Here is a 121,896-nt window from a genome sequence, read left to right as displayed (position 1 = left end):
AAGATTAAGCTCCAGGAATGTGGCCGCCGTTGACACTTCTTTCAAATAATGAGCTGAAGGTGAGCTGTTCTGGCATTGCTCACGCCAGTGATCCATTATGATAAATCTGAATTGTCAGCGGGGCTCTTCGCCTTTGATTTAAAACGCGTTTTAAATTTTGTCTCCACTCTTCAAGATTCTCAGACATAGGCGGCACTCAGCAGGTCCCTCGAATCGTTAGCCTCTCCGCACCCCTAATTGCTCTTTCCCCTCGCCTGCCCTGAATATTTTTAGTGAGTGGCAGTATCTCCTCTCTGGCACCCTGCCCTACCCGTCCCGCTTGGTGGAATTGCCGGCACTGGTGTTTGCAAAGAGGCTCTCCTTGGCTTGCTCAAGTGACTCTGAAGGTGAGGGGTGGGACCAGAGGAGATTTAAAAGGGAGAGGGGAGTCTCTCTGGGTTCCCAAAAGAGAAGCGCCTTTCCGGAAGGAATCCTATCTGCACATTTCTTCTTAGACTCATACCTCATCCCGGTGGGGCTTGGAACTTTCCGTCTATTCTTTTTCTTTCTCAGATCTCGCTGAGCCTTTGCCTGGCTGTGCCGGTCACAGCGAGAAATCAGTTACCCGCAGGCCTCCAGAGCTCTTGGGCTCTGTGAAATTTGTCATAAGGGTGTCAGGTAGTTCTTATTGCTGTCCAAAAAAAAAAAAAAAGTGAGATAAAGAACTCTCTCCTGGAGCATTTCAGGCGGCACTCAGTGGCTCTCAGAGGTGGAGAAGGAGCTGGAAGGCAGCATTAAAACAGCTAAATAAAAGATGCCCCGGGGCCGAAGGCCGACCTGGCTGGGAGCTCTGGGGGTCGGACGCACTGACTCCGCCTGCTCTACACTCTAGCAACTCAAGTCACTGTCTGTTGACCTTAGAACCACCGAGACCATGCTGCTGCCGCTCACCTTCCTGCCTGTAATTTTAAAGATCAGTGTTGTCAGCGTCACCGCGCAGCAGCACGGGAACTGTCAACCAGGTCTCCCCAAGAGAAGCCCGGCTTCCACTTGTGTAGGTGAGTAATCCAAGAACAGGAACGCAGCCCCTCGGGGGCAATGCCACCAGGCATCTGCTCAGCCTACCTTGTACACCTGTGCTTTTTCCCCCTCGGCTGTCTTGGGGTGTGTATGTTTGCTTTAGTTGTGTATTCTGAAGTGTGTGTGTGTGTGTGTGTCTGTCCTCGTAGAGTTCAGATGATGCAACTATAAAATGTCACGGTTCTCCACTGTTCTGTGCATGAGTGATTATGCGTCATTTAAAGCCAGCTGGGTATTTCTTTTCAAGGAAACCTCAGTCTTTATCCTGGGGAGATGGTAACGCCCAGCTGATCAGCGAGTATTGGAAATTGGGGAAACATACGGGGGGCAGTTGGTCTTGTTGGTTTTGAAAAGCCTTCTTTCTGGTAATTTTGTGGCAGAAAACGCCATAAGTCAAGTCAAAGTTTTTGGTTTTGTTAAAAAAAAAAAAAAGTCTCAAGTTCAGGCTCCCACCCTCCACCCTGCTGGACTGCGAAGCTCTGACACAGCTCCCGGGTTCTTAGTAACAGGTGCACTGTGACTTTGCAGACTGTGAGAAGTGACGGAGTAAGTGAGCCCCAGCTCCTCTCCTATAAACAGGGCTTTCTCTGGAGGAGTCAGGGCTTTTTCTCATCGCACATTTTGGCAACCTGACACTCCAGTTGAAAACATTTTCTCGCTGTTTATTCTTTACTCCAAGAGTGAGTCCCTAACCTGCTGCATAGGCAAGGAAGCTGCTTCCGTTTATCCAAGGGTCCAATCTGCCCTGGAAACCTGTTCTTGTCATTTTTCTTTCCTCATTTGTGTTTTTGAGACAGTGTCTCAGTCTGTAGCTCAGACTGGCTGGGAACTCACTATACTTCCCAAGCGCTGGGATTGCAGATGTGTGCCGCCACGTTTGACTTAGTTATTATTATCATCTTGCCCTTTTAAGATAGGGTCTGGCTTCAAAAAAAAAAAAAAAAGTGGAGTGAAGAAAACATATCATGTTTTCAGAAGAGAAACCTCTAGAAGATAGATAGCAGAGAATCGTGGGAATAAGAGAGAACAGAACTGACCCAAATTTGCAGAGCTTGGCTGCTGCTCCTTTGCTGACCTCCAAACTGGATAGCTCAGAGAAATCACACACAAGGAAACCAGGTGTCCCTGCTCACAGGGCCCAAAGGTTACCAGGAAGCATTCATTGCAATTGCAGAGCAGATCTCTGGGGTTTTGAAGGAGGGAGTGATTGCTAATTACCTCTGCATCCCCAGGACCTAGGACACTGCCACTTTGCATATACTCAGTAAATTCTTGCTTAATGAAAGAAGTGTTCCTCTTCGCCACTGGAGACAGAAGAGAAAACCCTTGGCTACAGTTGTGTTGTGTGGACAGGAATGTCACTGGGGTGTTTGGAAAGTGACCAGAGTCAGGTCCCTCTACCTGCACAGTTAGGGAGGGTTAACAGTAGGAGGCAATCATGCAGCTAGTATCCAGAAGAGATGAACCTATGAGCGGAACTTAAAATGAGGAAGGAATTGAAGAAGCAATCATATGCATGGCCCTAGGTCCTCTGGAACAGTGTGGGATTCCTATGCCTTGTGCGCCTACCCACTCCTGCTGGTGGCTCCAGTGTACTTCTCTGAGATAGTCTGCACCAGACTGACAGGGAGCTCAGACAGGAATAATGACGTCGGGAGACTGTTTCACAGTATGGAAGAAATAGATTTTAGAAGCAGACAAACTGGATTTCAAGTTTACATTGCCTTTTTTTTTTTTTTGGTTTTTCCAGACAGGGTTTCTCTGTGTAGCTTTGCGCCTTTCCTGGAACTCACTTGGTAGCCCAGGCTGGCCTCGAACTCACAGCGATCCGCCTGGCTCTGCCTCCCGAGTGCTGGGATTAAAGGCGTGCGCCACCACCGCCCGGCTTGCATTGCCTTTTTAATAGTTGGGTTATTTTCCAATATCCCTGGGAAATGACACCTGTTTCTCAGGATCGTTGTTGGGATGGCAAGAGGTAACATGTGAAATATCCCTCGCCCAACGGCCGGCCTGATAAATGTCCTCTTGGGCTCCTGCCATGACTGACGTTCTTTGGTTAGGTCATTCCACGCACTGGCCTATACTGAACACTGCAGGGGCATGGAACAGGCTTCGTAGAGTGTGATCCATTGCTTCTCTGCCCCTCCCCACCCCCACAACCCCTCATCGCTAGCAGATGGCTGTTTTAAATCTTCTGCTTCACTCTGAATCGTAGGTTAGTTGAAAACTAACTAGGTCACACCCCGTCACCCGCACATTCCAGAGGGTAGCATTTCTTTCTCCTCTGTAAATAGATAATGGTGACATCGTCTATTTTTTTTCACCGCTTCAATTTTACTTGTACTTCTTGCCTTTGGCATCGAGACTGTTCACCTCCATGGCCAACCTGACCTAGCCAGAAGAATGCTTTGTGGCCTAACAAGATCCAGGTAAAATGTCTTGAGGTTGCTGTTCACGTGAATGCCATTCCCGTGAAACCAAGACAGAATTCGGTTTCTTTTCCATTCACCAGGATCGAAGTCAAACGTTTTCTTGGCTTTTATTGAAGCGAGAGCAGATGAAGACAGAGCAAAGAACGACTTTTAGCAAGCAGTGTCTGAACTTTTAAATCTCTTTGCCCTGGAGGACAAGTATCAGTTGGACAGGGAACTGTTCCGGCCTGGCGTCTAAACCTGTGTTATCTGTTCTTGGTAAATGGCAGTCCCGGAAGAAGCCTGGCCTCAGAGAACTGACTGAGGGAGGGATCTGGGCATGGCATCGAGGTAGTTCACTGGGTAGTCTGCTGTTAGCAGTGGACAGTGAGGTCACTGATTTCAGACCGGGCTGAAGTTTGGTTGACTTCACAGCCATGTGCAAAGGTCCGAATCTTGTCTGTTTCCAGCCAGTTTTAGAAGAGTTTCTTTTAACATCTGACCACAGGGAAGCTGCAGGATGCTGTTTTGCATACACTCTGTTTGTAAATATCAACTCTGGAGACAGACAACCCGCCTTGCTGGGATCTGAGCCCTGGCGCATGTGAAAGGCATGTGTCATTTTCTTCACCGTAAAATGAAGCTGCTTGTTCCTGCTTCCTGGGATTGGTGTCGGCACTGTGTTAACGTGGCCGCATTCACTCCTGGCCGTGTCTCAGAGTCACCCATGGGAACAATACACTTTCTTCCAGGGAATTCCTAAAGGTTTGCAAGAAATTTTCCAGTTTCGTGAAACAGTCTAGTGTTTTCTTTAGCTTTAGTTATTACTACCAATCTGAACAATTCTAGAGCCAGAGAATGCAATGGTAGTTTTTTTTTTTTTGTTTGTTTTGTTTTGTTTTATTTTGGTTTGATTTTTTTGAGACAGGGTTTCTCTGTGTAGTTTTGGTGCCTGTCCTGGATCTTGCTCTGTAGACCAGGCTGGTCTCGAACTCACAGAGATCCGCCTGGCTCTGCCTCCGGAGTACTGGGATTAAAGGCGTGTGCCACCACTGCCCGGCTGGTCGTTTTTTGTGCTGTAGTTTCTAACACTAGAAACAGGAGTAAGAGCAGTAACCGCAGTTATGGAAACCTTGGTGAAGTCCTTTGGATGAACCATTTTTGTGGTCTGTTCCCCCTTGCTCACAGACTCACACTGTCATTCTGAATGTGTGTACTACTCGTGTGACAGAGTATTGCCTGGATATTAGATGCACTAAGAATGCAGATTTCTTTGGTAGATTACATTTGGGACTGAGTTAGTTTTTCACACACCATGTGTTTCCAGCAGCCCCATTTGCTGGGCACCGGGGCAAAAGAAAAATGACTCTGAGTCAGGCCTATGCAGATGAGTGCCATTTTTGCCAGGTATGGAAAAAGGAAATTTTTTTAAAAAGGAAACAAAAGGGACCTTTCCATTCCCTGACAGGCCTCATGCTTTCTGAAAATGCATTCTCTTCTGCGTCTGCGCTACAAGCTTCCCAGGGCAATGATGGGATGGCTCATGCAAACGTGTCTCCTTTAGCAGGTAGCCCCTTAGCATTGTCTTTCAGAGCTTTCCTCTCAGTGCGGGAGTTAGGGACTGTGGAGCGACTGCTTTCTCTTAGCCCGACACAGGCTAGGCACTTCCGTCCTATCACCTCCTGACCCGTCCAAGCTACGACTTTGAATTTGCAGGTCCGTTTTCACTTCTGACCCTGACCTTCTCATTCTCCTAAGCAAGCAGGCCAAGCATGCTCATGTCTGTCAGTGTTTGGATTTCCCAAATATTTCCTACGATGCTCCGTGTCCTGGAATTGTGTGAATGTGCAGGCGTTGCGGACCCTGCTTGCTCCTGTGGTGGAGATTCATGATAACCAACGATTTATTCGAAAAGCCCCAGGGACAGACTAGAAAGGGCCTTTCACAGAAGAGCACCACCACCTTCCTGTACTCTGAACAGCCTGTCTGCCTTCTCCGCACAAGCTCTCCGGGACGACACATTTCATTCAGAAGGTAGCTCTTTCTGCGCGTAGACGGTTGCTAGGATACGGAGAATCAGAAGAGCATCACCGCAGCTGTCTTGTTGAGAAGCAGTGTTTCATCCCATTTGCATATTAGAAGCGCCTTTGTGCTGTGTTGTTCTGATAAGACACTTAGGAGAAGCTGCGGTTAGTTCCCTGGGATGAGCTGTGTCTAGGATGTTTTGTCATTTTTATCATCCTTGATGGCAAAGCATTTTTATAAATACATATTCTTACTGTGATCACATTTACCTTTAGTGTTTCAAGTAAACTGCTTACTTAAAGTATTTTCCTGTATGTTTTCATAGCTACGTGTACAGCTGTGGCCCAGAACTCAGTTGTAGCCAAATTGGGTCAGAGAACAATGAAATTACTGTTGAGGAATAGGCATGACATCTTCAAATATTTTTCTTCCTCTGTTTTAAAAAATCTTTTGGGCCGGGTGGCGGTGGCACATGCCTTTAATCCCAGCACTCGAGAGGCAGAGCCAGGCGGATCTCTGTGAGTTCAAAGCCAGCCTGATCTACAGAGTGAGATCCAGGATAGGCACTAAAACTATACAGAAAAACCCTGTCTCGAAAAAAAAAATCTTTTGGTCTGGGTAAGCGTGGTTGCGCATGCCTTTAATCTCAGCCCTCAGGAGGCAGAGCCAGGTGGATCTCTGTGAGCTCAAGACCAGTTGGGTCTACATAGTGAGACCCTGCCTCAAAAAACAGAAAAATCTTTTTGTCTAAGAACACTCATGTAACACAAATCTAGATATTGGCAAGTATTTATATGTTTAGCCTTGCAATTTGAGGAACATTATTTAAAATTAACAAAAAAGAAAAGCAATTGTGTTAGTTATAAATAAGATACACATCAAGTTTTACATCTTAAAATTTTTTAGATCTTTAATGTGAGGATTAAATGTCACATGGTAGAAGTTGTTTATTTTAGTCATTTAAAATGTTTCTTTAACAGAGATGCTTTGTTTTGTTATTATCCTTCCTTCCTTCCTTCTTCTTTCTTTCTTTCTTTTTTTTTTTCCTCTGAGACAGGGTTTTTCTGTGTAGCCCCGGTTGCCCAGGAACTCACTCTGTAGACCAGGGTGGCCTCGAACTCACAGAGACCCACCTGCCTCTGCCTCCCGAGGGCTGTTAACAGGGATCTTAATGACATATTTCACTTCAGTATTTGAAGATTAGAGAAGCAAATAGAAGGACATATTTCACAGAATGTAGAGGTTGAGAGCAATGATATTTATCCAGGAATTCAGCACAGGCTTGTGCTTCTTTTCAAAACTGCCTCACGTGTAAAAACCACTGATTTCCACAGTGCAGGCAGTTAGAAATTGAGGAGATGCATGTCAAGGTTGAAAGGCCTTTGAAGGTCATGCAGCTGACCTCTACCACTGCAGGCAGAGGCTGAGGTCCACACAGAGGCAGCCGCTCATGAGGGTCTTTGATGTCACAATTCAGGACCCCAAGCTCATGTCCTGCAAAGTTATAACACACATTGACACTTCCCATAGTAGACTGTTAAAAGTCTACCCGTGTAATGATTTTATTGGTTCTCCTTGCCAAAAAAGTATTCCTAATTCTAGCTTGGATTAAGAAAAGTTTCTTAGGGGCTGGAGAGATGGCTCAGTGGTTAAGAGCACTGGCGGCTCTTCCAGAGGACCTGAGTTCAAGTCCCAGCAACCACATGGAAACTCATAATCATCTCTAATGGGATCTGATGCCCTTGCCTGGCATGCAGGCATACGTGCAAATAGAATACTCATGTGCATAAAATCCATAAGTAAATAAATATTTTTTTAAGTTTCTTGGGGCTTGGGAGATGATGGATCAGTGGGTAAAATGTGGGGAAAACTGTCTTTGTGTATGTATGTGGGGGAGGGAATCGTGTGTGTGTGTGTGTGTGTGTGTGTGTGTGTGTGTGTGTGTGTTTCTCTGTGGATGTACAGACACACGTGGCATGGAACTCCCGTCAAAGGACAGCCTGGGATGTTGGTTCCTGTCTTCCACCTTGTCTGAAACACAGTCTCTTTGAAGTCCATGGCCATATATGTCAGACTGGCTAGCCTTACCTCCATCTCTCATCTCCCTGTAGGAAGACTGGAATTACAAACCTGTACTACTGCATCTGACTATGTGGGGTCTGGGGATTTGAACTCAGGTCCTCCTGCTTGTGGGGCAAGCACTTTACCCACTGAGCCACCTCTCTAGGCCTGGGAAAGCTTTTCTAATTCTTCACGTTGATAAACTCATTTGAGTCTAGTCATAGTGGCCTTTAAATAAAGTTGAGCTTAATTTATGTTGAAAAGCAGAGAGGTTTTGAAACTGTTCACTTAAAATGAAAATCTCCTCATGGCATAGAACAATATAGTAGAGTCCACTGCTTCTCAAAACTGCACTTTTGAAAGTTTTTTCTAGTTGTCTTGATCATGGAACTGGCCAAGAGACAGACACATGACTCTGGAACAGACAGTAAAATCCAGAGACAGACTCACAAGCATTGCCTTTGATCTTTCACAAAGGCAGCAGCTCATGAGGGCCTTTGATGTCAAGTTCCAAAGGTACAAAATAAATTTTATGGAAAATTAATCTTTTCACCAAATCGTGTGGCACCATTTAGACATCTAGGCGTCCCCATGCTTGAGTAGCTGTAAACGACATGTTGAACTGGGATCCTAAGTGCACATTCTACACAAAAGTGGGCTCGAAATGTGTTATGGATCTGAATTCAAGATATAAAACTATGAGACTTTTATAAGTACCTATCATGTGCAAAGAATCAGACTATAATCTGGGGTGAGGAATATTAAAATGGTTAGAAAGCCCCCCTTTCCAACCTGTAAGCTATCTATGTAGTAACTAAATAAATGTAACATTTTATTGATCACATCAATTATCAATGCACTAAAAATTAATCAGATGTGTTTGATAAATTGTTATTTCTAGAAAAGGCATGCTGCATGTACACGAGAAGACCCTTGTCAATGAATCTACAGGCCTGTGTCCCCTTTGTGGTCCACATGTTAGCAGGCTTAACCTTAGGCTACCTTTCCTCCACAAAACAAGTTATACCAGCATTCTAGTCCCAAGGTTAAGAAAAGACTTCTGAGAAATGATACTAAGAACAGAATTTATAAAAGAAAAATTGGTGAATTGTACTTTGTCAAAATTTTGAAGTTGCTCTGAAGAAGTTGACGATGGAACTAGGCAGAGTCCTACTGCAGAAAACCCGTCAATCAGCTACCCGACCAAAGACGCCTCTCAAGATGTATTTCTCTACAGTTCAATGCATTGTATTAGCAAACACACAGGAACAGCACAGAAGACAGGCAACGTTAAAAACATACTTACATGGAGGACAACTCAGATAGAAAAGTGTAGTGAAAGGATGGGATCTACTGTATGATAAAACTGCTACAAAACACCACTTGGTTGCCATCAATAAGAAATTTACTTATTTTTTTAAAAATCCAAATACTAGCATTGTTGAGAAAATTTTAAGAGGTTTGTTTATAATTGTTATAAAGTTGAACTGTTGAAATGTGTTCTCTGAAACATTTTGCTTGCATTAATGCTTTGCATCTTGCATTTATATTAAATTTTCACACCCAAACAAAAATGGAAAAACTGCCAATACATGATTTCTGTCCCTTATTTTCCCAGTCACAGTCATATACTTAGGTACATATACCTAGGTACGTTTGACCCCATGGGAAAAAATATGTAACATTCAGATCTACTGATAACAGGAAGAAGAGGGAAAATTATTGTTGTTGTTGAGAATGAACTATTCCCCCTCACATGCACTCTTAAGCACGTTCTCTGCGTGTGCGGCTTGCTAGCTGGAAATCTTTTGGCATAATTGTTACACGTTTGGCATGGACAGCACACAGGTTAGTATCTTCAAAAAGTCCAACCAGGCCGGGCGGTGGTGGCGCACGCCTTTAATCCCAGCACTCGGGAGGCAGAGCCAGGCGGATCTCTGTGAGTTCGAGGCCAGCCTGGGCTACCAAGTGAGTCCCAGGAGAGGCGCAAAGCTACACAGAGAAACCCTGTCTCGAAAAACCAAAAAAAAAAAAAAAAAAGTCCAACCAGAGAGGCCTCACTTGCCTCCTGCAAAGCACCAACAACTGCAATCTGGAAGCACAGATCTGTTTTGAAGTCTTGAGCAATTTCCCCTACCAGAGGTTGGAAGGGGAGCTTGTGAATTGGAAGGTCAGTAGACTGCTGATAGTGTCTGGTGTCACCAGGTGCCACAGTACCAGGCCTCAAGGATGGGGCTTCTTCACCCCTCCAGGAGAGGGCGCACTCTTCCAAGCCGCTTTTGTACCCATTGTTTCCCCAGATTTTCAGGCAGTCTGCTTTGTTACTTACCTCCTTACTTACCCCCTTCTCCTTCGGCTGTATTTTTTTTTAAACTTCAATAATAACAACTTAAGAACAGGCAAAGGACTTAGACACGGAACAGAAACGATGCAAGGCTGGTCTGTTAGTCCATGAAAAGGTGGTCAATGCCATGTCAAAAGAGAAAATTATGCAGTCCCCATTCACCTTAATAAAGAGGATTCCCACCGGGTAGTGCAGGAGGGTGGGTTTGTAAGACAGGAGTAAGGAAACAGGAATAAACAATTGGTGAGCAGCATTGCTTTACATCATATTAAGATTCTTGGCTTTGTTTTGTTTTTTTTCCAAGCCATGGTTTCTTTGTGTAACAGTCCTGGCTGTCCCAGAACTCTCTCTATAGGCTAGCTTCCAACTCACAGAGATCTGCCTGCCTCTGCCTCCTAAATGCTGGGATCAAAGGTATGTGCCACCAACATATTACGACTTTTTTAAGCTTTAAAATTATGTGAGTGTGGTGTGTGTGTGTGTGTGTGTGTGTGTGTGTGTGTGTGTGTGTGTGTATGTGTGAATGTGAGTGCAGACACACACAGTTGCCAGAGAGGGTCCTCTGAAGCTGGAGGTACAGGAAGTTAGAAACCGTCTGATTCAGGTGCTGGTGTTCAAGTGCAGATCCTCCAGGAGAGCAGTGTATGCTCTTAACTGCTGAGCTATCTCTTCAGCCCCGACAGCATGTTTTTTCAAGATCATGGCAGAGGAGGGCTTCCTATTGACATGGGTAGACTAGGATCTCCTGTTTTGAGGGGGAATGGCTTGGTCTTTGGGGAGGAATTACTGCCTCTTTCAAGCTGCAGTTTGGTTATATTACATTCGGTAGGATCAGCTGCATGTTGGTCTCATCTGTTGGGGGTCTGGTGCCCCCAAAACTAGTGGTCACTTTTGTTTTACAAGAGTTCAGTCCAAAACATTGGCCTCCAATAATCTTCGCTTATCAATAGTTGACCAATTGTAGACTGACTACGTGCCCAAGCAAACATGTCTTTTGTCCCCTAGTTCAGGAGGGTATTGTGTATAGGTAAGTACTCTGCCATTGAGCTCTACTCCAAAGTCATCTATGCCTTAATTCCTGGAGTCCTTGAATGGTACTTTCACATGGAAAATGAGCTGCCTTGTTTCCTGTGTTCCCTTCCTTCCTTCCTTCCTTCCTTCCTTCCTTCCTTCCTTCCTTCCTTCCTTCCTTCCTTCCTCTCTTTCCCTCCATTCTTCCCTCCCTCTTTTTTGTTATTCAGCCTAGGTTGGCCTTAAACCCTTGGCCAATCCCTCTGCCTCAGCCTCACAAGTGCCAGGATTACAAGTATTCACCACCACTCAAGGCTGCAAAGGGACTTTCTAGGTGTGATCTTAGGTAAGAGACAATCCTGGGTCCTGAGGACAGCACAGGAGGAAGTCAGACAAGGGAAGCAGAGACTCGAAGGCAATTCACTGCAGCTTTCAAAACAGAGAAAGGAGCAAGGAGCCCGGATGCAAAGAATGCATTCCGTGTGAGCTGCAATCTATCATAGAATTAAATAGACAGTTTCCAAGTGATGAAATTACAGAAATTTACTTAAAGGGTCCTCCTTTACAATTAGCTCTTGGAACATGGAGGTAAAGAATGAAGCCTTGCAAAGAATATGCCTTCCTTAACCAGCATTTCCTGCAGTGAGTTCTCGACACTTCTGAACTACAGCATGCTAAACACTAACAGTTCCTCATGCGTTCAGTTTGGGGTCAGCAATGTGGCCTGATGTGTAGAAACTAGCATGTGTAATGAAAAAGACTTAGTATCTTGAATCAACTTGGTCTCGGCCCTGAAATCTGTGGCCAGGCAGCTGCTCCAAACGCCAGTGTCTTCTGAACAATAGCATGATGGCAGCTTATTAGTGCTAAAAAAATTGAAATAATGCAAAGTGCCACTCTCAAGATAACAAACATGCTTCTATGCTCTTCTCCTGCCACTTACCTCCACCTCCTTGGAACATTAACGTGTGCAATAGCCCATTAAAGACTGAGAAATAGGTTAAAAATGAAGATTAATGTTGCAGAAACTGCTAGCTTGATTATGGCCTCAAGGACCTAGAGCATAGCTGAACACCTTGACTGTGGACATGGTTAGGAGTTAGCAGGGACCAGTTGTGGCTTGCTTGGGAGGATAATATTTTGTCACGCCTCAGGTCTCAGGTGGTAACCCCCACTCATTTTCAGAAGCAAAATTGAACCCCAGAGAGGTCTTTACAGAGCTAAGGCTCAGGCTCAAACCTCCCAGCTTCTGTATTATTTCTTTTTTTTTTTTAAATTTATTTAAATTTATTTTGTGTGCATTGGTGTGAAGATGCCAGATTCCTTGGAACTGGAGTTACAGACAGTTGTGAGCTGCCATGTGGGGACTAGGAATTGAACCCGGGTCCTCTGGAAGAGCAGCCAGTGCTCTTAACAACTGAGCCATCTCTCCAGCCCCACTTCTGTATTATTTCTGAGTCACCTGGATTCTATATCCAACCTGCCTTGATTCTGCTCTCAATAAGTAAGTCAAGAGGAAATCAATGATTGTCCCCCCCCCCCCAAAAAAAGTCACTTGGAACCCTTTAAAGTATCATGATTGCAGAAAGAGATTTACATTTGTGATTTCAGCACAATATAGAACTGCTCTGCATTCCATACAACCCAAGCTAAGCTCTCCTTCAAGTCAGTCCCCCGGAAGCAGTGACAAATGACGGCTCTGCGGGGTTAGGTGGTTGCCAGATCTAACAGCTCCCAGAGGTGGCAGACTTTCTGGCTGCCACCCACTATTCGGAACCAAGTTCTTTTCTCATGGTGTGGCTGAACCCTGAAAGTCCAGAAGTTAGTTCACTGTTCACCTTCTTTGTCCCAGGAAACCCATGACGAGGGGCAACATTGGCCACTCTTCTTGTTCATCTGGATAGGTAGTTTAGATGGCTCCTCGCTCCACTGAACTTATAAAGCCTCCAAGGCTAGCAGAAAACTGCCAAGGCTTCCTCTCGCTCACGCATGGGTCAGTCCCACAGACACACAGAGAGGATGGAAGATTTCTGTCTGTTGCCCACTTCAATCCCGGTTGGCTTTTGGTCTCTCACCTGTGCTGTGGGAGCCTCTGCTCTGTGGCAATCACTAATGAAAGTCTTCAATATGCCCCATGCCTCCTGGACTCCTCTCTAAAGCTACTCTCTCAGCTCGAAGGTTGAGAAATCAGGGGTTCTCGGTGGTTGTCGCTCCTTAAATGTGGTTTGATTTTTCTATGCACTACTCTCCTATTGCACCCAAACTAAGTCCAGTATGTTTTGATGTGGGGAAGCTTTGGCTGTTCCTCAGTGCACAGTATACTGGCGTACAGTGTCCACACTGTCCACATGTTGTCCCCACTCTGGGTTTCTATAGCCCTTGTCAGATGAGAGAAAACATAAAGGACCTCTGCGTTTCTAGTGTAGAAGAAAATGATGACATTTCCACCAAACCTAATCTCCAAATAGTCGGAGCATGTTTTAAAACATTATATTCCACCTCTACAAACACAAAACTCCGTCCTGGGTTTGAATAAAACAAGGCTGATGGTGGAAGAAAGGGAACAGAGTCTTCAGGGGAATGGAATTAGTGTCAACTGCACGTGATGAAGACAGTGGTGTCCTCACCTGTGCTAACGCAGAGCATGGCAGAGAAGGAGTAGCGGACAGCAGGACCGTCTGCCTGCTCTGGGTTCAGCTCTGCCGTGGACTGGCGGTGGTGAGGCTTTGGGAAACCTCACTCGATTTCCTCCTAAGTGATCCAAGTTTTCTAAGTTCATTAAGATATGAAAGTCATCTGCAGTGTCTGTTTAAAAAAATGAACTTGCCACACTTGGGTCCGCCAGTCGCACACGCATGTACACACCGACACAGGAGTGAGGGAAGGGGAGAGAGAGAGGAAGCGGGAGGAAGGGAGGGTGGGTTGAACTGACAGTTGGAAAGGTCTAGGTACTGTCTAGAGGTAAAGAGTCTCCCAGTTAGATATTTTCCCCCTTAGTACTGGGAATTGAACCAAGGGCCTCACACACGCGAGGCAGGCATTCTACCATAGAGCCACAGCCCAGGCCTCTATTCTGAAACAAGTTCTCAGGTTGGTCCTGAACTCACTTTGTCTCCCAAGCGGGCCTTGAACTTGTGATTCCCCTGCTTCAGGCTCCAGAGCAGCTAGGTTTTCTTATATGTGGTTTCATTTTTCCTACTCTAATAATCCCGTAAGCAGGGGAATTTCTGTGAGATGTTCAGAGAGCCTTGCCAGCAAGCATGAGAAGACAGGTATGTTAGTGAGGCTTTTGTGTGGCTGTGTCCGGAATACCTGTTCAGGAGAAAGGATTTATTTGGATCATAGGCTCAGAGTTATCAGTCCGTGCTTGCTTGCTGTGTGTTTCAGGATCCACTGTGAAGCAGAGCATCACGGCAGCAGGAACAGACAGCAGGAGCTGTTCTCCACCTCTCAGCTGGCAGGAAACATAAATGGCCACAGAGGAAGAGGCCAGGGCTCCGTAACACTCAGCGATGCTCCCTAGCGTCCCATTTCCACCAAGCAGGCCCCGCCCTCTACTCTCACTACCTCCTAATCATGAACTGCCTGTTGAGAGTCTAATCCATTGGGGAGGCAGAGAAGGCTGACCTAACTTTCTCAAGAGATGGGTTTACAGACTCAGCCAGACCTCCACCCAACATGACAACAAAAAATTCACCATTACACAAAGTCACTTGTCTCTCAGTCAGTGCCCTTTCCATGTCTCTGGACTTTCACAGCTTCAGTGTAAAACCAAGCATGGACCATTCCCCTCTGTGCAGAGGGCTGGTATTGACATGAAGATATGGGAACAGGTTTGAGTTCATTCTCTTAGACATCTGTAGAGAGAACAATGCAGAGTCTCCTGATCTGATTCTCCTTCATTCCTCCTGTATCTCTCTTGTGATGTATCCACTGAAATGGAGTTAATGTTCTCTAGCTTTAAATCCAGACCCCAGAGTTAGAGCCTGATACTTCTTCATGTTTAATCCTTAGAACAAAGACATCATTTATTAAATTCCACTAGAGTATGAAGGCTTGATATTCAAATGGAATAAAACAAGGCCAACAATAAAGGTCTCAAGAAGGTTAGAATTATTCTCTGATTGTCCCCTCACCTCTGGAGTTCCACCATTTTCTAAATGCAGGGTGGTAGCTACCTGTTCCCTTCTGGTCAGGAGAGACTAAGGAACCAGCTTCAGTCCAGGAAATGAGACTGTCCCCTGATTCACTTCAGAGCATAAAAGACAAACTTATCCAGTAATTCATGCTGAGGTTTCTGAAGAAGGCACTGGGTTCCCATTTAGATCTGAGAGGTGGCCAGTCAAAGTGACAGGGTGGCCATGATCTAAATCGGGAAGGACTCCAGGCAAGGGTCAGAGCACAGAGCAAGGTGCTGCTGAAACCAGGGAGGTCTGCCACTAAGATTTAGTAAATATATTTAAATTTTTTAATTTAAAATAGAAATTCAAGGTTCCCACTGTAGCTGGAGAGCTTCTCTCCAGGTCCCACCAAGGCCCGCAGTCCCACAACCCACATATAAAATAATCACTCAGATGCTTGTATTACTTATAAACTGTATGGCCGTGGCAGGCTTTTTGTTATCTACTTCTTTTATCTTGAATTAACCCATTTCTATTAATCTATAAGTTGCCACGTAGTTCGTGGCTTACCGGTACCTTATATCTTGCTTGTCATGGTGGTGGCTGGCAGGTCTCTCCCTCTCAGCCTTCCACTTCCCAGAATTCTCCTCTCTCCTTGTCCCGCCTATACTTCCTGCCTGGCCACTGGCCAATCAGTGTTTTATTTATATAGAGCGATATCCACAGCACTTCCCCTTTTCTTCTTTTTTAAAAAGGAAGGTTTTAACTTTAACATAGTAAAATTACATATAACAAAACAATTATCGAGCAAGAATTACAGTTACAATATTAAAGAAGATATCCTATCTATCTTATATTTGTGAGTTTAAGGTTTTATATCTAACTTATCTTTTATCACAACTACGGAAAATTGTAAGTATCTAGTCTTTAACCACATCAAAGACCTCAGAAGGATATAATACTACCTGAGAAATGGGAGAAGGATGCAAGCGACTTTCGGGAGTCTTGCAAGGTAGACAGAGACAGCTGACACCCTGGACAGTCATTCAAAGTTCTCTTGTAAAGTTGGGGCATCTGTCTTCAGCCCACAGGCCTAGCGTCTCTCAGTTACTTCTCTCTGTGTCCTGTAGAATGTCTGACAGTTTCCTCTGCAAAGCACGAACCTGAAGGACCATTTTGTCAAGCAAAGTTCAGTGGTCACCTTCCTATGGGTCCTGTATGTCCAGTTGATCAAGCAGTCCAGGCAAGAACAGTTTCTTGCTCAAATGGCTATTTTTGTCAAGGTGAAGATAAACTCCATATGGAGTGTCTTCGATGCCCATCCTCCTCTCTGAAGTAAATCGGTGCTGCCAGGAGCAGACATGTCTCACTGTCCAGAAAGTCTAAATTTTTAAAACATTTTAAATGCCATATTCTGTAGGTCTTTGAAGTGTTTGAAGACTACCTATCTATCTGAAATATATCTATGTATACCTAGAAGACTTAACTAACATGCCTACAAATATGATTATCATAGATGACTAATTATTAATCTATTTTTTAATTATCCATTACAATTTTAAAAGAGCTATACAAACATAACACCTTAAACAAGAGTAGAAATATACACACAGTATAACAAAATCAATTTTAAGTTTGTATCAATAAACTAAAATCTATACCAATGTAAAACATTTTAAACATAAACTAAAATCTATACCAATGTAAAATATTTTGAACAAGTTGTTGCTCTTTAAAAGTAGGTTCATTAATCTACCCCTTTATCCTATCATATCTATATCCTATATATCTATATCATCCCACTGAAAGTAATTCCAGATAAATCGAGAATAACTTTTGAGAGTATGTGTAACATTTAGATTGGTCTTATACTCAAAAGTGACTTGGGGCCAGAAATGTTTTAGATTATTTTGGATTTTTGAAATATTTGCCCATACATAGAGGTATATTGGGAATAGCATCCAAGTCTAAAGGGAGACCTCACTTATACATGTAGCCTGAAGATGACTTTATATAAAATTTTTAATCTACCTATGTGATCAGGTATTGAATTTTCCACTTGTGATGTCATGCTGATGATCATCAGAGTCTGTGATTTTTGGAGCATTTGAAATGTCAGAATTTTAGATTAAAGAATTTCAATTTGTATATGTAATTCAAGTTTAACTTGCCATCATGTATTTTATGGATCATGTAGCCTGTCTGTAATGGGATGCCAGCAGTTGTCTGGGGAATGTTGAGTTTGTTCCTTGGCATGAACAAAGAACTGAATGACAGAAAAAGACAGAAGACCCCGAGAAAGGGCGCACAACAGCTTTAGACACTCAGGACGGGAGAAGCCCAAGGCTGGAAGTCCTTAAATGGATGTTGGCTTGGGTATTTTATAGGGTCCCTGGGTCTTCCTCTTTCCCATGTTAGTCCTGCCTGGATACGTACCCCTGTGCCTGTCTGCTTGCTGCTTCTCCTCACAGAGTCTTTTGGGAAGAAGAAGCCAGTTACCTCAGAGAGTTTTCCCTCACTTGTCCTGAATGCTCACGTTGCTCCAACTCTTCCTGACGGTCACAATGTTTCCTGACATGTGGAAGCCAGCATTCCAATTTTTCTACTTCCACTTAGGACTCCCCCATATTCTGAGTCATTCATTACTTGAGGGCCCTGGCCACAAGGTGACGCTAGAAGAAAAAGATACACCAGTGTTTGTAGTTGTCATGGCTTGAATCTGAAATGTTCCCTGTCGGCTCCTGCTTTGAGCGGTTGGTCCTCAAGTGCTGTAGTCTGTGGGGGACTGTGGAACGTTGAGGAGGAATGACTGGCTGGCCGAAGTAGGGAACCAGGGTTAGAGTCAGTCCCTTGTTCCTGTCACGCCTTCTGGTCCACTGTGATGTGAATGAACATCCTTCTCCACACACTCTCGCTGCCACCCACGAGCTGAGATGCACTAGCCTGAGCTCCCCAGTACAATGGTTCCCAGTGCTCTGCAAGTGGGATCCAAAGCAAACCTATCCGACATTTTGGTCACAGCAACACAGAGTGACTAATACAATCATTTTATTCCCAGTATACACAACTAAATTCAACATTCATACAGACCTTCTGTGATAGAAAACCTTACTTTGTTTCTTTTTCATGCATATTACGTGTACACTAGTAGAATCTGTATTTCTCTTTAAATAATTCATTTTTTCATAATTTGGCAATGTACATTTTTTTTAAAGATTTGTTCATTTATTTATTATGTATACAGTGTTCTGGTATGTATGCCTACACCCTAGAAGAGGGCATCAAATCTCATCATAGATAGTTGTGAGCCACCATGTGGTTGCTGGGAATTGAACTCAGGACCTCTGGAAGAGCAGCCAGTGCTCTTAACCTCTGAGCCATCTCTCCAGCCCTGTACATTTCTTATAATCCACTTATAAAGAAGATAGTTTGTAGAAATCTACAGGAACCCCTTATTCTATATAAAAGTTTTTATTTAAAATGAAAGACTAGAAATTTAAGTTCATTCTGCATATATTAATTGTCATGGGAAGTATTTATATGGATCAGATTAAATATCACCAAGAATATACAAGTTGAGTTCTTTCTTCCCCTTAGGTCCTGCACCCTTCCTAATTTTCTCACATGGAAACAGTATCTCCCGGATTGACCCAGAAGGAACAAATCACCAGCAGTTGGTGGTGGATGCTGGCACCTCGGTGATCTTGGATTTCCATTACAAGGAGGAGAGACTCTATTGGGTGGATTTAGAAAGACAACTTTTGCAAAGAGTTTTTCTTAATGGGTCAAGACAAGAGGTAAAGTACCTTTATCATCCATGGTATGTGAAGAATTTCTACAAAAGCTGACAATTATGACATATTGGATTTTTAATGTGTAGGTAATTTGTCTAAGGTCATACCACTCTGAATAGGCCTGATCTCATGAGCTAAATAGTACTTAGAACTTGGATGGGAAGAAAAATGAAAATACGTTAAGGTTCAAATGTGTGTGCAATAAATCCAGGCATTTAATCTGCCTCTGTGGTTCTCTACTATTGATTAAACTTACAAATTAATATTTGTGAGCCTCTAGAAGAAGAACATGAGGAAATAAATGTAAATTTGAAAACATCTGATTTTGTTAAGTCAGTCATCACGAAGACATCATTTGCATGTTGATTCTGTACCTTGGACAGTTTCGTCCCTCTGTGAATACTGGACAGTTTCGTCCCTCTGGTTGTCACATGTGGGTAAGATAGGAGGGTAAAGCTGCTACAGGCATCTGGTGGGCACAGGGCAAGGCTGACGCCCAGCATCCTGCACTCTGTGGACAGTCCCATAGTGAAGCACTGTCCAACTTCACCTGTCAGTAGTGCTGAGGTCAAGAAACTCTGTTTTATAGACATGCATTTTTTCTCACATGGGGAAAAAAATTGCCTGACATTTAGGAAGAAAAAAAAATTGCCTTTGTATTCTCAAAGTATTTGTACTCTGGGGAAAAAAATGAAGCCAAGGACAGATAAAAAGTGTTGTATTTCAAGTACATACAAAAGACCCTTAATCTTTTTCTTCAACTGGTAGAACCCGGCGGTGAGTCCCAGGAGGAATGTGCGCTGGAGATGGATTACCCAGAGCAGGTGATTAGCGGAACCTCAAGCGTTTATTCCCAAGACAAAGAGCTCATTGTTTGCATTTTTTTTCTTTTTTCTTCCAAACCAAACCTCTCTCCTTCCAATTATTCCTAATAGCCTCAATTAGGTGCAAATCTGTTTTAGTACATTTCTAATACTGGCTAGCCTCACTTTAACAAGTTTGACTGTTCCGTATTCTCCAGCCATCTGCTAGAGCAGCGTGGAAATCTTCAAATTCGGAGGCTCCTTGTCACCAAACTAGGAAAAAAGTCTAAGCAGTTGTGAAGTTATGTCAAATCCTTAGGAAAGGATTGGCCTGATGCCTAAGAGCTCAGCACACCCCCGCCCCTGTATTTCAAATAATACAGAGGGAGCAGCACACGCTGTATGTGAAAGTAATTTAAACGGGAGAACTAACGTGAGAAGGCAGCAGTTGTTAAGGGGCTTGGCTGGACGGTTCTGAGATCTAGTACAGCTCCCTGCTGGAGATCTAGAGCAGCTCTGAGACGGTGCCGTCTCTACCGAGCCTCAAGCTCAGCCACGTCCTGCAGGATGTCGGAACGGCAGTGGTAGTTATGATACCACAGGAACCTGTGGAGGTAAAAGCCAAGGCTTCCTCCGACCTGGAGCCTTCCAAGCCCCAAGAGGACTAGTTGACTGACCCAGGCTGGACTCACAGATGTGGATTCTTTTGTTTGGTTCTTTCAAGAAAATGCAAGGGACAGCCCAAAGAGAAATCCTGCTTCTCTGGGTCTCATTGAGATCTGCAAGAAGAAAGGGCTCTGACGGAAGAAGAGTGGGGCAAAAGAAATTAGGGTTCCATAACAAAACTGCTTTTAGAGACTGTGGCTGTAGCTCAGTTGCTAGGGCGTTTGCCTGGCACACAGGAAACCCTGAGTTTGATCCCCAGAGGTGCATAAACCAGGTGAGGTGGTACAGGCCCGTAATGCCAGCACTCAAGAAACAGAGGCAGAATGATCTGCAGTTCAAGGTCATTCTCAAGTACATAAACAGTTCCAGGCCAGCCTGGGCTACATGAGATCCTGTTTCCAAAGAGGGTGGGGAATCCACTCCATGACTCTGCTCAAATCCCAATGGAATCTTACCAGAGTTTCGAAAGACCTAAACTTGAATTCAGGGTAGGATCCCATTACCACGCAGAATTGAATAAACTGCCTTTAAGCATGAAAAAGAAAATCTGTGAAGTTATTAATATATTGTGGCTGATCTTCTAATTTCAATAGTATATAGGATATTTTTTTTATCCCAAAGCTACGATACAAATGCCCTTTCACAAGGAGGGGTGTACCATTGCTGAATCAAAACAAACTCTGTGACTATTTTATCATTCAAAAGATGTGAGGAATGAATCAAAATGGCAAATACTAAAACAACAGACTTGATATGTGTGACAACAAAGCAATTTTGTTGTCAATTGTAAATATTTTATAAATATTTTAATTTGGTTTTGCAGACAGTGTGCCATGTAGAGAAGAATGTTTCCGGGATGGCCATAAACTGGGTAGATGAAGAGGTTCTCTGGGCAGATCAACAGGAAGGAATCATCACCGTGACAGATATGAAAGGCAACCGTTCCCACGTTCTTCTAAGTTCCTTAAAACAGCCAGCAAATGTAGCGGTGGATCCAATGGAGAGGTACAATCTGTTTGTTTTTTTAAAGGAAATTGAAATGAGCTTCAAATCTCGCCAACATTCCTAAATCATAATATCTGAAAGGTGAAAGGACTTCCGGGTGAGACTCGAGTGCTTTTTGACAACACATAGGTGCTGTTTTTCTCCAGAACAAGTGGCCAGGTTGGGACTCTGAAGACACTCCTCCCTGCCCCATGTTCTGCTATAAAAGCTTAGCTTTCTTTCACACTTGAAATCACATGGCATTCTCATTCAAAATAGGCAGAGTGTCCCTGGGCAGGCACCGGAGGAGGCAGGAGCCTCCATTTTAGTGACTGTTCACTCAGTTACGACTGTGTGTGATGTGTTCATTCCCAGGTTGCTATTTTGGTCCTCAGAGGTGGCCGGCAGCCTTCACAGAGCAGGTCTCAGTGGGGTGGACGTGAGAACGCTACTGGCGACACTGGAGAGGATAACAGCGTTGACTCTGGATGTACTTGACAAGCGGCTCTTCTGGGTCCAGGACAGCGGAGAAGGAAGACATGCTTTCATTTGTTCCTGTGATTATGATGGTGGCTCCGTCCATCTTCTCAAACATCAAACACAGTAGGTTTTGTTTTTGATATGCAGCAAAACAGTTGCCATTTGAAGCTGGTGTGATAAATTAATGTTATTCTTGTCAACTAAAGGGGTATACTAGAGTACACACAGACTCGCTCTGGAGCTAGTTTGTGGAAGAATCAAAACTTAGCCTGGGGTGAAGATGTCACAACCAGCATGCTGCTCACACCTTACTCCTGGTTTCTTCTCCATTTCCAGCACACTTGGGTGCGTCAGGAGAACAAGAAAGGAGGTGGAGCTAGAAATTGTATCCAAGTAGGATGATGTAAACCCAAATTTTAAACCTAATATGTTTGTCTAAACCAAACTAAGAAAAGAGAGATGACCAAAATTCAAAGAAACAAAGAAAATATTTCCAAGTGGGGGATTCAGCTTTAAAAGTTCTGGTAATGCTTGTTCAGTCATTAACACCTCCCCCCTTTTTTTTCTGGGTGTTTTTAGGCACAGTTTGTTTACAATGGCCCTTTTCGGTGACCGTATCTTCTATTCAACACTGAAAAAGAAGGCAATTTGGATAGCCAACAAACACACCGGGAAGGACATGGTTAGAATTAACCTCAACCCATCCTCTGTGCCCCCTGGAGAACTGAAAATAGTGCACCCCCGTGTACAGCCCAGGGCAAAGGACAGTGCTCAGGACTCCGGTGAGTCGCTAGTTCCCTCAGAAGAACCTGGCAAGTATTCACTCATCTACTGGCTCAAGCTAGACGCGTAGGAATTACGGTGTGTAGGGGGATACATTTTTATTCAGCCATCATCAGTTCTTCGTTCAAACATAGTTCTGAAACAAAAGGCAGATTAAAAAGAGGAAAGCACATAGACATTTATTAGTATTCCTTTTCATATATGAAAGAGACATACCGGGTTCCTAAAGCAATTAAACACGGGAGGTGACTAGAACAATTTAGTCAGTTGTCCGTTTACTTGGCTTTCTGGTTTACTTATTTATAAATAACCATCGAATGCATGGTAGTTAAAAACCTGAACAATAAAACAAAATCAAATGGGCTGACTTGAAGTACTTGCATGTTATTTATTCATAGAGGGGAGACAGGATAAAGAAGAAAGCAAGTCAGTGCATAATTACACCTTGTAATGAGTTCAACGAAGGGTGTACTGAGGGGGAAGCAGGGGTGTGGGCATGCTATTTGATTGGCTGATCAAAAAAAAAAAAGCCTATCTGAGCACATGGCCACTTAGAGAACATCTTCAGGGAAGAACAGTAAATCTTCAGAGAAGTGACAAGACAGAAAAAGTACTTTGAGTCCCCAGTAGTGGCCTCTGGGGGTAGGAAATGCAATGGCAGATAGAGACCCGTTGGAGCTGGTAGTATCCAGCTCTCTGGGACTGTCTCCAGGCAAGGAGAGTGAAGCTGACCTCAGTGATTTTATCCTTGTTCTCCTCGTGGGATACCTCTGTGAGCCTTAGGCTAAGAGAAGGGGCAGGGGCAGAGAGTTTGCCTGGGCCTGCAGAGGCTTAATGCCTTCAGCCCAACTGTCTTAATATTTGGGGGGAGGGGGGGTGGTAGTCTGGTGGTCTCAATTTCTTCCACCTAATTCCTTCCATTCTAACTCCTAAGCACATCTCAAATGTGCAGTCCTCTTCCTCTGTTCCACGTTCATCAACAGTCCATCTGCCCTGCCTGGCCTGTGATAGTGGTTGGTCACTACCTGATGTGTTTCCCTCTTTATGCCTGTAAATAACAGATCTGATCCGTTCACTCCTGGGCTTAGAATCCTTAAGACTATCCTTGGAATTCAGGTTGAAACTCACTGTGGATCAGACGCTGCAATATTTAACCAGCTTGCTCTAGTGTCCATCAACGGCTAAGGAAAGCCTTCCTTCAGGTCCTCCGACAGCTGGTGGGTCCGCAGGTCTTTAGGCTTTAGCTCCTCCAGTCCTACTCTGAGCATGAGTGCCATGCACCCAGACTACCACCTGACTGTGCCTTCATCTCCTGCATTATTTCCCCCCTCATTGGATTTATTATAAGGTGTAGTTATACATTCGCTTACTTTCTTTTCCTTTTTCTCTCCCACTCATTTCTGTGCGGCATGCAGGTACTTATAGCCAAATCATACCTGTCTCATTGCTGTGTATTTTTGACCACCGTAAATGCTATGGATAGTCATAAATTTTAAATAATGTAGCCGAATGAATGAAAAACTGACAAAATCAAGTCACTCAAATTTCTGCTTCTAAGTGTAATCTCTACTTGAACATGTTAGCATATAATTACTAGGGTTTGGTTTTTCAAAGTGTGTGTGTGTGTGTGTGTGTGTGTGTGTGTGTTAGTAATTATTGGACTGCTCAATGTGGAATCTGCAACATAAAAGATAATACACTGGCATCTCGTATTCAAGTAAAAGCTTTGTTTCTTATATTTATTAGCACAAATGAACGTGCTTCATTATGACATCTTCAAACAGGAACTTTGATCATACTCCCCTCCACTGCCCTCTCTGGTGCCCCTCCCCCTCCTGCTCCCTCCTACTCCCACCATTCCAAAGGAGTCCTCTTCCACTTTCATCCTTAAGTAAACATTTTAAGGAAGTTTCCAAATACACGGAGTTTTATTCCCACACAGACTTATGAGGCACTGCATGGCAGATGCACTGCATCCCTCCTGTGGGAGGCCACTAGGGTTTGTCGATGGTGTTGAAGTGTCAGGGACTCTAGGCCTGTGCTGCACGTGGTCTGTGGGTGTCTTCATGTTTTGCGTGGGGCTCTTAAAGGTGGCGTGGCTTGTGGAAGGGAGCCTGGAATCAAGGGGCACTCACCTCGTTATTTGTTAAACACACAGGTAACTACTAGTGAGAACCTTTTTTGTTTGGCTTTAAAACTGAACTAAAAACTGCCATTAAACTTCTATAACAGCAGGACTTCCGATGCAAGAAGGGATGAACTATGAAGAATAAAATATTTCACCACTAGGTGAAGTATTCTGACTTTTAACGACTCACTTGAATTTAGAGAGCAGAGGTAGCAGAAAGGAATCCCCTGTGAGCTGTGGTAGTGTGTTAAATTGCAACAATCTGGCAGCGACTCCATAAAACAGAAGCTGAAAATAGTCCCCACGTGAAGGCTGTGAATCCCAGATGGCCAGCTAGTTCCCATGGGAAACCTGACTCACGGCCTTCAGCTCCGACTCACCGAGCGCTGCTGATGACCAGTGAAGGCAGACTAGCTGCTGGGAGGAGCCGCTCCTCAGTCTTCGTTATTTCAGTCAGCTGTTCTTATTTATAAGAGCTGTGGCGGCTGGCCACCACCACCACCTTCCTCCATGTTCACACGTAGGCTTGCAGTTTCCGGAGTGCTTTCATGTATGTTATCGTACTAGTCCATCAAGCAGCACTGTGAGACGGGACAGATGGAATAATTATTTCATGGCTCATAAATCGAAGACACAGAGTGACATTTTGTGACTACGTGGCTAGTTAGTGACTACAGGACTTTTCTTAGTTCTTAGCTTGTGAGGTATGGGTTTGGGGGGAGGGTGCTCCTGACCAGATTGTGTTCTCTTTTCCATAAACATAGTCTCCCTCTAGAATCCCTCACTATTGGCCAAGCTCCTTTGATGGGGATTCAAGTACGATCATTGAAAGTATCAATTTTAGAAGAAAATCTAGGATTTACTGAAGAGCAGCCTCAAAACACATGATGACAAATAGCACTTGGTTGGCAAGGCAAAGCCAGTGCGAAACCAGAAAAGCCTGGTATCTGGGATGCAGCTGGCACTGGGAAATGGTTTTAGTCATTGACCTAAGTGTGATGTTCGTGCCTACTCCATGAGCAAGGCACCTTTAGATTTCAAGAGCATTGCTACACTGGCCAGCATTAACTAGGTTTAAATTGTTTTTAATGCATCTGAGAGCAGGGATTCTTCACTTGGGACTTGGAGGGACCAGAGCCGTTTTGATTTTATACATTAGATGAAATATATGAAATATGTCATTGTTTCTCCTAGGGTTACAGATAACCATGTAACTTTCACCAGGGTCCTCAATGTGCCAGATACCTTTCAACTGTAAAGACACATTTCTCCTGAGACTGCTGGGTTCCTTCTTCAGGTTTGCCTAAAATTAGAGTTCCTCTAGGAGTCGCTCAGCGTCACCATGGTTGAGGAGACAGACATTAGTAGTGAAGCTGCTTCAATGAGATACTTGAGAAAATGCCTGTAACCTACCTGGCATCATCTTTGTATGAAACCCAAATACACAAGTACTTGATGCAAATTAGAGAACCTATGAACTTATTTCTTCTTAGAAAATGGCTAAGTCGTTGCTTATCAAGGATGCACTATAAAATTCTAGTTCTTTGGAATCTAACGGGCTCTTTGCGTATGTGCTCTGGAGAGAACCATCCGAGGCTAAATGACTTTGAGATGCTACATTCAACAAGTTGTTTGAGCAGGCTGATTTTTCTCAAGTGGGGAGTCACACATGGTTAGATACACTGCTTCTCTCTAAGGACCACTTAGCCTGTGGCATGTTCCCATTTAATTTCTTATATAGCAGTCCATGACTCAAATCTATTCTTTCTAGGGTAGACCCAATTTTGAGCTCCAGACAAACAAACAAACAAAACACAGCAAGCAAACAAACAAAACGAAAAGAGTGCTAAGTTGCTAAGCTGTTTTGCAGAGGAAAGCTTCAGGGAAGGTTGATTTAAAACACTTGGGACTTAGACATCATATTCCAAAGGGAGCAAGCCTGTGAAGACCTGTCTGACCCTGGCACAGATGCCATTAGAGATGCCATTCAGGGAAGCAAAGCCTTAAAGCTCTTCAGTGAAGAGGGATGTGCTGGTGTATCCGCATCCTTAGCGTCTTTCCTTCTGTGCCAAGACAGGCCATTAGTTACTGGAGCTTCACGCGGCTGCCTTCTCACCCCAGGTGGGAGGAGGAAAGCCACCGCTTCTGATGACCTGGCCATCTCCTGGAGAGTTTCTGAGGTTTCTCCTCTGGCCTCACTCACTTGCTCTGTGCATCCTGCAAGGCCCGGGTTCTGCCACACGAACAGCAGATTAATGTGCGCGGCTGCAGAACGCCTTCACCAAGGCCTTCACATCTGCCTTCTGAGCAGTTCTACCTGGATGTCTTTGCTCCAGTCTCAAAGGAAATAACTGACCTGTGAACTCTGCCCACCTGGTTGTTCCCAGAATTGGCACTTTAGTCCCAGAAGCTTGATAAGAGTCAAAATTGTTTCCAAGATACTTTACGACTAAGTCTGCTGGTGGCATTGCATGTTTCCTGTTGTACCAGTTTATGGACATACAGGAGCCAGCTCCATTCTCTTTCTGGCTAACCAGCAGGTCGGAAGTTGCCAGCTTGCCAATCATCTGTAAAATTTCCCTTCAGCTGTTTGCACGATGGCTTTAGAAGCTGTTCATTAGTGCCTATTTCCCTAGAGCCATTTTCTTTTAAATTAAGCGTTCCGAGTGAAACCATTCTCCCTCCAACACTGCTTACCACCTATCAGCTATAGAATATAGAATTCTTATACAGAAAGGAATCTTTCCATAGCAAATGTATGATGGCTCTGAGGAGCTACTATAGGAAAGGTAAACTCAAAGCTAGATCCTATCCCTTAACATACATGTTTTCAGAATAAAAAGTTAATTTCAGCCGGGCGGTGGTGGCGCACGCCTTTAATCCCAGCACTCGGGAGGCAGAGCCAGGCGGATTTCTGTGAGTTCGAGGCCAGCCTGGACTACCAAGTGAGTTCCAGGAAAGGCGCAAAGCTACACAGAGAAACCCTGTCTCGAAAAACCAAAAAAAAAAAAAAAGTTAATTTCCCAGTATCACCCAAAACTGACTTTTCCCAAAGCATATTTATAGACTTACATTTAAAAAAAAAGAGAATGTTTGCATGTTTCCTTTCTTTTAAAAAAAATACTTTATGTGCATTGGTATTTTGCCTGCATGTATGTCTGTGTAAGGGTGTGAGATTCCCCTGGAACTGGGTAGAGTTACAGCCAGTTGTGAGCTGCCAGGTGGGTGCTGGGAATTGAACCTGGATCCTCTGGAAGAGCAGCCAGTGCTCTTAGCTGCTGAGCCATCTCTCCAGCCCCCGAGGTGTGTTTCTATTGGTTGATGTTATCCTCTTGATACTCACAGGGCAGAGGAGCTCATCTGAGACTTGTCTGCATGGGAAACAGGAGTACCAGGCTCCTCTCTCTGGGGTGATGTTGACACTGGAGGTCTGGAATGCAAGGCTGAGGCTGTGCCACTGGGGACACGGGCAAAATGGGGGTGGTGGCAGAGGGAGTGGAGTCATGCACACCTTGTATTCCCCAGCTTCATCCTGTGGGGTGATCAGGCTTGTCAGAATAAAATAAGGAAGGGGGGCATTATAGAAATAAAATGCTAGGCTTTCCCCCCAATACTGGGGATTGAACGCAGGAACTAGTGCCTGCTGGGTAAATGCGTGTCCATTGGCTTCATCCCGGCCCCAAAGCACTTATTTTTCAACTGCTTCAAAGTCATTGGATGATTGACATTCTAATTGTTAAGGAATTCAGAAGGGTAAAAATAGCAAGCAGCCAGATCCTGTTCAGGTGAGGGGGGAAAAAACCAACTAACCATCGTTTAAAATTCCAGTAGCACAAAATGGCAATTTTTGTATTTCTTTCTTTGTGTGTCTATTCACAGAGGACTTCCCCCACCCCTGCCACCACCACCCCCCCAAAAAAAAAAAACCATACTAAATACCTTGGGAAATCTTTGAGGAAGTTCAGGCAAATATTTATGAGAAGACATCAATATCAATAAGAAGGGTAATAAACAAGTGAATCAAAAACGTAATCATAGGCTTTACAGAGATTTACACACACTGTAACATTTTAAGTATGTATGTATACACACACACACACACCATATATACATGATAAAAAGTGTAGTCTCGCTGGGCAGTCGTGGCATACACCTTTAATCCTAGTGCTCAGGAGGCAGAGACAGGGAGATCTCTGTGAGTTCGAGGCCATTTTGGTCTACAGAGCCAGCTCCAGGACAGCCAAGGCTGTTACACAGAGAAACCCTGTCTTGAAAAACCAAAAAAGAAAAGTGTAGTCTGCATTCAGAAGGCCTGAGGCTGAGTCAGTTCTACCCTCGGTTGATCCTTGACAAAATTTTAATTTTTAATCTGTAAAATGGAAAATAACATTTGTTGTAAATATTCCAAGGGTTTGTTCTCAAAATTAAGTTTCATAATTTACTTTATAAAATGGTAGTCTAATTTTTACTAATATGTGCTAAATATTTGGGGAAAGCCAACTATTTAGTTATCAGAATCATTAGGGTAAATGGCTTGAGTGAAAAAGACTAGATTTGTTGATGGGGTGAATGTTACACAGAATTAAAACAGGGGAAAATGTGAAGGATGTGGGAGGGAGAAGGCCGGGGAATCCCACGTGCACAGCTTTAGAACTGGGTCAGGGACAACTGTGACTTCCTGGGCTGCACGACAGCTCACGATGGCCTGACTGGGTAGCTACTGAAGGCACGGTGGGTTGTGGACGTCAACTCCACCGTTAGGAGCTTTAACTGACATCAACGGTGGTTACATCCTCTGCTGGGCTCTGCTATCTGAGGACAGCAGCAGCATTTTGAGTGTCAGCTTTGGCCTATTTCAAAGCTAAAGAACAGCAGAGTAAGAAGATGAAACAAAAATGTAACTCTCGATCCTGTGTTTAGCAACTTCCTAAAATGACCTTTCAAACGTTTAGCGTCTGAATTCGGGCCGTGCCATCGGCACGACAGGACAGTGGTCATTTTCCACCTGTGCTGAACACTGGGGAGCAGCATATGTTAACTCTGAATATCGTCTGAAGCCAGCAGTACAGGCAGAGTAGAGCAGTCCATCAGAGTCTTGGTTCTATCTCTAAGGCTGACTGGGAATTCAAGGACAAACCAAACAGGGTTGCAGATGCCATGACCACCTGCTGGACACATAGAATCGATGACTTGCTCCCAGATGTTTATCGATTAGAAACATGGAACTAAGATATGTATACGTAACTCTAATGATGGTGGTGATGGTCCAGATGAATGATGGATGGAAACAAAAAATGAGATAGACAATAGTGGATCTAGAGTAAACTTCAGCATACCACCTCCATCCTAGATGGCAATGTTTTCCTCATCACTCAGTTTAATTTTTCTATTACCGTGGATTGAGGAGTCATCAGGTTCGAGGTCTTTACTGTATAAATTAGCGGAATTACTATAAACAATTGATTCTGTTTAGAATCATATAACTTTTTCTAAAAGGAGGAAGAGCTGGGTGTCGTGGTTCATACCTATCATCCTAGTACTTGGGAGACTGAGTGGGAGGACTGAACATTTGAAGTCAGGCTGGACTACAGAACACAAGCCTGTTCGGTTCTGATCTTTAGCACTGAAAAAAAAAATTTAAAATAAAGAGAGAGGGGGGTTTCAGAGAGTATCTATTTCAACACTTCTATTTCATGGGTTAGGACACAAAGGTCAAAAAGATAAAGTGATTTGCTGTAAAAGAGAGAAACAGAACTTGGTTGTTCATGGTTCTTAATCCTATAATTATCGACCACTCCAGACTAGGAAAGGTGGTTATAAGGGGTATTTATAGGAAGCATAATCTTCTTTATTCCAGCTTAGGGGGGTGGTGGCATTTTGGTGTCATAAGTCTGATACAGACGCTTCTGGGATGTTGTTGCTGATCACTTGCAAAGTTACAAAAGTTAAACATGCTTTATGCTTTAATTTTTCAAAACTGAAATGACTGCATCTTGTTTCCAGTAACTATACATTTCTAATTTTACTCATTCACTTTCATTATTTGAGATATTTTATTTTTCACTTTGCTTTAACACTTAATTCTCTCCTCTTCCTCCTCATTCCTTTTAACAAGGACTTGTAGACCAGACTGGCTTTGAACTTGCTATGTAGTTGAGGATGACCTTCACCTTCAGCTCCTCACGCCTCCACCTGAGCACTGGGGTTACAGGTGTGCATCACTCTACCTGGTTTATTCTGGGCTGCAAATCAAACCCAGGGCTTCGTCCATGTTTGGCAAGCACACCACCAATCGAACTACATCCCTAGCCCCTAATACTGCTTAAATTCTTGACAGTATAAGTGAAGCACAGAAATATGAACAATATATGTGCATAACTGGCATAAAACTACAGAAAATAAACACAATTTTAGAATTAATCTCTAAAAGACTATCCAATGCAACTCAACATACCCAGTAGACAGTGTTGAATTTGTATTGCTAGTGGGCAAGATTGTGCATTTGATTCTGTCAAGACATTTGAAAAAATAAATCAGAAATATTTAAGAAAATAAGGCAGATTTCTCTGAGTTCAAGGCCAGCCTGGTCTGCAGATAGAGTTCCAGGACTGCCAGGGCTACACAGAAAAATCCCGTCGGGGCTGGGGGATGGTAGTAGGGTGGACAGATTAGCTGAAAGTAGTTAATCACCTGCCAATAACACAAAATGCAGTAGGTGACAGTTTCTAAAAGTGTGCTTTGAATACTCTGGCATCAGAATCACTTTGGATTCTGTAATATGTAGATTCCTGGGTCTCTTTTTCTATGCTTCTCACTGATGCTAAATAAAAATGAATGGAAGGTGACTGGCTCGAACTGAGTGAGATCCTGCACCAGGTCCTGGACAGACCAACCATAATGATGTTCCACATCACCAATCGTTTGACCTGAGCAATCAGGAGAGTGACAAATCCCCTAAGTTCAGTTTCCCCAGCAGGACAGAGTTGTACTGTTTTAACAAGGGGCTGAATGGAAACCAATCAATCAATCTGCTCTTTGCATGACCCCATTTCCTCCTTCCTCCTCAGGCCAACTGTTCGGCCACACACAGCACTGCACTTCTCCATATTTTCATGAAATGCTGCTTGATTTAAGCCAAAGAAGTCACTTAACTAAATCCATTCAAATTTTATCTTTTGACAGTGACTTGATTTTTATTTTTTTAAGATAGGGTCTCACTAGACTAGAGGCTCTTGCCTCTGCCTCCAGAGTGCTGGGGTTAAAGGCCATGCCACCACTCCCATCTCCAATCTTCTTTCTTGACCTTCACCTTTTCCTAGGTCTCTGTCGCCATATCTCTAGCACTTTGAAAATTTGTACTCACCCTTAGGCTTATTTCTATACTTCTAACGCACAAAAGGCCTGTGGTTAAAATTGGTAAAATGTAGGAGGGAGCAAAATGGACAAAGGTCTGTATGTTACCCGTGTTAGTTCTTGACATTGGTTCTGAAAAGTACAAGTACCACGTTAGCCACTTATTCATCACAGTGAATTTCACCTAAGCATCAGTTTATGATTAATAATCACAAGTGTAACGCTAGCACTCCAGCTATACGTAACTTAACCCAACTCTAGCTAACTCACCCCAAGCATCCATTTCACTGAGCAGACTTTACTGTCTGCCCTGGGACATTTCAGAGCACACGCGACGCTGGCAGCAGCAAAAGGAAATAATCGGGAGTAAGGCATTTGCCAGTGGAATAGGTTAAGCACGAAACCCGTTTTTCTAAATAAAGACCGTAAAACCAGCCAAGTATCCGACAGACCTGAGGTGTATTTCAGGCAAGAAAAAGCGTTGTGAAGTTTGAAGCTGTTTAAATTCTTTTTTTTTTTGTTGTTTTTTTCGAGACAGAAAGATAGTATGTGTAGTTTCAATATACAAATGCAAAGCAAAATGAAAGCGCTGATAGCTGTGCTCGTCTGCAAACTAAGAAATACCATCTCCGGCTACCCCGAGCGACCGCAGGAGCTTTATGGTTAGGCAAACACGAGCGTCTCGGGCACTGGGGGTGGGGTTGTGATGCTGTTTGCGGGCTGATTGGAGCGGAGCTGTGCTGTGGGCGGCACCCTGCTGACGTCACTGAGATGAGCCCCGCCCCGCAGGAATCAGTAGGGGTTCCAGCATGGCCCTCTGTCAAAAAACGCACCTCTACTTGCTCTGAAATAAAGCATCTTCTGTTCTAGACTCGCAACTTTGCAAACAGAGGAGAGGACAGTGCCGCTACAGTCCGTGTGAGCGAGACCCCAAGTCCCACTCGTGCGCATGCGCTGAGGGCTATACCTTAAGCCGAGACCGGAAGTACTGCGAAGGTAAAGTACGCAGGCGCTGAAAGATATCCTGTTGGCAGGTACAAAGCTACAAAGCACTCTGCGGATGAAGTGCGCATGACTGTTTGTGACTTGCGTTGGGGGTCGGGGCTGTCCAGGATTCCAAGGGAAACAAACTTTAAACCTTTCCTTCCTTCCTTCCTTCCTTCCTTCCTTCCTTCCTTCCTTCCTTCCTTCCTTCCTTCCTTCCTTCCTTCCTTCCATCCTTCCTTCCATCCCTCCTTTCTTCCTTCCTCCCCTCCCAGAAGAGGACATTTTCTTCTGTTTTAATTTTTATTATACTCTCAGGTCTTTTTTATAGACTTACGTTGCTAGATGAAGCCCACTAGGAATTTGCTGAGGGGCTGATAAAAGGCCAGGATTTTTTTTTCTAAAGATTTATTATTTTTATTCCATGTGTATGTGTGCCTGCATGTACTTGTGTGCACCGTGTGCACACTTGGTGCCTATGGAGGCTATAGAGGGTGTGGGATCCTCTGAAACTAGGGTTAAGGATGTGGGTACTGGAAACCAAACCCAGTCCTCTGTAAGGGCAGCAAGTGTTCCTAACCTCTGAGCCATCTCTTCAGTTTTAAGGCCAGAGTTTTCTGAGTGCAGCCAATAGATCTCTTTGTTTGACTTTGTGCAACATATCAGGAAGAGCAATTTCTTTTCTTAACTTTTATAAATATTTTAGGAGTGATTCCATAGCTATCATCAGTTTGGGAGTACTCCTCACACATCTTACCCATAGAGTACTCATCACACATCTTACACAAGATCCAGAGAGAACCCTGGGAGGCTGAATCCAGCTGGTTCCTTCTCTTGGCCTCCCGTTTGGAAATTCCTGTCCAATATTATAAGCCCTGGAGAAATAACTGCTGTTTTTTAGGAGCTGCAGTGGCACACACATTCAGAGGAATTAATTGGCTTCAGGCACATCTAGCCTGTGGCTGTTAGAGTCCCATGCTTCTGCCCACAGCTAGTGCTGTGACTTGTGTCCCAGAGTCAGAGGGTGACAGGTTGGCACTTCAGTTAGAGCAGAGCTGTTGGAGAAGTGTCCCTCTTGAGGTGAGGTTATCTGGAGAAAGACCCAAAGCAGGACAGGAAATACACTAACCTGACTAAAATATTCAAATTCCAGCTTCACTGGAGGCTATAGCAGGATTGAAGTTCAGGGCCAGCCTGACCTCAGTGAGTTCAAGGAGAACTTGATGCCGTGGAGGTGTGGGAAGACCCTTTCTCAAAAGGGAGGGAGGTGCACGTGCAGTGGGCACTCAGTGTCGGAGTGCTTCCTCAACACACATGAGACTCCCGGTTCAATACTCAGAGGACGTTGTGTTAATTTTATTAAAGGATAATGCCCGTCTAAAAATCTGAGAAAGTGCCTCTCTGGGTCACTCTGGCACAATAGGAGTGACTTTCACGAGCTCTGAACTGTCTTCTGTCACCCTCTCTGAGGACTGGAGAAGCAGCCTTCCCATGGCCAGTTGCAGTAGAAGCAAGCAAGAGATGCCCTGCTCTGTGCTAATTGGGGATATCACAATTCATTTGCAAGGATAATCATCTGACTGTGGGTTGCTGTTGTCCTTGTGCAGATATCAATGAGTGTGGACTTCAGAACCATGGCTGTACTCTTGGGTGTGAGAACACCCCGGGATCCTATTACTGCACATGCCCCGCAGGGTTTGTTCTGCTTCCTGATGGGAAACGGTGCCACGGTAAGCCGCAGCAAGCCTTTGTCGCATTATTTTATTTTCAATAATGTCCCTAAACTGGCTGTGATCTGAGTTGGTGCTCTTCAGTTCGCTGTGTGCATCAAAATTACCTGGGCATTTTATTTCATTTGGCTTTATAAAACATGGATAGTTGAAGCTGGACATTGTGGTACAGGTTTGTAATCCCAGCACTCTGAAGGCTGAGTAGGAGAATCACAAGTTCAAGACCAGCCTGAGCTACATGGAAGGACCTTGTCTTAAAAACCAACAATCACATGCATAATACGGGCCTATTAGAAAACAAAAACAAAGACAAAAAAACCTTCAGGAGGAGGGAAATAAAACTATATAAATAAACAAACATTTTACCTATATTATCTAATATTTCACAGTGTATCTCTAAAAGAAGGACATGTAATAAATAGTCATGATACATTATTGCACCTAAAAAGTAACTATGATCAATCCCTATTTAGGGTTTTTATTGCTATAAAGAGACATCATGACCATGGCAACTCTTATAAAGGAAAACATTTAATTGGGACTGGCTTACAGTTTTAGAGGTTTAGTCCATTATCATGATGGTGGGACATGGCAGCATACAGGCAGACATGATGCTGGAGAAGGAACTGAGAGTTCTACATCTTGATCTGCAGGCAGCAGAAGCAACTTTGTACCACACTGAGTATAACTTGAGCATAGGAGACCTCAAAGCCTACCCCCACAGTGATGTGCTTCCTCTAGCAAGGCCACACCTCCTAACAGTGCCACTCCCTATGGGGGCCACTTTCTTTCAAACCACCACAATCCCTAAGTGTAATATCTGTCAGTTTTTAGATACAATCACAATAGTACTGTAACCTTAAAAACTGATAATTCTTAGTAACATCAAATATCAATTTTCCTATAATCTTTTATTATGAGATTGTATAAAAAACTAATAAAAATGAAACTTTCAAGTCCACATAAGCTTGTGCTGTAGAGGGTATTAATCTGAATTATCTTTTAAACGTCCTGTACATGATGGATTTGTTTGGATAAGTAAGTGTTCAAATAAAGACTGTGTGCTAACTTGATGCAACTATCTCTTCTTTTTTTTTTTTTTTTTTTTTTTTTTTGGTTTTTCGAGACAGGGTTTCTCTGTGTAGCTTTGCGCCTCTCCTGGAACTCACTTGGTAGCCCAGGCTGGCCTCGAACTCACAGAGATCCGCCTGGCTCTGCCTCCCGAGTGCTGGGATTAAAGGCGTGCGCCACCACCGCCCGGCCATCTCTTTTTTTTAATTAAGAGATTTTCTATTCGTTTTACATACCAATCACAGATTCCCCTGTCCTCCCTCCTCCTGCCCCCTGCTTTCTTGCCCCCCCAACCCACTCCGCATTCCCACCTCCTCCAATTGAGGCAGGTCTAAGCCCCTCCCCCCTGCACCAAGGCTGAGTAGTATCTCACCATAGGCACTAGGCTCCAAAAAGCTGGCTCATGCACCAGGGATGGATCCTGATCTCACTGCCTGGGGGTCCCCCAAACAGTTCAAGCCAAACAACTGTCTTACCTATCTAGAGGGCCTAGTCCAGTTCCATGGGGGCTCCACAGCTATTGGTCCACAGTTCATGAGTTTCCACCAGTTTGGCTAGTTGTCTCTGTACTCTTTCCCATCATGGTCTCGATGTCCCTTGCTCATGGAATCCCTCCTCTCTCTCATCGATTGGACTCCTAGAGCTCGGCCTAGCACCTGGCTGTGGATCTGTGCATCATGTACCTATTTCTTACATATTCTTATTATCCCTTGCATAGTAGTCACTAAATTAACTATTTTTATTTATTCCAGGGCTTTTTGCTTTGTGGCTTTCGTTAACTACACTTTTGTAGTGTCCCTGAAATATTCTGCAAGCTATACAAATTACATCTATAGACCGAATTAGATTCAGCATTGACATTTCTTGGCCAGAATACATTTGAAATATACTTGTAGATATAATTTGCTACTGAATTAGTCATTTCTAGGTTTGAGGGTCATTGATGTTAGCAGGTACTTACTAAAAAGGGAAACAGAAAATATTTTAAATTTCTATGGATGTCTCCAGTGCAAATCTAGGGTTGCATATTCAGTTACTTTCTACTTTCTAACTGATGCTGTTAGCATGACTGATGTACAGATGCATATTTGAAATCATGTTTATTATGTAGTCCTGTTTTACAGATGATGGGGAATAGGTGTGTCTGTATTCCTCTGTTTTTATGAGACCAGACTCGCTGCTGAACTTGATGGAAAATAAATAATGAACTACTTTTATCATCATTTCATGTCTTAGACTTGCTTCTGACCTATTAGTAGATATCCTAAAAGATTGGATGTAAATGGGTTGGCTCTAGGGCCCATGGAATGCCAACAATAACATATACTATTTTACTTAATTCTTAAAACATCTAGAAATTTTATGATACACATTTTCAATTTATGTTTTTAATGTACTGGAATTAATTTTGGAGCAAACTATAGAGTAGGGCTTAAGTTTACTCAACTCACTCTGCAGTTATTTCTGGCTCACTGTTGGTCTTTTACATGCACACCCCTTTAAACTAACACCTTCTGCAGCACAAGCTGTGTGGACTTGAAGGTTTCGTTTTTTTATTAATTTTGTTTTCGACAGTCTCATTAGGGTAGTGTAGGTTGGCCTTGATCCTGGGGTTCTCCTGCCTCAGCTTCTCTTGGCTGGGATTACAGGTATGTGACATCATTCCCAGTTGGAACCTCTTCTAATCTGAGCCTTGTCTGCCCTGTCCTGTCCTAATGTCTGTCTTTCCCATTCCCATTTCCCAGTGTTCTGAAGCTGCATGCTGTCACACACAAGTGCTGCACTCTAGGAATTTATCTTCTGCTTTAGTACTTGTTAAGAGCCTCTCATTTCTCTTAATCACACACAAAATACCTTTGCCTTTTCTACCAAGTGTAACTGGTCCTCCAGGAGAACTTGAGAATCACTTGGTGAAATTCTATGTAAAATATTTTGGAATTCAGATGACTAACAACTTTTAAAATCTTATTTGAAATAGGAGAAACTCATAGGAGATTGCAGATATTTTCCTAAAATCCTAGCTCTTCAATTTTTTTAGATTGATATTTTGTTCCTCGTTTTCATATTTTCAGTACTATAGCATCTCATAAATGTTAGATTTTTTAAATTTAACTTCCTCCTTTCAGAGTAGCAGCTGATAACAATTTTTTTGTTTGTTTTTGTTTTTGTTTTTTGAGACAGGGTTTCTCTGTGTAGTTTTGGTGCCTGTCCTGGATCTCGCTCTGTAGACCAGGATGACCACAAACTCACAGAGATTCGCCTGGCTCTGCCTCCCAAGTGCTGGGATTAAAGGCGTGCGCCACCACCACCTGGTGATTATAGCAAATTTTCATACGCCAATTTTAACATTAATTTTGACTTTGTTCTTCCCTAACTAGAACTTACTTCCTGTCCAAACAACGTGTCTGAATGCAGCCACAGCTGTGTTCTGACATCAGATGGTCCGCAGTGTATCTGTCCCGAAGGTTCAGTGCTCCAGACAGATGGGAAAACATGCAGTGGTAAGTTTATTTGCCTTTTGTTGACTTGACAATATGAATCTTCTTCAAGACACTGAAAATTTAACCTTATTCCCAAAGCAGACTAGATTTTCCAATTATTCAATAATTTTCCAACTACTGAAAGATGTAGCATGAATCTTAAAAAGTTTTATTAATAAAAACAAACCTGGTATCAGTTATTGGGATGAATGTTGGAAGATCAGAAAGACAGAACAAGCCACAGCTGCCTCACCTCTCCAATTCCTCAGCTGATCCTGTTTCCTCAGATTGGAAGCCTCTGAGTCCTCATCCAGAATGAATCTCAGCTGAACTGTTGCTCAAAAGTCTAAAAGCTTAACCAGGCTCTAGTTCCTGGTCCTCACGCCTTAAATACCTTTCTGCTTCCTGTGTGAGTCACCATGCTTGACTGTATCCTTGAACTCACAGAGATCCAGATGGATCTCTGCCTCTGGAATGCTAGGATTAAAGGTGTGTGCTACCACTGCCTAACCTCTATGCTTAATATTATGGTTGTTCTGTTCTCTGACCCCAGATAAGTTTATTAGGATGCACAATATTTTGGGGAACACAGTATCACCATAGAAAGACATTTATGCAACAGACTAATATGTAAATTTCAGAAGTTTTGAAGACAGCAGAGTGGAGTGATTTCTAGAATGTTCTTTGACATTGTTAGTCCTGGAATAACATTATGGGTTCCTAGCAGCGTAATGTAAACTGCTCAGGTGATCTCAGTGCTTCCAGGTGGATGCAGTGCTTAGCATATTGTTGGCAGCTAATAAATAACCTTCTGCTTTTCTCTTCCTAAAGACATAAGCACATAGAAATCAGGATGAAACTCAAGATTAACAGGAGAATTTTACATAGGTTTTAATTGCTTAAATAAAATATGCAAAAAATGAAAACATGTATTTGGTGGAATTTAGTATTACCCAAATCTGCAATTGAAAATAAAGCAAGTTGAAATAGTTGCAAAGCAAAACAAATAAACAAAAAGGCAAAAGGCAAAAGGCAAAAAAAAAATGTATGAGATAGAAAAATTGTAAAAAAAGAAAGAAAAGAAAAATTGTATTAATCTGCAGGAAGAGTTAGGTCAAACTCCAAATGCACTTCTTGGTCTAGCTGGCTGCCAGCGCATGTGTTCTGAAACTCAGTGGTGGCACACAAGGATGAGGCCCGTTGGCATGTGAAGGGTTAACATCAAAATGCTGGGCTCTGGGAAAGTGGGCACTGTGACGTGTTCCTCTAAACTCTGAACGTTAAGTTGATGGCAGTAGTGTGAACGATTAAGAAATGGGCTTACGGGGAAATACAGGTGGTTCATCAGAGTACTTTCATGCAAACTTGTTCTATCCTGTGTGATACAACATCGTCACCAAGCAGCTGGGTTTTGTAGGTTGTTCATCGCCTGATAATGGTGGATGCAGCCAGATCTGTCTTCCTCTCAGCCCAGTGTCCTGGGAGTGTGGTTGCTTTCCTGGATATGACCTACGACCGGACCAAAAAAGCTGTGCAGCATCAGGTTAGTGTCGTGGTTGTTGGAAAGTCCTTGAAAAAAGATTACATAAAAATAGTGTTACGTTAGAAATATATAAAGTTAAGTTGCCTTTGGATTCTTGTAAAAAATACGATTTTTTAAAAAAGTGTTGAAAGTGGGAGATAAATCCTGTGACTATGAATAATGTAATTAATTATAACATAAAGTTTTTGAAGAATATTTATGCCCACTTAACTAAGCGGGCATCCACCCACTTAAAGCAGGGTATGGTATCTTTAGTAGATGAGGAGGCCGTCATGTGAATGGTCTTAACGGGCTTTATAGTTAAGAGACGTTTAATAAATAGTTGTAGATTGATTTGATTTTGATCTCTCTGGTAAATGTAATAAGTAATCACAACATTTTGGTAAGTTCGGTCTTTTTCCTTCAACTTTTATGTGAAATTTTATGCTTCAGCTGTTTCTTTCATCTTCTGATCTTACATCTTTTGTGTCTTTCCATACCCTTCAAATCTTAGCTTTATGCCAAATTGATTTTGTCTGTTGCTGTCGATTCTGCTGATAACTGAGATGCTTGCCATTCTGATTCTGTGAAGCTCGCCTAAGCCTGACCACAATATTCTTAACTCCCCAAGGTCTTGGTTAATAAAACATAGTGAATCTGGAGAATGATTCGAGGGCATTATAAATTCAAGGAGTTAGGACCCCCTTTGACAAGAAAGGGGAAATGAATTGATGAACTCAACATGTGTGAGTGAAGGAGGTTGCAACCAGAAGACTCATTTGTCTGTGGTTTGGGTTATTTAATCTTGCTCTTTCTGTAAATAAGGACGCAGTGATGGAATCTTAGCAGTGCCACCGTGTAGGAGATGGAGGTCTTTGCCTACCTCACACTGTTGTTGGGGAACTGAGCAAACTGTACTAGGAGTTAAAGAAGACGGAGCAGTGAAACGCAAGAGGCAGAAGGGCCGTGGGTTTAAAGCATGTTTTCAGTTCAGCTCTATATGAAATCTGGTTAACAGGACCACAGCCATTTTTACTGTTTGCAAATTCTCAAGACATCCGACACATGCACTTCGACGGAACAGACTACAGAGCTCTGTTCAGTCGGCAGATGGGGACCGTTCTTGCCCTAGATTATGATCCGGTGGAAAACAAGGTACACTGTTTGTTTGTTTGTTTTTGCATGAACCGATATGTGATATTAAATGACTGGAGGATTTTAGCTTCACTGATGATCTGGGCTACTTGAAAATCCTCTGCCATGCTCATAATCATCAGACCCAGAGCAAGTTAAATATATACATTTGAGGAGCATCAAGGACTCTCTCGTGCTGTGATAACCCTGCCCTGTTCCCTTTTAGCCATCTTACTGGGGAGATTGTGCAGCAGCCTTATTTCAGTCTCTTCTCTGGAGGTGCAGGTGGGAAACTAGCATGATGCTTTGCCCATGGAAGTTGCCCCATGAGTAGGTTTTTGATTTTTTGCTAGTAGTAGGAAGAGGGTGGGTTGGGGTTGGGGCATAAGAAGTATGAGTTAGTAATTGGCGTTTGATATGTGTCACTGGGAGAGAAGACTTAATGACTTCTGAACTGTGAAAAGCAGGAAACAAGCTTTATGCTTATGTGAAAATAGCAGCCTAACATATAGCATCATTTACAGAAATGAGGATGGACTTTAAGTCCAGTGGCCATTTCCCATTCTTTGATTAGTGTTCTCAGTTTCTTGCTGGTCAAACTGTATAGTCTTTGGACCATCTGGAGTTTATTAGAACTACTGAATTCTATGTTTCACCCCAACCACTGAACTAGAACCTGCGTTTTAACAAGATCCCCACGTGATTTGTATGAGAGAGAGATTAAGTCACTTATTGTCACCCATCTTCAGAAGCAGCATAGTCTGTTCCAAAGCCTGTATAGTTGACCTAGGAAGCACTTTGCACCTGCAAAGTTAGGCAAGATGAAGGACCGGAGATGAAAGGAACTTTCGCAAGTATCCGATCTGATGCCCCCATTTCTGTAGTCTGGGAAACTGAGGCAGTTAAGCAAGTAAGTGGTAAAATTGACAGAGTTTCCGTGTTTTCTGAATTGACCTGAAGTGGCATGCTGGGGGCCTGTCCCGCAGAAGGGACATCTCGGGGTGGAGTACAAATGCTGTCATTGACCAGTAGTAAAGATAACTAAATTACCAGTGGGGTGTGTGTGTGTGTGTGTGTGTGTGTGTGTGTGTGTGTGTGTGTGTACTCATGTGCGTGCATCTGTGTGTGTGTGTGTGTGTGTGTGTGTGTGTGTGTGTGTGTGTGAGTGAGAGAGACAGACAGACAGAGACAGATACAGAGAGAGAGACACACACACAGAGATAGAGAAACAGAGACATGTCTTAGGGTTTCTATTGCTGTGAAGAGACACCATGACCACGGCAACCCTTATAAAGGACAACATTTCATTGGGGCTGGCTTACCGTTCAGAGGTCCAGTCCATTGTCATCATAGCAGGAAGCATGGCAGCACACACAGGCAGACATGGTGCTGGAGAAGGGCTGAGAGTTCTGCATCCAGATGGCAGGCAGCAGGAAGAGAGAGAGAGAGACACTGGGCCTGGCTTGAGCATGTGAAGCCTTAAAGACCACCCCCAGTGACTCACTAACTCCAACAAGAACACACCTCTAATAATGCCACTCTTTGGTGACCAGGCATTCAAATCTATGAGCCTATGGGGGCCATTCTTTTTCAAACCACTACACAGAGATTAAGTTGCTTAAGGTTACACATATTTGGGCGTAGCACAGTCAGGCCTTATTGTAGACAATGTCTGTCTGTCTCCAGTAATAATTACATTGAATGACCTGAAGACCTGTTCATCTCCTTTATGTATATTCTACATTATTATTTTGAAAACAAATCAGAAATGCCTAGTTCTCTTTTGCAGATATATTTTGCACACACAGCCCTGAAGTGGATTGAGAGAGCCAATATGGATGGTTCCCAGCGAGAAAGACTTATCAAGGAAGGGGTGGACACACCAGAAGGTCTTGCTGTGGACTGGATTGGCCGGAGACTTTACTGGACAGACAGTGGGTATGTGCCTTGCTGTAGTTCTATGTTGCAGGAGATAGAGGTAAGGAAATGGATGATGCTACCAGCTTTGTCCTCTACTTTGAACGTAGAAGAATACAGCTGCCCACGTGGCGCGGATGAGAGAAGGCTCCATTGTTGTCCGTACTCCGCACCCTTCCCCACCATCAAGCAAGCCTCTCCTTTCATGGGACAGGGTCCACAGTGATACGAGGATGTCAAGGACCAAGAAAGCAAACGACATGCGCTTTTGCAGTTCAGACCACTGTTACCAGTGCAGCCCGAAACCTGTCTGAGCACTGTCAGGAAACATGCTTTGCACGAGGCTCCCTCGTAGGTATCTTCTAGAAGACACAGTAGAGGAGGAGATGGTAGCTGCCTTTTCAGTCAGCCCTAAGACTAGCTTAGAAGAAAGAGCAAACTTTCCCATTAAAAAATGAACGCAACTGCGTGTTACGGAGTTAGTAGAAGTAGCAGACCAGGCATGAACAGTTGCTAAACGAAGGGAAGGTGTACATTGCCAAAGGGATTGGCTGGCCCGATCCTTTCAGTTTGCAGGTGAAGAACTTCAGGCTCAGAGAGGCTGAGGTTGTTCCGGGTAGTTTACACAGCATGTGAGTGACCAGTCTTGCACTAAAATCCGTGTGCTGGCTCCTGCTGAGCAGGCATGAAGAAGAGTGTGGAGATGGGAAGACGTTTTCTGAGGTTGGATGGGGCACGCTCTTTCCCTTTGTGGAGAGAAGAGAAGCAAAGTTGGGAGATCTCTCTCCTCTAGGCACCCTCTGTCCCTGTGGCTGGTGGCCCGTGGCCTGTGGTCTGTGTGAGCCTGAGAATAAACAGTAATGGACAGGAGGAGGGCGGATGAGGAAAGGGGCTGCCTCCTGTGTGGTGCTAAAGAGAACCCACCTCCTGCTTCTGGGAGAGAAGCATGAACCAGACTCCCTTACAAGATGATAGATGTCCTGCGCTCTTGAGTATTTCTTCCGAAGAACTGAAAACCACAGAGTGGTGGCCGTTCTGAGCATCTGCAACCTGTGCGGCCGTGTTCAAGGAAAAGAAAATGAATTAGGGTTTCACATCTGGGAGAATAGCAGCTCCAACTCGGAGTCCCAGGGAGCAGGCTCATGTACTTGTGCTCTGCTGTGCTATGTACAGAAAATCTGGTTACAGGAAGCAAACAGGTTCTTCCCAGTGAGCCTAATGTACAGTGGAGTGTGCAGGTACCGATGGGATGCTCTTTCCGTGTCCAGGTTGAGCATGGCTCTGTACTCATTTGCTTAGTTAGCTTGGCTTTCACTCTTTTACCGTTCGTGTATCTGTCTATTAAATAATGACAGTATACCAGCTACTGTACTAAGAGCATTCCATCCAGGATACTATTAAGTCCCAGCAAGGTCTGCTTTCAGATCTCTAATTTAAAGATCAAGAGAATTTATAATCAGAGTGCTAAAATAACTTTCCCAAGATTAAGCAGCGAACTCAAGGTTCCCTGAGTCACCACAGAAATGAGCTTGGGGTGCTGCTTGGGGTAGAGCATGCACTTCACATGTGAAGGCCCGGGGTTCAAACCCCACTACCACCAGTACCACAAAACCTTCAGACAGAGGTCCTGTCCCCTCCACTCAGCATCAGAATGGGTGAGACCCAGCATCAGGTAACAAATGTAAATCAACTCCTGCCGAAACAGTTATAGCCATCGTAATCACAGCCTTCTCCATGTTGAACCTACTTAAAAGGAGATTCTCTGTGTCAGCTGTAGCTAATAACAGGGCTAGAGTGTGGTTGTTCTCAGAAGTGTAAACGTTTATCAGGAGCACAGATGTCAACATCCCCCTGCTCCTCTGAGGTAACTCTCTTCTCATTTCCCTGCATTCAGGAGGCACCTCTAATTTTCCCAGTGTGTGATTAGTGCCCACTGCCCAGGTAGTGCCTGCAGGAGGTAGATGGGCACAGCTGGAGTCTGCAGAACCAGACCTCAGACTCCCCAGCATGTTGACTCCAGCAATAACAAACCCTCCTTAAGACCTCTCCCCTCCAAAGACAGCTGCTTAAACAAAACCTTTCATTTGTCTGGAAATGAGAGACTTGTAGTTTAAAAACCTTGATATTAGCTAGAAATCTGATAGAAATAACTGAGACTTTAATCCTAGGTATTAGATTACATGACAACTCTAAGTCAATGAAAAACCAAAAAGGAGTGGCCGTATTGAGTGAGAAAAAGACAGATCCAAATGCCCATGGCACACTGATAATTCTGTACACTTACTAATTAATATTAAGGAATCCTAGCTCCTCAGTTAGTTGGACCATAAAGGTAAAGATACATGTGTGCTTGTTCCTTGGGGCACTCCTGATGGGTGACTCTTGCCCAGCCTGTGGAGGATCAGAACAAATTAGCTGTCCCTGGGTCTTTGCTTTCTTCCCACCAGCCCTTGGGTCTCAGCTTCGCTTTCCTCCTGAACAGCACCATAGGGAGCTCAATTCTCACTGCATAACTTCTAAGTGATGGAACGGTGAGATCAGGGAGGATGATTTTATTGCCCCCATCATGCCTTCAGAATTCCTTCCCTCACACCAGGGAAGAGTAGACTAGGGATCCAGAGGAACTGAAACCATGGGAACTGAAGTGATGGAGAAGGGTTGACTGGTATGCTCCATCTGCCCTAGAGCAACATGGAAGAAAACTGAAGCCTACGTACATCTCCCCTGCTGTCCTTATGCTGGCTTGTCCCCTCCTCCCCATGGTCTGTGACCCGCTATTCTGGCCTCATAGTCTCTGGCTTCCATGAGTTCCAGCAGGAGATGGGAGGTTTTGAAGCAAAAGAGACTAAATATTCACACTTTGGCTTTGTCTCTGCCAGGCTGCTGACACAGTCCCCCTTTACCCTGTTCTGTGCCTGGGATCCACATGGGGTGCCAGTTAACTGGTTTTTTTGTTAGGTTGGTTGGTTTTGGTTTTTTGAGACAAGGTTTCTCCATATCACCATGGCTGTCCTGGATCTCTCTGTGTAGACCAGGCTGGTCTCCAACTCAGAGATCTGCCTTCCTCTGCCTCCCAAGTGCTGGGATTAAAGGCATATGCCCCCACTGCCTGGCTGTATTTTAAATCAATAGAACTTTTGTGTGGAGGGCTTGCTGGTACTTTATGAGCGTGTGTATGTGTGACAGAGACAGAGAGAGAGAGAGAGAGAGAGAGAGAGAGAGAGAGAGAGAGAGAGAGAGAGAGAGAGCACGTCTATGTATCGGCATGAGAAAAGGAGTACTTTTATTTGAGAAGTAATGTTGATATAATACCTCCCCACTTATATTAAATACCTTTTAGGAAGTCTCTCATTGGAGGGAGTGATCTGAGTGGGAAGCATCGTCAAATAATCATTAAGGAGAACATCTCGAAGCCACGAGGAATAGCTGTGCATCCAAAGGCCAAGTAGGTATTTATGAAAAGGAGGCACCAAATGCTGAGCTTGTGCCCTGTTGATGTCTAAGATGTTCACGTCTAAGATGCTCATCACCATGCTCATATCTAAGATACTCACATCTAAGGTGCTCATGGCCATACTCATGTCTACGATTCTCACATCTAAGATGCTCAAGTTTCTCTAAGACCGCAGGGAGTCAGTGCAGTCAGAAGCCGAGAAGATCTGTGAATTTTGTTCAGATGTTCAGAATCAGGATGATTAACAACATCTCTCCCTCAGCTCTTGGTCCTCATTAACCAATTAGACTTAAGACCACGAGTGTACTTTCCTTAAAGATATTATGTTGTCAGGGCTGGAGAGATGACTCAGTGGTTAAGAGCACTGACTGCTCTTCTGGAGGACCCAGGTTCAATTCTCAGCAACCACACAGCAGTTCACAACTGTTGTTGGTTGTTTTTACTCTTTGCTCTTTTACAGGGCCCACCACCCAGCTCTCAAATAAATCACACATGGAGGCTTATTCTTAATTATAAATGCCTGGCCTTAGCTTGGCTTGATTCTAGCCAGCTTTTCTTAACTTTAAATTATCCTTTTTACCTTTTGCCTCTGGACGTTTTCCTTTTCTTACTTCTGTAATCTTACTTTCACTTTTACTCTGTGTCTGGCTGTGTAGCTGAGTGGTTGGCCCCTGATGTCCTCCTCTTTCTCTGGCTACTTCTCCTTTTTTTCCCCCAGATTTCTCCTATATCTTCTCTCTGCCTGCCAGCCCCGCCTGTCCTTTCTCCTGCCTTGCTATTGGCTGTTCAGCTCTTTATTAGACCATCAGGTGTTTAGACAGGCAAAGTAACACAGCTTCACAGAGTTAAACAAATGCAACATAAACAAAAGTAACATGTCTTAAAATAATATTCTACAGCACACAACCATCTGTAACTCCAGTTCCAGGAGATCCAGTGACCTCTCTCTGCCTCCACAGGTACCAGGCATGAAATGTTATGTATAGACATACCCAAACACTCATATACATACATTTTTTAAAATCCTTTATTTAAAAATCTACATTGCTGTTTCTTGAGAAGAAGATGAAATTAGGAATGTTGACTTACAACTTTATTTAGAAAAACCTTGAAATGACCTCAAATAATAGGTCATTCCTGGAATCAGATAAGGAGCAATATGAATTATGAAAGAGTGGTAGTTCCTATGCTCCTAACCACGAATCAGCATCACATTCTGGTTTGAGGCTGGAGAATTAAGGAGAATAAAGAGTTTCTTCAGAGTTGCTAAAAGCAAAGAGAAAACTGATCCTGTTTCATTTTTCATGGAAATGTTCTAGTAGTCTCTGGACGATGTGCTGGTAGTAACTGGTAATTGATCAAGAGCCAATCAAATGGTTAAAACAATGAGAACCCATCTCCAAATGAGCCAACTAGGTATTAAACCATATTGATATTTTTGAAAAATGTGTCTTGTTCATGAAAGTTAAAACTGTCTTAGTAGGTACAACACCTTGTATAAATCCAGGAAACAGATAAACACTATTCTTTTTATTGTAGTTTAATATGGGCATAATATAAGAATGAGCTATCAAGCTGGGCAGTGGTGGAACATCCCTTTAATCCCAGCACTTGAGAGGCAGAGGCAGGTGGATCTCTGAGTTTGAGACCAGCCTGGTCAATGGAACGAGTACCAGGACAACCTGGACTATGCAGAGAAACACTGTCTTACAAAACCAAAACCAAAACCAACCAAACAAACAAACAAAAAGATGAGCTACCAGATTGATTGCATTTTGCTGTTAATTTAATACTGTTTATTCAGGTACAAATTTTATTAGTAATATTCTGCAATTTTAAATATTAATTTCTTTTCCATATAATGATCTGATCCCATTTTTTGTCCAAGATGCTTTCTACAGATGAGGACTTCTACAGATAATTGAGGATTTTCCTTGTTTTTGTTTTTAATTGTTTAACATGCTTTTTGCTGCATTTTCCTCCTTTTATATGCTTAGTATATCACTCTATGTGCCCTAAAATGTTTTATACTGACATTTCAGTGTTGAAAGAATAGAGCTTTTCATGCAAATTTGACTTGTGAGTTTTCTTGATTGAAGGAGACTATTCTGGACAGACGCAGGGATGTATCCACGGATTGAAAGCTCTTCCCTTCAGGGTTCCGGCCGGCTGCTGATAGCCAGCTCTGATCTGTTGGAGCCCAGCGGAATCACGATTGACTACTTAACAGACACTTTGTATTGGTGTGACACCAAGCAGTCTGTGATTGAAATGGCCAATCTGGATGGTTCTAAACGCCGAAGACTTGCCCAGAATGATGTAGGTGAGACTTTGGGGTGGATGATTTTTTTTCACTTTCTTTTAGTCATTCTATTATTTTTTTAAATTATGTGCACATATATATGTGTTTGGGAATGTGTGCATATGAGTGCAGGTACCCACAAAGGCCAGAAGAGGGGGTCAGGTCCCTTGGAGCTGGAGTTGAAGGTGGTTGTGGATGTGAGTTCTGGAAACCACATGTAAGATTCTGCAAGAGCAGCACTTTCTCTTGGCAGCTGGGCGGTCTCTCCAGCCTCCAACTTCTTCATCTTGATTGAGTGCTGATGGGTGTTAAATCTTGGATGTGTGTACATGTTCCTATTTTTTTTTTTTTTTTTTTTTTTTTTTTGGTTTTTCGAGACAGGGTTTCTCTGTGTAGCTTTGTGCCTTTCCTGGGACTCACTTGGTAGCCCAGGCTGGCCTCGAACTCACAGAGATCCGCCTGGCTCTGCCTCCCGAGTGCTGGGATTAAAGGCGTGCGCCACCACCGCCTGGCAAATCTTGGATGTGTGTACATGTATGTACACATTTACCCAGGCTACAGAGACAGACTTCCCCAGGAATTATAAAATAGAAGGATTATTACCTGAATGCTTGAATAATGAGTAAAATGTAGTGTTGTATAATCATCACTTTTTTTCCCAAATAAAAGTGAAAATCTTATTTTTTTTCTGAACTTATTTAAGAATAAAGATTTTATTTTTTCTGTCTTTTTAATCTGGCATTCCATAACAGTGATAATATCACTTTCAGGAATTAATGAATGTCAGTTGTAAACATGGGCAAAGAAAGATTAATCGAGGAAGTTTTCTCCCCTGTTGCATTTTCAGATTCTTCATGGGAAGTCATACATTTTCATAAATATCTTTAAAACGTCGAGCCAGAGGCTGGAGAGATGGTTTAGTGGTTAAGAGCACTTGCTATTCTTCCAGAGGACCTGGGTTTGGTTCCCAGCAGCCATGTTGGGCAGCTCATAACCACCTATAACTCCAGCTCCAAGGGTTTTGACACCCTCCTCTGGCCTCTGCAGGGACCCACACACATTCACACACAGATAATACACAGAAACACACACACACACACACACACACACACACACACACACACACACACACACACACACACACACAAGCCTATAAAAGAGAAGTACAAATGCAGTGTGCAGTGGGAAATTCCTCTGGACTCAGGGGGTCTGCCAGGACCTTTTGAACTGGGCCATGTGGTAAACAGAACTACCAGATAAAGCCTAATTTTGGATTTACTAAGGAAACAGTAAGTGTTGTTGAGCAAGAGCTATATGTGACAAGATTGGCATTTCAGGGTAGGCACCTTGATCTTAGTGCAGTGGTCAGATTGAAGTCTAGAGAGAAGGAAATCGATGTGCAAGTTACAGTGGTGATCCAGACATCAGAAGGCCCAAACTACCTTGTTATTAAAAAGTGAAATACTAGACGACAGTCTGAAACATTATGAATAAAAATTAGAGAGGGGCTGATAGCAGGATTGTGTAAGGAAAGATGAGAACCTGGCAGTGTCGGAGGAAGTTTAGGGATTGAGACACTGGTTAGGAGGATCAAAAATCAGTCTCATTTAGGAAAGAACTGACAAAAGAGTTATTTTGCCAGTTCTATTTAGTTTAAAGACAATAATTTTCTAGGTATTATAACTTGAAATAGAGGAAGAAAAATACTTAAATTGTATACATTTCTAAGATTGTTAAAACAACGATATTCACATTTATCGTTGGACCTCATCTGTCTACTCGACAGTCATTGATTTCTCATAGGTAATGGAGATGTGGTTAAAGCAAATACAACTGCTGTAATGGAGTCTAATGGAGGAGCTATACTTTATTTTTTTAAATGCTTCCCAATTAAATAAAACTATAGCTTCATTATAAGAGGTAGATAAATGAACATTCTTAACCAGAATGTAAAAACATCACATTCTGGATGAAAAGAGTAGCATATAATACTTTATTTTATTTATTTTTGAGACAGGGTGTCATGTATCCCAAGATGGATTTGAACTTACTATATAGTAGAGGATGACCTTGAACTTCTGACCCTCCTGCCTTCACCTCCAGAGTGCTGAGATGATAGGCATATTCCCACACCCAATTTAGATGGTGTTGGAGATTAACAGAGCTTTGTACATGATAGGCACACACTTCACCAGCTGAGATAACCCTTTAGCCCTTTAGCATATATTTTATGATTTCAAGGGCTATTACAATATGAATAGTGCAATTTTCTCCTGAAGAGCAATATTAAATAATGTTATGTTTAATTAATATTAACGTTACGTTTAATCATTCCTACACTAGAGCGCCGTCTATTGCAATGCATGTAGTGTTTTCTCAATTGCCAGTTTAAGATTTCCTTCCTCTTTTAATCTTATGTGTGTATGGGTGTTTTGCCAGCATGTATGCCTGGTGCCCATGGTAGGCCAGAAGAGACATTATACCCTGTGGAACTAGACAGTTTTGAGGTGCCATATTGGTGCTAGGAGTCCTGTGGAAGAGTAGCCAGTGCTCTTGACCACTGAATTGTCTTTCCAGCCCCAACAGCTCAGGATTTTTAATGAAAAGATTGAATGAATTCATCTTCAATTAAAGTGCAGTTAGTTGTGGCTGTTTGCCTTAAGGTAAGGAAGATTGTGTCTAATGTGTTTGTGGAAACATAGGAGCTAATTAATTCTAACATGTTTCAAATGAACGAACTTGAAGGACATTATGCTACATGAAATACAAAGGCAAATAGCTGGATACTCCCACTTGCCTACAGTAATCCAGAGTAGGCAGCCTCATGAAAACACAAGGTGGAACAGCATTTCTCAGGAGCTGGGGGAAGGTGGCACAGAGTTCCAGGTTTTCAAAATGCAAGAATTCTAGCGATTGGTTGCACAGCAGTATGTGAGCACTTAGCTCAACTGTACATGGAGGCTAAGGTGGTAGATTTGTGTTCTGTGTCTTCTAACCACAGTAAAAGAACACCAGTCACGTAAAAGAAATTCCCTTGCTGCATTTGTGGTTTTACTTTGGGACAAAGGACTAGAGACTGAAATGAATGATAAGGCTGGTTGATAGTGCTATCGTGGAGGACAGTCTCGGTGGCCATGACGAATTGTTTGAGTTTTCCACCACATGGGGGAGACATTCGTTTACCTGGTGACTGTGAGGAACCATAATGAAAGCTTCTGAATGTATGTCTCCTTCACTCTGGTGTCTAACTGCTTGAGACAGTGTGTGGTATTTGCCTGTACTTGAGGCCCTGCTCACGGCAGTTCCAGGGGCCTGCAGAGGTGCCTTTGGTTGAGGAGGGCTCAGAAGGCAGCCTACTAGATGTTCAATAAGAGCTATGGAAATGGAGGCAGCAGATAATAGGAGACAGGCTCTCGGGATAAGGGGTGGGGGGCATTGGTACAGAAGGTGGGGTACCAATAGGCTGAGCTTGGTAAGGAGAGTGAATATGAAGAGATGGGATCATTCTTGGCAGCATAGGCCTGGGGGAAGTAAGGAAGGATGATGTGTAAGAATAGAGAGCAGCCAGGAGAGACAGACTCGGGAAAACAGAGATGGAGATGGCGATTTCGAAAAACACTTGTTCAGTCACCTATATTATTCTACTGCTTATGACAGCCATTCATATGACAGGGGAACCCAGACCAAGGAGCAGCAGGAAACACACTCCAGCTCAGTCTGTGGCAGATGAGCACTGAACATTCCCACACTGGCCTCCTCCTCGGTGCTGCTAAGACCCTTGTAGGTCAGCAGCCACCCATGGGGTAGTGTGGTGGTTCTAAGCTTTGTCCCCTTATAAATGCCCCCTGTGAAGAGAGCCTGTCTGTACTGAATGGCCTTTCTAATTACTTCCAGGTCACCCATTTGCTGTAGCCGTGTTTGAGGATCACGTGTGGTTCTCGGATTGGGCTATCCCATCGGTAATAAGGGTGAACAAGAGGACTGGCCAAAATAGGGTACGTCTCCAAGGCAGCATGCTGAAGCCCTCGTCACTGGTTGTGGTCCATCCATTGGCAAAACCAGGTACACTGGAGAAGTCCCACAGGCCCTCCTGCCCCGGAGTCTGTGGCCGTGATAACCATTGGTAGCAGGCAGTGGGGGTGGAGGGGATTTTGTGATTTTTTTTTCCATCTGTCTGCATAAATGTTAAGATTTTCTGAGATTTGGGCATTGTTTGAATCAAAACCCAGACAGGCTTGGTAGTTTGGTAGTTTGTGCTTCAGCCCTAATGTGGTGATTTTAGTCATCTGGACTTTATCCCCCCAGCCACATCCCTCCCCGGGCTCCATTTTACTTACTTGCTGCATTTCAAAGACTCTTGGGTTACACAAATAAGGATAAGCAGTTTAGGGGGCTGGAGAGATGGCTTAGGGGTTAACAGCACTGGCTGCTCTTCCAGAGGACCTAGGTTTAATTCCCAGCACCCACATGGCAGCTCACAACTGTCTGTAATTCCAGGATCTGATGCCCCCACACAGACACACATGCAGGCAAAACACCAATGCACATAAAAATAAATAAATTTAAACAAAAAGATAAGCAATTTAGATTTTTCATAGTGGATAGATAGATGGATAGATAGATAGATGATAGAAAGACAGACAGATAGAAAGATGGATAGATAAATAGCTATAGATGATAATAGAAATATATAGAGATTACCACAAAGTATAAACAGCCAAGTTGAAGGAAAGTCCCATTTGGAATTCTTAGCACCAAATAGAAATAATAGGCGTTAATAGTTATTGATTCAGGCAACTTAGATTTTTGCAGTGGAAACTTTACCCTTACTTGGACCCCTCTCACCCCCACATGCCAGGTAATGAGCAGCAGCCAGTAGCAAGCCAAGGAGGAGTCAGTCACTCAGCTCTCTGCAGCAGCTCCTCCTCCTGAAGATCTGAGTCTGGATCTTGGTAGATCATGGGCCAGGAAATAGGAATCATGCCTGACTAAGGGCCTTACAAACTAAACTACTAGCTATGGTCAGCAATACTTAAAAGGTAACATTCTGAGATGTCTTAGAATCAGGGCCTCCTTGTAGGATCTCCTGTGAGAGAGTTCTAGGCTGAGTTCTCACCCAGAGATGTCTTTGACTTGCATCAGCTCCACCCTTGATTTCTCCAGACCCAGCCACACATTCTCTGTCTTCTCTGCTAGGTGCAGATCCCTGCTTACACAAGAACGGTGGCTGTGAACACATTTGCCAAGAGAACTTGGGGACTGCTCAGTGTTTGTGTCGAGAAGGTTTTCTGAAAACCCAGGATGGGAAAATGTGCCTTGCTCAGAAGGGTAATTAGATACTGGCACACTGTGCAACTGAATTGTCTCACCCGGGCTCCCTGAAGTGGGACATCCGTGCTTCTGCTTTTGACGGTTCTAATGTGTTATATTATTAAGGATTCCCATGTCTTCAGGAATGCTGAGTGTGCTTGGGTTTCCTCACCCATCCCCCAGTGAGTTTTGTTCCTCATTACAGACTAAGTTAGATTGACTTCTAATTGTGAAGGCTCTAAGCTTACATTCTCCCCTACTTGTAATGGGGTGTGCTGAGGCTTAGAACTAAATGTCCACATTGTACCACCTCATAACGATGTTTCGAGACAGTTTGTTTAGAAATGTTATGTTCTTAATATTAGGGGTCGTGAAAGGCAATCTTCCCACACTCTCGGTCTTGATAGGGAAACTTGAGTCCTTTGCAGAAATGACTTAACAGTATGAAACAAGTGTAGGAGGCAGATACCGAGGCGGCTCCTGATCCACGTCTTTCCAAGCAACAGCCGAGAGAGGCTGGGAGAGTAAGCCGTGCATGACGGATGACCTTTCTGTCTTCAGTGCATGCACAAACTAGGCATATCTGGAGTCATCTTTTGGTATTTTCCTACCAAAAATGTGCCAAAGATAATTTACATTTTGTTAAGCCTTCTTAAAAAGTGCATAATTATTTGGTGTGCATGTTATAAATATATGTTAAGTGGCGGGTTGATACAGTGAATGATTGCTCTGTCCATGGAATGGAGTTGGATATTGGGTTTTCAGACGTTTTTCCCCTATTAATTTGTTGCCTTAGGATAATAGTTTCATACCTCTTAGATTCAGAACTCCTTTATGTTCTTAAAAGGAAGGGGTTTTGTATATGTGGATTACATTTATCGGTTCTTAGGATATTGAAACATTTAATCTCAATTCAAATGACATTAATAATTAGCCTAATATTTCTCAGCATAGCATGTTTTATAATAATAACTAAGTACATATACTTCCAACACACAAAAACAATAGTGTTTTACATTTCTGTCTTTATCTAGTAGAACAGACAGCAACTGGGGTCTCATGTCCACTTCTGTGCTGTTTTGGTTGAGGGCTGTGAAGCACACGTGACTTCTCAGAGGCACAGAGTTGGAAAGGCTGGGGTGTGGCGGGGGGGTCACTTCACAGCCCGTTGAAAGGTATGCTGTTTAACAGCTTTGCGGGGAATATTGTTCGTTGGCTACCGTCAGAACTGCCCAGGCCCTAGTCTCTTAAAACTTACCTGCAGTGAGGAATCTAACATGTGAAACAGATGCTGCCAGCTGTTTCTTTTGAAGTGGCAGGCTCCCTTCATTCATTTTTGAGGAAGGTCTTGGTGGACACCCATGGTTTGCCTGTCCATCATTCTTTCAGATTAATCATGTTGAATGGAGAGAGGGAGGGTTTCAGCTCACCACTTAAAAATGACTCGTATGCTTCTCTTGGCAACCGTCATAACTTCAGTAGGAAGCAGAAGTCTTTCATGTGTCTTACTCATTTTGTTATTTAGAGTAGGAAAATTCCAGCATTAATGGCCGGGAGATCTGAAAATTAGCAGTCGCTGCTGTCTCACGTTCTTGTTTTTACTGTGAGGGCACAGAGCGGGTAGTGGAGGCCTCAGCTCCTGGTGAACATTGGTGTCATCCCTTTGCTTACACCACCACCTTCCCCCACTGCCTTGCTGTGTCAGTACTAATGTGCACATGGCGGGAGAGGAGCTTTCCACTGTGATGCACGGCGTGCTGCGGATCCTGCAGCGGGAACCGAGGGTCTGTCTGCACAACCAAGCTGCCTTGGGGAATCCTTCTCCTCCTCTTCAGGAGCAGTGAGCTGTGTTACTCTATGGCTTTTTACGCACATCAACTTTAAAAATACAATTAAATCAGGCTATTATAAAGAAGGAGCTAATATAAAAGATGGTTTGGGAGTCGGGTGATGGTGGTATCCGCCTTTAATCCCAGCACTCAGGAGACAGAAGCAGGTGGATCTCTGAGTTCGAGGCCATCCTGGTTTACAGAGCAAGTTCCAGGACAGTCAGGGCAGTTACACAGAGAAACACCATAGAACAACCAAAAACCAACCCCCGCGCCCCCCCCCCCCCAATGGCTGGTTGAGGAGAGATGCCCTCCCAACTTCCTGTTATTGTGGTCTGTAATTCTGAGCTGATTGTATTCAGGAGTTTGGCATATGAATGTTGTTCTTTATCTGAAAGAGCCTGCCCATTTCCCTCAATCTTAATAAAGCGAGTCAGAACTCGTAACCAATGAGTCGCTGTCGATGCCAATTAAATCAAACTGTCCTTGGAATGGAAAGGCTTAGCTAATTGAGCCTCTTGTCCCACAGGTGACCGCACTGAGCTAGGTAAAGAGGCCACCTCGTCGGGCAGCTCAGCTAAGGCTGAAGCTCCAGAAGGTAACAGCACAGAATCCCAACACACCTTAGTGGCTGAAATCACGGTGTCAGGTGTGAACGGTGAGTTCTCCCAGACAGCTCTGGTTCTAACAGCTTCCATTCTACCAGTGAGAAGTTCCCTGCTCCTGCCCTCTAACACCACATTGGCCAAGTCTACTGCAGCCCAACCTCAGACTCGGCTCCTCCTCTTCTGAAAAGCATGTGCAGCTCTGTTGGCTTTGACTTGACCTGGACACATTGAGAGCCTTGAGGCTTAAAGTGTAATGGGAAACAGAGGTGACAGGATAGAAGAGCCTCAAGTGTTTCCCCATCCATCCCTCCTGTGGACAGTACTTGCTCTATCCAGCCATTGTGAAAAGTTGATAGCAACCGATGAGCAATATTAATTGGTTACTTTCATTACTGCCTAAACTCCATAAACAGAAAATGCTAGAATTCCTTGTCTATGCTGCACACTTATCAGCAGAATGTCAAATGATTTGTTCAGTATGTAACAACTTTAGGGAACCTGAGTCTATTATGTTCTGTGTTTGCTCATAAGGCAAGCAGTTTTCAGATGAGCCCTAGAGCTACTGCAAACCCTTTGGGAGCCGATTTTCAGGTTCCTAGTGGCTTTACCCAGCAGGTCTGCATAGAGAGGATGATTGGACCACAGACCTGAGTGCAGGTGTCTGAGATGGTCTGCACTTGGCTGTGCTGGGGCGGGGGAGGTCTTTTGTTCCACCCCTTGGCATCTCTATAAATACCCTAGGGCAGAGACAGTCAGGGCCCATTGGAATAGGTTCCAGGCCCTCTCGAGGCTGTCCTGTATTTTCTGTCTGTTTATTTCCACACTCTAAGTCCTTCTAACTAATGTTTCCTGCTACTCTCACTCAAGAAAACTGGGGAACTGTAGAGTTGGTGGGTAGCCACCCCACAAAACCCACCCTGTCTCCCCTGCTCACTGCCCTTCACTCAGTGTGGCTCATTTTGACTTTGAAACATTTAATTAATAAAGATAGATAGATAGATAGATAGATAGATAGATAGATAGATAGATAGATAGATAGAAAGAAAGAAATATTTCTCCTTTATTTTACATGTACATGTGTGTGTAGTATTTTGTTTACATGTTTCCTTGGACATTTTATGTGAGGATAAAAGTTAATGTCAGATGTCTTCTTTCACACTTTCCACTTTATATGTTAAGACAGGGTTTCTTGACCCCACAGCTTGTTCCAGAGAATCCCATCTCCATTTTCCAAATCCTAGGATTCTAGGGAGGCTACCACACCCACCTGCTGTGTACCTGGATGTTGGAGGTCCTAACTTTATCCACTGAGCCATCTCCCCAGCCCCTTGAGGAACATTTTGGATTAGAATGATGTCTGTAGCTTTTTAAAATGTTTGAACACTCCCAGGCAATGTACTCTTTGCCATTAGATTAGAAGTGCACACTTCTAATCCCAGCACTGGGGCGGAGAGGCAGGTGGACCTCTGAGTTCAAAGCCAGCCTGGTCTATAGAGAAAGTTAAAGGACTGCTAGGGCTACACAGAAAAATCCTGTCCCAAAAACCAAATCAAAACAAAAAAATGCTTGAAAACTCAATGAGAAGACGTTCATGGAAGTCTTTCTCTGACTTTTGTAGTCTAAAGTGTAGATATACAGGGTTCAAGGGCTGAATGCTCCAACAGTGTGATTTTTAAAAGTATATGATATAAAATGTATATATTTTTAGTAACAATGATAATTAATATGTGTATGAACTTTTAATATTTACTATATCTTTTATTATATTTTAAATTTTTGATTCATGTTGTGTCCCGTGACTTTATAGATGTAAAAACTGAGACTGAGGTGTATTAATTGGTGACTTGACTAAAGATTCTGAAAAGTATGATCATGTAGGACTGGAGAGATGATTCAGTTGGTAAAGTGCTTGTTCCACAGACATGACGACCTGGGTAAGGATTAGAACCCACATTTGAAAATGTGTGGTAGCCTGCACTTGTCACCCTCATGCTGGGCATGTGGATACAGGATGTGGACTCCCGGGACTGGCTAGCCAGCCAGCTGGAATTAGCAAGCTCATGGACAGTGAGAGATAGTCACTCAAAAAAATCAGGTAGAAAATGATTGAGGAAGGAACCCAGCATCGAACTTCTGGCTTCCACACACCTACACGTGCACACACACGAGCATGAATATATGCAAACACACACGAGTAAATATTTGGGTTTTTTTTTTAAAAAGAAAGTATGATTGAATAACCAATTCATGTTAAAATAAGAAGTGCCAGAAAAATGTGTCACACTAGAAATATATTTATTTGGCTTTTTTTTTTTTTTTTGGTCATACACTGTACTAAGTGCTGGGGATACCAGGCTATGCTAAATACTCTCAATCTGCATGGTCACAGCTTAATGTGAGAATAAGGTGTCTAATCAAAGCATTATCAATCAATATTAGTGGGCTCGAGACCCCCTTTCAGACTCAGCAGGGATCCATCCATGCTCATAGAGCATATTCTAACATACTTAAGAGAGAGACTGCCAGAGGAAGATTCATGGCAAAGAGTACATTGACGGCTGTTCGGGGCCCAGGAGTGATGATGCAATCAGAGACTTGTGAGGACTTCCGGGATAGTCTGTGTTTGCCTTTGTGTTCGCTTAGCCTTCAAAAACAGTGAAGACAGCATCCTGCAGTACTGTATTTTTATCCCTCAGTAGGACGCGGGTGCACATTAGATACTTCTGAGTGAATTTTATTTTTATTGTTTAGTTCCCAGAGCTTCTTCTGGTGCTTGGGGCTTTGTTTTTTAAGTGCTGGTACTCAAACCCAAGGCTTTGCCCATGCTAGGACCACTGGACTACACCCTCAATCCTAATTATTAAGCTACCACTAGGCCTTTCCTTGTAATTGTTAAAATGTTTTAATTATTTATGTGTATGACTGTATTCCTGCATGTATGTCTGTGCACCCCATGGGTGCCTGGTCCTATCAGATCCTCTGAGACTGGAGTTACAGGTGTCTGTGCATATCCATATGGATGTGGAAATCAAACCATGGTCCTCTGCAAGAGCAGCAAGTGCTCTTAGCTACTGAGCCAAGTCTACAGCCCTGACTATGCCCTTCTTTATCATCTGTATTTAGATATGTGTAGTCCATTTTAATTTGCAGAGAATTTTTTTAAACCATCACTTTTTCCCTTGGATTTCTACAACACACATGGAAAGCAGCAGCCCTTGCAGAAATCCCTGCTTGTATTATAGAGAAGAAGGTGAGCATTGCCACTGTGTCTACAGCTAGCCTGTCGCAGAAGGAACTCTGGTTGTAGCCCATGCTTCCTACTCCATATCTGTTGCTTTCCATCATGCAAAGTGACTCAAAGTTTGCAAAGGTCCTGGATCGTATTCTAATTTAGGATGATTTTGCAGTGGTTTCATATGTTTGGTATGATTTGGATACTGTCCATTCCTGCTCTCAGCAGCCTTGTGACTTTGGAACTCAATATTTGAATGTCCCCACCTTGAGCTGTGAGTGACAGGGAGTGACCAAACAAGCATGAAAGGCGTGTGTTCACACAGGAGAGATCTTGGTTAAGTAGCTAAGTATATGAAAGACAGAACCAGGATTACCCCAGTGTAGGCAGTCACATGGGACCTGAATCCAGCTTAGAACTTTTAACCTTTGATTTACCAACGAGCTCAGGAGGCTTCCTTTTATCTCTCCTGTACACTGTGAACCAACTTACCAGTGACCAGATAGATGAGGGCTGATAGACTGTGTGGTATGGCAGATATTCCAGCTCAAAAAAGGAGGTGGTAGGTGGCATTTGGGGAATGATTATATGCACGAGTACTTAAAGCAGAAAGGCAAGAAACAAAGAAAAGCTTGCTCACGTCTGTGGCTTGACATGTAACTCTGTCCCCGGGGCATTTGCATTTCAATGGAGTATGAAATGAGATGATCCCTTACAGCATTTGACTTGTATGGTTCGTGACTTCGCACAAGTGCCAGCAGGTTTACAAGTCGGTGCATAAATCCTGGTAATAAGCACTCACTGAGACATATATCCTATTAGATATGAAATGTGATATTAATAAATTGATAATAAATCTTTCTGTGAGTCAATCTCTTTGCCATAAAGAGATCAGCTTGCCACATACAAGTCTGTGTTTCGGGAGAATAGATGGGCCATTTTTATGTCACAATGGTTGGGAATTTTTAGGTGAAATCCTCTTAAAATTGGAGTCTATTTTAGGCACGTTTAAGTTCAAATATGCAGCTACTTTAAAGTAGTTATAAACAAGTCCGCGCAGAGCTCTCTGAACACCTAATGGTTCTTTAAGATTGAGGTTTATTTAGCTCAGCATGTGGAAGAATGAGGCAGGAGGGTCTCACGTTAGGGCCAATCTTGGCTACTTGCTACTAGCCAGAGCGGCAGCAAAACCACAACCAGCAAACCAAACCAAAGCGAAAGTAGCAAGCACACAAAAAATGCAGCACATGGAAGCAGCGAGATGTGTCTTTGGAATCGAGTAAAACAGACACGGTGGACAGACCTAACCAGTTCTTTCTGTTTGGAGGCTAGCCCGGACAAGAACTTCTGGAAGGAGATGCTGGGATGTTCTGTCTAGCACATTGAGGTCCACTTTCTTCTCTGAAGACAGGAAATAATTGCATGGGGCTTTCACGTTTGCAGATGGAGACGACTGCGGCCCTGAGGCATGTGGCAGACATGCTCGCTGTGTTTCAGAGGGAGAGACTGCTGTGTGTCAGTGTTTGGAAGGATTTGCCGGGCATGGAAACCTATGCTCTGGTAAGAGCAACGGCCAAATACACAAATTTGAAAAATCATGAGCCAGACCCTTTCTTTTTGCTTTTACTGACTAAAAATCTCCTCAAGGACTTAAGAAATAAGTAGATTTAAATAAATTATTCAATGTTAGGAAAAAAAGTATTATGTGCACAGGAAATGAGCCATATAAGCATAGTTACATATACTACTGCCTCATATTATACTGATATTGTATTAAAATAATGCAAAAATGAAGTTGACACTAAGAGAAGCATGAATTTGAGCTCAAGTCAAACTTATAAATTCACAAAAATAGAACTTTTTCCTCCAAGAAACCTAGTATATATGTTTCAGTAAAACAAATAGATTGTGATGGATGAATTTCAATTTTATATTGATAGCCCCAAATCATAAGTTGGTGATTCCTGAGAAAATGTCAGTCCTTGTCATCTGAAACTTTGGCAGGAAGTAATTTACTTACACATTCTTAGCTATTTGGACAGGTGAGAACCTCATTAAAATTAATTGAGAAATGAAATTCAAATCTAAAATGTAGGTTTTCGAGCCGGGCGGTGGTGGCGCACGCCTTTAATCCCAGCACTCGGGAGGAAGAGCCAGGCGGATCTCTGTGAGTTCGAGGCCAGCCTGGGCTACCAAGTGAGTTCCAGGAAAGGCGCAAAGCTACACAGAGAAACCCTGTCTCGAAAAAAAAAAAATGTAGGGTTTGCATTTTATTCACTCACAGTACCTGTTAGCAGTCAAGTGGTTGACTGTACAAAGGCTTAGTCTTACATTTTTGTTACTTATTTCCAGGATTGCCTACACCGGTGGTTCCCAACCTTCCTAATGCTGCAACCCTTTAATACAGTTCCTCATGTTGTGGTGACCCCCGACCATAAAATTATCCCATTGCTATTTCATCACTGCAACTTTGCTACTGTTATGAATCGTAATGTAAATATCTGATATGTGGGATATCTGATCTCTGACCCCTGTGGGGGTCATGACCCACAGGTTGAGAACTGTTGCTGGCCTAACCATTTCCCATGTCGGTGTTTCCCCCACAGATATAGATGAATGTGAGCTGGGTGGCAGGAGCTGTCCTACCACCTCATCCGAGTGCATCAACACTGAAGGCGCTTATGTCTGCAGGTGCTCAGAAGGCTACGAAGGAGATGGGATCAGCTGTCTTGGTGAGGACACACAGGTGCCACTGGACAAGGGGGGGCAGGAGGCAAGCTCCTCAAAAGTTGTGGTTGCTGTAGGCCAAGAGAAGGCCGGGTATAGTTGAAGAGAGAGACACAGGTCAAGAATGAAAGAGAAGTTGCGCCACCTGTTGAGACAGATGTAGTTCAGGTCTCAGTAAACAGTCTCTTGGCTGTAACTGCTCAAGCCAAGCTGCGCAGGAGGTCGTCTACCTCATTCTCCTTTAAGTTCCTTCTCTGGGCTTTGAGTGATAGAGACTCATCGGTGCTCAGTGTTGTAAGCCATCAGCGGGTAACAACTCCCTTGTTACTGAGTGCAGCAGGGGGCCTGTGGGGAAAGGCAGAGCTGCTGTGGGTGTGTTGGGAGCCCCTGTGTGCCTACAGAAAAGGACAGTGGCTCCAAGGCGGGTGGAGGGTGTTTCCCGCTAGCTCAGTAGACGAGAACTTCCAGCACTGACATTTCACGGCAAGTACGGAATGACGGAAAGCCTTTCATAACCGCCCTCCTCTGCCAAGGACTGGGTGGGGCTGTGGGCTGGGAGTTCACCCTGTGGATGTCTTCTGCTGCCCCAGGTGTCAGGATCACCGCACAAGTGGAGGCCTGCCCTCGGCCACCCTCACCCAGTGCAGGGCCTAGCCCTTTTCCCAGGGCTCTCCGGCTCCTCTTCTGTGCTTCTCTTTCCCTTCTAAAAACAAACAGTGAAGGGCAGATGCCCTGATAAGAAACTCAAATGACGGTGTTTTCTCTCACATGTGAAGGTCATGACTGTCTGTTTGTGGAGCTGGTTGGCTTAAGCCAGACGTTACCAGATTAGTTCTGTGCAGTCCACAGACATCTGAAAACACACTTTTAAGCACATATTTGGCAGTCAGTCAGGAAAATGTCACTGCACTAATTAAGCAGGCTCACAGATATTTTGGGTCAACAGACTTCATATTTCATTTCTTTTGAAGAGAAAGGAAGGTATATTTTCTCAGAGACTTAAACTTTATAGACTATAGATTCCCACTCCCACTAATCTACCTCCTATCAGATATGCCAAAGGATGTCATGGCCTGGCCTGGCCTGGCTCCATGGGGTGCTCAGGACCATAGAAACCATGGGCATGCTTGTTTCCTACCTTTGTACCTCACCGTGTGTGTGTGTGTGTGTGTGTGTGTGTGTGTGTGTGTGTGTGTGTGTGTCTGTTTTCAATAAGTAGGTGTCTTAGTTAGGATTATTATTGTTTTGATAAAACACCATGACCAAAAGCAACTTGAGGAGGAAAGGATTTATTTCAGTTTACATTTCCATCACTGAGGGAAGTCAGGACAGGAACTCAAACAAGGCAGGAACCTGGAGGCAGGAGCTGATGCAGAGGCCATGCAGGGGTGCTGTTTACTGGCTTGCTCAGCCTCTTTTCTTAACCCAGGACACCAGTCCACCCTCCCACATCAATCACTAATGTAAAAAAATGCTCTACAGGCTTGCCTACATCCCAGTGCCTTTTCTCAGTTGGGGTTCCCTCCTCTCAGATGCCTGTGTCAAGATGACATAAGCTTAGCCCGCATAACAGGTCATGACTTTAAGTCATGCCTGGGACATAATTCTATACAGAAAGTGTTGTTGGGCTGCTCAGATGGCTCAGTGGATAAAGGTGCTTGCTGCCAAGCCCGATGGCCCAAGTTCAATCCCCAGGACCCATGTAAAGATGGAAGAGAGCTGTCCTTTGACCTCCGCATGTACACACACACACACACACACACACACACACACACACACACACACACACATAAATAAATACAATTTCTAAAAAGGAAGAAGGCGTTTCAACAGTGCATGATTGTTCCTGCTTTGGGGAAGAGTGAGCTCTATCAAATTGAGAGAGGGTTTCTAACTTGAGATTACAACAGGAATTCTGATTTTGTTGGTTTTGTTTACATTACCATGAGGGCCAGAGGCATGGCTCAGAGGTAGAGTACTTGGCCTCTGAGTGAGTACATGTGAGGCCAGAGGTTCAATCTCAGAGCTTCCAGAAAAAGAAAGAAGTCAGAGCCATAGGAAACAAAGAACAGAGGTTACTTTGATCCATTCAGGATAGCAAGTCGAAGTGCTCCGTCCCCATTAGGATAGCAATTCAAAGTCCTCCATCCCTATTAGGCACAAAGGCAGCAGGAACTGTGAGGAATATCAAGATTGAGGAAGCCAGGTCCTGCTTTAGACCATGATCTAAAAGAAACTCAGCGTTGATAAGAGACAAAGACAGATGCACAGCCTAAGAGAAGCAGAGAGGCCACAAAGCTGGGAACTGGAAGGGATATCTCCTTGAGGTGTCGGGCAAGATGTCCCGAAAGGAGTGACATTTTGGAGGGACTATGGAGAATGAATAAATATTAATTCAGCAGAAGTGTGAAGGGGTGGGGAGTGTCCAGGTGTGAAAAATCATGTATCTGGGGAGTGTGAACTAGTGCTAAGTACAGCTTGTGTGTGTGAGCCGTGGAGCATCGCAGCACACAGACAGGGTGGCTGAGGTCCCAGTGGGAACTAGTCCTCAGTACAGCTTGTGTGTGTGAGCCGTGGAGCAACACAGCACACAGCTGGGGTGGCTGAGGTCCCAGAAACCTTCTTTCCCATGGCTCTGGAGGCTGCACCCCCACATGCAGGTGCTGGCCGGTGCAGTTCTGGTGAATAAGCCATTTCTGGCTTACGGAAGCTGCAACCTCACAGTCTCTCCTCTGTGGTGTGCAGAAATCCTGGTGCTCCACCCTCTGTGAAAGACGCCAGTCTAATAGTTGTTTAACCTCAGATAGCCTCTTACAAACCCTGTCTCAGATGCAGGCCACCGGGGGCTAGGTTGTCATGAATATATGGAGAGCTGTTTCAGTCCCTACCATTAGCAGAAGTCTGAGAGGCGGCTGTTAGAGCTTTTACTTCCCTGCATCAGCCCCTTCTTAAGCTTTCTAGTTGCTACTTTATGAAAATTAAAAGGAAGCAGGTGATAATAATTTACCTTAATATAAATATTAGTATAATAATCATAATTATTATATTGTTGATTATATATTGTAATTATAATTATTTGTATATTGGTGAAATTATTAAGGCCACTCCACGTAGTTAAAAGGAGATTTATTTAATGGCGTAACTTACAAATTAAGGGATAGGTAGGTCACGGAGTCTGGGGAAGGTGTATCACAGTCCAGTGGTGTTCTCTGGAGCTCTGCTCGGTCCACCTCTCCAGTCCAGGGTCCCGCAACAGAGAGCGCGCCCGCCGATCCAGATCTCGGGTCCCCCAGCGCCTCCCTTGGCCCCGCCTTGTAGGCGTGACATTGCCGAAGTCTCAATGGGGGTTGGAACTTCCAGATCAAAGCTGGAATGGCTACCCACTACATCTCCCCCATTTTGTCTAAATAAGAAGGTTCTAACCTAATACAAGACTATATACAAAGGAAAGGTTATCAAATATTGTCCAGGAATAATGAGGGATAATGACCTAGATAAGATGGAAGTACAACCAATGCAAACAATATCAAGCAAGAAACACATACTAAAGTCCAGAGAAGTATAGAGCATAGGTAAATGGCATGTTACAAAGATCATTCCAAAAGGTGTCCTATCCTAAAGAACCTGAATCTAATACTTAATATGTTCTATCTACTAAGTTGTAACTATAACTGCTAGTCTTTAATCCCATCAAAGACCTGAGAAGGAATATAATGGTACCTGAGAAATGGTAGATGGATGCAAGCAACTTTCGGGAATCTTGCAAGAGTAGACCGAGACAGCTGGCAGCCTGGACAGTCACCTAATGTTTCTCAGCATTGTTGGTGCCTGCTGGCAACCTTGGCGGGCGGCAGCTGGAGGCAGGAGCCGGGATGGCGGGGAGCCGGATGGCGGGAGCCGGGATGGTGGGAGCCGGGGCCCGCACTCGGGGAGGAGGGGGATCGCCTCACTCACAGCGGCTTTTCGCTGGTCTGGGGGCTAAGCTAGGGAGCTGAGACGGGACTAGCTGCTCCCTTTTTCGGGAATGGAACCGTGTAGGCGTTCCCTGGTTCTATGGAACTCTGCAGGCGGGTTTAGGTACCCGCTGGCCGGGGAGGAGGCTGAGGGCGGGAGCCACCCAGGCCTTTGGAACTTGCCCCACTTTGGGCGCCAGATATTGGTGAAATTATTAAGGCCACTCCACGTAGTTAAAAGGAGATTTATTTAATGGCGTAACTTACAAATTAAGGAATAGGTAGATCGCAGAGTCTGGGGAAGGTGTATCACAGTCCAGCGGTGTTCTCTGGAGCTCTGCTCGGTCCACCTCTCCAGTCCAGGGTCCCGCAACAGAGAGCGCGCCCGCCGATCCAGATCTCGGGTCCCCCAGCGCCTCCCTCGGCCCCGCCTTGTAGGCGTGACAGTTGCCGAAGTCTCAATGGGGGTTGGAACTTCCAGATCAAAGCTGGAATGGCTACCCACTACATTTGTATATTATAATTAATATAAATATACATTAAGGAAGCAGGTGATACTGGTATTTTTATGTGCTCTACTATATCTAAAATATTAACATTTTACTATGCAATCCATATTTTAGACACTTATACTTTAACTTGCATGCAAAGACTTAAAACTCTGGTATGTATTTTGAACCAACAGCATGGTATGGACTAGATGACTGGATGCATTTAGAGAGCCAGCACTCCCGCAGGAAAAGTCTCTCTGTACTGGACAGCACAGCTGTAGGTGACAGAGAAGCCTCTGGCATGTCCCCAAAGTGGCACAGTTATGAGCTCATCACTGTGTGACCTAGGGAGCAAGGAGTGACCTTGAGGAGACACGGGATGCTGGAATACGGCAGGGCAGCTCTCCTTCTCGTAATTTAGTACAGACACGGCAGGACCTGTAGTAGCAGCGGTAGGACAAAGGCTGGCAGCAGGGCTAAGGAAGGGCTTATTAATTTGTATACTCGTGTTTAGGAAAGTGTCGTACTTGATATGCCATTTATACTAATAGATGAGCATCTGGCCGCAGAAATGAAGCCTGAGCTTTAGGATATGACATGCTGCTTGCCACGTGCTTCACTGACCTCTGGCCTGGACAAGTCTTTCCTTCCTAGAGGGACGGTAATCCTGTCGGGGGCCTAGAATCCCTGACTAGGTGTGCAGCCATGGACACAGTGATCTTTATTTCCAGCGTTCATGACAGTACCCCTAAAAAGCACAGGGCCCCGGAACATGAGGCACCACACAGTGAAGAAGCCCCTTCTAGACTGCTGGACTCTGGGGTTCCGTAACCGCGCTCGCTTCTCGGCATTCCCCTTCTCCTCTCACTTATTCCTCCTGCAGACATCGATGAGTGCCAGCAGGGGGCGCACAGCTGCGGCCAGAATGCCAGCTGCACCAACACGGAGGGAGGCTACCATTGCACCTGCGCGGGCCGCCCATCCGCGCCTGGACTGGCTTGCCCTGGTAGGTGGATGGGTGGTCCGGGTCAACCGGGAGGAGCTTGGTCCAGGAAATCCTGATTGCCTTGGGAGTTCTAGAAATCATGGTTGGAGAGCTGGATTTCAACAGGACGTTGATGCTGGGCTGCAGAACTTGTTGATTTCACAGCATCTGTAATAAGCCTGTTATTATTATTATTACTCACAGTTCAGTATAGGTGGTTCTCCCCAACTCTGTGACTACTTTCCCATTGGTTGATTGTTTTCAGGGGCTGTGGGAAAAACTTTGCTGGGCGAGGCAGGTCAAGACCATGTCTGGACTTGTAATAGTGTATCTTGTTTATTTCAGTACATACAAATGTTAAGACTTTCAGAGATAACCTGTATAAGATTTTACATCTACTTAAATTTTGGTACTAAATCTTAAAAATTTAGTATGTATATTACACACAGCACACCTCGGTATGGACTACAGGCCATGGTACGATGTTGCCCAGCTCAGGGAACCGCTAGCAACTTTTCAGTGGCATGGGGCTATAATGGGAGCAGAACCACTTTCAAGGATGTTTGTTTGTTTGTTTGTTTGAGACAGGGTTTTTCTGTATAACAGCCCAGGCAGTCCTGGAACTTGCTTTGTAGACTAGGCTGGCCTTGAACTCACAGAGAGCCAACTGCCTCTGCCTCTCCAGTGCAGAATTAAAGGCATGCGCCAAGGATTGCTTTCAAGGATTTTTTTTTTTTTTTTTGGTTTTTCGAGACAGGGTTTCTCTGTGTAGCTTTGCGCCTTTCCTGGGACTCACTTGGTAGCCCAGGCTGGCCTCGAACTCACAGAGATCCGCCTGGCTCTGCCTCCCGAGTGCTGGGATTAAAGGCGTGCGCCGCCACCACCGCCCGGCGCTTTCAAGGATTTTTAAGTTGCTTTTTTAAAGTCAGTATGTCCTGACGTAAATTAGCAACCCAGCTGGCTTTTGTTTCTTTTAGAACAGTCCCCACTACTGACTTTCACGTCATAAACCATACCACGTGCATCCACCAGAGAAGCTGGGTTCTCCAAAGCCCTGGCAGCCAGGAGAGGGCTCTTGTTCTCTCAGTTCTGCAGGAAGTTCTTGCTTGCCTGGGTTCTGGCTTCTGCAGTGAGTTGTTTTTTCCTCAGATACTTTCCTCCATTTAAAAGGTATTGAAGACAGGTAGGGTGGCTGGTGCCTGCAATCCTAGTAGTTGGGAGGCTGAGGCAGGGGGATTGCCATGAGTTTGAGGACAACTGAGCTGCTGAGAGACCCTGCCTCACTCAAAAAAGAAGGAAAGAAAAAGAAGATGGGAAAACACCCCAGTGCCTTCCCTTTAAGAAGTAAGAAACTATTCAAAACCAGGAGGCTTTTCTTCTTTGACTTTCCTCCATTACTGTAACATTTTCTTCCCATCAGTCTCAGGTCTGAGAGGGTCCCCAGAGCATTTCAGATTGAGGGGTACCCCTCCTTTTCTTGCCTCTAGTGTGCTTTATATCTGATAGCCCAGGTCCAGAGAAGGAAGGGCTCGACTTCTCGGCGGCTGACCCAAGGCTTGCATAGGAAGGTGGGCCTTATGACCCCTGCTACTTACGCCATAAGTTGTTCACAGAAACTGAAAATAAAAGTCATGTCTTTGACTCTTTCAGGCTCTACCTCACCCCCTATCCCTGGGGAAGATGGCCGCCATATGGTCAGAAATAGTAACCCAGGATGCCCCCCGTCACATGACGGATACTGCCTGCATGATGGTGTGTGCATGTATGTTGAAGCAGTGGACAGCTACGTATGCAAGTAAGTCAGGAACCTTTCCAAAGGCACAAGAGAATATTGTGATCCATGATGTTCAGAAAGTCTGTAATATTTGTACAGAGGAGGGTTTTCTATCGGAAGTGGTGACTTTCTTTTTACTTAAGTAACTTGATGAATACAGTCTGCAGATTCAGGTCCTCGTTCAACGTGAAGAAGGCAGATTTGTAGGAAATTTACTAAAACCAGTTTAGCTTCAGCCAGATTCTAGATTTATAAAAATGTTGCACCTAATGGGCTGGAGAGATGGCTCAGCAGTTAAGAGCACTGGCTGCTCTTCCAGAGGACCCGGGTTCAACTCTCAGCACCCAGTGGCAGCTCACAGCTGTCTGTAACTCCAGTTCTAGTGGATCTGACACCTTCACACCAATGCACATAAAATAAATAAAAAGAAAACCAAAACCAAACCAAACCAACAAACAAACTAAAAAAAAAAAAATGTTGCACCTACTCATACTGGACTTACTGCCTCTGATGTTTAAAGCTGAAAAAAGTTCCCTCTTCTTCCTATTAGTCCATTTTTCATTGTGGTCCTGGTAGCAGCAGCTGGGCATGAAACAGCTGCTGTTTGCTCCCTTTTAGCTCCCCTGAGCACGATGGGGTTGGGGAGAAGGGTGAGTCAGCAAAGGAAGGGGGCCTTAGTTCAGATCTCTGGCACCCATATAAAAAAGGCAAGTGGGGCAATGTGAGCTTTGTCCCCGGAACTGAGAGGTGAGGACAAGAGGGTCCCCGGCACTTGCTGGATCAGTGAGCTCCAGGTTCAATGAGAGACCGTGTCTCTGAGTAGAAGGTGGACAGGATCATTGGATGAAACCTCTCCCCACCAAGTCCGGAACCTGAGTTCAGTCCCTGAGACCCACATGGTGGAAGGAGAGAAGAGTCATGCAAGTTGTCCTCTGACCTGCACACATGCTCTGTGGCATCTATGTACCCATACACACACACACACACACACACACACACACACACACACACACACATATGTACACACACACACCTACACCCATGCACTTCTACACCCATACACCCATGCACCCATACACACATACATACACACATACACACATACACATACACACATATACATATGTACACACACACACCTACACCCATGCACTTCTACACCCATACACCCATGCACCCATACACACATACATACACACATACACACATACACATACACACATATACATATGTACACACACACACCTACACCCATGCACTTCTACACCCATACACCCATGCACCCATACACACATACATATATACACACACATACACATACACACATATACATATGTACACACACACACCTACACCCATGCACCCCTACACCCATACACCCATGCACCCATACACACATACATACAAATAAGTAAATAATAGTTTTTAAGAGGTGGAGAGCAAAAGGAAGACACCTGAAGCCTATTTCTGGTCTCCATATGTACCTGCTTGTACACCTACATACATAACCCACACACAGAGAAACCCAAATATGCAGTATCTAATTCAGGGCTACATTTTACTTTTAATGAATTTCGTATGTTCAAAACAATGTGAGGAGCCGGGCGGTGGTGGCGCACGCCTTTAATCCCAGCACTCGGGAGGCAAAGGCAGGCGGATCTTTGTGAGTTCGAGGCCAGCCTGGCCTAGAGAGAGGTCCAGGAAAGGCGCAAAGCTACACAGAGAAACCCTGTCTCGGAAAACCTAAAAAAAAAAAAAAACAAAAAAAAAACAAAACAAAAACAATGTGAGGGAATGGATATATATGCAAAATACACAGTCTCCCATGGCTGGGCCTGAGATCCCCCTGAGCAGATGATATGGGCTTAAACGATTTTGTAATTTTTTTTTATAAAGATTTATTTATTTATTATGTATACAGTGTTCTGCCTGCATGTGTCCCTGCAGGCCAGAAGAGGGCACCAGATCTCATTACAGGTGGTTGTGAGCCACCATGTGGTTGCTAGGAATTGAACTCAGGACCTCTGGAAAAGCAGTCAGTGTTCTTAACCGCTGAGCCATCTCTCCAGCCCCAATTTTGTAATTTTTGTTAATAATAATTAAAAAGAGTTTAAATTATTGGAAAAAGAAGAAGCTATATGCTTTGACAGAATATATATATATATATATATGGTCTTACATTAAAAATCATCCCAGCATGACAAAAATTATGAAAATGTTTGGAAATATTAGTAAAAATGACTCAGTTCCAGTAGAGTTCTGCTTTCAAGTTCATATTTACACACTGTGATTTTTCTAACTCAATTCTTTTAAGTATACCATAATAAATTCTAATTAATAGTCTTTATTGTTAGCAATCAAATTGTTTTTATCTACACACTTTATCCTATTCTACCAAATACGAAATTCTTAAACTGAGTGACTAGTTGATGGTCTGTGGTGTATTTCCTCCATGGTAGATTTAGGTCCCCAAATCACTATTTCAATGTGAAGGGTGCCAAAGGACTACAGTGTATTGGAATAATGCAGTTTTCGTTTTAATCTGATTCTGATGATTCCTCAACACACCTTTCTTTCTATCATTAGGTCCCTATGAAAACATCATCTTTCTCTGGTTATGTTTTAAACACAAGTTACTCCAAAATGACAGTTAAACCAAGGCTGGGCAAAGGCATAGGAGCATACCTGTAATCACAGCCCTTGGGAAGCAGTAGTAGGAGAATCAGGAGTTCTAGGCCATTCTTAGCTACATAGTTAATTTAAGGCCAGCCTGGGTCACAGGAGACCGTTTTAAATAAATAAACAGAAGATGGCACATTGAGGACCTTTAACCAAAAGCAGTGTTTCAAATCACTGGTGTTCACAGTTGTTGGACCATAACTTTATTGTGAGTTGGTTTCATAAAAATGTGGTTTAACGGGTTTCCATGTGTCCTGTCAACCTCCCTTCCATCGTATTAATTCCGCAGTAACAAGCACACCTCAGGCGGTACCTGTCAGTGCAGCTTTATCAGGAACTCTTCACTGTCTTTCTGCACGGAGCCGCTCCTGAAGGCTCTTCTTCCCTTGTTGGGAGCAAGATGCCGAGCCCAGGCCCGGTGATATATCGGGGAGTGAGGCCCGAAGCATCCATGTGCACTGGCTCCCTGTGACTTTGCTGGCCTGGTTGCTTGGGACATTCCAACCTCTTGAGCTCAGAGGAAAGTCTTCATTCTTTCTGGTTTGGCTTTGGCCAAACATCCTTCTAGCACGTCTTTTTCAGAGCAGCCCTTCCCTCCCACACATGCACACACACAGCACGGTTGTGAAGTTTCCTGAGGACAGGTCCAGCTGGAGAATGCTCTGCCATTCCTCATAGATTCATGACTATAAGAATGCTGTACCCTTACTTGGTCTAGAGTGACTTTGTATTGTTTGGCCATGCACACTCAGACTTATTTGGCCCAGGGAACCTTTTTGTTTGTTTGTTTGTTTTTTGTTTAGCCAAACTAATTAATAATTCAAATAATCCAAAAGACTCATGGCTATGCCCCAGCCTCTTGTAAATGGCTGACTGTGCTTGGCTTTGAGAGGCTCCCTATCACAGCTCGCCTGGCTCTGTAGGACCAAGGGCCAGTTGACACATTCCTCAAGACCCCAGATCACTTTGATTTGCACATGGAGTCTATTAACATCCAACAGTTTAAAACATGGCTGCTAGGGGTTGCCACTAAGGAGCGGTAACCCAAATGAGCTAGAATTAAAATAGACTCCACGAAGTCCGGATAACCTTTATGCCTCCACGGCGGCTTCTGCCATCTCTTGTGTGGTCAGTTGTAGAACGATTATCTTCCAGAGGTGTGTGGAACAGAAAGTCTTGTTGTAAGCAACACAATGTAAGTGTACTAGAGAGCTGGGCTTTGACATCTGAGAACCTTGGGAGGCAGAGGTGCCCGTCATTAGCTGTGTGACTTCATGCAAATTATTCAGTGCTGAGCCTGTTTCCTTATCTGTCAAATAGGGGGCATCTACCAAAAATAATGAGGTAAAAAATAGTGAGTGAAAACAGTGTGTAGCATGGTGCCAGTCAGAGGTGATTAATAATTATTGTTCCTTGTCTCCGCTCCTCAGAAAGTGACTTTCCACTTTCTTCTGATGGGCGAAAGGTAGAGCTAGAACTAGGGAATAGACTCCAGATCTTCTGGAAATGTCAAGTGTTTTCCCATGCTGTATCTTCCTACCAGAGCTGCTGGTTTTATTTCTGTGTTTTCTTTCCTTCAGCCCTTCTAGAATAAAGTGTGGACATAGATGGGTTGATAGTAGATCTGGGGCTAAGAGAAGGAGATTTTAATAGTTGTTTTGTTTTTTTTTTAAGTTAATTCTAATGTGAAGAAAATGCAGTTGTTTCTCTGAGCTCTGGTTTCTAGAAACAAGCATTTCCAGTAGATGGCAGCCTTGCTTCACTTACCTCATAATTATAACAATTTCAATGCACAGTAAGGTGGTTCCAGGCAAATGGTCCCTTGCCCTCAAATAGCCACCCACCTCTTGTGCCGCTATTTTTTTTCTCTTTTTTTTTACATTTTCTCTCGGGCTAATGGCGAGCTTCACAAAAAGCGAGCAGTCCCTCCATAGCCTAAGCTCTACTCCCATCCAGAGCCTGCACGCACTCTTCTATTACAGCCTGGTGTTCAACAAGGCTCTCTGCCTTCTAGTTCTTTCCTTTGGCCTATGACCGTTGCAGGCTGGCCAATCATTTGTTTCCAGGTTTCTCCTGGCTCTTCGGGCAGACTCACTTTGTGATGGTTTAGAAAGGGTGTCTTCAGAGAGTTTATCTTTAGTCAATGTTCTGTGATGCCTCATAGAGACTACACAAATAACTCCCCATCGCCCTGAAGACAGACAGAGAAAGGGGGAAAGTCTCTCAGTATTAATGTTGTCATTGTTGATGTATGATTCGTAGTGCTTTTAGCTCACACCTCAGGCTCACAAAACTGAATCTAGAAAGGTGAAGGATGAGAGACAACACATATCGAATTTGTAGGGACCAGGTGCCAAGGTCTCTGTTGACTTCTGCTTGTGTGTCGTGGACAGCTGTATCGTTGGCTATGTTGGGGAGCGATGTCAGCACCGAGACTTGAGATGGTGGGAACTGCGCCATGCTGGCCACGGGCAGGAGCGCGACATTGCCGTGGTGACTGTCTGTGTGGTGGCACTTGTCCTGCTGTTCCTCTTGGGGATCTGGGGGACTCACTACTACAGGTAATCCTTACTTTTCCATGGGACTTGATGCCCTCTTTTCGAAACCCTTCCCAGGGAATGCCTACTTCCTTGGGATGAACTTGAGCAAAATACTTACTGTAATACAATACAAAAGCCTGACTTTGCCACACATGCCTTTAATCCCAGCACTCAGGAAGCAGAGGCAGGCTGATCTCTGTGAGTTCAAGGCCAGCCTGGCGAGTTCCAGGACAGCCAAGGCTACACAGAGAAACCCTGTCTCAAAAAAAAAACCAAAACAAACTTAAATTTATGTATGATGTAATTATTTTTTGTTTGTTTGATATGTTAATACATGTGACTTAATATTTTTCAGAAATCTGGATTTTTTTTAAGATAAAATCTTGCTATATAGCCTGGGCTAGACTCAAACTCATGATTCTCTGGCCTCAGCCTCCCAAGTGTTGTGACTTCACACCACTTCAACAAGCCTGCCTGACCAGCGGCATGTACGGATTGGAAGCTAATGGCTAGTGGATGGTGGTTTTTGAGCTGCAGACTCCCGTATTCCTAATAACAACAGTGAGGAAGGGGCCAAGGAAAGGACTCAGTCAGTACAGGGTTTGCCGAACAAGCCTGAGGACCTGAGTTAAATCCTCAGCACCTATATTTGAAAACATACGGTAGAATAAAGCAGGGTGCAGCTGGGCACCTGTAATCCCAGCACTGGGGAGATAGAAACAGGATCCCTGGGGCTTGATAACTAGCCAGGCTAGCCGAATTGGCAACCTTCAAGGTCACTGGAGACCCCATTTCAAATAAGAGGTATGGCAATTGAGAAAGATGTACAGTGTCTACTTCTGATCTCCACATGAGGGGACACTTCCATATAGGTGCACACACGCAAGCATCATACACACAGACACACACACACACACACACACACACACACACACACACACACACACACATGCCCGATAAGAACTATTTCTTGACAAAAGAGCTTCTTAGAACTCTTTCTTGAGAATGCAATGCACCAGAGTTGTTTAAGTCCTGTGGACATCTCTGGCTGTTTACTTAACAACGCTGCCCCTGCCCCCGGAACTGCTTAGTGGCCTCAGGTTTTCAGCTATGTGCTTGACTACATATGCACCATCTATAGATCTAATCCAACAAAATAGTTCCCCCAGTGATTGGGATGAGTCTTTCGTTTTTTTTGTTTTTTTTTTTTTTTTTTTTTGAGATTGTCTCTGTTTTTTGGCTTTATCTCAGGACTCGGAAGCAGCCATCGGAAACCCCAAAGAACCCTTATGAAGAGTCAAGCAGAAATATGAGTGGTGATGGGCCTGACCCCAGCAGGGCTGGGACATCATCTTGCCCCCAACCTTGGGTAATGTTATCAAAGTACATGAAGCTAAGAACTGGCTTGATAAGCATCACTGTTCCTTGTCCTCCTTCCCCATGCCTTTCAGAGAAACGGAACTCTATTCTAGCTCCCTGCTGGTCTCAACATGTATCTTTTAGCCTTATTAGCATCCAGCCAATCTTCAGCAACTACTTTGACTGAAGTAACTCTGGACCTCTGTTCCTCATCAATGTAGCTTTTCAAAGATGCTAAGATGTTTAGCTCCACCTTCATAAATGCTATAAGCATGTGACTTAGGACCTCTCTCTAAGCAGAGCTCAGTGCTTTGAGGGCTCGTGACTTGGTGGACTGCTGAATTACCTGCATTGCCCTCGACAGGCTAGAAAGGTATAGAGTGCAAGTTTAATTCATCTCATTTAAATCATAGGGAAGAATGAGAAATGGTTTTTTCATGTGTCTCTTTTAAATACACTTAAAAAAAAAAATCAAAACTCCACGCTGTGGTGGTGAACAGCTTGTTGGCTCCGAGCTGCATTCGGAAGCCCAGGCTGCTGAACTTTGTCCTCCCAGCTGTCATAACTGCCGTCCACACCAACTGCTGCCGCACACGTCAGAGGGAGTTGGGGAGAGCTGAGTTCCCAAACCTGGCAGCAGAAACCAATCTGCTCCCCTCAGCTGCCTTCCCTTGAAGCCAGAGTCCTGGAGACTGTGTGCTTCTGGCAGGGAGGCACACGGTTGGAAAATCTGCAGTGTACTTCTTGACGGGAGCCAGAAATAACAAACCTATGCCCTTACACAGCAGACCATTGTACTGATTCCGCAAGAGACCATTAATGAGGAGGAGACAAAGGGTGACGAGTGTTGTGGGAAATAGAAAGAGAGGAAACAGAGCCCAGCTCCTGAGAGTCACCTCCATCCCCGGCATCTCTGTCCCTGTTCCCTCATTGGCTCGCCTTGTTAAGCCTCCCTACACTTCTCTTGATGAGAAGGATAGGTACAGAAAATATTTTTCTATGCCTTTTACTTTGAATTCTAGATCTTTCCTGTGGAGGGCTCCTTTCTGAACCACACAGTCAGTTCAAGCCTTGGAGAATCCTTCCACCTGATTGTTTATTGACAAGGAAGTACTTCACCAGCTTGCATCCTGTATCCCAGAGCATGGCATACTTCTATTCTTCCTTTGTCTGTTTGATTTCTTTTCATATCTAACCTGTCTGGCCTGAGTGTAGGCCGGTCAGCTCTGCTCAGCCTGCATTACAAGTGCGTCGTCAGTCTGGACAGAGCAAACAATGACAAAATGACCGTTTGTTGAGTTAAGAGAAATGCTGCAGTGGTGACCTGGGCCTCCCTCTTAGCACTCTGGCTCCTAAGCTGCTCAGCCATGAGGAAACGGCTGAAAAATAGTAGTTACACGATTGGTTATTAGTACTTACTGGTGACCCGAATTACTTAGGACTTGATAGTGTGCTTAAATGAATTCTGTATAGCTATAGGCTATACATACATACACGTGGCATTTTTTGTCTGGCCGATGGGCAGTACTTGTGATACCTATGGATGCTTGTACTATTTGCAGCAAAACAGTAGCCTCCAGGGATCCAAGATTCTTAACCGAAGACTCCAGAATCATGACAGATTCTTCAGTAAAGATAGCTGTGTACCCTGATAGAAATGAATGCAAGGTTTCCAGTTAATACTGGAATCTCTCTGGGCGAGAGAGGTAGCTCAGCAGTTGAGATCACTGGCTACTCTTCCAGAGGACTGTGATCTGATTCCCAGCATTTATATGGTGGCTCGTAACCATCTGTAACTCCAGTTCCAGGGAATTCAGTGCCCTCTTCTGGGCTCCATGAGCACCGGGCATGCACATAATGCACAGATATAAATGTAGTCAAAACACCCGTACACACAGTAAAATAATTTAAGAAAAAAATTAGCTGGGCGGTGATGGCGCACGCCTTTAATCCCAGCACTCGGGAGGCAGAGCCAGGCGGATCTCTGTGAGTTCGAGGCCAGCCTGGGCTACCAAGTGAGTTCCAGGAAAGGCGCAAAGCTACACAAAGAAACCCTGTCTCGAAAAACCAAAAAAAAAAAAAAAAAAAAAAAAAAAAAAAAAAAAAAAAAATTAAAGTGGACTCTCTCATTAGCCAAAGACAAGCTGACAAGGCCTTTCTTCCCATTTTCGCCTTCATTGAGTATGTGTGAGAAGCTGCAGCTTAAAGCTTAGCAAGGTGACTTGTGAATTACAGCAGTATACCCTCTCTCCCTTTTCTTTTCTGCAGTTTGTGGTCCTAGAGGAACACCAAGACCCCAAGAATGGGAGTCTCTCTGTAGCTGGCACAAATGGCCCCGCAGTGGATACTGGCCTGTCTTCCAACCTGCAGCCTGGTGAGTAGTTATCTGTACCTTGATCTCGAATGTTTCCCAATGAGAAATGTCAGATAATCACAAAAAGACCATTAGCATTGTCTAAGCTGAGTGAGCACTGGGTGGTTCTGACATGCCATGTGGTTTGGAGAAATGCATTTGACTGCACTTCCCTCTTCTGTGAAGATTCTGTCTACTCCAACCCCAGGCACACTGCAGTCTGCTAGGTCGTTCCGAGCCAGCACACAGGACTCAGCCCCTTCCTGTGAGCTGGGTAGGGCTGCAGGCCAGACCAGTTGCTGTAAGCATAGCTTCCCTGGAGGTGGAAATGGTTCTTCAAAAACAGGTCCCTGGTGCTGGTGGGAGTGTTCCTACTGATGGAAGTTGAGCCAGGCATTGTCATGGGGAGGTCAGAATATTCTGGGCTTGTCGGGGGCTAGCCCCCAGCCAGACTCTTGGCTGTCTGAAAGTCCAGCCAGGCCACTAAAGGACCATGAAATCGAGCCAAGCTCTCAGGCTCTCCCAAACTCCATCTGCTTCGTGTAGAAATGGAGTCGCACATTTTTTGATATCATCCTTTCACCAGGACTTGTATTATGATATGTCTCTTGGGTTCAGGTCTCAGATATCATTGTGCTTTTTACAACCCAGAGGACACTGCTAAGCATGCTTTTGTGTCATAAGCCTTTGGAAAGGCAAAGGGGACCTTTGAGCCAACACAAACAGTTCCTCTGCTAAGGGCAGGAGCCAGCTGAGTCTCAGTGCTACTTCTATCTTCTGATATTTCCTGTCGCACATGTCACCATACCCCCTCTTCCGATTTTCAATAGAAAGAACATAGGGTCGTCTTATGGAAAACTCATTCTAAATTTCCATTTTGAACGTGTTCTGCTCTATAACCCAGAATACTGAATTCAGTAAAAAATTTTACTGCCTAATTTGAGCAAGACCAGTATATTAAGGCACATTAAGGAATTGAATAAAAACTGTACTGAATGGTGTTGCTAGTTTTCCTCCCTGGCCCACAGTCAGGGCAAATCTCTCTCACCCGCCAGTCCCAAGCCGCTTAAACCCGATCAAATAAACACAGAGACTTATATTGGTTTCAAACTGTATGGCCGTGGCAGGCTTCTTGCTAACTGTTCTTACAGCTTAAATTAATCCATTTCTATTAATCTATACCTTGCCACGTGGCTTGTGGCTTACCGGTACTTTACATCTTCCTTATCCTGATGGCGGCTGGCAGTGTCTCCCCCACCCAGCTTCCTGTTCTCTCCATTCTCCTCTCTGTTAGTCCCGCCTATACTTCCTGCCTGGCCACTGCCAATCAGTGATTTATTCATTGACCAATCAGCAACACATTTGATATATAGACCATCCCACATCACTTCCCCTTTTCTTTTCTTAAAAAGGAAGGTTTTAACCTTAACACATCTCTAAAGTCAGCTTGGTATATTTGGGAATTTGGACGTAGCTTCTCTTACTACTTCCTGCTGGAGGAGGGCGCTGTATCTTTCGGGGAAACAAAGAAAATTTTAGGATCATGGAGTAGTCCGTGAGGCTGTATCATCTGAGCCAGTTGCCTTGAAACGGTTTTGGATGTTGGATTATCTGGGCCATGGTGTCATCGGAGACCTTTTAGGGGGTCTTGGCTGGTCAAACCTGATGTGTCTTAATCTGGAACAAATCCATAGCCTCTGGCTTTCTGTGGAAACAAAAGCAGAGTCTCCTTTCCAAAGTAACATATCCTTATATCCAAATTTTGAAGTCAAGGTACCTTTAAAATATGCATACTGGTTTAACTCAGTTTCCTTTATAATCAAACATCTCTCTGTAGTTAAGAATCCCAAAGACAACACAATCCAGACTCTCTGTGTAATAGTCATCTCTACGTGGCTTATTTTTTATATTAATTTTACTGTCTCTTTAAAGACTTTATTTTTTAAAACCATGTATTTGTTTCTATACTGTATATATCACCTTTTTTTTTCTTTCAAGCCTACGTATATTTTACACACATTTTAAACTATTACATCTGAATCTGTCTTATTGTGAATCTATTGCTTTAAGCTGCAGCAGCTGTGGCTGCTGGCTCTGCCCACCGCAGCTTCCCAACATGGCGTGGTACTTTACCGCCAGCTCTGGGAGCTATCGTGGGTCTATGTTTTTATCCAAACAGCGTGTAGCCCAGAAACCTCTTTTTTTGTTTTGTACTAGCAAAGGCTAAATCCACAATGTAGCTTAATGTGTCACTTACAGAGGCCTCATTCCCGCCATACTGCAGGTCAAGCACGCACGCCAGCAACCCGCCAGTAGCTCAAACTGGCAGCTGCTGCTCATTTGAGAGAGACAATTAGGAAGCTGTTTTTAGCTCCGTTTTAGAATCTTTTTTGTCAGGTTTTAGGTGGAAACTCTTGCCACCACGTTGGACGCCATTTGTTGCTAGAGTTTTCCTACCTGGCCCACAGTCAGGGCAAATCTCTCTCACCCGCCAGTCCCAAGCCGCTTAAACCTGATCAAATAAACACAGAGACTTATATTGGTTTCAAACTGTATGGCCGTGGCAGGCTTCTTGCTAACTGTTCTTACAGCTTAAATTAATCCATTTCTATTAATCTATACCTTGCCACGTGGCTTGTGGCTTACCGGTACTTTACATCTTCCTTATCCTGATGGCGGCTGGCAGTGTCTCCCCCACCCAGCTTCCTGTTCTCTCCATTCTCCTCTCTGTTAGTCCCGCCTATACTTCCTGCCTGGCCACTGCCAATCAGTGATTTATTCATTGACCAATCAGCACCACATTTGACATATAGACCATCCCACATCAGAATGGTTTATCCTGGTAACTGTTGCCTGTATACTTTTAAAACTTAGTATTTCCAGTAGTTGCCTCGGTGGGGTGGGGTTGCCAGGACTATTAGACGGTAAAAGACTGCTTTATAGTTACTCCTTTTCTTTGAGCAACTAAAAGCACAACGTTCCTTTTGGAGATAATCTGCTTAGGAGGAACATGTGCTACAATGTTACAACTTAATCCAAAGCTCAAAGATTTAACAGAAATGTGGTTATACCAGAAAGAAAAAAATGAAGGATTCATATGGTTAGGACTATATTCCAGGATGGGTTAAAACTGTGGTTTGCAACCTGTGGGTCATGACCCCTTTGGGGGTCAAACAATCTTTTCAAAGGGGTCACCTAAGACTATTTGTATATCAAATATTTGCATTACAATTCATAACAGTAGCAAAATTACAGGTATGAAATAGCAACGAAAATAATTGTATATTTGGGGGGTCACCACAACGTGAGAAACTATTTGAAATGGTCACAGCATTAGGAAGGCAGAGAACTACTGTGTTAGAACATTTTCATTTTTATCCACTCTACAGTGAATGCATTGATCCGTTTTCATTTGTTTCTTGTGTGAGGGATCCAGTCTCCTATCATGTGTCTGTCACTCGTAGATATTTGCAGTGAAAATGCACACGGGTTGGGTGTGGAGGGAGAGTGGAGAAGGAGTTGAAGGTTAGTTTTGGCTCTGAACCAGTATGCTCTCTGTTCCTAGAAAGGCATGGTACCAGTGGTTGACCCAGAGCCATCTTCTCTGACCCCAGCCAGTAGCCAACGGGCAAGGGTTAAGTGAAGAGCATTGTGTTGAGGGAAAGCTGGTCATGAGGGAAGGAAAGGTGTTTCAAATCCGAACTTTGTTCTAAGACGTTTACAGTCTAGATGTGGAGCTAGAACTGTAGTTAGAGTTTTCCTGCCTGGCCCACAGTCAGGACAAATCTCTGTCACCCGCCAGTCCCACAGCCGCTCAGACCCAACCAAGTAAACACAGAGACTTATATTGCTTACAAATTGTATGGCCATGCCAGGCTTCTTGCTTAACTCTTCTTATATCTTAAATTAATCCATTTCTATAAATCTATACCTTGCCACGTGACTCGTGGCTTACCAGCATCTTCACATGCTGCTTGTCTTGGCGGTGGCTAGCAGTGACTCCTCCCACCTTCCTGTTCTCTCAGTTCTCCTCTCTGTTAGTCCCACCTATACTTCCTGCCTGGCCACTGGCCAATCAGTGTTTTATTTATTGACCAATCAGAGTATTTGACATATAGACCACCCCACAGCATAGAACAAACACAGAGAAGCCAGAGAACACTATCAACTCTTTAGATCATCTCAACCAACTAAGACTATGCTAATTTTAAAAACTGAGTCCCATATAGGTTAAGAATGTGTCCTTTGTTTCTCATGTTTTATGTCTATTATCCTCTGACTATTACAAGGATCTCTTTTGCTAGACATTGTAAACAATGAAATCTCCTCCTCTCCCCCACCTCCTCCTCTCTCCTCTTCCCCCTTTCATCCTTCTCTCTCGTCCTCCCTTCCATCTTCTTTGAATAGGGTCAGTGCATCTGACTTCATGGAGACAGAAGCCCCACATATATGGACCGAGCACAGGGCAAAGCTGTTGGATCCCACCACCAAGTGACAAAGTTCCCCAGGAAATGGAGGGAAACGCCCACTTACCCTCCTACAAGGAATGGCCTCTCGCTGTGGGGGTTGAGAAGCTTCATTCTCTCCAGTCAGCTAATGGATTGTGTCAACAAAGGGCCCCAGGTCTACCACACCAGACAGAGCCAATTCAGTGAGAACTGGAAGTAGACAGATGGTAAAAGAACAAACCAGGCCAATAGACGGGATGTTTTCTTTATAAAGTAGATTTGGTACTCCAATCTCTATGGCTAATCACCACTCAGCATCCTGAACATAGCTCCACAGCTGCGATTTTTGCTTCTTTCTTCAAGCAGTCCCACTGACGACTTCCAAAAGAAGAGTCAAGAAATCATTAGAAACCAAAGTCAAGACATTCACACATCGTAAGCTGTGTCTTCTTCAATAGATTTTTTTTTTGTTCCTCTCCTTGTTCCTTAGAAGAAATGGGTTAAAGCAGGTGATCACACGTTTTGTTGATTGCAAAGTAATTTGTATGATCTACACAAAAGCCTTAGCCCAATCCCATAAAATGGTTGGAACATTATAACTATTGCTGAGATACACTATACGAATTTAATTCACTATTAGGGTGGCCCATGCTCATAATTTTGCCTTCTGGATTGTGATAAATTAGTGAAAATAATTGTAACTAAGAATCTGATTTTTTCAGAATTGATCATTTATTTTTTTATACTTTAAAATCTGTGAATGAAAATATTTAATTTTAAAAACATTTCCTAAGAGGCATCAGTGTTTCTTAATTAGTGTCTTTTCCTTTTGTCAAATGGAAATTTACCCAGTGAAAATGGTAAATTCTAGTGTTTGCATAGAATTTTTTACTTGTTTTAAGATATGAGATTGTAAACAAATTGCTTGATTTGTTTTCATCGATTTCTTCCAATTAAATAAAATCACCCTAAAAATCAGCACTTTATTATATATTTGATGACGTTGTTATAGTTTGAGCTGAACCAACGTGATTCACTGGACTTGTCATCGTAAAGAAAATTGAACCAGCTCTGCTGCTGTAAAGCATCAGATCCTAAAGCATGGATCCTGATGGTGCATCTTCCTTATAGCCAAAGTGTTGCTAATACAGAGGATGCAGGGTCCATACCAGGCATGGACAGTTTGGAGCTTTGTTTACCCCGGTTTTCAAACTGAGCATGATGTAGAAATCAATCTGTGTAAACATTTGAGGATGGGATGACTTCAGGTTTGAGGCTCTCAGTTAATTCTTCAGTATGACACTTTCATCTGGCCAATTTAGGTTTGTTCTGAATTCAGTCTTGCTTCTGTTGACAGTGGACAGCCTAGAAGCTCCCGAGACCTATCTTTTCTTTCTGGTAAGTGTACTGACCTCAAAATAATAATAGACATCATCTCTCCACATGTTTCTTTTTATCCTCCCCAAGTTAACATGTTTGAAGCCTTAACTATATGGATCCCACGTATGTATTTGGACACACCTGCTTTGGAATCTCGAGATAGCCGATGGACTGTGAGACCACAGTCTCCCCTGAGGATATCACTATGTCTGAATCAGAAAATTCCCACTTCCTTTGAGCCTTACAATGATGCGGACACCTTAGAAATCGGGGCATTGTAAGTGTTTATTCAGGCCACACCGGCAGCTTCCGGTCACACTAAAACAGAAGCATGCTGTGTGTTCTTGTAGTTAATACATCCCCCTGGATCTGCCGCCCCTTCTTCCAGCTTCACGTCTCCAGGAGACATGTTCTCATTTCTTTGAAAAATACGTATTTCACAAGCGTTTTCATCCAAGATAGTTGATTTGTATCTTTTCAAGACTACGTTTTATTTCCCAACACTCATGGTCTTGAGGTACACGGTACCTGATGGACATTCTCTGCTGTCACGTACTACATGTGAAAGGAACCCTCTGCCCTCTGCAGCACCTCCCAAAGGCTTAATACACTGTGCTCTGTTGAATCCGTATGGTTTTAGTTCTACCCATTGACTGGTTATGAAGTGCCCTTTCACATGAATATATGAGCATGTGTGATTGGTGAAAATGTAGCAACACCAACTATAATAAATAAGAATCCTCCACACACACACCCCAAAATAAATAAGCTAAATGGCCGGGAGAACTGAAACCTCTCTTGTCGATTTAATTAGCAAGATTTTATGCTTCGTTGTGTTTCTTTTTCTTTTTTATGTCTTTCCACAAGAAACGCCCTTTCTACATTTCCAAGCTCGTCAGTCCAGACATGCCTGAAGCGGAGTATAGAGTTCTCTTCCTGTTGGGACACTGACAGGGTTCTCAGCTGGAGGCCCTATGCTGGCCACGAGGAAAACATCATGCTTACCACTCTGGTAGCATTGTACAGGGTCAGGTGGGGAAGCTCTTATCTGGGATGCTCCTGTCCACAGCTGGGGTCAGGTGGGCAAGCTCTCGTCCTGGATGCTCCTGTCCACAGCTGGGGTCAGGTGGGCAAGCTCTCGTCCTGGATGCTCCTGTCCACAGCTGGGGTCAGGTGGGGAAGCTCTCGTCCTGGATGCTCCTGTCCACAGCTGGGGTCAGGTGGGGAAGCTCTTGTCCTGGATGCTCCTGTCCATGCTCCTGAGACATGCACAGGTACCAGCTACTACTCACTCATCATGGTGACTACTGCCAGGCTGTAGATCACCTTCATGTCCTTTACCTGGTGCTTATCTCTTCTCCTATTAATCCTAATGAGAACTAGTGAACTCAGGCCTGCCGCCACACCCCAGATACACCAGCCTTTCCCAAACCTCCCACCAACTCTACTACATGCCCCCACTGGGGGAGGGGGGAAGGAACTGGTCCCATGGTTCTCCCTACAGCTCTAACTTGCCCATATTTCCCATTGCCTCACAAGTTCTGATAAATGTCTGTGCTCTGACCTTCAAATCCTCCTTCTAGACCTGACTTTCCTAACTCCCCTTGCAATTATGTAGGATTGAATTTCTATAATAAATTACCTATTATATAATACCCTGTGATTTGCTTCCTGTGTGAACCCTGGCTGATACAAATATATGCAACCAGATATTCAAGATGCACATACCTTATCAAGATGCACATACCTTATATCATGCAAATCATTCCATGCAATAGGAAAGGGGAGGGAACGCCTTACCTCATTTTAACCTTTATTTCTTCAGTGGACTAGTACAGCACAGAAAAGGGTGATTAAAAGCCAAATTCAATTATAAATATAGACGCAAAAGGTCTATAGAAAAGATTAGTAATGAATTTGGCAGTGAGTTTAAAAGCATTTTATGACCAAATGTTAATTATGTAATAAATGAAGCATCAGTCGAATATTCCAAACTAATATGTAAATTATTAAATTATATTACAGTGCAAAAGAAAGCATGGCATAGATAGGCAGAAGATGTTTTCAGAAGCATTCGCCATGCATTCAAGACAAAACTTCTTTGTAAAATAGGAAAAGTGCATTTCTCTAATGTGATGAAGGAAGTCTACCAGGACCTACCAGCAGCATTTTACATAATACTGAAATACTGAAGGCATTCCTCTTAGATCAGGACCAAGGATGTCTCATTCATTTATTTTTTGATTTCATATATATGTGCTGTAATTGCCTGATTTCCTCTTTCCCTCTCTTCCTTCCAACTGCCCTGTGCCTCCCATCCCACTCAAATACTTGGCCTCTTTTCCCTTAATTATTGTTGTTACACACACGTAATAAATACAGAAATAAAAGCTGCTGAGTCCATTGAGCATTTAGTGTTGGTCTTGGGTATATGTTTTTAGGATGGAGCACTTGAGATTGATTACCCAGTGAGGGGCCCATCCCTGGGGAAGACTGGGTCTCCCCCTCTCAGCAGCCATTAGTTGCCCATAGCTCTCCATCTAGAGGTGCGGCCTTGTGAGATTTCCCTGTTTACGTTGGCATGCCAACTGATGTCATCACTAAGGTCTTGTTTAGGCAACCACACTGTTGAGGTTTCGTGGGTGTGGCTTCATGGCAGACATCCTGGTCTTTTTGCCCCTCATCTCTCCACTCTCAGTTCTATTCAAACACTGTGTTAAGTGCCTTGACTAGTATTCTGACAGTAATACTCCAAAACAGTAAGATTGGAAGTTTAAAACTGCATAAAGACTAAAAATAAAGTTATCTTCAGATGAGATAGTTGTCTGCAAAAAAAAATAGTAAGTAATTCACAAATATTAATACAAAGTCAATAACTCTCATGGTGGCTCAGTGGTGAAGTCTGTGTGGCAGCATTTCTTCCCAAACTCTGCTGTCAAGATGGACCCCAGAGCCAGATTCCCAGCACCCACACAGTGAAATGAGAGAAATGACCCCCGAAGTTGTCCTCTGCCACCATATGTGTTTTGTGGCACATGCATGTGCTCACTCTCTCACTTGCTCCTTCTGTCTCTCACACATACAATCATAACAAATTGAAAATAGAGTAGTATATTTAAGATACTGAATTCCATAATCAGCAAATTATTGCTCAAAAGTAAAGGTAAAACAAAGATTATCTAGGAAAAGCCGAAGAATTGGAAACAAGAACACCTTCACTAATCAAATATTGAGGAGAAAATTTTAACTAGAAGTTTATTTCAGACAGAATAATGAAAGTATAGCAAAAATAAACAATTGCAAAGTTAATTGCATTTAATTGAAAAATTAATAAATAAATGTAGACCTGGTATAAAAATGTGGAAGTTTTTGTGTGAAAAGGAACTAAATGGGAAATATCAGATATTATTATAGAGCAGTAGTTACTAAGTGTGGTATTATTTCAGAAGAAATAGATCAGTGGAAAGCCCAGTCCATAGACAAGTGAAGATGAGTGAATGTGCAGTGTGCATGAGTCCACTGGGTAGGAATGGACCCTTTGTTATTAAGTACCACCCAGACTGGTTATCCAATCAGAAAATAAGGAAAGACATCCCTGCCTTCTGTTGTTTACATGTACCCATCTAAGGTGGAGTGTAAACTTAAGTTTGTAAGGCAGAATTAGAAAGCTTTGAGAAGACTTTATTGGAGTACATTTACATAACCTCGGGTGTCTTTTTTTAAAATTCACCGAATTTAATTATGGTTGCTTTCATGAGCGTGACTTGGCTTCGCACTGAAGACAGTGGCACATGTCCCCGTAACTGCAAACAGTCTCTCAGTGAGGCTGGGGGCCGTTCTTGTGTAGGTAACCACCACCGTGGTGAGTTTATGAGTGCAATGGCCACAGCATGTCCAGATGACACTGTCTCACGTATCTCCGAGCCTCTGGCTCTCACATTCTTTATTCGCCCCTTCTGGATGTTCCCGGGCTCTCCAGCAGGTGGAACTGCCCCTTTTTTGACTAAGCACTCCAGTCATTTGCCCTCCACCCTTTGACCAGTCATGGAGCAGAAAGAAGCATCCCTGTTGAAAGCAGGGAACGGCACTGACGTATGGGTAGAAGGGTTTAGGAGACAGCTGGACTCGGTGCTCTGTTTTTAAAAGATGATCTTGTGGTATAACCAGGACTGGCCTGAAACTCACCAGATAGCCCAGGTTAGCCTAAATTTGTGCTCTTCTTGCCTCTTCTCCCTGAGTGCTGGGGTTTTAGGTATGTGCCACCATACTTAGCTCAAGGAATGGTTTCTTAATCAAGACTAGAAGAACAATATAGCAATACGTCTTTAAAATTAGTAACTGCATCTAAGAAATGCCATAAGGCTGTGCAATATAAGATGCAGGCTTTTAAGTGAAATTTTAATATAGGTGGCCAACTACAGAGGCTACATGTCTAGAATAAGTTAAGTACTACCTGTAGTCAAGAGAAAAGAAACAATGTAGTGGAAAGATGGGTGAGAGGGTACACACACACACACACACACACACACACACACACACACATACATACACATATACACACATACACACATACATACACATACACACATACACATATACATACACACACATACACACATACACAAACACACACAAATACACACACACACACACACACACACACACACACACACACACACACACGGAATCTATCATGCCAGTAGTCAGTGTGAAATAAGAGCCACAAAATACCCTCTTTCACAGCCAGCCATTGGCATAAGTTTTAGTGCAACAAATCCAAGTTTCATCAAGAATGTGGGATGATGTATGCTCTCACACACTGCTAATGGGAATGTTAATTGGTACAGCCATTTTGGTATGATTTAGTACAGCTAGACACACTGAGAGTCTGCAATTCGGAAATTCTAATCTGAGAGATATTATTGGAGAAGAAATTCATTCAAGCCTCTATTTCTCAGGGTGTTAAAGAGAGCATTCTGAATGGTAAAAGTCTGGAAACCACACAAATACCAACCATCACATGAATTTAAATTGTGATATAGTTTTATTATAGACTACTGCAACAGCAGTTAAAATAGGTGAGTTATAGCTCTGCATATGAAAATGATTAATTTGAGAAGTGTTTTACGTTATTTTAGTCATTTTTAATGACTAAAACACCATGACCCAGGCAACTTACGAAAGAAAGTGTTTAATATGGGGCTCACGGTTTCGGGGGTTAGAGCCCATGACTGTCGGGGTGAGGAGCATGGCGGCAGCAGGCAGGCATGGTGTGGGGCGGTGGCTGAGATCTCACATCTTGAGATGACAACCACAAGGCAGAGAAAGCTAACTGGGAATGGTGAGGGCTTCTGAAACCTCCCAAGTGACATACCTCCTCCGACAAGGCCACACCTCCTAATCCTTCCCAAATGGTTTCGCTAACTGGAGACCAAGTATTAAAACAGATGAGCCTATGGGGCCATTCTCACTCAAGACATTCATACATGGGTAATTGGGAAAAAGGAACTAAGCAAATTCTACATATAAGATTTTTAGTTAAATTATGCATATGAGTATTTCACTTGCATGTTTGCAGGGAGCAGAAGAGGGAGTTGGATCCCCTGAGACTGGAGTTACAAACAGTTGTGAACTGTCGGGTAGATACTGGGAATCAAACCTGGGTCGTCTAGCAACAAATGCTCATAAGCATTGAGCCATCTCTCCAGCCTCCCTCATATAAATTTCATAAGCAACGAAAGTCAAACACCGTGTTGTTTATGTGACTAGGGAGATGGCTGTGCTTGCCTCGCAAGCATACGGACCTGAGTTTGATTCCCAGAACCCGTGTCTAAAAACCCCAACATGTCCTTTTTAAAAATGTAATAATCCATTGGTTCCAGTTCATGCTGTCCATGTACTCGTGGGTGTGCGGCCACGCGTTAGAGTGTGGGTGACCTACCAGGAGTCATACACTTAAAGAAAACTGACCCTCCCTCCTCCGGAAGCTTTTCAGGGCTGAGGGTTCACAACCCCCTTCCCACTCCATGTTCAATTGTTAGCTGGCTTATGCAGCTCTTACACAGGCAACCACAGGGGATGGGGAGAGAACAGGAAGTGAGGTGGGTAGGGAGGTGAAAGGAAATCTGGGAGGAGTTAAGGGGAGGGTTTGGGGGTGGACATGATCCAAATGCATTGCTTCCGTGCAATGTATCTTATACAAAGCAGGCTGGGCCAGCTAACATAGCCATGTGGCCAGTTCCAGGACAATGAGACATCCTGGTCTCAAACACGATAATGGTGGATGGCACCTAGGGAAAGGCACCTGAGGTTATGCTCTGGTTCCCCCCGCCCCGCCTCCCCAGCACACCCACACACTACGTCTAAACATGCACCAGTAAGCATCAAAAAATGTACACATACAACAAAATAAATAATTTAAATATCTATTGTTTATGGATGCAATTGAAAGTGATAAAATTATAATGAAAAGAAAGAGAATCATTGATAAGGTAGCTTTACCGTAAGAGAGGATGCCTATGGGATGGAGACTTGGGTCTTCTGAGGTCTCAGAAGGTGGCCACATGGGTGATATTATTTTTCTATAGAGAAGTATAGATGTTTGTTGTGCCCACGTCACGAGACACCCCACCCTCACCCCCCTCCCGAGCAAGACCACCACAGAGCCGATATCTGATGAAAAACACACAGGGGTTTATTGATTACAAGCGAGCCCAGGCTTGGTCCGTGTCCAACACTCCGACACAGCAGGTGGAGGAGGAAGGCCCTGAGCTCTCAGGGTGAGGGGTTTTTAAAGGGAAAAACTGGAGCCGGGCGGTGGTGGCGCACGCCTTTAATCCCAGCACTCGGGAGGCAGAGCCAGGCGGATCTCTGTGAGTTCGAGGCCAGCCTGGACTACCAAGTGAGTTCCAGGAAAGGCGCAAAGCTACACAGAGAAACCCTGTCTCGAAAAACCAAAAAAAAAAAAAAAGGGAAAAACTGAAAGCAGGGTGGTACGAGCCTTTGTGTCATATGATTGGGTGAGGGTGTGTAACCTTTGAATTTACTATTTGGGGGTTATAGTTATCATTTTGGGGCACGCCTGGACAAGCCCCAGGCTTTGTCCTTGAGCTGCCAAGGGAGCTGGCTGGCCTAGCATGTACTGACTGTGGGGGCTGACTCAGTGGTCCAGGCTCTGTCCTTGACTCATGCAAGTAGCTCTAAGTTGGTGAGGGGTCCCAGACAGTAAACAACTGGCTGAACCTTGAGCAGTCAGAGTACGTGCAGAAAGGGAACTACTGCAAGGACTATGTCCTTTGTCCACAGCCCTCCCAGAAACTGCTTGTTCAAGTCTCAGGAAACTGAAATTGAGGCCTGATCTCTGAGAGAAGACTGAGCAGCCTGTTATGGCATCTGCTCGGTCTTTTCAGTTTACTGTCCTTTTTTTTTTTTCCAATTTCAAAAGGAACACAAAGGAAATTGTTTTCGATTCAGTTGAGTATATCAGGACTCCCAAGCAGAATTGCTCACATTCCTTGCATTCTCTGGGGCTGGGTTTGCTGAGGCACTGATGCCCCCAGCCATGGAGCACACAAGGTTGGATTATAACCGGCGTCTGAGCAGGAATTTCCCCTGCAGTTAGCAGTCTGTCCTGAGCCAGGCCTGAAATATGGTTCACCCTGCCCGGGACCACTTCTGTTACAGACGGGGATAACAAAACTACTGAGATCATGGGAGGTCTTCAGAAGAGGCCCCAGGAAGGGCTCAGGAGACAACGTTCAGATCAGGCCTTGGGAATCTCATCAGAAATTATCTCCCTGTGGAAGAGAAGACGGAGTTCAGGAGAAGGCGGGAAGGAGCATACACCAGCACCTGGGCTTGCTCCCTCTTGTGTGTTCGCTGTTTTACTTGTTCACGGAAGTGGATGGACCGCCAACACCCATCATTTCAGCTTTAACGCTGTTTCTCAAATCCGTGTGTAGACTGTTCTGTGTTCACTGTGAAGCGGCTTCAGTACATCTGTTTGTCCCAAGCTGGCAATGATACAATAACTGTCTGTACTTCCTACATTCATGACATAATGGACAAAGATAAATTTTTAAGGAGTTAACATTTTAAAGTAATGAAAGTCACAAACAGTAGGGAGCCTTAACCACCCTGATTTTAAGGTTTTCTCATATCACAGCTTTTTAACATCCTCTACCAGATTAGAACTCTGAGGACCAGCATTGTTTCTTCCTCATCTCGAAGCCTAAGTTCATCTAATGTGTCTTGGGGCACCCACAGGACATTTTATTTTCATAAAGGTGTTGCCATTTTTCTTAATCAAAAACTGTCAAAATTTGGCAGGGCTCTCAGAAAATAGGGTGAATATAAAAACGTGGTCTTCAGCAATTACTCATGATCAGAGAGAAGCCTCAAGACCCTGCCCTTGGAACTGTTGCATCTGAGAGAAGTCGACTCTGCGGAGTGTTGTATCTTAAAAACAGTGGGAAGGAGTCACATCACACAACAGGGCCACACGGGAGGTTTATTGAGGGAAGGGGAGAGAAGGGGGCAGAGACCGGTCCCTGGGCACGAGAGCGAAGGAAGAAAAGAGGTGGGCAAGGCCCGCCTTTTATTGGGAAACACCAAATGCGCACAGGACGTGCTTAGTGGCTGCAGCTGAGGTCTATCCCGTCAGGACCCTAAGGGCGGCCAGCACAGATGCCTAAATGCTAACACCGGTGGCCATCTAGTGCCACTCGGTAGAATTCACCCCACACACACCTTTAAGGATAATCCTTGGGCTTCCCCTTCTGACTCATTCATGGCAGATGCAGGGAATGTGGTATTTTTTTTAATTAAATTTATTTATTTTTTTCATTAAAACTTTTCATACATTTTGATCATATTCTTCCCCTCCCCCAACTCCTCCCAGATCCTTCTCACCTCCCTACCCACCAACGTCATGTTCTTTCTCTATCTCGCTAAGAAAATGAAAATCACCGGGTGGCAGTGGTGGCGCACGCCTTTGATCCCAGCACTTGGGAGGCAGAGTCAGGTGGATCTCTGTGAGCTGAAGGCCAGCCTGGTCTATAGAGTGAGATCCAGGACAGGCACCAAACTATACAGAGACAGAGAAACCCTGTCTCGAAAAAGCAAAAAGCAAAAACCAAAAAAAAAGAAAGAAAGAAAGAAAGAAAGAAAGAAAGAAAGAAAGAAAGAAAGAAAGAAAAAAGAAAAGAAATGAAAATCAAAATAAGCTTAAAAATACAACAAATAAAAACAACAACAACAAAAAACAACTAACCAACGAAACAACAAAAGCAAAACAAAAAGCGCGCGCGCGCACACACACACACACACACACACACACACACACACACACACACACACTCACCATGGAGTCCATTTTGTGTTGCCCAGCTACTCCTGGGCATGGGGCCCGCCCTGGAGTGTGGCTGACGTTGGAGAAAACTGATTTAGGGAGTACGGTGTTTTGAAGGAGCTGTGAGGCTGTTGCAATTGTTAGGGAGCACTCCCTCACAGAGGACCATAGCAACCATCTGTGGCATAGCTCTGGTCTCCAGGGTCACTGAATATCTCAGATACCATCTCTTGTTTCAGGACATGGTATCTCACAATCTCGTCCGAAGGTGCTCCATTGATGATGTGTTCAGACCACTTAGACACAGTGTCAGGCTAGGGTCGTGGCTGTTCCGGAGGCCTGGCCCCGGTATAGAAACATCCCTAAAGTGAGATGACCAAGCTGAGCACTAGACTCCAAAGATGGCCCCAATCCTAGACTAGGAAATGTATTCCTCCTTCACATTAAAGCAGAGATTAGCAGGCAGGCTCACACCTTTAATCCCAGCACTTGGGAGGCAGAGGCTGGTCGATCTCTGTGATCTGCCAGCTTAGTCTACAGAGTGAGTTCCAGGACAAGCCAGGGCTGTTACACAGAAAAACCCTGTCTTGAAAAAACAAACAAACAAATAAAAACAAAAAATAAAATAAAGACAGAAAGAAAGAAAAACAAACAACAACAAAATAAACGTTAGCACCAAAACCCCGCTAGATCCAGCTGTCCCAACGAAGTAGATTGTAAAATTGTCACAGCTCACCAGGCATCTATCCAAGAGGTAAACCGAAAACTCCGGCCTGTGGGACATTTGGGAGGAGCCTAAGGCACGGGACCTGCTCCCTCACACTCTGCTCTCACCTTCCCCGTGGCTTCCAGATACGATGCCCTGCCCGCTTCCTCAGGATGAGGGCACTGGGATTGATGGCAGCGTTTAGATTTTACTTCTTCATCTCAGCGCCTTTCTTTTTCTGGTTGGCTCCAGTGTCCACACACTCTCAAGTGCACAGGCAGTTTCTGAGGATGGAAGCACTTGAAGGAGTGAGCAGCACAGAGGAGGGGACCGGGATGGATGAGGCCGGAGAGCGAGAACGTTCTCTGGCGTGTATCTGGGGGGAAATAAAGAAATGATTCTAGCTTGGGGGACTTAGAAGAAATCCCATCATAATTTATTTCAACCTTGAATCGTTGGAGTAGGGCCTATTGTGCATTGATTTCTTAAAAACATTAGCCTTAGAAAAGTCATATGATCCATTTGAGGTTTGCAAGAGGTCTTCCATAATTCAGAGTTCTGGTACATTAATTTAATCAGAAACTTAGCTTGTTTCCCTGTCCTCATTTTGTCGATTAAGAGGCAGAACCGCAACTGATAGGAATCTGGAAGCAAAGGAGATCAGAGTACTCCCAGAGACTTGTTGGACCAAAGAGATGCTCACATAGGACCACTTTAGAACTCAGCTTCCAAAGCCCGTGAAGAATCAGTGAAGTGTGGTTAGGAGCCATGAGCATTCGGAGGGCTGAATCCTGTGGCCCCATGCCATGCTTGTGGTGAGTCACCGCACTGCATCACAGGGACTTTCCAGCTTTGCCAATGATACATAACAAAGCCCGACGATTTCCTTACTCTAATTCCTTTGGCCTCTCTGTACTTCCCCCCTCCTTCTTTTTAGCTATCTGTCATTTATCTTTGGAATAACCATGGAGATTTGCTCTATTTCCTTAGGGGGCAACTTTAAAGGCATAATGACATTTCCCTAGTCTTAACATTAACTTGATAATTTTTCATTTTGTATTGCTGTCATTTAAAAAAAAAAAAGTCAAATAAACTCATCACCAGTCTTTCTAAAAGCCAATCCCCGGATAGTTAATAAATAAAACATTGATGTAGATGACATTAAAAAAGAGAGAAGAAGCCGGGCGGTGGTGGCGCACGCCTTTAATCCCAGCACTCGGGAGGCAGAGCCAGGAGGATCTCTATGAGTTCGAGGCCAGCCTGGACTACCAAGTGAGTTCCAGGAAAGGCGCAAAGCTACACAGAGAAACCCTGTCTCGAAAAATCCAAAAAAAAAAAAAAAAGAGAGAGAAGAAAAACCCAAGATGTAATTTCTGCTCTCTATTAGCTTACACGTAGGAGCAGATATAAAACCAACAGTATCATGGTACATAGAATGTGTGTGTTCTTGTGGTATGAGTGTATAGTGTAAGCATATATGCATGTGCCTTTGTGTAATGGCTGGAGAAAGACTGGGTATATTTCTCTATGGCTTCCCACCTTATTCCTCTGAGACAGGGTCTTTCACTAAACTGGAGCTAGGCTGCTGGCCGGCAAGTCCCAGGGATCTCCCCAACCCTCAACACACACACTCTCCTCCTGTCTCCTCCTACACACACACACACACACCCCAGCACTGATTACAGGTTTATGTGACCACACTTGGCTTTTTACATGGGTTCTGGGACTTGAACTCAGGGCTTTATGCTTGAACAACAAATGCTCTTACCCACTGATCCATCTCTGCAGCCTGTGTTTTCTACTAGCAATTTAATAGTTTGAATGCTGTGGTTTCTAGAAGGGTGCTTGCATACAATGAAGAATTCAGATAAACAGACATTCTATCTGCCTCATTAGAAGGATTTCTGCATTCTCGGGCACTGAAACTTTGGATGCCATAGCAAGGACAGAGGCACGTGACATTTTCCCTTGTCTCCCACAGACTCCACTGATGCGGATAGCTATTCAAAGTCTTCCTGACTGCTGAGTTTCATCTCTAGGACATTTTGGTTTTTTGGCCAAGACAGTAATTGCTACTGCTGTTTTATTTTTCTATTTTATTTGGCCCATGCTCCAAGTCTCCTAGTCTAATTTGTTTTCCTATTGCTTGCTTTGCTGTTTTCAGATTTCTGTTTGCTCTCATTATGGATTATTTAAATTTTGTGAATGGCAGTCATTGATTTGTCAGAAAAAACATTTTGGTCCAAATTACTATTGATTTGAATTATCATTAGAGGCAAATACTGCAAACTCTAGTTGAGCCGTTCTTGCTGGACTTGATGGGCATCTCTGACGATGCTTTACCCAGCAGTGCCCACAGGAATCCTGCAGTGATCAGCTCTGACGCTTTCCTACCCTGCCGATAAGTTGGAGACATATTTGTGCAGCGACTGAGACTCCTAAGAAGAGCGGCTTTCCTGAGGGGGCGAGCTCATTCACAAATCCCAGCCACTTCTTCGTTTCAGAACACTTTGGAGTTAGAAGAAAAGTAGACTTTCTTGACATGAAAAGTTGAGAGATAGATGTGAACCTAAACCATAAATTTTCCTTTTAGCTTTATGGACTAAAAGAGCTGGATCGAATTCTCTTGCAAGTCTAGACTTCAAGAGAAGCTTGTGTCCCCTCGAGCAGCTCTTGTAGGTGGTGAGTTTGTGTCAGTCTAGGAGTAGAGTGTCCATTTGCTTTCTGTTTGTTTGAAACAGGATCTCATTATGTGCACCTCAATATTATCATCCTCCTGCCTCAGCTGCTAGGATTAGAGGCTAGGATTAGGACCATGCCTGTGTCCTGCTTTTGTGCGGTTGCTGTGGTAAGTCACTCTGACTACAGCGAAGGAAAGTGTTTATTTGCCTTACAATTCCAAGTCACATTCCATCATTGAGGGACCTCGAGATAGGAGCTCAAGGTGAGAACCTGGAGGCAGGCCGGCTGGCTTTTCCATACAGCCTTACCTCCAGCCACAGAATTCACTTCACAGCCAAAGAAACATGACAGGATCCATGGGGACGCTGCTGCTGGCTGGCTGGCAGGCAGAGTCATGCTCGACCAGCTTTCTTGTGTAGTTCAGGATTACCAGGCGGCGAACAATGCCACCTACAGTGAACCAGGCCCTTCCATATCAACTGACGATCAAGACAGTCTTCCACAGATATGCCCACAGGCCAACCTGACAAAGACAATTACTCCATTGAGGCTCTTTCTAGGTGATTCTAGATTGGAGCAAGTTGACATTTAAAACTCACCATCACTTCTGGATACGAACAGCTTATTTTAATGATCAGGTTCTTTTGTTTGTTTGTTTTTCGAGACAGGGTTTCTCTGTGTAGCTTTGTAGCTCAGGCTGGCCTCGAACTCACTCTGTAGCTCAGGCTGGCCTCGAACTCACAGAGATCCGCCTGGCTCTGCCTCCCGAGTGCTGGGATTAAAGGCGTGCACCACCACTGCCCGGCTCAGGTGCTTTTTTTTTATTCTACATTTTGCCATGAAAATATTTTCAAGTACCACTAAGTCGAAAAAACTTTTACAGTGAACACCCATAAAACCACTTAGACTCCACCATTAACATCTTATTATATGTGTTCATCACATCTCCAACCTTTCAGTCCTTTGATCCAGTTACCAACAATCTCAGTCTTAATGTATTTCATGTTAAGTTGGAGACAGTGGTACCTTTGCCCCAAATATTTCAGTTGCAGACCATTAGTAAGAGAGTTCAATACTTGCTTCATTTGTTTCTTACACCATTTGTGTTCGATAAAATGGATATATACACCCATGCTCCTACACTCCTATTAACATGTAGAATATTATTATCAACTCAGAAAATTCTTTTGCCTCCTCTGAACCCCTGCCCCGACCTGTCCACTCTCGTGATTTTTCCCACTGTCTTAGTTAGGGTTTCTGTTGCTGTGAAGAGACACTATGACCACAGCAACTCTTACAAAGGAAAACATTTCATTGGGACTGACTTATAGGTTCAGAGGTTTAGTCCATTATCGTCACGGCAGGACGTGGCAGTGTGCAGGCAGACGTGGTGCTGGAGAAGGAGCTGAGAATTCTACATCCCGAGCAGACAGCAACAGGAGAAATACTGCACCTGGCTTGAGCATCTGACACCTCCAAGCCCACCCCCAGTGACACACTTCCTCCTACAAGACCACACTTACTTCAACAAGGTCACACCTCCTAATAGTGCCACTCCTGAGGAGCCTCTGGGGGCCATTTTCATTCAAATCACCACATCCACTTTCGATGAATTATCTACTATACAACTTCTAGTAAATAGGATCTTAAGCTAAGTACTCCATGGGGTTTTCATTCAGGCTGCCTCCTTTTATGTATCCCGGTTCTGTACACCAGCAATTCATTCCATTTTTGTGGCTGGATGACATCCCATTGTACAACCAGATCGTGGTTTTCATAACTTATTTTTTTAATCTTTTCCCAGTTTCTTTGGCTATTGTGAATATAATTACTGTGAACATTCTCATCTAAATCCCTGAATTAAAAAAATTCACACTTAGAGTAGGATTGTAATTGCAGGTTCATAGAATAGATGGATTTTAATTTTTTAAAAGGCTCATACAGAACTGTTCTTCACATGGCTGCATCGGTTTTAATGCTGCCAATAGCGCAGGGGGATTGAGTTGTTCTGTAGTCGGTCTTTACAGCCTTCCATGCTCTGGCAAAGTCCTGGTAGTCCACAGTGGTTTATCTGCATTTCCCAGGTAGTTTTGAGACAGGGCCTTGAACTCATTTTGTAGTGGTAGACGACTTTGGAGTTCTGATCCTTCTGCCTCTACCACCAAGGTGCAAGGAATACAGATACTCACCACTACACCATGGCTGCTAGGTGTCTTGTTTTTAATATTGCTTAGGAACAATATCAGTAAAACATCAAATCTATGGCTGCAGAGTCAGGTAAAAGTTGAATCAATTAAATATAAAATTAAATTTAAACATTGGGGAATGGGTATACATCAGTGATAGAGTGAATGCTTAGCCTGGTTAGCTAGAGACTAATCCTTGACTCCAAACAAAAGTAAAAGACCAGGTAATAACAATCAGGGTAGTACACAGGTATGACAACATTTGTGTAAGTGTCCTATGTTGAGAAATGCTTTTACCAAGGAGGTCACTTTTCAGACAGTCCCCATTTCCACATTCCCCCTCCTACTGCGTGCGTGCGTGCGTGCGTGTGTGTGTGCGTGTGCGTGTGCGTGCGTGCGTGCGTGCGTGCGTGTGTGTGTGTGGCCAGAGATCCACTTTGGGCGTCTTTTTCTATTGCTTTCCACCCTATTTTCTCAAGCAAGGTCTACCTGGGTGCTTGGGATTTGAACCTAGTCTTCATGTCTACATAGCAGGCACTTTACCCACAGCCATCATCCCACTTCTCCATGGTGGTTTTGATCAAGTTTTTTAAACAAATCAGCATCAGTATTTCAGAAAGTTCTAACCACTGTTATTCAGCACAGAGTCACTGAGCTTTGAGATTAGGCAGGATTCTGTGTGTTAAACGGGAAAATTCACTGGAGCGCTAATATCAAATAGAGTTGCTCCAAATTCAGAAAAACACAACAAAGCCAAATTAAAATGACCTGTGCATCAGGAAGCTTCCAGAAGCAGATGAGGCTCTGAAAAACATCGCCTGCTGGAATTTACAGAAAGAGGGAGGTAAAGCCCCGAGCTGGTGTGATTGCTACAGGCTAATTGGGTATTGAGCCTTGAGTGATTCGCTAAAGCTCTGCTGCTGACTTTACTCTCTTGGTCTCTCGGGTCCAGTATACAAATCTTGTCCAACTCAGTGGCCTCTTAACAAGCTCTACTTAACATAGGTAAACCAGGGGAAATTCTTCTCAGTCATCACTGGTACTTTGGAGGCCGCGCTTTAAACTGTCTAGTATAAAACCAAACAAGAGGCAAGGACAGCTAGAAGGTGACTCATTTGCATGTGGGGTTAGCCTACTGTGTTGTGGAACATCTGTTTACACCATGTGAAGATGTGTCCCTGTGACTGGTTTAGTAAAGAGCTAAATGGCCAATAGGTAGGCAGGAGAGACTGGGTGGGAATTCTAGGGAGAGAGAGAACTCTGGGAAGAAGAAAGGCTGAGAGATGCCAGTGAGACTTGGACCAGGCCAGACATATGGTACAGAGGAGAGGTAACTGAGCCACGTGGCAGAACATAGATTAAAAATATGGGTTAACTAAGTTACAAGAGCTAATTGGAGGAGAAGCCTCACCTAAAGGCCAAGCATTCATAATTAATAAGTCTCCATGTCTTATTTGGGGGCTGGCAATCCAGAGATAGTCTGACAAGAAAATCAAGCAACGCTACTGAGTTTGGGTCTGTGTCCACCACTTACTGGTTATGCGAGCTTGCAAGCTGCTCTCCACTGCTCCAGTTTCTTTACCTATGGAGTTGATTGTAACATCACCTACCTATCGAGTTCCGAGGGGCATTGAGTGAAAACTTGTAGACACCACATAGAAATCACCGTCAAAGGGCTGGGTTACTATTACTGTTGTTCTGTGGTAACCAGTTAGCAGCAGCATATTACCTGATATTATGAGACAGGAGACTGACTCGCTCCAGAAAGCAAAGAGACTGGCCGATTCTGGACTAGGCAAGTTGTGTTGGGATTCCCTCCCTGCTCTCACAGCAGAGCAACTGGCTTTTCTTTGGGGTTCTTAACACTTCCTAACTCTCAGTGTGGAGCTGGCCCTGTTTCTTGGCTCTGTGATCTAGGTTCAGCCAGTTAACAGTTCCCATCCTTCCATTCCCATGGATTAGCTCAGAGATGGGCACCCAATCTCAGCCAGAGTAACAACGCTCAAGCCTGGGATTCCTGCTGGTGCCAGTGAGAAGCAGCAGCTCCTTCCGGCTACAATGGCTAAGCCGATAAGACAGAATGATTCTGCTTCTATCTATCCTCCAGAGAGAGCCCACCTGAGACTGAATTCCACCGAGAGAATTGGAGAGGAGAAAGATGTCTACTGACCTTGCCTTAGTTAGGGTTTCTACTGCTGTGAAGGGACACCATGACCACAGCAACTCTTATAAAGGAAAGCATTTCACTGGAGTGGGCTTACAGTTCAGATATTTAGTCCATTTTCATCATGGCAGGAAGCATGGTGGCATGCAGGCAGACGTGGCGCTGGAGAAAGTGCCTGAGAGTTCTCCATACAGATCTGAAGGCAGCAGGAAGAGAGTGTAACTCTGGGACTGACTTGACCATCTGAAACCTCAAAGTCCACGCCCTGTGACATACTTCTCCAACAAGGCCACACCCACTCTAACAAGGCCACTTCTAATAGTGCCACACCTCCCTGTGGGCCTTCGGGGTCCATTTTTATTCAGACCACCACAGACCTCATTTCCCAACTGGCTCCAGCTGTACTGATTTGACCTTGCTGGTTCTGGACTTATTTACCTCCCCCTCAACCCCTCTTAAACAAATTTTAGTTTGGAACCTGTCGTTTAGAGCTGCAACTCCAGATAAGTACTTTAATCTGATATAAATTCAAGTCACCCCAGAGGCGGGGAAACTCATCTAAAGAATTGCCTCCATCAGATTGGCCTGTGAGCATGGCTGTGAGGCATTTTCTTAGTGTAGGAGGGCCTGCCTACTGTGGGCAGATGGGCCTGGGGTTCATAAGAAAAGTAGCTGAGCAAGCCATGGGGGGCAAATCAGGAAGCAGCACTCCTCCATGGTTTCTGCTCCACTTCCTGCCTCCGAGCGAGCGCCTGCCTGGGCTTCCCTCGGTAATGGACTGTTACCTAGAAGTGGAAGGTGATATAAGTCCTTCCTCCTCCAGTTGCTTTTGGTCCTGGTGTTTCTCACAGCAGTAGAACGCCAACAAAGACAGGCACATCACTGCTGTGTTAATGTAAGTGCTTCTCCCTGACGAAACTTCTGTGGGCGGTTTCTGTTGGCTATGGGGAGACACTGCCAGAACCAGACTTGTTTAATAATCTAACAGAGAAGGAGATGGCTTCGGGGAGAAACAATGCCAGTCAGTTTATTGAGAGGCATTGTGGGGACTGGATTCCATGGGGAGATGGAACTGAGTGTGAAAGGACCAAGCAGACGCCATAACAGGCTGCTCAGTCTTCTCCCAGAGATCAGGCCTCAGTTTCAGTTTCCTGAGACTTAAGCAAGCAGTTTCTGGGAGGGCCGTGAACAAAAGACATAGTCCTTGCAGTGGCTCCCTTTCTGCACAAACTTGTACTCTGACTGCTCAAGGTTCAGCCAGTTGTTTACTGTCTGGGACCCCTCACCAACTTAGAGCTACTTGCATGGCTCAATGTGAACTGCGAGGCCAGCCAGCCTCCATGGCAGCTCAAGAACAAAGCCTGGGACTTGTCCAGGCTTGCCCAAGAATGATAACTGTAACCCCCAAATAGTAAATTCAAAGGTTACACACCCTCACTCAATCATATGACACCAAGGCTTGTACCACCCTGCTTTCGGTTTTTCCTTTTAGAAAACCCCTCACCCTGAGAGTTCAGGGCCATCCCCCTCCACCGGCTGTGTCGGAGTGTTGGACACGGACCAAGCCTGGACTTGGTTTGCTATCAATAAACCCCTGTGTGCTTGCATCGGATATCGGCTCTGTGGTGGTCTTGCTCAGGGCGGTCTTGAGACATGGGCTTTACAAGTGGGCTGTGGGCGTGACTACAGCAGGAATTTTTCCCAGCTGTTGCTCTGGTACTACAAGTATAGATGTGGTAATCTTGGGCTTATTTCCAGCCAAGCCAGATGATAAGAAGGCACCGTTTCTTAGTCAAATAGGCTGGGGGAGGTAAGAGATCTGCTGTTTCCCCTTCCATATGCCCTCTTAATTGTTGCCACCGGCATCTCCAGAACCTCTGCCTCTGGCTCTCAGTATTCTTTGGTAAGGCCTCTCATGAAGACCCTACCTTATACCCGTGCCTAGACTAAGACCCCTGTGAGCATGATGGCATCATGTGACTTCACTCGGCCTGGCCTTCTGGAAAAGGTGTCTTTCGATCATCTGGCTGTGCTGGAACTAAGATTACCACATCTATATTTAGTGACTTCCTAATCACAGTATCAATAAATATGCCTTCCTATTGCAAAGCTGGGTAATTGCACCTGTTCCTGTTAACATCTCATGTGCATCAAAGAGCAGTTATCCTAATGAGCAAGTTGAGGCTCAAAGGATTGTGCATGCTATTGAATGATGAATGGGGAATGCCTGAGAGGTGTCACTGGGGTTAATCACTGGGGGGCTAGAGGTGCTGCCTTAAGCACTGCTAAGCAGGGACCCAAGGGCTCTTCCATGGTAGCAGTCATTCTAATTCTACTAAGGTGGACACCCTGGAGCTCAAAGACAACAGAGTGCTGCTAAGGAATGAGTAGGGCCCAGTGGAGTTGGGGACACAGAGAAGATACAGGTGTGTAGTTGTGCATAAAAGACAGTTGTATTACCCTGTGATGGCTGATCAAGTCGTCCTGGCTGTTAAACTTTAAATCCAAAGTGCTCTGACAGGCTAGAGTTGTAAATGCTTATTCCTAGTTGTGATACGATTTGGGGAGGGAACTTTGGAAGTGTGGCCCTAATTGGAGAAGGAAGGTCAGTGGGGGGTGGACATTGAAGGGTACATTCAACCCCTGCTTCCTGCTTCTTGGCGTGTCATGTGAGCGGCCCCCACCATAAGCTTACGTCACCATGAACTAAGTTGCCATGCATATCTTCCTCTGCACGACGAATGAGCCTTCTGAAACCCCGGGCCAAATGACTGCGTTTCCACTAAGTTACGTCTGTCAGGAATTTTGATCACAGTGATGTAAAAAGTCACTAACACACGCAGGCTCCACAGGCAGATAAGACCATGGTCACTTCTCTCCCTTGGCAGTCTGCCCAGTGCCTCTCAGCTCCACGAATGCTAGTTTGTAAGGAGGGGGCTTCCAGCTCAGGTCTCGGTTGATTTCTGTGTTCTGTAACCAGAGTCTTCAGCAATTGGATCTTACCACTGAGTTCTGGCAGGCAACCAAGAGCCCTGGTAACAGCTTGTATTATTTGGGGAGTCTCCCGAGCCTCCCTAGCCAACAACTCATTGGAAGGTATCTCCATACTGACACTATGACATCTGGGGGCAGCATTATCCACTTGTGTAGAGTATTTCCATTCAAATTATCGTTTTTCTTAATTATATACTTTAGTTGGCTTATAAAGCAGTGGGTTTCATTTAGGCTTGTCACACATCTTTAGTTTTGGTTAACCACCCCCCCATTCTTCCCCAATTCCTGTACCCCTATTCATGTTTAAACCTTTCTATGCCTATCATTTCTCCTCTCTACTTTCATATCACACATATTATACTGTCCTTACCCTTAAAGCTTCACCTCCTTTAACTCCCAAGCTCCACTTCTTTCTTGCTTGTGACCTCTATAGATACTTACTCCAAATTAAATAAAGAAATCTAAAAATCCAAAGTTATATCCACATTCAGCACAGGGGATGTGCAAAGCACTGATCTAAAAGTTCTCTCCTCAGTCAGGCAGTGGTGGTGCATGCCTTTGATTCCAACACTCGGGAGGCAGGGACAGGCAGATCTCCATGAGTTCGAGGCCAGCCTGGTCTACAGATTGAGTTACAGGATAGCCAGGGATACACAGAGAAACCCTGTCTTGGAAAAACAAAAACAAAAACCAACCAAACAAAAACGTGTCTCCTCAGCTTATAGTCTATCTGTGGAACAAATGCTCTGCAACCCTGGTGATAACTACAAAGACAAGCCAGTGTGAGACAGTGGGGCTAACCTTGTCTACAAGGATAAGCAGACTGCTCTGAAGACATGACGTGAAGGCTGATAGCAGGAGAAAGAGGAGTTGGATGAGGAGCTGGGGAGCCGTGGAAAGTGTGAAGGCCTGTGGTTGATATATTGTGCACCCCAATAAACTTATCTGGGGGTCAGAGAACAGAACAGCCATAATATTAAACATAGAGGTTAGGCAATGGTAGCACACACACCTTTAATCCTAGCATTCCAGAGGCAGAGATCCAACTGGATCTCTGTGAGCTCAAAGCCACACTGGAAAGAGCCAGGCACGGTGACTCACACCTTTAATCCCAGGAAGTGATGGCAGAAGGGTATATAAGGCGTGAGGCCCAGGAACTAGAGCTGGTAAAGCTTTTAGGCTTTTAGCAGCAGTTCAGCTAAGATTCATTCTGGATGAGGACTCAGAAGCTTCCAGTCTGAGGAAACAGGATCAGCTGAGGAATTGGCTAGTGGCTTGTTCTGCTTCTCTGATCTTCCATCATTCACCCCAATAAGAATGAGAACTTTTAAGATTCGTGCTACAAGGCCCAGATGGAGAGTGTGGAACAGGAGGAAGAGGATCACTGCCTCCTTGGAGGAACTGAAAGAAGGCTGGATTGAATGGAGAAGGTTGAGACTTCTAGTGTGATTTGGAGACTGAGCTTAGTTCCATTGAATTCAGTGCTCTGTTCCCAGCCTCAGAATAACATATTACAGAAGAGATTCCATGTTTCCCAGCCACTATTAAAAAGAAAATTTCTCAGGTTACAAAAGTCCAAACTGCCCCCCCATACCATCAGTGACAACAAGAATGATGGCTGTGTTGAGTGGCTATCATTTGGGCCTGCACTTACAGAGGAGGACCAGAGTTTGAATCCCCAGTAGCCACGTAGAAATCATCAAACACGGCAGCTGTCTGTGAGCCCAGCACTTGGGAGGCAAAGACAGTAAGTAGATCCTGGAGTAAGCTGGCTGTTAGACTACTGGTCTAGTAGAATTGGTAGTAGTAGTAGAACTGGTGTGCTCCCTGCTTGATGAGAGACCTTGCCTCAAAAATAACAATGTGGAGTGTGATTAAGGAAGACCTCTGTTGACATACAAATGTACACTTGCATCCCCCATCACTGCATGAGCCTACATACATGCAAACACAGACAGTCACATGCATGCTCAGCACACACACCCACAAAAAAGTAAAATAAAGGAGGAAGATCATTTTTTCTGTAATGTAAAACTGTAGTATCTAAGGGCAAAAGCCTGTCAAATGGAAAGATAGATGCTAGAAAATTTCATCAAATGGATGGTAATAGGTTTGAAGCAGTTTTGTCTCACTTTCCAAAAGATTACAGAGACACACCACACACATATGCACACCACACACACACACCACACATACACATTCATACACACATGCACACACACATACACACACACCACACATACACGTGAACACACACATGTGCACACACACCACACATACACATGCATACACACATGCACACACACATACACACACACCACACATACACGTGAACACACACATGTGCACACACACCACACATACACATGCATACACACATGCACACACACATACACACACACCACACATACACGTGAACACACACATGTGCACACACACCACACATACACATGCATACACACATGCACACACACATACACCACACACACCACACATACACATGAACACACACACACACACACACACACACACACACACACACACACATTGCTCTCATAAGAACTCCATTGGCTTCTAAAGCAATAACTTTTATTATTTGCTCTGCTGTAACCCAGACAAGAGTTGCCAAGTTGATGAATGAATCTACCATTTATCGCTTATAAGTAGCCAGGAAGGATATGGTTCCATATCATATGTTCACAAAATGCATGCTTTAACATGGGAACTGGAATTAATTAATGCCTGCTTTACAAAAGTCTATTTTGCCTCAATCATTTAATGTTATTACCTAATTTTTCCCCCAAAAGCTTCTGGGAAATTTCCAGCGTGATCTATTGAACTATAAATGTGGATCTAATTATAATTTACAAGAAAATAAGTCTCAGACATGTTTTTATAGGTTTAGACTTCTCTGGCTAGTTCTCACAGCAGAAAATGAAAGTACTTTTGGAAGGTAACTCTGATTCCTTTCCGCATTCCATATACGTGAAGGAATTTGGAGAAAATTTTGCATTTAGTGAGACCCATTTATAAATTTTTATGAAAATATTATAACTATTGCTACAAACATAAGGACAGAAAGCATTTGGCTTTTATTCAAGCTATCAGCTATGACCATTGTTAAATGGAAGCCTCGGAGACAAGAGGTCTGTGGTCGAGGGGTAGTGGGCTGCAGTATCTTGTTAAAAGGGAATGGCTCATACACGCCAGCATTTGTCTGTATTTCTAAAACCACAAATAGCTGTGCCCTTCCAGAGGGGGAAAACCCACAAGAGAGGTTTTCTTGCCAAAAGAACGTGTGACTGAAGGAGCTCTCAAGAGACCGTGAATGACCAGCCCGGGCTTGACTGATTTGCAGCTTCACAGGTATTCAATTGAAGAAAGTGTTTGAGAGATATTTGGAAGTTACGGTCTCTTCTGAATTGCACTGGAGATTTAACTGTCCCTACAGGCGCTCTGTGAGGAGTAAAATCTGTAGTGGCTCCTGTACTTCTGGAGGTGAGTGATGGAGGATGGAGATTCGCCAAAGGCAAATCCAGTTTCCTAGATTCCACTCCGAAGCACTGGCTTGGTAAGGCTCAAACTAAGGAACAGTCATTGAGGACTAAAAATGTGCCAGATGCTGAGACCTTTTATTTATTTATGAACAAGATGTTGCTACCATCCACATTTGATGGATAAGAAAAGAGAGACAGCAAGAAGATGAGTGGCCTGCCCTCAGTCATAAAGCCCAAAGCTTATTAGTGGGAGACTTCAGATGGAGAGACTTTGAACCTGGGGCACATGCTGTTTGACTTTTTGCTACGTGGTTTCAAGGGTATGAGCAGGAACAGAAGGAATCTCTAGGCAAATTTACATGAAGAGCTAAGTTCATTTCTGATGGATCCCATCGGTTCTGTTTTAGAGCTTGTCTTTTGTTGGGTAAAAGTCAAGATGGAGCGGGCAGTTTCCGAGTCCTCCGTTACTGTCTCTTCTCCTAACGTTTCTAAATTCTCAGCTTGCTTTTATTTGAGCCTCTGCCAGCTGAACAGGACCAAAGGATGGTGTCCATGTAAGTCGGCTGAACTTGACCTCAGTGAGTCTCTGCCAGTGCAGAGTAATAGAAAAGACAGATGCAGGCCCCGCTGGGAGAAAGGACTGGGGCCATTGTTCCCCTCACAGGTCATCTGGAGATGAGGAATGTGACAGACAGAAGGTGAGGGACTTGGTTGGAAACACACAAAATGGTCGGAGAGGGCTTTAAAGGGAACGGAGGACTCACATAGGCCGGAACAGGGTTCTTTAAAGCCACAGATGCCTTTTAAGTTGAAGAAGCGGGTTTACAGGGGGACACTTGAAAAAAAAACACAGCAGTGAAAAGTCACAGCTCTGGTGACAAGGTGTTCGCTGACAAAGAGGCAACTTTGTCAAGGGGGAAGAGGTCTCCCTTCTGGAAGGCTCCAGGGCCTTCAGGCATCTGGAGGAAAACACAACTGGCTCACATTCACTCTGCGGCAGGACGTGTTGGACAGCGAGGTGGCAGGAGCTGCGGGAGAGCGACGATGACAGCTGGCAGCCAGAAGAACGTGACACAGATTTATGGCCTGAAAGCTGAACCCACACCACAGTGAAGAGCAAGGGACTACCACGTACAAAGGGCCGAGGACTTCGGGCTTTGTGGTCTGGGAAATCGGGCAATTCCTTCTTTCTGTGTTGCCTGTATATGTCATGGTACCATCATTATACCCTTGACAGCGTGGAAACAGCCTGGTTGTAATCGATTTACATTTCAACCCCCTCCCCGCTCAAGCTTGCGCTTTCTGGAGACAGTTCCATGTAGCCCATGCTTGCCTCGAACTCCTTGGATTGAGGAAGATGATGATCTCTTTTCTCCACCTCTGATCCTCTTGTCTCTGTCTCCCAGGTACTTAGGTAGGTATGCACCACCATATCCAGCTTGAGCACGCCTCATACTTTATTCATTTAAAACTTTAAATTAGTTACTTTTTATTTAACTTGAAAAATTGTGTGTGTGTGTGTTTATGTAAGTGTCTGTGAATATTTGTGTGTGTGTGTGTGTGTATGTGTGTGTGAGTGTATAGGCCAGAAGAGGCCATCAGATGTGTGTATGTGTGTGTGTGTGTGTGAGTGTATAGGCCAGAAGAGGCCATCAGATGTGTGTGTGTGTGTGTGTGTGTGAGTGTATAGGCCAGACGAGGTCATCAGCTGTGGGGGGTGGGGCAGAAGAGGTCATCAGATCCCTTGAAGCTAGAGTGACAGGCATTTGCAGGTTACTGACCTATGACCTGGGCACTAGAATCCACACCCTGACCCTCAGGATTGCACAGCAAGAGAGCTCTTAGCTGCTGAGTCATCTCTCCAACTCCCAAGTGCCTACTTTAGAAATTAATTTTAAATCTCACAGCTATAAAAACCAAGAATGGGTTCCATAGATTTCCAGGCACATAAATATTTATTGACTGAATAAATAAATGTTTGCCCTTGCTGAGACACTAGGCCTCTGGTTGTTCGGTTTTATGTGGAATAAAATATTAAAGTTATGATCAGAACACTTCTTCTAAATTATTTAACTGAAACATAATTAAGCTACTGTCATTATCGTTTGCAGGATGCTGTGGGGCGGGCTTTGTGAAGTTTCTTTAAAGCCTGACCTGCTTTTGTGGCGGTGAGAGAACACGTTTGGTGCCTTGAGGTTTGCGTGCACCCGACTGTACAATTAGATTTCTGCTCTTCTACTCAGCTCACTGTGTTAGCTGGGGATGAAAAGGTCTTGTAGGACTTTAACGGGAATATTATAGAAAGGGAGGGAGCACTCAGATCTCTTTGGGAGCCCTGCAGTGTCCGTCTGGCGCTTCTGTTGACTGAAATGACGTCAGCAAATGCGCATGAATGGGCTTTAGGTCTTGGGGATATGTCTATTTTCAACCTGACCATGAAGTTCAACTCAGGGAGTGTCCAAATATGAGTAATTTAGAGTTGTAGGAAAATATTCATGTTTTTGCCCCTGAAAGAAACTTTGAGTCTTTAGGGAAATGGTTGGCTCTGGGCTTGGTTCTGTAAAACACAGGATGTCCTACTATGTTATGAAGAAAAACAGAAATTGCCCAAAGCTATGGAGGCCATGACAAGAACATGTGGAAGCATGATTACAGATGGGAGAATCTGGGAAGTTGAAAGTTATCAAGGACTCCAAGGGTCAAATATCAATATAGAAAAATCTATGCATTCATAAAGACAATGAAAGAGTGAAAAATTTCAGGACTTATGAGCATTTATGCTGGCTGTGTATAAAACTGTAAGCTGATTATTTAAGCAAAGAATCAGAGACTTGCCTATCCTGTCTGTATACATGCAGTTCAGATTGCCTTAGGGCAGGGGTTCTCAACCTGTGGGTCAAGACCCTCACAGGAGGTGACATATTGGATATCCTGTGTGTCAGATATTTACATTATAATTCAAAACAGTAACAAAATTACAGTTATGGAGTAGCCATGAAATAGTTTTATGATTGGGGGTCACCACAACGGGAGGAACTGTATTAAAGGGTCACTGCAGCATTAGGAAGGTTAAGAACCAATGGTTTAGGGTAAGAATTTTTTTTTTTAATTTTTAACGCAAAAGAACTCTAGTTGATACATATGAAAGAAATAACAGAATACTACACTTGTGTTTTGTCTTTTGAAGAAATCAGCAATTGAGGCAACTCATCAAAATAGACATTAAAATGTTAGGGAAGACACCCAGGAGGAACTGAAGTTTATGAGAAGAGAATTATTCCCATTCATCTGTGGGCACTGGCCTTCCAGGATGGGCACCTGGAAGGAGCAGCCCAGACCCCCAAGAAACACCTCCAGTGTTCTTATAGAAGTCCTATGCATGTATCCTACCCAATTCTCTTTCACAGGCAATATCAGGGAACAGAGAAATTAACTTAATAATGCCATGAGCTAACAATCAGAAAAACACAGAATGTGGACAGCTCGTAGGAACAGGCTATTTTTTTTTTTTTATAAATCTCTGTACATGGGAAAAAAAGGACAATCTGCAGCCTCTTGGAGCTGCATGTGGTGTGCACAACTGTCATCCCAGCCCTGAGGAGGCTGAAACAAGAAGATCACAAGTTCAAGGCCAGCCTGGGCTACATAGAGAGGAAACTCTGTCTCAAGCAAAAAGGGATCTTGGGGATAACCCTGGGCTTTATTTTAAAGTTTCACTTCGTGTGTGTGTGTGTGTGTGTGTGTGTGTGTGTGTGTGTGTGTGTGTGTGTGTGTGTAGCTCATGTGTGGAGAGCAGAGGACAACTTTTGAGAATTTTCTCCCTCCACAGTGTGTCTGTCCTGAGGACTGAACTCAGGATAAAAGGTTTGCTAGTAAGTGGCTTTCCCCAATGGCCCATATCTCCAGCCCAACTATAGATTTGTAAAACATAACTAGGATATTACATTATAAAAATACTATTAAGTTTTCAAATTTTTATAATATCAATAGCATGGCTATATAAGAAGAAGAAAATGACTTTTTGAAAAAAGATGCTTTTGAAGTGCTTAAAGGTGAAATGTCATGCCTGAGGCTTGCTTCAAAATAAATATGATTTTGCCGGGGGGTGGTGGTGGCGGCGCACGCCTTTAATCCCAGCACTCGGGAGGCAGAGCCAGGTGGATCTCTGTGAGTTCGAGGCCAGCCTGGTCTACAAAGTGAGTTCCAGGAAAGGCACAAAACTACAGAGAAACCCTGTCTCGAAAAACCAAAAAAAAAAAAAAATATATATATATATATATGATTTTTAAAAAAGTTAGGCATTGGGAGTGTTAGCACTCAGTGCATTACTCTCACACCATCTTTACCCTTCTGTCTTCTAAAACTCTCATAATGAAAGGTTTCATGGTGGTTCACTTGACAAAGGTACTTACTAATCCAACTATCAGGAACATCTCAGAATGCAGCAACTACGCCACATTGCTTTTAAAAATGCACATGTAATTTTTACCGTGAGCCATTTCTGTAAGACCTGAAATAATTTTGGGGTCGAAGATACGGTTCTCTTGATAAGCGAACTTTACGTAATAAAAGAAGAAAGAGAGAGGGAAACAGCCCATAATGTTCTGTTTGCAGTGAATGCTGGACTGTGGTCTGAGCGCTGGGCACTATGAAGGCTAGACTCCACTGACTAGTTGCCGAAGGGCAGCTCTTATAATTGACATGCAGCCACTGTAATCTAATGGTAGAATAATGGAAAAGTAGAAAGTGTGTGGCTATCTTAGAGGAAGCGTACATCTAATAGAGACGAGCTTGATGTAACTCCCACAGTAACTCCCACACAAACTGCCTAAAGAGAGCTCTATAGATAGCTTGCTTACTCTGCACGGACAATAAGTGAATGTGATTCCTCAGCTGGTGGTCGGGACAGCTTTCTTCCCATGGTTTCTTACGGACATTTAAAAACTGAAGCTAAGTGAACAATGTGTATATGATGATACTTCTAAGTGAGTAATACACACTCATGGATTTGGATGACAAGTGCCTATTTAGTTAGCTTAGAATTTTATGTGAGAAATCCAGGTTGGGATGGTTTGAACATAATAATCGTCAGGGAGTTGGCTATGTTCCTGGAGTCAAGTTCCTTTCAGCAGAAAACCTGGGTAGGATGCACATATTCGTTTTCCTTTTTCTAGTTTTTGCCTTTTTGGGCAAACACCTGCCTCCGTCATCTAGGTTGCTCATTGGTGGCCTCATCTAGTTTTCAACTCTGGGTAGTCCTGCACCTTGACTTCCAAGCACTGCTAAGATACATGTTCTTGACCAATTTGTCCATCAACACCACAGGAGAGGAAGGCCATTCCTCTTTAAATTCAGGTGATTAAATTTGTATAACAACCTGGTAATTATGAACTGTTTTATACAGAAGTGCTAATATTTAAGCTCCACAATACAGAAGTCCCCCTCTATTGCCTTAAAAAAAAAAAAAAAACCTCTTTTTTTCTCACAATATTAATGTTAGAGGTGAGCCTATGGTAAAAATAAATAAATAAATAAAAGTAATGTCTTAGGGAAGGTTAGAATGAATGACATCAGGCAGCAGTGGACGTTCAGGAGAAACCTTTTTTTTTCTCTCAACGGTCTTGGCTGATTTTTCATGAATGAATGCACAAAACCAAAGTGAAACAAGAACGTCACACCAAACATTTCACCACCCAAACTGAAATACTGTATATTTATTGAAATGTATTTGTTTATTGACTCCTACATCTCATCCTCTAAGTTTCGATGTTCTAATTATAGTTCATATTTTGACGAAGAACGGGTAGAAAACTTTATTGACAGATGCTTGGAGTGTCATTGTCTGGCAGAAGCTGGACCAGCTGGAGAAGAGGAAGGAACAACAGGAGATGCAGCAGCAGTAACTAACATTCATCCAGCAGTCACCCTGTGTCAGCAACCAAGCTAAGTACTTCCTAAGCCCTGCCTACGTCAGTCCTCCTAACAACTGCCCGGTCAGTGCCATCATCCTCTCCTCTGTATCCATGAGGAAACTGAGGCCCAGAATGCTCAAAAAAACTATCCCCAGCTCTATGACCTGTGACCTATGCTGTCAAGCCTGAAAGAAGATGCTTGCTCATCCCAGACAGTGCACCACAGGAAATGACAGCGTTCCCAGTGGGATAAAAAAAAAACCCAAAAACGCTCCTATCCAAAGGTTCAGAATAGAGCTCTGCTGGTTAGAGTGAACATTGCAGGCTGGGGGACATGGCTCCTCGGGGAACACTTCCTGCGCAAGCGGAAGGACATGAGCCTGACTGACCCCTAGGACTCCCGTTCATTAAGTTGGATGGGGTGGATCCCCGGGGCTCACTGGCCAGCCAGACTAGTCCAACCAGCCAGCCCAAGGCATCTGTGAGACAGCTTGGTTCAAAAAGCAGGGTGGACCACTTGTGAGGAAGCGACAGTGACCCCAAGCTTCCGTCCGCTCTGCACAGACACAGAGAAGGAATGAGCGAATGAATGCGTGCGATGGGAACACACAAGGGTTCTCCTCCTTCTGAGCTTTGGTGGGAAGATATTAGAGCTCTACCGTGGCCTGTATTATATGAATAACCACATATTCGCAGCCCTCTGTTATTCCAGTGAATAGGTAGTCCTCTACCAGTCTCTACAAATCTGGGGTGGAAGGACATTCTTGAACCAATCACGTTCCCTGCAGTGATAGGGCCCATGACGTAGGGGAGCACTTGTGAGGGTAGCCTACTCTGCAGGCTCCAGACAGGGGAAGGGGCACGTGGGGAGGCCGCAAGTCAGGGACACGTACACTCTCGGTAGTTATGCTTGCTTGCTCTCTTTTAATTAAGGAAACAAAACCAAAACCAACCAACCAAACAAACAAATAAACAAAAAAGACAATTCCCACTGCAAAGGTTGGACATGTATGAGACTAAGTATGTTGTCACGCTGTGATATATGTGTGTGTGTGTTTATTTATTTTTTTTTCTTTCAACTGATGGTCTGGGTGATTTCAGTCAGCCTCAGAGATGTCTGTACCTATGGCAAAGGTGACTGAGGAAGAGAACTGGGGCTTCTAGAAAAGGAGTCCATGCAGCAGAGCAAACAGAGAATTCCACTCAATCTGCTGGTTTCTGGACCCGCTTGTTTGGCTCCTGAGCAGAGGAGGAGCTTTCTCCCACAGACCATCTAACCATGGGGGAAGCTGCATCTTGGACCCAAGGAAGATGGGAGCCACGAAAGATGGAGAGGCGCAGCTGCTGCCTGGGGGCCACTGAACCAGGCCCTATAGAGATCGCAAGGGCCATGACAGAAATGCAATACTGCGTTTAGTAAGGACTGAAGGAAGACACCTGGTCGACTTCAAGACTGCTAGCCCTCTTCCCTCCTAGTTAGATGCAAGAGACTTGGCAGATGTCAGAGGGATCTGTGGGACCACAATCCAGAAATTAAAAAAAAAAAAAATGATGTCGCTCAGAGGCTGGTGGCTCCCAGTCAGGTTACATACGGATGAACAGATGTGGCAAGGCTGTTAAGTCAGTGTGGAAAGTCGGTTTATTTATGTTCTGTTGATGTTATTATTTGAAAACTCGGTTGTAATCAGAATTGCTTCTTACAGTGTACACCAAGCGCTCATTTTGCAAAAATGCTCATCTTTCCCAGCAACTCATGTGTAACCATGAGCCACAGAGGCTGCGGACGAAGTTTTCTTTCTCCTCACAGACACTGGCTGCCTCAAACACCCACTGGAGTTTTCATAAATAAAACATAGCCGAGCAACGGGGGGGGGGGGGGGGGGGGGGGGGGGTGGGGGGCAGTTCTCCCTCTAGTATGAAAGGAATTAGTGTAATCAGTAAGAAAGGGAGCTGTGTGTGAAGCCCCGGTCTGCAGCACAGGGCTTCCACCCCAGGAAGGCTGAAGATACCAGAGATGACAGAATCCTGGGGTGAGAAGGCAGGCCTGAGTCAGGAGAAGGCTGCCACATGGATTTAACCCTCAGACGTCAACGTGTCCCATTATGAGGCCTTCCATCAAACCCTGGACTCTGTAAATCATAATAAGAAAAAAATCCCAGAGGTGCCTACCTTCAACGATTAGATGAAAAAGTGAAAAAGCAGGAAACGGGCTATTAAAAAAATGTAAAGTCAATCAATCCGAGTTCTGCTGTATTAACAGACACCTGAGCTGGACAACTTAGAGGAAAGGTTTAGTCTGGCAATTGTGCAGATTGTAATTTGTGACTGGGTGGCCCTCTGCCTTCGGGTGAGGCAGCAGACTTAAGAGTCAATCCAATCCAAACCAGTCACCTCATAAACGGGAGGCAGATAATGACAGGGAGGAAGTGGGCAGGCCCTACAGGTCTAAGACCACCTACCTTTTAAAGGCCCACCTCCAAATAACTCCACTCTGGGGACCTGCTTTAATAGACGGACTTTGGGGGAACATTCAAGATTCAGGAGATAGCTGGGAATCAGAATGGGATGATTAGCTTAGTCTTCAGGTCAGCAATTTCTCAAGTTTCCCAGATCCTTAGACATTCCAGACTGAGAAGCAAGGTTAGTAATCCTGTGTGTTATGTTGGGTTTTGGGGATTGTAAACACATAGACAGACACAAAGACACACACGCCTCTGCTTAGCTGGGTCTGCCAATTTGGTGTCAGAGACTTCCAGAAATCCCTAGAGCCCCAGAGCACATCTACGAAGCCTGAGGATACCAGACACAACAGGCCACTGGGGAGCCATTTCGGTTATTTTAACTGAATTGATAATTAATATAGGATATCCACTGTGCCCACTGGCTTAAGATACCAAACTAAAGTTCTGAAACGAAACCGGAACCCACCCAAGCTATGGTAACACTGGTGTTGGGATCCCTCTTTATTTCATAGGAAGCCTGCTTAGTATTACAGCCACTGTAGTGTTTATAGGTAGGTAGTGGTAGTGTGAGCTTGTATACTTTTTAGCTTGGGATTCGTTTCTGAAACCTATTCTTTAAGACACCAGAACAGAAACTCTAAGAAGTTTATATTATGTCTGCTACTCATTCCCTCTTTGATACTCATACTTTATATAGTATGGGTTTCTCCTCCAGCAACCCTGAATTAATACATCAGATGGTACCAGGAATTTAAAAGTTCTATCTCAGTGATATATTCAGAGATAAGGAAAGGGGGCATCACCTGGCTGTGGAAAACCTCCACAAACACCAGGTCCTTTGGTTTTTTTTTTTTTTTTAAGATTTATTTATTATGTATACAGTGTTCTGCCTGCATGCCAGAAGAGGGCACCAGATCTCATTACAGATGGTTGTGAGCAACCATGTGGTTGCTGGGAATTGAACTCAGGACCTCTGGAAGAACAGCCAGTGCTCTTAACCTCTGAGCCATCTCTCCAGGCCCCAAGGTCCTTTGGTTTTAAACATAAATGCCTCACAGCAAGGCTCCAAAGAGCCGTGAAGAACGACATGAACCACTGAACCTCAAACCACGCAGTGGCTTGACCACTGGATCTCCCAGGTCAGAGCATCTTAGGGTCAAAGAGCGGCTGATCTGGACAGCCCCACCGATAGTTGGCATGTGAGTGACATTCTGAGGTGTGACTGAGGACACACCACCCACTCTAAACATTTTCTCCATGTATCTTGCCCTCAAACATTTTGCCTCAGGACATGACTGAGTTCAGCGCAGAGTACTAGAGTTTTTATTCATTTACATTCGACTTCTTTTCAAATGAATGAATGGCTATAGCAAAACTGAAGTGTTTAGGGGGATTATAGCTTCATTCTCACCTCCACCAAGGTGGTTCTGGGAGCCCATTTCCTCCTCTGTCTCATTAAGACTATATGAAGACCCAAGAGGCATGGGATCCACGCCATCTGTAGGATGTAACCACGAAAGGCCTTCCGGCTGTCGGGGAACACCTGGGCAGTTTCCGTCCTTCTGGTACCCTATCAGCACATGGATATAGGAACGACTTTCCAACAAATTCTGGTTAGCCTACAGTGTCTTAGATGTCCTCTTTGAACTGCTTCAGGCCAGAGATTAAAAAACAAAACGAAACACTCGACACAGTTTTAAATCAAAAGTTATGATGACTTTATTTTAAATCTTAATACACCAAAAATATTTTTTAAATGTTGTGAAATAAGCACTTGAAAATAAGAATTCCAACACTGCTGTGATTTGCTGTGAGGCTTGATAGTGAGTTTCCCTCTGAATATGGGTTTAGGGCCTAGGAAGCAGAAAGCCAGTCATTTTCAGGGTAGCAGTGAGCAAAGTCCAGCCCGATCATACTCAGACCCATACGTAACTGAAACACCACATCCACGCCAGTAGGAGGCACTGTCGGGCTACATCTTGATCTCTGTCACCAAGAGAAAAAAAACTCAAGTGCCAAGTGTTGGGAAAATGCTGTTTAGAAGCCAGTGAGAGTCAGGCCTACTCCGATGTGTCCCAACTGGGCTGTAAATATGGTTTCCTCTTGATCTGAGGGACCAACCAACAAGTTACTGCAGAACTTGACTACAATGCAATTATTTTGTGTGTAGGTGAGGATACCTAGTGAGGCGTGGACACAGAAACATCTGAATTTGGCTGTTTGACCTGCAATCAAAGCAGTTTCCAAGACTCCCCCAAACACCCAGATGGCCCCCTCTGCATCCATCCCAACAACTTTAGGAAATGTTGGCAGGAAAAATGGAAGCCTGGGTATCTAGCAATCTTTCTGAGAACCCTGACTCTTCCAAGGATCTGAGGATGAGGAAAGTACCGGGTTATAGGAGAGGCTTTCAGGGTGTTCTGTGATGCTCCAAGTGGGTGTATTTTAAATGGCCTTTCCAGCTGTGGCCTCACCTATGGCTCATACGTGTTTCTAAGTGCAGTCTGTCACAACAGGCACTGAGAATTCTGGACAAGCACCAGCATCTATTTTGTGTCACTATCAGGTACAGAGGACGTTGGCTCAATGGCCAACTAGGATGCAAAGCTTCGTATTGAGTGTCCAAACAGAACAGGGCATCCTTGCTTTATTAGATGTCACTTTAATGCACAGAAGTGACAGATCATATATTGTGAATTCTCACCCAAATCACTTTCTGATGGCAGAGAGCTCAGGCACCAGGAAATGGGGTGCTATACCTAAGACAGGGATGTAATAACATTAAGCTGTATAAGACAATGATTCACATGATCACAGGCTCGACAACTGTCCCAAACCGACAGCAAAATATTCATTATCAAAACAAAGACTGGAAAAAGACGCATTTGAAGGCTAAGCTCTGGACTACCATCATGGTATCTCACCCAACTGTTGCTCTCCAGGATCGACACCTTCGCAGGGAAATGTGCCTACACAAAGATCCTGCACATGCAACTCAAAGCTCAAATCTCTGGGATGGAGTCTAAAGTGGTCTTCTCCATTCTCCTAAGAACTCCCTCAACACTTGTGCAGTCCAGTAGTAGTCCAAAGACCATTCCATCTGCCTGGAAAAGGCTCTCAGCACGTGCTAGGGCCTACACTCATCTGTGTCTGGCAGTCTCAGGGTAAGAGATCCTTCTATCAGAACAAGATGCTAACCGGATATTCCCAGGTAACTGAGCAGTTTGGGAATATAGCCAGACTTCTGGAACATTCCACGCCAGTGTAATAGTGCTTTTCACTCTAATATAACAGGATTTATCCCATCACAAAGATCTAATTGAGCAAAAACAAACAACAAAACAATCTGTGGGTGTCTTCCCTGGAAGAGTTCTCCTAGGCTCCTGGAGACTTCGAACCCACAAGGAAGCTTCTGAATGAGCTGGTGGGTCAGTCGGTCTCAACACATAAGTGAAGACAGCTGGAGACACAGGATGGACATAACGAACCTGCTTTCTCCTGAAGCAATGCGTACACATTTTCCCTCCAGTCTCAAGTTCCTAGAGTGAAGGAGGATTAGAAAACTTGGGGGGCCGGGGGGGGGGGAATGACACAGGACTGCCTGAAATAATAACCTTGAGAACTGTGATTTTTAATTCAATCCTTTGGCCTGGCATTGTATAAATACGATAAATAAATAATAGTAACAGTTGTTCATTTCTCATAAGTGACACTAGAAGGTCCAGATAAAATCTCCTACTGTGTGAATGGAGTGTTTCTCACTAGAATTTCATTGCAAACTCACACATTTGAGTTGATGCTCAGACCTAGTGAACAAAACCACATTTATATGAAACCAAGGATTTGTTTTCATTTAATCCAGGAATGAGGTTTTTACCACACTGAGATTGGAATGCAGTGAGAAATCTTCAATAGAAAGATAATCTATTGCAGCATAGTGGGGCAGCTAAAAAACTTGCTTGCCCGGAATGTTAACTGACAGCAATATTATCTAGGTGGCAGTCGATTCTCTGGCGGGTTTCAGATGTGTCATAGGCCAGTGGTCTAGCCTCGTATCTTGATATAATTAGAGCAGCTAAGCTGATACGTTAAAAACTGTGTGCTGAGCCTATATCAGAATTCTGTTTTTTAAAAAACGTGGCTTTTTCTTCCCATGATGAACACTGGAGATGCCTTTAGATATACTTAGCAGGTTTAGACACTATGTATTAGATATTCATCCTGCAAATGAAAAGTCTAAGTTATTTTACAAGTGAACACAGCGTGAAGCGAGCATCATGATTAAGGTGCTTTGGAAGCATAGCTTAGTCTTTTTAAAAGTTTATGCTTATTTCCATATCATAACCTGTATTCTATGATAAATATCTGAATGAAACTGAATCAACCAGACGAGCCTCAGGCTGGCCCTGATTAGATTCAAGTCAGCTGACAGGTGATTTCTTCTTCACTATTTTGCTCACTTTCTTCTGTAAGGCAAGGGAAAGGCTCATCATTGTACACTACTGTGCATTTATGAAGCTCCAACAATGACATCCACTTGCTCTAGTGGCTCTATACTTTTAGCTCGAGTCAACTTCTGCCCTAACAACAACATACCCTTCTGATCACGTCTCATCTGTCAGCCGACAGGACGCTACCACACACAATGTTAACATGGCTGCAACAGCTGCCCCCAGCCCGGCTTGGCGCCAGGTCCTTCAGTCATGGCTTTACCTGCATGGATTCTTTGTTCACTGTGTAACCCATTCACACAGAATGGAATCAAATTTTATTCTTTTCTAATTCCACACATCGACAAGCTGCTGAACACCCCCATGCCATCTCACAGAAAGGCTGCGCAGCTGTTTCACGAATGACAGACAGCATGATTAAAGCTAAAATAATATAAAAATAATTTGGAAAAAAAATCCCTTTTACTGTACACTCTCAAGTAAAGGAAGATAAGTGATAGTTTCTGCTAGCCAAAAATTGTGTTACTATTCGTGTGGGCTTTGCAGCCCCGTGTACCTCACACTTCAGTGTGGACGTGGTTATGAGTGGATAATCTACGCATTGTAGTAGCCTCTAACGGATTCATCTAGTTTGCCTAATCATTAAGCTACTTAACCAATTAGAATACTAGTATATCACATTGAACAACTTTACATAATTGCATCTTTGAAATATTAGGAACACATTTATTTGGCTTGTAGAGGACTGAAATATTACAGATAACATTGTCTAGCTTTCTCTTTTTCTTTCTTTCTTTTTTTAAAGAATATGGCTCTTAATACACTGACTTTCTGAGTTCCCAAGTGAAAGTCACTTTAAAAATTTATGAAGCTTACTTGAAGCAGAGAGGTTCTGTTCTAATTTGGTCAAATTTGACAGCACTTAAAACTTAGGGATTAATCTACGCAGGCCCTTTGTGGTCAACTATTTTCAACCTATTGTGAAGTGTGTTTGTTGAAGTTTCTCACTCGGCCAGCAGAGGGCACTTCATATGCCTCTGCATTGCTCAGCGAGCAAACGCAGAAGGTGCAGAAACACAGTGTTTACCCCAAATCAGGCAGAGCCCCGCAGATCTGTTTTTTGAAAGTCACAAAAATATAGAAAACATGGACTGGGGCCTATTTGGAAAGCCAGGAGTCTGTGTGAAGTTAAACAGGAGGAGAGGCCA

The 121,896-nt window shown here is 44.0% G+C and overlaps 2 protein-coding genes across 2 annotated transcripts in view; one reads left to right on the top strand and one right to left on the bottom strand.

Annotated features, from left to right (window-relative positions):
* Nucleotides 1-687: 687 nt before the first annotated feature.
* On the top strand, nucleotides 688-83,883 carry Egf (epidermal growth factor). The gene is made up of 24 exons (XM_052730495.1): nucleotides 688-1,037; nucleotides 18,630-18,829; nucleotides 21,119-21,300; nucleotides 21,655-21,882; nucleotides 22,339-22,541; nucleotides 32,894-33,019; nucleotides 34,615-34,737; nucleotides 38,187-38,309; nucleotides 39,706-39,831; nucleotides 40,829-40,965; nucleotides 42,734-42,882; nucleotides 46,202-46,306; nucleotides 48,415-48,638; nucleotides 52,512-52,679; nucleotides 53,814-53,945; nucleotides 56,286-56,414; nucleotides 61,040-61,156; nucleotides 62,203-62,328; nucleotides 67,651-67,773; nucleotides 69,403-69,547; nucleotides 74,599-74,766; nucleotides 75,997-76,114; nucleotides 78,373-78,478; nucleotides 82,865-83,883. The coding sequence occupies exons 1-24, from the start codon at nucleotides 914-916 to the stop codon at nucleotides 83,110-83,112; spliced, it is 3,630 nt and encodes a 1,209-aa protein (XP_052586455.1). The 5' UTR covers nucleotides 688-913; the 3' UTR covers nucleotides 83,113-83,883.
* A 34,045-nt stretch (nucleotides 83,884-117,928) lies between these two features.
* Nucleotides 117,929-121,896, bottom strand: part of Elovl6 (ELOVL fatty acid elongase 6) — a 108,530-nt gene continuing 104,562 nt past the window's right edge. Inside the window, exon 5 of the mRNA XM_052730360.1 lies at nucleotides 117,929-121,896. This exon is cut by the window's right edge and continues 1,448 nt beyond it. The gene's annotated coding sequence lies outside the window, so the exon portion shown is untranslated.

Source organism: Peromyscus californicus, unplaced genomic scaffold, assembly GCF_007827085.1.
Source record: "Peromyscus californicus insignis strain IS unplaced genomic scaffold, ASM782708v3 Scaffold_9__1_contigs__length_137607984, whole genome shotgun sequence".
Classification (NCBI taxonomy): domain Eukaryota; kingdom Metazoa; phylum Chordata; class Mammalia; order Rodentia; family Cricetidae; genus Peromyscus; species Peromyscus californicus.
This window is presented reverse-complemented; position numbering and strand designations above follow the sequence as displayed.

What these genes read in the sequence shown, in the direction of transcription:
- Egf (XM_052730495.1), top strand. Translation starts at nt 914, where the DNA reads ATGCTGCTGCCGCTCACCTTCCTGCCTGTAATTTTAAAGATCAGTGTT. An exon ending in ATGATCCGGTGGAAAACAAG is followed by an intron (nt 40,966 to 42,733) that starts GTACACTGTTTG and finishes TCTCTTTTGCAG; the next exon opens with ATATATTTTGCACACACAGC. An exon ending in AATGTGCCTTGCTCAGAAGG is followed by an intron (nt 53,946 to 56,285) that starts GTAATTAGATAC and finishes CTTGTCCCACAG; the next exon opens with GTGACCGCACTGAGCTAGGT.